This window comes from Myxocyprinus asiaticus, chromosome 8 (assembly GCF_019703515.2).
Source record: "Myxocyprinus asiaticus isolate MX2 ecotype Aquarium Trade chromosome 8, UBuf_Myxa_2, whole genome shotgun sequence".
Lineage (NCBI taxonomy): Eukaryota > Metazoa > Chordata > Actinopteri > Cypriniformes > Catostomidae > Myxocyprinus > Myxocyprinus asiaticus.
In genome coordinates, this window is record NC_059351.1 from 52,168,728 (window position 1) to 52,270,899 (window position 102,172).

At 40.2% G+C, this 102,172-nt stretch overlaps 1 protein-coding gene and 1 pseudogene across 1 annotated transcript; both read right to left on the minus strand.

The window, feature by feature from the left end:
- Positions 1-14,242: 14,242 nt before the first annotated feature.
- On the minus strand, positions 14,243-35,077 carry LOC127444708 (complement C3-like). Its single transcript, XM_051704255.1, has 41 exons — positions 34,912-35,077; positions 34,600-34,795; positions 34,238-34,406; positions 33,513-33,586; positions 33,305-33,393; positions 33,032-33,114; positions 32,855-32,942; positions 32,636-32,738; positions 30,304-30,424; positions 29,809-29,924; positions 29,581-29,727; positions 29,298-29,501; positions 29,022-29,213; positions 28,743-28,895; positions 28,499-28,628; positions 28,130-28,201; positions 27,804-27,998; positions 27,132-27,246; positions 26,862-26,953; positions 26,631-26,770; positions 26,332-26,538; positions 25,477-25,540; positions 25,297-25,383; positions 24,931-25,134; positions 24,717-24,792; positions 24,464-24,623; positions 23,722-23,817; positions 23,475-23,631; positions 22,799-22,962; positions 22,539-22,694; positions 22,350-22,409; positions 22,184-22,274; positions 20,657-20,705; positions 20,467-20,557; positions 20,142-20,231; positions 19,858-19,963; positions 15,529-15,615; positions 15,355-15,435; positions 15,145-15,228; positions 14,888-15,023; positions 14,243-14,756 (listed from the first exon to the last, which is right to left on the minus strand). The coding sequence occupies exons 1-41, from the start codon at positions 34,980-34,982 to the stop codon at positions 14,615-14,617; spliced, it is 4,938 nt and encodes a 1,645-aa protein (XP_051560215.1). The 5' UTR covers positions 34,983-35,077; the 3' UTR covers positions 14,243-14,614.
- A 1,305-nt stretch (positions 35,078-36,382) lies between these two features.
- LOC127444735 (complement C3-like) lies at positions 36,383-95,318 on the minus strand (annotated as a pseudogene).
- Between the last annotated feature and the right edge of the window lie 6,854 nt (positions 95,319-102,172).

A 102,172-nucleotide genomic window follows, 5' to 3' on the forward strand; every position in this document is an offset into this window, starting at 1 on the left:
AAAGGTCCTGGTTACTTTTGTAACCTCTGTTCCCTGATGGAGGGAACAAGATGTTGTGTCAATGTAGTGACACTAGGGGTCGCCCTTGGGAGCCCCAAACACCTCTGATCTTTGAGAAAAGGCCAATGTGAATTGGCGAGTGGAATTTGCATGCCACTCCCCCGGACATACAGGTATAAAAGGAGCTGGTTCGCAAACACTCATTCAGGTTTTGTGCTGAGGAGCCGAGACAGGGTCCCGGCCATTTCAGCGGGAAGTTCAGTGTTGTGGCAGGAGGGACACAATGTCTTTCAAGGTTACGAAAGTAACCAGTACGTTCCCTATCTGTCACTCACTCGACATTTTGTCGATTTAGTGACACTAGGGATCCCTATACAAAATGGCACAACTTGCTGAACTTTGTTACTTGGACTGGCAGTGCGAGACGGGCAAACTACTGCGTGCCTCATAGCCAGCGCACCTGGCCGACACAAAACATCCCCCAACGGCTCTACGAGCGTCGTACGGGGACAGGTCGACCGCCCAAAATGGGGACAGGCCGCCCCAGCTGTGGCCTCTTCTTTCCTTTTTTCTCCCAAAAAAAAGAGTGGAAATCGTTCAGCTGGGGGGCATAAGCATCCATGTTGGGGGTGTCCTTTCCCAAGGGGATGACACCACAGAGATCACATCCTGCCAGAAGGGGAAGTAATTGTGTGGAAATAAGTCAAATGGTCTTACCGAGTCTTGTCAGCAGTGTCGCATGTGGAGAAGTCCCCGTGGTAGGTCCTACCCAGAGGGGATGGAGCTTTACAAACATGGCGACCAGTGGCAGAGGGGACTCTGCCCAAAGAAGACACGGGTTTACCAATGGGGAAACCGTCTCGTGGAAGATGCATCACACGGGGTTACATACAGGCAACCAGCGCGTGTGGAGCACCTATCCCATTACAGGGCCTATTAGCACACATACTGGGCCGGCATCGAATTTCTCTGTGAACTCACCTGCCACAGGGCTAAGGAGGAATGGCATCCAGGTTCCACGACCTTGTGAACATGGCTGGGGGGTAAAAAGCACACGTCTCCCCCTCTAGTAGTGGAAAGCCCACTGCTCAACAGATGTCTGCTAAAGAGGCGCAATTGGTCAGGGCCCAGGAGGCCACCACACTCCTGGTAGAGTGTGCTCATAGCCCCAAGGGGGGCAGCACACCCTGGGCATGATATGCCAAAGCGATGGCGTCAATGACCCAGTGGGCGATCCTCTGTTTGGAGACAGCGCTCCCTTTCCGCTGTCCTCCAAAGCAGACAAAGAGCTGCTCAGAGTGTCTAAAGCTCTGCGTGTGATCCAAATAGATGCGCAAAGCACGCACCGGACACAGCAACGACAAGGCTGGGTCTGCCTCCTCCTGGGGCAGTGCTTGCAGGTTCACCACCTGATCCCAAAACGGGGTCGTGGGAACCTTGGGCACATAGCTCGGTTGGGGTCTCAGGACCACGTGAGAGTATTCCGGACCAAACTCCAGGCACGTGTCGCTGACAGAGAACGCCTGCAGGTCCCCTACCCTTGTGAACATTTGTGAACATTTCGAATTTTATGACAGTTGAAGTTTGAATTCACAAACATTCCGTCAATGTAAGTATGGGATTTTTATTTATTTATTTATTTTATTTCCCACTGTTTGAAAAACATATTCTTATCAGTTAAGATCAGAAAAGATGTAGCATAAAACATCAAAACAATCTGAAGGTCTGTGCCAAATGGTGGATGTACAGTGCATCCGGAAAGTATTCACAGCGCTTCACTTTTTCCACATGTTATGTTACAGCCTTATTCCAAAATGGATTAAATTCATTATTTTCCTGAAAATTCTACAAACAATACCCCATAATGTCAATGTGAAAGAAGTTTGTTTGAAATCTTTGCAAATTTATTAAAAATACAAAACAAAAAAAAATCACATGTACATAAGTATTCACAGCCTTTGCCATGACACACAAAATTGAGCTCAGGTGCATCCTGTTTCCACTGATCATCCTTGAGATGTTTCTACAACTTGATTGGAGTCCACCTGTGATAAATTCAGTTGATTGGACATGATTTTGAAAGGCACACACCTGTCTATATAAGGTCCCACAGTTAACAGTGCATGTCAGAGCACAAACCAAGCCATGAAGTCCAAGGAATTGTCTGTAGACCTCCGAGACAGGACTGTATCGAGGCACAGATCTGGGGAAGGGTACAGAAAAATTTCTGCAGCATTGAAGGTCCCAATGAGCACAGTGGCCTCCATCATCCGTAAAAGTTTGGAACCACCAGGACTCTTCCTAGAGCTGGCCGCCAGGCCAAACTGAGCGATCGGGGGAGAAGGGCCTTAGTCAGGGAGGTGACCAAGAACCCGATGGTCACTCTGACAGCGCTCCAGCATTTCTCTGTGGAGAGAGGAGAACCTTCCAGAAGAACAACCATCTCTGCAGCACTCCACCAATCAGGCCTGTATGGTAGAGTGGCCAGACGGAAGCCACTCTTCAGTAAAAGGCACATGACAGCCCGCCTGGAAGACTCTCAGACCATGAGAAACAAAATTCTCTGGTCTGATGAAATAAAGATTGAACTCTTTGGCCTGAATGGCAAGCATCATGTCTGGAGGAAACCAGGCACCGCTCATCACCTGGCCAATGCCATCCCTACAGTGAAGCATGGTGGTGGCAGCATCATGCTGTGGGGATGTTTTTCAGTGGCAGGAACTGGGAGACTGGGATCGAGGGAAAGATGAATGCAGCAATGTACAGAGACATCCTTGATGAAAACCTGCTCCAGAGCACTCTGGACCTCAGACTGGGGTGAAGGTTCATCTTCCAACAGGACAACGACCCTAAGCACACAGCCAAGATAACAAAGGAGTGGCTCCGGGACAACTCTGTAAATGTCCTTGAGTGGCCCAGCCAGAGCCCAGACTTGAACCCGATTGAACATCTCTGGAGAGATCTGAAAATGGCTGTGAACCGATGCTCCCCATCCAACCTGATGGAGCTTGAGAGGTCCTGCAAAGAAGAATGGGAGAAATTGCCCAAAAATAGGTGTGCCAAGCTTGTAGCATCATACTCAAAAAGACTTGAGGCTGTAATTGGTGCCAAAGGTGCTTCAACAAAGTATTGAGCAAAGGCTGTGAATACTTATGTACATGTGATTTTTTCCTGATTTTTATTTTTAATAAATTTGCAAAGATTTCAAACAAACTTCTTTCACGTTGTCATTATGGGGTATTGTTTGTAGAATTTTGAGGAAAATAATGAATTTAATCCATTTTGGAATAAGGCTGTAACATAACAAAATGTGGAAAAAGTGAAGCGCTGTGAATACTTTCCAGATGAACTGTAGCGTAACAAAAACTCTAGGAGTTACTTTTGATAAATTTTGGTCTCAGAAGAGAGAGAAGTATAATAATCTTAAATAGTTCATCAGTATGTTAGCTTGATTAATCAGAGTCACAGTCTGCACATTTGACTGCACCTGAACAATATGTTCTGCAAATGTACAACTACCCATGCAGAAGTGCCTTTTTACCTCTCTGGTCACTGCTATAATCCACTAAATGGCATAATATAACCATAGATTTTTATGAGTGCATACTGGTGTAGAGATCCACACCTCTATCACTTTTGCAGCTTGAATGAAATCACAAAATATCAAATGTGCCCTTTTTCTGACATACAATGGCAATGTACAATTTATGACCCATAACTATAATGCCATGGTTTTCTAAATCAAAATCTCCAAACATTTAACACTTCATTGCAACAGTACAGACCATTCTGTCAATTACCTGCAGTATAATGCAACTAGACTATTATTAGTTTAACATATCTATCTATGAAACCTTAGAATTTATAGATTTGTCTTGATATTACAGAAAATAATAAAAATCCATACATTTTAGAAAGCACAGATGGACAAGATGACCGTGACCAGAGACTAAAAAAGGCAGAAACAAATGAAGAAAGCAAGTTAATCGAAAATATTTTGTATTCGGATTTGACGTGCCAGGCAGAAAATGAGGAGGATGATTTCACTTCAGTGCACATTCATGATAATAGAGAAGACATGACTATAGCTGAAGAAGATGATTTTAGAAGTGTGATTGCAGAAACAGCAAATGAAAATCATCAGAAAGAAAGGATGAAAAACAGAACAGAGGAAGAAAGCTGTGAAGGTGAAAATGACTGGAGGGAGATTTCACCAGGTCCAACAAAACTCAAACTATCAATTAAGTTGGAGAACTGGGGGGAAAAAAATCAAGCCATTGGCAGCTGCAAAACAGTTCAGAAAACCATGGACAGATGTAATATATCATCAGTTTACAAAGATCAGTCCTTGCTGTGTGTTGTCCTTTAAATAGCAGCAAATAAAAGCAAAACATTGCCGGAAACGATTTCTTCCTTATTTTACAGCACGCGCCATCTGCAACTTTAAAGGTTGTGAAGCAAAATACAAATTCACAATTCCAAAAAAAAAAACAACCAAATTACAAAGAAAGTTACATTCTTTGTTGTGAGAAATGGTCGGGTAACCCACAAAAAAAGGATACAAAATTCAGGCAAGCAAAGTATCCACGAAGGGGTAAAATTGCAAAGGCGATCACAAAAGGGGTGAGTAATTACTATTATGACACCTTAAGAACAGCACCCACTAAAGAGATTCTGGCTGGTAACATCTCACGATGCTTGACCAAAGATGTCCTGAGGGTTATGTCAACTGAAATGCCAAAAAGCACCAGGCTACATGATGACATCATTATGGAGCTGATGCTTGCACAAAAGATATTTAAAGAATGCACTGCTTCTCTTTCTCCTGAGATTGCTGGCTACCTGCAACACCTACAGGTGGACCCATTTGCTGTCCACTTGTATACGCAATGTGGTTTACACATATTGGCCAGCACCTTCAAACAAATCCTACAGTAACCCTTCACATGGACGCAACTGGTAGTGTCATTTCACGCATTCCCAGTCAGCCCAAGATTATGCTGTTTTATGCTCTTGTACTGCCGGGAATGGGAAAGAACAAGCCACCACTTCCTGTGACCGAGCTAATCACAAATCAGCATTCTGTTCCAACACTGACATTTTGGGTGATGGAAAGTCTCAGGAAACTTGCCAGGTACACCAGGTGGAGACTGACTATAGCTGGGCACTAATTGGAAGTGTGCTTCTTGCTTTTAACAAAGAGCACATTTCATCATATCTGGAAAGAGCCCACCACATCATTTCCAACAATCTGCACCAATCTGGAAGAAGCAACAGCTGTGTTTGAAGACATGTCTGTGTTGTTTACATCAGATGAGGAGACTGATGTTGTGAGTGCTGCCAAAGCATCCCTAGATATGAAAATCATGCAGAAAAAAACAACATCAGTGAGGATGAGGATGAAACCATGCCAGAAGAAATTGAAATAACTGAAAGTGGAAGAACAATATGTGGCAGATCACCATTCACTTACAATTTTAGGGCCTTTCTGGATAAAGCTGGCAGTCTCTACACTGAGGGTAAGACAGAAAAAAAAACAAAACACATTTTTCTGTCCCCAGCTCATTGATGTACTTATGGACTCATACATGGCAATATTTCGGCCTCTGGAGTGGAGTGCTGCATGGGGATCTGAGCAGGTATTCTGAGGACATCACAGCCAATGGCCAGTCCAAAACCAGGGAAACCAACTGTCATGTTGAACAGTGGTTTTGGATAGTCAAATGGAGCATCCTTCAAAACAAGAAGTTCCTGCGTCCTGCTGACTTCATTCACAAAATGTACGGTTATCTTCAAGGCAGGTACAAAGAACACATGATGGCCCATAGTCTTTCAATGGCTCACTATGATCCATGCCCTAAACCAAACTTTTTGGACTCACAAGAACAATGGGCCAAAAATACATCTACAAAACAAACACAAAACAAAATATTTTGACCCACCACATACACTACCACATACATCCAGTCCAGAAAGTAAAGAAGACACCCAAATCCTTCCCAATGTCATCCAAAAGGATAACACCGAAGTGACTGTAGAGACACCAGTGGAACTATCAACACATAAACAAAAACAGAGGGATAATACTAAAGTGCATGGAAAGAAAAAAAAAGAGCACCCAATATCTACAACCTCTCAGGACACAGCAGATCAGGTATTACTTAATAAAATCTTATTGTGTAAACTAATTTTCCCAGCATTTTCCATCTAACTAACCATGAAAATATTATTGGCAGGTCCAAAACCTTTAGTCAAAAAGGGCATGTGAAGTGGTAGTTGCTGTTGTGCAGTCAACAGACAAAAATACCTCTTGCACTCTCCATCACTCAGAGTTCAATTCTCTGGAACCTCACAAATGGCTCATGGGAGAGGCAAGAATAATCATGAGAGATTTAAAAGGGTTTCAATTGCCCAATGTGCACTGTCAAAATTTTACACATCTGAAAAGCTATCAGTTACTATTCTGTAACCTCTAATATGCATTTTACATGTAATATTTCATATTATACTGTATATAATTTTATCTTTTACTCAGACAATTGAATGCTACTTCCAAATAATATTAAACCAAATGGTACAAAACACCATTTATCTCCTGAATCACTTCTCGGCTGGTGTCATCAATGGAGACCGAGATGCTGTATGCAGACAGAGCCTACAGAAGGTACGATTTTATTGTTATACATTGAAGACATGAAAGCACACCTTTAACAGCCTTTACTAATGTGACTATCAAACATTTATTTCAGGTGGACTTCGGAAACTATAAGGCCATTATAAGTTTTCTGAATGTCAGTAGTAACCACCGAAGTTTTGGTGAAAGCTTTCAAAATACCAATAAGTCTGACCCCTTTCTTCTTGGATCTGTAGTCAAAACTCAACTCTGATTTCAAATATTTCCTTTCTTTTACCAGTATCTGCGTGCATCCTCACAGTCCAGTTGAAGAAACTGCGGTAAAGTTAGTTTCACATTTGACATTCGTTGGATATTCGGGTTCATACCCATAAACTCCAAGACCGTTTGCCATAAAGGTGTCAAATCAACTGCAAATTACTCAGAATATCATTCCCTCTATTGCACAAGGCTTATTTTTGGGCATTTTTCCTTTGGTAGTTTTTATATAGAATCTTATTAGTCTTTTAATCTCCATGGCCAAAACACTTCTCCTTGTACAGCACTATCCTTTTTTTAGTTGTATTTTGGTTTGCTTTTATATATGTCAGCAACATTGGTAACAGAGTCACCAGATTCCCTCACTGTAGGGGTCGAGCATGTACCATTCTATTGGTGTATGCCATGCATGCACTCGCCCACTTTCATTAGTATGGTGACGGATGACTCATCTGGCCATATCCATGCCCCAACAATGAACCCTTTTGAAAGGGAATAACTGCAAAACTGCTGCTCACTGGATGATTTTTTTGTTTTTGTTTTGTTTTTAGGCACCATTCTAGAGTAAATTCAAGAGACTGTTGTGTGTGAAAATCTCAGGAGATCAGCAGTTACAGAAATACTCAAACCAGCCCGTCTGGCACCAACAATCATCCATTTGATTATCTAAACAGCCAATCGTGTGGTAGCAGTGCAATGCATAAAATCATGCAGATACGGGTCAGGAGCTTCAGTTAATGTTCACATCAACCATCAGAATGGGGCAAAAATTTGATCTCAGTGATTTCCACTGTGACCATGTGTGTTGGTGTATATTCAGTGAGGGGACCTGGTGTTTCTGTTATGTTCTGGGGGCCATTTGGCTGGCTTATATAAAAGCAAACCAAAAAAATACTACTCCAAAAAAAAAAAAAAAAAAGTAGTGTTTTGGCCATAGATTTTAAAAGATTATGAAGATTCTACATACAAAAACAAAACAAAAAAATAAATAAAAAATAATAAGCCTTGTGCAAAAATAAGTCTTACCGCAGTACTGAAGAAGCGAGCCCGGTTCCAGATGAAAAATCGCTGAAAGTGCTTCTGAAAAAACAAGGGGTGCTCTGTCTAAAGTAGAGACATAATGTCATTATGTTTAATGAGGTAATGTTAATGCTACCAAAACAACTTAATATTTAATCCAGAAATTGCATTGCCTTTATTTATTTTTTTTAATGTGCAATGATTCATAGCAAGCGATATGGGAATATGTTTTCCGCAGTGTTCCGTATGTTTTTCGCATTTCATTAATATTTAAGGTTTGGATTGGAATTGGATTTTAGGAAACTCATCCTAGACCAGATGTGTGCTCCGATTTGTCCCAGAGAAGAAACTGGAAAGCAACAGGCCAGGCGATGGATTGAGAGACCATTCCAATTCTCTATATGCAAGTGGAGCTAATTAAGAATCAAATGCACATGTAGAATGCTGCACTGCAAATTTAGACACGAGTTGCAAGATCATGGTAGTTTTTATACATGGATTCTGAATGTATGTTTGCCGTGATTCAAGCAAATCTGCTTTGGCAATATATAGTAGGCTATTATTGGGGTCACACATATTACATTGAGATTGCCGAAACGTTAGTTTGTGGACTCCCGAAGGACCAGGCCTTAATTCACTACATTAACACTCCCCAAACGCGGGAGAACACAATCACTCAATTAACCCACCAGCAAATAACAAACATACACATCACATATAAATGATTTAAACAGTCATCCCTGTGGTAACCTGCGGTTTCTCATTGATCACTAAACTTGCACATCCAGAGCAGTTCATCAATAAACAGGTGGGGTTAATACAGGTGAGACGGTATGCCACACATTCTGAATATTCAAAGTCACTTATCTTGCAAATCCTGAACAGGTCGTTGATAAACAGGTTGGTGATACACAGAGAAGCACTTTGCCACTGTGTCAGAGCGAAAGGTGAGTCCAAGGTACCTACAAAAAGGGTAGACGACGACTTCAGGTTTTATGGCGGGTTGCGAACCAACTTAATAGGTGCATACCACCACCTTCTGTTGATGGAGTGTGAAGGTAATGAAATCTATATTTCTCCCTATTCCCTATATCCTGTATTTTAATCCACTGCTCCTAATAAATCTCATTATTGCATACATTTGTTTCCCCGCATTTGGACCATCATTTAAGATATTGCTTATTATGAATTCTTGACTTCCTAAGGTTTGTAATTCTTCCTTAAGACTCCTCCTTTCTCTTTCATATGCAGGACATACCATCAACACATGCTCTACTGTCTCCTCTATTGCACAAACCTCACATAAACCTGTATTATGTTTCCCTATGATGTGTAATGTATAGTTAAGATTTGAATGTCCTGTTCTTGTATGTGTGAATATATCTTGTTCCAATCTTCTTATGTTATGAATGATTTTACTTATTTTAATGCTCCTTTGTACCTTATGAAATTGTCTTCCTGTCTGACATGAATCCCAATAAGTCTGCCATTTCATATTTCATGCTTCCAATACCAAATGTTTCCCTTCTGATATGCTAAGTGAAATATTTATTCTTGGTTCATCGATCCTTAATGATTCTTCATTGCCTTTAATTCCCACATGTGCTGGTACCCACATGAAATGAATTATTCCTATCTGTTTTAGACTGTATTATGTAATCATGATTTCTATTAAAATGTCACTTCTATTTGTTTGATTTGATCGTAAACTCATAAGAACCGCCATTGAGTCAGAACATATTATTACTTTATCTGCTCTTACTTCATAAATCCAGCCTAGTGCCATTAAGATTGCTAACGTCTCTGCAGTGTATACAGATGTACCATCTGTTATTCTTCCAAACTTCCTGACGTCAAACTCTGGAACATAAAAAGCTGCCCCTGTCCTTCCGGTTTCTTGGTTCTTTGAGCCATCTGTGTATACTTGAAGAAATGAATAATGCATACTTTTTATATGTTCTTTTACATATGTTTTTGTATTAACTCCATCCCTTTTTTCCTTAATTCTTTCACGTAGCTTAAAATCAATTTCAGGTTGTGTGAATAACCAAGATGGTATTGGAGGTATTGCAACTATTGGTGCAAATGACTTTGTATCTAGACCATTTTCATTAGCCCATTTCTTTATTTTCCATGCAAAGACTTTACCTGGTGTATTTATTGTTTCCCAACTTTCAGCAAGTACTCCCCTTACTGGATGACAATTGTTTTGTCCCTGAAGATTAATCCAGTATGCCATAGCTAGTTTCTCTCTTCTTATGTACAGTGGCATTTCTGATGTTTCCACCTGTAATGCTGCAATTTGTGTAGTTTTAACTGCTCCTAAAATGAGTCTTAATGCTTTAGCTTGCATGATATCTAGTTTCTTTAGCATAGTTGCAGATGCAGATTCATATACAATACAACCAGTCTAGTACTGATTGCACAAGTCCAACATATATACCCTTTAATGATTGTTTGTCCACACCTCAGTCTTGTCCTGCAACCCCTCTCATTAAGTTTAATACTTTACTACATTTCTTTATAATATAATCTATATGATCTTTCCAAGTTAACTTTTCACCAAACCACATTCCCAGATATTTAAACTTAGATACTTTTTTATAACAATGTCCCATATAATTTAAGTTGTTTATTCTCTTTAATTTTCTTCTTTGTAAATATCTGATAACGTTTTGGATATTGAAAATGTGAACCCCCATTCTAGAGACAATTTTTCAACTATCCCTAATGCTTTTTGAATTCTCTCCATATTAAAGGATATATTCCTCCCCCTTTTCCACATTATTCCATTATCCGCATATAAAGCCGTGTTAATTCCTGAGGACACTCCTTCAAATATGTCATTAATCCTAATATTAAACAATATAGGGCTTATCGCATTTCTGTTCTCCACTCTTACAGTTTGAGACGATTCATTACCTACTCGAACTTGGATTGTTCTTTCAAATAAAAAAACAAACAAACGTAAAACCCAATTATAGATTCTTCCCTCTATTCCAATTTTCTTCAATTTAAATAATAAACCTTCTTTCCACATCATGACGTATGCCTTCTCAATATCAAAATAAACTGCCACTAACCCCTCTTTCATTGCTATTGCTTTCTTAACATCTGTCTCCAATTTTATTAGATCATCCAATGTTGAGCTACCTTTTCTAAAACCATTTTGATAAGGCGCTGACAATCCCTTACTCTCCAACACATAATACAGCCTATTTACATAGGTTAGATGTAAGTGCTATTGGTCTATAATTCCTCTAGATGCCGAGTGAGAGTGAGGTTTAAGTGTATGTCCAAACCAGGTGATGATGAGCTGCAGGTGTGCATGATTAAAACTCAGGCAAGTGAGAGCTGACGGACGGTGAGAGAGAGGGAGTCCAGTGGATACGTGACAATAAGGATGTCATCATGTAGCCTGGTACTTTTATTCATTTCATTCGAAATCACCCTCAAAAAATCCTTGGTATAGTACTCACCCTCTTGCAATTGCCTTTGCAAGAGGGTGAGTATGAATTACCTCTGAAATCCATGAATTACCTCTGTAACTTTTCTTATCCCATGTAAAATGAATGCCTTTATAACAGAATCCATCCCAACAGCTGATAATATGTTTTTGGATGTTTGTCTTTTTATTATTTCTTTATATATATATATATATATATATATGTGTGTGTGTGTACGTCATTAAAGTTATGTTGACTGTTCAGCCGGTTCCCGCCTCCTCCTTGGCCTCTTGAACTTGTTACAAATACACTGCCTCATTATGAGTGTAAATTGTACCTGAAGTGTTGGTAGTAGTAATAATGCACACATTTTGATATGGAATGTTATGTAATTTCTCACTGTTTAATATAATGTGTGTGTGTATACATTGTGATTGTATTCTGCTCCATTTTTATATGCTTTAATAAACAATGTATATTCAGTATAAAAAACGTTTGTATAATTATGATTAATAATAGCATTTCATCTGCATGTATGACAGTAAAACCAACTGCAAACAGTAAGACATCCTTTGGATTTGCAGTGTAAAGCTATTTTATTTTAAATGAATTTGTTAATAGGTTTGAATTTCAGTAGCATATCTTCTGCCATAATTCTGTGACCAAATATATATATATATATATATATATTTGCAGCACAAGCTTGCCCAGAGTTTTCCTAAGCTGTTTGGAGTGTGATGCAGCACATGTTTCCTTGGCAATGAAGTGGAGCCTGATGTTAGTGCAGCTTTCTGCAATGCACTTTATGAGTATGAATATGTGATTGTTGTATGGTTCTTGGTTGAACATGTGTGCCTCAAGTTCCTTGAATGCAGAACCACCATGGAGTTACAGAACCTTTGTGGAGACCCTGGATTTAAATTTGGTGTCAAATTCAGAGATGGGTCTTGTGAGTGTGTGCTGTTGAATAAATCTCTCAGCTGTCTTGCAGACTTTCAGGATGCTGTCTGACGGTCTGATAAGTCCACCTCAGGACTTCATGTCGATCTGTGTGTTCATCTTGGGAAGAACTCTCGACACTGAGTGCTGATAAACAGGTAGTGCGCTGAACCTTCTTCATAGTTGTTTTAACTACAAAGCCTGCTATATACCCCACCACAGCCTCTTTGAACATGGACAAGCTGGGAAGACTTACAGTGATGTTTTTCACTGTGTCTTCTGTTTCAGGCTGAACGTCACTTTGCCCGAAATGCCAGCATATCAGAAGGTGTCACCTCCAATACCACTGTGCTATCCAGTGGAGAACAGTTGCCACTAGCTCTGATGGCATGTCTTGCTACCATTCTTTTGAAAGCTGACTTAAATTGCCCTGCTCTGGGACTGTTAAATCCATTAGCAGATTTGTCCACACATATCTTCGAATTTTTATTGTATTCAGTTTAATAGTCCATTTTTGTGTGTACTTGAAAGCTTCTGCTATTGAATAAATATATACATGTATATACATGTATTTCCTTGAGTGTGCATATGTCAACGAACCTCTTTCTGATTATGATGCAATAGATCAGGGGATTGTTGAAATATTTATTGGCCAATGATTAAATGCTCACTAGCTGGTAAGTATATATTCCAGAAATATTTAAATGAATGCAAATGCATGGGATAATTCCATTAAGTAAAGGTACATTCATGTATATGCAATTTACTTGAAGTGAAAAACAGAAAAATCAGTCCACTTTCCTGTTTAATAAATTGAGCAAATCACACAGTCATGCAGAACATCATGTTTTTAAATCCATAAGGATCTCTTTCTCAATGGTAAGAGCAGCAATGATCTCGCGCTTTTCACTTAAAGTGTGATTGCGTCACTCAAGGCCAGCTAGAAGGCCTCGTCCGGGACATATCCTAAAGATCACACCTACCAAGAACAAATAAACCAATCTGATTGGCTGATGAATCTGACTTTAGTTGCCCATTCAGTTGCACTGTTGAGGGATTCTGAAGAAATTCTGAAGGCTTGATGGGGTGGAGCACAAACTCATGCGCTGCTTCGGGCATGCGATTTGTGAAACAGTTGTCACACTTTGCTTGTAAGCATCAAGAAATAAATTCTGACTGGATAAACTTTTAGTTTATCTGTTTATTTGTATATTAAGAGTGGAAAGCGATTAAAAATACATAGGCAAAAAGGTGACTGAGAATGAAAGGATGAAAAATGACTATCATGTCATTTTGCATACCCACATCATCACCTCACGTACCTCCAGGAGTATGCATACCCCAGTATGGGAAACACTTTCCTTTCTATATACACAGGCCTGATTGTATATTTTTCCCCATTCTGTAGCTACTTAAAAATAAAGCATAGTAAATGTAAGTTTCATGGACCTAATTAAGTGGGAGTTAAAACTGCTACAAAAATTTGACCAAATACAACTAAATTATGTTGGCTTAATGAAACCAGAGACTATTTAGCAGAGATGGGCCACTCCCATTAAAATTAATGGGAGAAATTGGAATGCCCAACCAAGAAGCTCTAGCACCCAATGGTCAACTGATGTAGAAAGGAAGTTCGCCAAACAGGCGAAATAGAGCCAATCACCTTTTAGATACAGACATTGAGATGATTGACAGGCAATGCACATTAGCTATACAAGCTGAGAAAAAAAAAAAGTAATCTGGAGGTAAGGAAGCACAATTTATGATACCAGCGTTGTCAGATTTTACTGCGGATTTGAAATATGTTCTTTGATCATAATCTTGACCAACCGTTTGAGATTTCAGTCTTTCCCCATTCAAGTAGACATGACCTGCACTGGCATGACTGGAAATAACCTCCTGGGAGTGTTCCAAACATGGCCAACAGTGGACTGACTTGCTAGAGACTTTGATGAAATTGACTTGTTCTAAATGAAAAAAAAAAAAAAAAACATTCCATTGTGTAAAAATTCTCAAGAATTCAATTTAATCAGGGTAATTAATTTTTTTTTTAGCGCAGCCATGTGCATGTCAACTAATTAATATTTATGTCTTGTGAAGAATAAAGGACAGATTTATGTTTGCAAATTTTATTTGACAAATGAATGATTATATTTTAAGCAGTCGGATTAAACATTGCACGAAGCTTAAAAACAACCATCTGTAAATGCTTCTAAAGCTTTAAAACTGCAAAATGCATTAGAATTAAATCAAAGTTGTGGCTTTAAGGCAGTTAAGGCCATTTATTATTATTATTAATTTCAGATCTTGAAAAATTTTAGGTGGAGCATCCAAATGTGGAGAGTTTGTTGGCGAGAGTGGTAATGCCGATAAACGTCTTTCTGTACTGTGCCATCTGGCCCTCCTTTTGTGTTGGCCAGTATTCAATCCAGGTTTCCTCACCAAAGTTATACCTTAATCTGAGAACACCACACAGAAAATTGTGAATATTCGTTCATAGTGTCCACACAACATAAACAGTAACAATTATAAAGCATGTTTCATTGAATACGATACATCTAAATCTCGAGTTTGTTCATAGAGCTTATACCTTCCTCCAATCCTTGGAAGTGTTTTGGTCTGGCCCATGATCAGATAGGACTTGCCTTTAACAAATTTCAGATATTCCCGGCAATTAGGATGTGCCAAGAAAGACCTAATTTTACCTTCCACAGCTGGATCAGAACCTAGAACGTATGCACGCACGCGTGTGAGGACAAAGCCATTCCAATGGAGCACTTTCAAGTTTCAATGTGTGAAAGTGTAAAAGGGCGTTGAAATTCTGCACACGAAAATGCAAAGTCATACCTTCCTTCAGTACTTGTTCAATCGACATGTTATAGATGTCTGCGTGTAGTGAAAGTTCCATATCCATCACCATGGCTTTATAAACTATAAAAACAATTGTTATATCATCATCATCATCATCTACAAAACAGCTCTGAACATTTACTACATTGGCTGATTAACTCAACTGACTGATTTTTTTTTGTTATCGAGATAAGACTTGAGGTTTACCGTATTCCACTTCGTGTGAACAGGCCTTATCGTCACGTTTTTGCTCATCAATTTCTGTATTATTTTGCATACTGCAGAGCTCTGTCAGAAATTTTTTACATTATATAACAAAAACGTACAGCATTTTGAAAGAATGAGTTGTATGTTAATTTCCAATTTAATAAGTGAAAGTACCTTCTGCACACTGGCACACCTCGTCACTGCAGAGTCTACTCAGCGCTCCATTCTTGTTAGGATGGTAGAATTTCACACAACGCTTATCTGTCAAAATATGTGTTAAATAAAGCTAAAACATTTTACATATGTAATGTGTTTCAGTGTTAGTGTGAGCAGATTACTGTATGTCCTACATGGAGTTAAAAGAAAAGTCAAAATTATATGGATTTATGACCACTTCCTGATTTAATGGGAAACTGATGTTTTTAGGTAATTGTTTACTGCGTAATGCAAAAAAAAAAAAAAAAAAAATTACATTACATTGTTAATTTGCACTAAATTTTAATGTTCAATATATTTCAGTGATTACAACTCTAAAAGGTTCAGCATGTTGATGTGCATATGACATTTTGATAGCAGATCTAGTTCATCAAGACCAATATCCTATGCTGCTGCAGAGCAAGTACAAAGACTTGCTACTGCTAGAAAATACACAGACATACTGAGTAAGTATGTGGACAAGCTGCTGCTGCAAAATTAGACAAAACGCAAGACATGCCGCATCGAGCATGTACTGTATAAACATGCTGCTGCACAAACACACATTACAAACAATCCCCATTAAGCAGATATAGTTCATGATATGCATGGCTGAACCTTTTTTGCTTTTGTATAAATATTGTATTAAATGACTAATTCAATGAAATACACATATGCCAGTTAATATTATGTACAGGTGAAATCGTGTTAATTAGGAATCAAAAGGAGTTTATTAAATCTTAATGTTAAATTTAACAATATTAATTATTGTGAGCGTACAATTTAAGGGTGCAGGACAAATGGCATGAGCCCACGTGAGTGAGAAGCACCAGAGGCTTGGAGAGCGATTCAATTTTGTATTATTATTTAGATGACTTGGAGATCTCTAGGTGTAGTATAGTGTGTGTTTTATTGCCAACTCGGGTTGTTTTCAGGGAGTTTGCATAAGGGATGATACTTTTCTGAACTGGAAGGTAATCTTTAGGCGGAGGCTGCTGAATGGAAACCCAAAGATGTCACTGGATTACTCACTTGGGTGACTGTGTCGACAGAATTATGCAAGTGGTCTTTTTTTTTTTTGTCGATGTAGTGACACTAGGGGTCCCTATACGAAATGTCACAACTAGCTAAACGGTGTTATGTGGACTGGCGGTGTGAGATGCGCAGACCATTGCGTGCCTCGTGCCATCGCGTAACCTCCCCCAATGCTCCTACGAGCATCGTACTGTACCCTGCACCTCGGGGACAAGTCAACTGCCCAAAAAAAAGGGGACAGCCGTGGCCTCTTTCTTCCCCCCCCCCAAAAAAGTGGAAATCAATAATAAGTGTCGGTGGGGGGGTGGTCACTCCCAAGAGGAAGACACCGGAGGCCACACCCTGCCCAAAAGGTGATGTAATGTGTGGAAATATGTCACATGGTCTACCGAGTTTTGTCCGCAGTGTCACCATGGGGACGACTTCTCCACATGTAGGTCCTACCCAGAGGGGACGGAGCTCTACAAACACGGCAACCAGTGGCAGAGGGGACTCTGCCCAAGGAAGATGCGGGTTTATCAATGGGGAAACAGTCTCGCGGAAGATACATCACACAGGGTTACAGACAGGCAACCAGCGCATGTGAAGCACCTACCCCAGTACAGGGCCTACTAGCACACGTACTGGGCCGGCATAGAGTTACTCCGCAAACTTGCCTGCCACAGGGCTGAGGAGGAAGGACATCCAGGGTCTCGTGAACACGCTGCGGGATAAAAGGCGCACGTCTCCCCCCCCTCCAGGAGGGGAAAGGCACTGTATGCAAGCGGAACACCCGGCCAGTTGTCCTGCACACTTACCTGTTCGTACCGGACAATACACGGGACGAAACCGGCTCAATCCGGAGATTGTAGAACGGGGTGCGGGATCTTGATCCGCGCCGGGGCAGGAAGTGCTGAATAGCCTCCGTTTGCTTAACCGGCGAGAATTGCTGAGCAAAGTCCTCGACGGTGTTGCCGAATAGGCCAACCTGGGAGATGGGGGCATCAAGGAACAGTGCCTTGTCAGCCTTCATCTCGACCAGGTTGAGCCAAAAGGTGGTGTTCCTGGACCACGAGGGTGGACGTCGCCCGCCCGAAAGTCCGTGCCGTGACCTTAGTAACCCAGAGAGCAAGTTCGGTCGCCGAACGCAGCTCCTGCATCAATCCTGGGTCAGAACTACCCTTGTGCAGTTCTTTTAGCGCCTTGGCTTGGTGCACTTGTAGGAGAGCGATGGTGTGCAGGGCGGAGGCTGCCTGTCCAGTGGCACCGTAGGCCTTAGCTGCCAGAAGAGATGTAAACCTACAGGCCCTGGACGGGTGTCTCGGTCAGTTCCGTCATGTGGCGGCGTTCTGCGGGCACACCGCAACCGCCTTATCCACCTGGGGACAGTCACAGAGTACCCCCTGGCAGCCCCACCAGCGTGGGTAGTGAGAGTGGAGGAGCTGAGAGAGTCCAGGCAGCAAGAGGTGCCCGCCGCAACCTCGTAAGCTCCTCATGCATCTCCAGGAAGAAAGGGACCGGGGCAAGGCATGGCCGTGAGCAGCGCTCTGAGCCCAGGAACCAATCGTCAAGCCACGAGGGTTGGGGGGGAGTGGAGGGTTCCACTCCAGCCTGACACTCGCAGCCGCCCAGGCAAGCATGGCCGCCAGCTCTGCGTTGGCCTGCGACTGGGTGACGCCGGCGGCCTCATCCCAGAACTCGACTGGGGCGAACGAGCGTGCTGGGGATATGGGAGGTCTGTGGGGGGGGGTTACCCGTCAGAGCAGCTCCCATTTGGGTCCCCAAATCACCCCCAGTGCTCAAACTTGTAGGTAGAAGGGCCATGGCGGGGAGCCGCTGGGGTGGATTTCCCTCCGAGGAAGGAAAGCCGCGACCGCAATATTGCCATGTTCTCACAGTGAGGAGTGCCCAAACACGAGACCGATCATCATAAGTGGAGAGATAATGACCGCAACCAGGAATTAAACACAAATGGAAAGGCATCTTTAAAAAGACGCTATCCGTAAGTACCACTCTTCTAGAAGGAAAATGTACGCCTCTTGGCACTTCAGCAGCCTAAAAGAGTTCTCTGCACTCCACCGGTGCACGAGGGGGAAAAACCACTGCAATGCGCCATAAATCCAACAGTTTTCAAGGTGAATGGATCGGCAGAGTAATTCAGCTCACTGAACACAACCGCTCGGCTCCGAAGAGAAAATCTGAATGAGTGGTTGCGAGCCAGCTCCCTTTATACCTGTATGTCCGGGGGAGTGGCATGCAAATTCCACTCTCCAATTCCCACTGGCTTTAAACTGAAACTGTAATTTTCCTAGTTGTGTAGATCATTTTTGTGTGTGTGTGTGTGTGTGTGTGTGTGGTGCAACTGAACTTATTTGAGTGGAATTCAAGTTCAGTGTTGGCCCATAAATTTCAACAGAGCACAACAGCGATGAACAGGGAGTAAAAATCCTATTCATTTTCTCCTGAGGGTAATTTTTTTTTACAATTGCTTATACATTTTTAAAGACAGACTTACTGCGAGCTCCAAGGTTGTTAACTGATTGTATATTATGCCTCCATTGAAGCCATCAGTCTGCGTTATTTCTATTTTTTTTTTTTTTATAAACGTTTAACAGGAGAATTCCTGATGAACACCTACACTACCCATGATCCTGATGGATTTTCTCACTCAATCAGACGAATGCATTAAAGATGTTAAGTACAGAGTCTTGTACCCTTGTCATTTGGTCCAGTTTTTAAATAATTTGTGGCTTCAAATCAAAGTTTGTAATGTTGTGATTCTCCTCAGAGCTGTTGGTTAAGTTTATGGCTTTGAACTATTTCACAAAAGGATTATGAAACCATTATAAAAATAAATGAGTGGGGAAAAACACTTACAGAACCAAGGCGGTTGAAAAAGTGGACAAGCAATGTTTTGTGCTCATTTCTTTTTACTCATTTAATTTTTCCTTTTTTTTTTGGGTGATAGCACTGAAAGGATAGCCAGTGTTAAGTTGAATGAATCATGTGCAAGGACTGAAATGTGAACACTTACATTTATACAAATTTATTGCTAAACTAGATCACTGAATCTGTGTAGTGTAATATTGCTAAATAAATATTTAGGTTTGCAACCACCGAGTTTTTTTCTTTTGTAAGCCTCTAGATAATACATTTTAAGTCTATTAATGGGTGCACTTTGTATGACTATCTATAATGTCCATCTTACATAGATATAGACTACTATGTAATATACTACCATATATTACTCTCTACTGTATGTAATATACACTAGAACCTGTAACAGCTGCCTACCTGGAGCATTGTACTCGTACACAGTGACTGCACCTGGCTGAAGCATGCCCACTTTATTTATCTCATGTATTCTGAAGACAATTCTGTCCTTCTCTGTATGAGATACCTAATGAGAAATGAAACATAACTAATTACCTGATTTTTCCCAACATTGGCACAGTCACATTGTATTGTCCAGAAATTAGCTGACGGCCAAGGAGACAAAACATTTCCAATGCATCGCCACAAAAAGGGAATGCAGAAAGAGAAATAAAAAACAAAGAATGTGAATTGATGCAGCAGACCTTATCTACATAGATGATCAGAGATCCTCGTTCTGAAAGCTCCTTGTCCAGCTCAAAGCTTTGAATGTACTTATCTTTTCCAGTAGATAACTGATGGAAACAATTAAAAGGCAAGCATGATTTCACAGTTGAAAGAAAAAATAATGTCAATTACATGAACTGTAAACACATTTATTAAAAAAAATAACTATGATATTATCTGTTAAAATATAAAATGCTTTTCTAGAAATATCCTCTCTATACACAAATGTTTTGAGAAGGCAATTGAATATACTGACCCCTGAGTTATCAGAATACAGTTTTACCAACTCCCCCCCACCCTTACCTTTAAAAGATCTCGTTCGTCCACCTTAAACCCTGTCAGCAGGCCAACATCCAAAATCGACATGGTAGAACTTCTTGTTGGACTCTTGAAACTGCAAACATATTAAAATGAAACATGATCCAGATTTCAGCAAGAATCACCTAACAGATTGATAACACTGAAACTAATCAGAAGCTTGTTGTATACTCACATATATTCAATGGTGAGCTGGTAACTTGCAGTGGCTCCATCATAAGAAACTACATAGAATTATAATTCAATCACTTATTTTAAAACACAGCCATTAAATCAAAGACATTAATAAGCCGTGAGGTAACTACAGTCAACAACATTAACTGCATCAAGCATTTGCCTGAGTGGAGTTTCAGTTCTATAACAGCTCATGTAGCGCCTGATAGAGGCATCGTCATACGGCGAAGTGCTTCTTCGTTCTTCGCTCAGAGCAAAAAAGAAGTTCGGGATCAGTAAAAAAAAAAAAAAAAAAAAAAAAAAAAGCTGTTTTAACCATTCGATGAAGATGATTTAAAGCAAAATATCTGCCGTAGATAATGTGTAAATTGTCATGTTTACATTCTGCATTGATGGCGCTAACGCGCTATATGCGGCGATTAAATTCTGTTATTGTAATTTATGATAACACTGATACAACTGCAAAGATTGGTTTATAAAAGAGTGTTAATGGGTAGAATTCAGACAAAAGAATGATAGGCATATCTTTGGGTAGATGTGTGAATGGTTTTCACTGCATATCAAAAAGGTGGACTACAAGTGTTCTGTAAGGTAGGGCTGGGCCATATGCAAAAATTATGTTCACAATATTTTTATTAAAAATATTGTGATATCAGATTATCAACCCACCTGCCGAGGGTGTAAGTAATATTTTTGCTTTATTGGTTTTGCTTTCAAGATTAAATTGATTGAAAATACGAAAAACCTAATCCATGGATATTTCTACACTTAAATTGCACTTCAAACGAAAAAAAAAAAAAAAAAAATTTAAATAACATAATCCCCTTTTTCTCCCCAATTTGGAATGCCCAATTCCCAATGTGCTCCAAGTCCTCATGGTGGCGTAGAACTCTTTAAACATTATGTTTAACAGCATTTCTAGTCGTGCGTTACTCCAAGACATTTTGCAGGTCGCCCACCAGTGGCAGATAGAGGAGCAAAATTACCTGCCACTGTGCATGAAATGCGGGTTGTCTATTTTGGCGGGTCACGGCTCGCAAGTGCTCATTTTAAACCCTGGGCTATTATTTAATATTTTTGCCGAATTCTCAGCTCCACGCTTTATCACTTCCTGATATTGTAGAACATCATCCGTCTATGAGCATCAATATCGGCATTGGGATGCCCTATCGCCCAGCCCTAGTGTAATTTGTGCGCTAAAGTGGCACAACTCAGCGAATTCAATGATAATACTGATTACAAAATCATGTTTAAAACTTGTTTGAAACTGTCATTATGTTGGCTTGACAAAGTTTCTGTAGAATACTATTATTCTATGGACTTGGTTTAGTGTTTTTGCAAAAGCACTAAACAATGCCAAAATAAATAAACAATTGTAACTCTTAGAGAGTTTCAAACTACTATCCATCCTATATGCAATTCTGTTTTGTGCTGCTAGCCGGGCAGAAATAATGTCTTTGATATTAAGTAACAAGATTTTTCCCTCTCAATTTTTGAGTGATAATGGACATGCTCATTTGAATCTTACCTGCACGCTGTTTTTCCATCTGCACACTGAGATCAAACATATTACATACATTGTCTTTCTCATCAGGCAGAGCATAATACAGAGAAAATACCTGTGAGAGGAGAATGACACTGTTGAAACTAACTCTTTAATATGCTGTTGAAGGCTTGTGATCATGAAGACTCACTGAGAGAGTGGCCACCCCAGTCCCTTGAGCAGTGATGTTGAAGCTCTTAGTTATGTCAAACTGTCCATGTTGACATCAAATGGCCATGTAGATGATGAAGAGCAAAAGAAGAAACAGAGAAAACACACCTTTAAGTGGATCAGACCTTCAGGAAATGTACTGTTTAGGGCAGAAAACATATTCCCTCACCTTGTCTGTACGTGAAATATGACTGTTGGAATTTGTGATGGTCCATTTGGTTCTACCTGTTCTCTCCTGCACTGAGAGATCCAGGTTCAAATTAATGTCTGCCTTCTTCACCTGAATGTGGTATTCAGCCACAGCCTGGAATACCATGACTGTTGCCTAAAAAGCAAATAGACATGAAAAAGAGTAATAAGTTGAGACAAAGGAAATTAAATATAATATTTTCAGCATTTTTGTATGTTTTGTTAGATTTTTCTCTATACCTGTGTGGTACCATAACCTCCATAGCGAGTTTGTTGTTTTCCCAGCCAGCGCACTGCCAGCCCTGCACTCTCGAAATCTTTTGCCTTCACCAGGGCCAGCAATGCATAGCTTGTGGCCTCAAGAGAGTGGTGGCGCTGTCCAGGAACTTGCCAAAGCAATCCATCTAAACGTGGGCAATATTAGCTAAATTTCATATCAAAAATATTCATTTTTGGTTGATAACAATTGTGACGAGGAATGAGGACCTAAATGCGGCTTTAATGAAAAACAAAAGGTGAACAAAGTAACTCAGAATTAAACGAAACAAAACCATGGGAAACCAGGCACAGAACATGAAAACACATGTAAAGACTGACAAACTAAACAGGGGAAACAAGGGCTTAAATACACAAGGGAAGACGAGGAACACATGGGGAAACAGAGAGAACCTATCATGGAAAAAACTACAAAAGGACTACAAAACCACAGGAAACAGGAACTAAACAAGAATTTCAACATAAAAGTCTAAGCAAAAAACACAGGAAATACGTGACAACAATGACAAATTAGAAAGCTTTGGCCATGGGAAATGGGAGTTGACCTTAATTTATACAACTGTATATCATTATGTTATACTATTAAATGGAAAACACAGTCGCTATAGTTGTGTGTTGAATTGATTGTAAGGTTACTGACCTTTACTTTGGGTGGAATGACTCATCAAGATGACTTTATCGAGTTTGCCAACATTGGCCAAAGCGTAAGAAGTCATAGCAACAGCATAAGGATTGGTCAGACTGTGAACTCTGAGCATCAGGTAACTAACAGCTTTGTCTATACTGCTCTGCAAATTCTAATATTGAGAGAAACCGAGAGTGAGAGATGCTCTGGTGCAGAAACATTTGCAAGATATTGTAGTGCTGTTTCCAGGGGTCTGACTTACACTGACAGATCGGGCACAAATCATACTCCCCTCTTGCAAGGCAATCAGGATAAATGCAGTCAGAGAGGCATCTGCATCTTTGCCCCGAACGTCACCCTTGAATCAACGCATACAAATAAATAAGATCTACTGAAACTGAAATCATGAAAAGAGTTGTAGGACTTTGTTTTCCCAAAAAAGTATTTATTAAACCCTGAAATGTTCATTAGATATTGTTCGACATTAGATGTTGTCAACTGGATTTGTTTCTCTGTTGTTTAAGAACGTTGCTCAGGCCCCAGTGTCCTCAAAGTTATAAACGGAGTCATTTCTGTCTTACAGAAGAAAAACCTAAACCCAGTTGACTAAAATAAATTCAATAATAATAATAATAATAAACAGTATGAATGCAAACTGGACTGAGACCCATTAACAGGTATTCTATGGTGGAGGGGGCATTTACGAGGATGTTGAAGAGCCATGATTTATCTTGTTCTGAATATTTATAGTAATAAATATATTACTATATCAAATAAGAACTTAATACTAAAAATATCATTTTTATCAAACCTGTTGTAGAATAAATAATAATGATAATAATAATGATAATAATAATAAAAATAATAATATGCCATTAGTGCTAATGAATTTTTTAGTTCACTAGCACCAGTGCTAACACCTACAAAAGAAAGTGTACAGCCCTGTCTTTGTGGTAACTGATTTTTCAAGGGGTCAAAAAAATTAAGTAACAAATTTAACTTACCACCATCTCGCTGTGATACACAGGGGCATCTTCCTTAAAGGTGCCATCCGCCTGCTGTTTGTTTTTTACTATCCAACTGAGGGCGCTGCAGATCACATTTTCCTCTATGACAACGAGATCACTGGCCATCGTAAAGACTTTAGCCACATACGCAGTGAGCCTTAAATAGACACAATGTTTGAAGACAAAGTATTTTAAGTATATACCTAATAAAAAATAAAAATACAAAATCCCTAAATAATTTGTATTTCACCATGTGCTGCTGGGTGTGTGCACCCAGACACTGTAGGACCCATCAGATTTACGGTAGGTCAGCTCAAGCTTATAACCTTTACAGGAACAAAAAACAAAACAAACATGAACAACATGCACAACAATAATTGGGGTTGCATCCAATCGGTCTATATCTAAGAATCTTATACTGGTACAGGTTTATGTGTTCATATTTTTGATAGCGGTGTGCTGACCAGTGTTGATATGTTTAATGGCTTCATCACGGCGGTTCATGCCAACAGCGTCCCACTGATTTGTGCTGTCCAGGTAATGAGTGGCAATGAGAGGTAGTGTCATATAGATCATAGTCTGCTCTCCACAGCCGCTGGGCTGGACGATAAGCTCACCCATGAAATCTCCTTTGATGGCCTGCTCAACAGTGCGAGTTATCTCCTCACCTGCAAGCATGGAAGGAGTAATGGATTAACAAGTAAGACACTGTGATTGGGTTAAAGTGCATGTGATGCACACTCCTTTTTGGAATTAACTACCATTCTAACTCTACTCTGTCTTACGATCCATCCAAAGATGGGTTTCCTGAAATTAGAATTTTATCTTACCTCTCACAGAGATGTATGTGGAAGCAGGTGTGTTTGGAACCTTTCGAGCTGGGATGTCACTTCTCATAGATACCCTCTGCAAGCCATCTGTTCGAACAAGAGGGGGCAGTGTTTGAAAAATTCAACGGTCATTTGCAATTTTCTAATTTTATATTCAGCACGTTTCTAAAGAACCTGCACCTGGGTGCTCGGAGGGGTTAATTGCCACAACTGCCTGCTCAACTTCAGTAAGCACACCTTCGGACTGAAAGAGTGAAAGAAGAAAAGAGGCAGATGCAGTTTGGTGGATTCAGCACCTAGATGTGATCAACTCAAAATCTTGAAAATAAAACAGTTCAGGATTACTAGTACTAATTGAAATTTAATGTCAAATTCCCAAATACTCTGTTTTTGCTTTAAGGCCCAAATTGTACATTGGTTATCACATGACGACCCAGCACAGTACCAAAATTGCATATCGTGCAAGAAAACAAAAATAGAAGAATTGATTAATACTAAGGTTTTAGAGCACAAGGGCAGGCCATGTGACCTGTCCATGTTGGCATCTGCCTAATCTGGCTTGTTTTTACCAGGTGACAAGACTCCAAAATACTGTAGTTTAACTGAATGCACAGTCTTTGAGGTCAAATGATATGGAAGTTTCTAAAGGTAAAACACACACACACATACACACACACCCACAACATGGCTTAGGACTTACCATATAAACCAAATACAACAAACAATGAAATGCAAAAACAGAGAACACAAGGGCTATATTATCAAAGAACTACTGAACAAACTAGAAACACCTGGAAACATTCAGGAAGGGAGACTAAGACAAGACAAGAACAGAGAAACCAAATTTCATTATAAATGACCCACAAGACTAGTGGCCGCTAGGAGATAGTCCCATACATAACGTTTTCATTTTGTATAGTTTTTACCCTACTGTCCATGACCCATTTATGTGTTGTGATCCACCAGTTAATAATCACTAATCTAAATGAGTTATAATAAACTTTTGAAATGAAAATAAATTAGAGGCAGACTTACCACCACCTTCAGATTCTTTCTTATCATGTCATTGCGATTAGAGCTAAATGCAAAACCTTCAATCCATTGCTCTTTCAGCTCCATGGGTATGATTACAAGTGGGACAGTTGTGGACGACATGGCGCCAACATTAACAGTTTTCTTGTCTTTGTTGTTTTTGACGGCACTGCTGCAAATACCCTCTGACGTCTTGAATTGTACGCGCACCTGGTGGTATCAAATGAAAATGAAGCCAAACAGCACCACCACTGTACAGTGTCACTTAATACATGTCAGAACCTGCAAAGACTGCCCAGTACCTTTAGGTTTTGGTTACTGTAATTGTGAAGAATAGCTTTTATTTCCAGTTGTTCATTCCGCACAGCTGAATAAGGCATCCTTAGATCAATAAAAAAATCCTTCTTTACAGTGATCTCATAAGGATTTGCCACACATATTCCTACAGAGAAAAGAGAAAATGGCAAAAAGGCAAAATAATGACAAAGATCAACCAAATAATAATGAAAAAGCTGTGGAGTTGGGCTTGTTACCAAGAGTCTTAGACAAGCCGATGGCTGTGATCTCCCAGGTGGTGATGGAGTGTTTCAGGTAGAGTCCTTCTCTCAAGAAAGAGGTTTCATCACTACGCATAAATGACAAAACTTTGTCAAAGTCCAACCTTTTCAATGTCTCCACAATCGGAATGGGACCAAATGTGAGCATTAAGTTGTTATAAGACAAGAGAAAAACAGCTGTTGAATGGTGAGCGATGGGATAGCTCTCTACAAGTAAAATACACCTACTCTTAATCTCTCACTCACCACAACTGGTTTGCAGGACAGGCGGGCAGTTTGATCTCCTCCCAAAGCCAGCTTTCAGGGAACTGTGTACGAATCAAGACGTCTTCTGCGTTTTCATCAAAATCATCTTCCTCACCTGAACAAAAAAAACTAGTTATCTACTTGTAAGTACTTCAAGATTGTTCCACAATAAAGAATTAGAGATGCAAATTTAGCATACAAGTAAACTGTAAGTAGTTACAGCAATTAATATGGTTATTCAGTTTTAATTAATTTAATTACAATTAAACAAAGTAATTATCTGGTGGAATGATAAAATGATAATTTGTTAATTGTGATCATATTACTGTCATTCTGTAGATGATAAACAAGTGTTGTGTATCAAACATATACAATTATTTCAGATAAAACAAATATAATTAACCCCAATCATTGATTTTGCCAAGTAGGACATTTTCCTAACCCTAAAATTAATCCTAAACCTAACTCTAAAATATGATTTTTTTTAATAGAAATATTGTTCTAAGACCAACAAGAATGATAATCCAGGAATTATAATAATGCCAATATGCAATGGAGGGGAAAATCAACTCAGCTTGTAAACTGAGCTATAAAGATAAGATTTAGACATCTGCAATAAGCATTGAACTTCATAAGCACTGTATTTGAAAATGAGGCTAATGACGTTCTTACTGCGTGCAAGGATGAGTTCTTCCTCTGCTGAGAATGTCTTGTGTTTTGATATCTCCTTGCAGCAGTACAGGAAGGCCTGGACACATTCATCTACGTCTACGATGTACGTGGCTCGTCGTTCACAATTGTAGCCGAGTTCATTGTCCTGCATTCCATCCACACAACACTTCTTCAGCTCACCAGAGTATTTACCAGCTGAGAAGACAATGTTAGTGTAGAAAAATAAGGACAAAAGAACTGCAGTGACATAGACAATATAAAAAGTCTAACTTTTCTGTTTAGCTGTATCTTGCATAAAATCTTCTTAAATAAAGCAGCTTCTTTACCCAGAGTAGTAGTGACCTGTAGAAGGCTCTCAGCTCTCCGTTTTCTCTTAGATGGTGCAGCGCACTCATGTACTATAAGAACATCAAAAATAAGAGTGGGAAAATGTACAGTACAAAGTTCCAACACAAAAACTTTTGAGGAACCTTTCACACATAAATTGTACACCTGACTGAAGCCAGTTTGTAAAACAGGCATCATTAACTTTCTGAAATTCTGTCCTCTTTAAGAATTTCTGTAGTTGTCAAAAGAGTTTTTTTTTTCCTCCATTTTTTTTAAAGGAATGTTTTTTTCCCCTTGACATCGTAGAGAGGTATTTAAAAATCGGAGCAGTTACATTTAAATTCACACTAAAGAAACCATTCAAAAACCTGTTCTGGTGTTGGTGCCTCCTGCACTGTTGGACTCAAACATCAGACCTGCGTCATAGAAAACCCCCATACTGTCCTTTCCACTACCTGCTGTACAGCCAGTGTCATGTTTCTCTATGACGTCCCAGATCTAGAAGTGACATCAGACAGAGACAAATCAACAAAGAGACCATTTAGGTATTAAGGTATTTTTAATTGTTGAACACACAGTATTGTACATTGCAACAGTTAAGAAATTAATTACCTTTGTCTGAGTGAGTCTGTTCTTGTCATTAAGGACATACACACCCTTATCTACAGCCACCAGCCCAACTTTAGCCTCCGGGTCTCCAGTTATTTTCAAGCTGAACTCTTCTCCTGGGCCATATTGTGTTGGGTCCTTCACCTCTACTTTGAGCTGGGATTAAAAATGGCAAATAAATACTCAGGAATGTATGCATGAAAAACATAATAAACATATTACTTAATAATACATAAAACATTCATGAATTGAGTTTGTTGTGTTTTCTGATGGTTGACTAACCTTTCCCATGCATGTGTCCTTCACATCAACCCAGACTGAGTCGGACACCATCTCAGACGAGCCGACATGGTAAAAAGCCACAAAGCGGAAGGAAGGCACCATGTCTTTGGTTACAGGTAGTGACAGAGTCACTAAAGCCTGTCCTTCCCTTTTAAACCTGTCTGCTTTCACAATCCGCCCTTTACTTAAGATCTTGTGAAACGAAACAAGAGAGGCATGTGAAGTGTATAAATAAATATGTACAGTATGAACAACAATGTATCGTGTGCTACTCACCATGTAGGTGAAATCCTGGTTTTGGACTCCAGGGCTTCTTCCAAGGTTCAGGTTGACTTTCATTTGATCACCAATCTCAAGCTCTGCAGCATCAATGCCAATGTGAAGGTAGTTGTTGGAGCCGCCATTGGGCTTGTAAGCTTGAGCTGTCATCTTCTTCACCGCCTGCTGTTCATCCTTTAATTGAGGATCCTTAGTCTTTACCTGAAAATATGTATATTGGTTCACCAATTCACCCGTGAAACTTACTGAACATCAGTGCAGTTGAGATGCCACATCTTACAGTGATCTCCAGTGTAGCAGTTCCTCCCTGAGAATTGATGGTAACCTTCGCAATGCCATTGGCTTTGGTTCGACCTCTGACCGCTCCAGGGTTAACCTCCACTTCCACATTTTTAGCAGGTGTCTGGTCAGGATTTGTCACATAAACCTTTTGATAAGAAAACAATAAGAAAACATAAACAACAGTTTCATGTAAACTGGCTCAATGGATTCAGTCTATGTTTTATACCGAGACGTCAAAGGACATTCCAGGTTTGAAGTATCGTGGCGTTCTTTTGAAGAATATGGTGTATGGTGATGTCACAATCTGAATACCTCTCATGTGAGCTTCTACCATTTCACTGCCTGAAAACACACAAACAAACATTTTCTTATTCAAAGCAACTTAGTGTATTCAAGCTATACATTTTAAGAATACGTGGTCACTGGGAATCTAACTTATTACTTTGGCACGCTTGTACCTTGCTCCAAGTTGAGCTATAGGAACTTGTCTTATTTTAATTTATATTTAAACAACTTTTATCTCATACTGTATGTAAAACTCACCTTTGCACTGCTAGAATATTTCAACTTTCAAAAATCTCCCGATAAAATTGCGGTTCCAAATTTGAGAAGAGTAGGAACATTAATATGTTTTTAATAGCTTTCAAATATTTGTTTTTTGAAAGCTATTGAATGCTATTTTTTGAAAGCTGTTATGCACAAATATCTATTTGGCTCTCACCAGTTTCTGTTAAAACACTGGCTGTAATGTAAATAGATTTCCCGACCAGCTGGTTGATGTCTGGGAAGGTTCCTTTGATCATTTGGCTTGTCAGCTCTGCCTTTCCTTCTCCATTAAATATCTACAGAGACAAAAAGCTGCATCAGATCTTAATCCATGCACTTAAAAACCTGGTGCAATTGTTTTTTTTTTGTTTTTTTTTGTTTTTTTCAATATATACTGTACAATAGGAGCCCAGTGAGATCTTCCTTAAAAACCCTGACATCAACTGTCTTTTATGTCATGTAACCTACAAGACATGGTTAGTGTTGGTTCTTTGGGTAAGGGTTGGGGTAGGGTTAGCTGGGTTAGGGTTAGTTTATGGTGGGATTAGGGCTAAGATTAACAATGTAACTACAGATGTAACTTAATGCAGATCCTTTAAATGTAAGTACAATGCAACAACACATACAGTATGTTCATTGTACCAAATGATTAAAGATATAATTCACCCAAAATTGATAATTCCCTCTTCATTTACTCACCCTCATGCCATCACAGATGTGTATGACTTTCTTTATTCTGCAGAACATAAATTAAGATTTTTAGAACAATATTTTAGCTCTGTAGGTCCTCATAATGAAAGTAAATGGGTGCCAAAATGTTGACACTCCAAAAATCACAAAGGCAGCATAAAAGTAGTCCATTTGACTCCAGTTGTTAAATCCATATCTTTTGAAGTGATTTTATAGATGTGAGTGAGAAACAGATCAGTATTTATTCAATTTTTGCTTGAAATTCTTCTCCCTGCCCAGTAGGGGGTGATATGCATAAAGAATGGAGTGATGGTGGCGTAGTGGGCTAAAGCACATAACTGGTAAGCAGAAGGTTGCCGGTTGCCGGTTCGATCCGCACAGCCACCACCATTGTGTTCTTGAGCAAGGCACTTAACTCCAGGTTGCTCTGGTGGGGAATGTCCCTGTAATAAGTGCACTGTAAGTTGCTTTGGATAAAAGCGTCTGCCGAATGCATAAATGAAATGGAAATGGAAGAATATGAATCACCAAAAACACAAGAAGAATGTGAAAGTTAAAGTTCAGTCTGACTGAGCAGGGAGGGGAATTTATAATAAAAATGGACTTATATATTGTAATATTAATATTACTGTTTCTCACCCACACCTATCATATCACTTCTGGAGGCATTGATTTAACTACTGGAGTCTTATGAATTAATGTTATGCTGACTTGTATGATATTTGGTGCTTCAAAATGTTGGCACCCATTCACTTGCACTGTCTGGACCAAAAGAGCTGAGACATTCTTCTAAAAATCTTAATTTGTGTTCTGCAGAAGAAAGAAAGTCACACACATCTGGAATGGCATGAGGGTGAGTAAATGATGAGAGAATTTTTATTTTTGGGTGAACTATTCCTTTAAGTATATAGTAGTTAAAGACACCTAATATAAATTGGATACTTTTTACTTAACGTCTCTTCACACACGTCACCAACTGCCGTGCTCCTATAGGTCCTTCATTAGATGGCTGTCATAGGGGCAGTCACACTGTAGGATCAGACTGATCTCACTGTAATTTTGGTGACAGTAGGTCAAAAGTTCATCAGCTGAAATCGGTCTGAAATTCGAAATCAGTGCCCCCATGCATATTTTATTAACCATATTCCTTAACACAAACCCCAATTTTAAACCTAATCGTTAGTAGAATAATGTTGTAATCTTAGAGGGAAAATGTAACCTCAGAATGGCACTCATCGATTACGTGAATGCGATTACTTCCTGGTTTCCATAAGACCAGAACCCATATTTTTGAGGCTTCTTGCACAAGATAAAAACTAGGCAGAATGGAGTCGACATCAGGGAACTGGAACATTCAATAGTGACACGTCGAGTTCCCGTGTAATCATGTTGGCAGGATGCAGAATGTCAGAGGTTAAGATTCATTGCAAAGAAAATTATGAGCATTCAATTTTGCCCAGAACTCACAAACGTTGTCTCAGGTGGCAAAAACATGGCAGAAATCCTTAATTTTAATATTTTCCATGGTAAAACACTGCCAGCATTAGTGCAAATGCTTGCGTGGGTTTGTGCGGTATTATTTCAATGTACCGATGAGGATGTCAGAACAGAAGCAGACTGGTGATGCATAGGTAACACTTTCAATCATGACCGAGGTCTTAGCTACAATGTACTATAGACATAAACAATAGCTGATCTATCACAGTCTGTCTTTATGCATTATCTCACTGGGCTCATATCAAACAATCTAACAAGCAACAATTGTAAAGGACAGGGGGAAAAATGCACAACTCTTTTTAACTTTACTTAATGCTCACCTTAACCCTTTGCAGAGAGGCAGCAATGCTTATTTTTCTCTCATTGTCTATCACACCAAACACCACAAACGCAGCTCCTTTCACCTTATTACCAAACAAGTACCTACACAATTATAATGTCAAAGATTTAAGAATTATTTTTCTTTAAAAAGTATGGGGAAAAAAGGATAATGTATACAATAAAATGGTAACAAATTCACATCATTCAGTTTGTCGTACTTAGCACTTATATCAACTTTCAGAGAGTCCTCATTCACATAGAAGAATGGTTTGTTTAGATCTAATTTCACTTCAAAGCTCGGCAGCACTGCAAAATAAATTAGAAGTTCCTGTTCTTTAATTTCATACAGTATTAGCAATATAATAATTGTTCTCAAGAGGAGACTAGATCCTTACCATATTCCATGATTTCAAATTCAGTAGTGAAGTTCTTTTGCGGGGTGTTTGTGTACCTCGCAATCAACTTCCAAACCCCAGAGCTTCAAAAATACCAGCACATTTTAAGCCATATTGAAATAAAAAACCGCATACAGGTAAGGATATTTAGATCCATTAAACTGAGATTACACAAGTTCTGAATTAACCAAAAATGCCAGGATTATGATAATTGATAATTCACGAATAAAACTTTGTTACAGTGCCAAGTGCACTTTTTAATAATGAACATACCTGGCAATTTCAGGTATAGCAAATGTTCCAGTCCTGATCCCTCCAATAGGTAAGGATGTATCTCTCTGGAGTGTGATGCCCTGAGGATTCTTTTGAAACAGCAACAAATGCAATTGGAATCTAGTTCCTAATAAACTTGAGTGCTTGTTACTACACAAAAGGGGGTACAATGCTTTGAAACGTAATGTTAAAGTCTGTTTTTGAGTACCGTAATATCAATTGAGATGGCACTTCCCTCGAGTGGATGTTGATCAGGAGTTAAGGAGAAGATCCTGTAATTAACTGGAAAATAAAGATTCATTATACAGCTTTATTACTTTCAAATCATATGGACAAGCAAACATATAAATATAATGCAAAAAAGACTTCATATGTTATGATAAAATGTATGCATATCTGGGCAGGCTGCTTTTTACCAGTGTTTCATCCAGTGTTAACGTAGAACAACCATTTACAGCCTTTTCCAAAGCCCTGTTCTTCGTGCATCACTTTATTTGTGCAGCAAATTATTACATATGCCAGATATGTTTAGCTAGTCACTCTTTTTTGAATGCATTTATGCATATGAGTAGAATAACTGGACTCTTTTGTCTGAGATAATCAACACTCAGTAAATAGCTTAACAAAGGGTCAATTCTACCGGTGATGCAGTTGAGGCCAATGCAGACGTTTGCATTGTTGTTAATGTACTGTTCTGACAAAAGATAGTTCTCTAAAAATAATATGTCAGAGTGTGCAAAAAGTTATTGTTGATCTTGCAATGTGTAAAGATTCTAGTTTTCACGTTATAGTTTTTATTTTTGTATTTCTTTATTATTATTATTATTATAATAAAATTATTGCCCCTGGTTCAATAGGGTGTTCTTATAAGAATATAGCAATGAGAGATGCAGTATCATCTTTGCCTATAAAGCTTTAAGTGTATCTTATTACCTGTGCTAGCAGGTGTGTAGAGGGGCTTGTCTGTTTGTAAGAATATATATCCAGACTGGAAAGAGACTATGACCACTTTCTCCAGAACGTTGGATGGAAAGTGAGCCTGTAGATACACATACTGCTTCTGCAGAGGATCATCACTGAAGAAGTTTTTATCACCAGGAATCTGCAGAATAGACAAATGTAACATTGTAGTTCCAATAGAACAAATTAAACCCAACTTGGTCGAAATGAATGTGCTTATCGTTCATTGAATTATCCATTTATGGGTTTGGGATGTTATGAAGGTCATACATGTAACATATATTTATAGTATGGGTAACCAGTGCATTGGCGTTATGAAGACAAGCACCTCTCACCTTTATATCTGTAAGGATCTGGAAATTGTTGTTCTTTGCCAGTATTACTGATTTGGACACTAGCTCTAAGTTTTTGCGTGGGTGGTTCTTTACTGAGATCCTCACGTTCAGGTCTCCTCCAGAGTAGTCCTGAGCCTCAACAAACACATTCTCTGGGGAACCCACCCTCAGCAAATTAGGGGCTGACAGAATGTATCTGAGAAAGGAATTTTAGAGTCATCTATCTCAAGATAAAGCAGGAGTATTTAAATTTTCATGAATTTCAGGTACATACGAGAAACATTTGGAGGTTTTGGAAGTTTAAGTACTTACAGTGGGTCACATAATGTGAGTAAAGGAAAGGAGAGAATAGCAACAGTCAGCGTCACTCGGTCCACAAGCATTGTGTCCACCAGCTCCTTTCTCTGCCTGTGTTAGTGACTAAAAGATGAGAATCAGTTAGGCTTTTATCATTCATTTGCGTCCCACCTAATTTCAAGATGTTATCATTCCCCTTAGAACTTATTATTGAGTAACTGAAGTATGATCAAGCAAAAGAGCTGCTCTTAGTTTGTATTAGTGTTGTGCAACAACTGTCAACAGTTCAATGGAAACTTACACTTAGTTGCCTAAAATGTTCTTCTGTTCTCCACCCAGTTTCACAACATTGTTCATTTCTGTCTCGTCTGCAAACTAATGGTGATATGGCGAACCACAGGGAAATTGTCAAAATGGTCTTCAATGATCTTTTGCTAGTTACAAACCATACTTTGAAAAGACCAGCACGACTTCTCAGGCTGGTTTACGCTAATAAGTGCTGATTTGATGCTGGTCTAGTTGGTGGAACACCATAGCCAATCTGTTAAACACCAAAGCTAGCTGACAAAGCTAGTCAAACATGAGCATGGTTTAGTGAAGCTAGGTGACCAGGGAGGTTTTGCTGGTTCAGCTAGTCAAGAAATCTGGTGATGATACCAGCATCCCATATCGAAAACTCAATACCAATTAGCTTCATCCCCCCCCCCCCCACAACAATGGGGGAAAAATAAAGAACATGTTTATTCATTGTTTTTAATGTACATTTTTCCCATCTTGCAGTAAGTTGTATTTTGCTAGTCTTCCTTCTGGTCTGTTCACATTCATGTGCAAATTTGAATTTGCAGACTTCTTGCTTTCTCCACCCAAAAGATGTTTCACAAAAATTGGTCAGTTTGCTTTCACGTGCAAACTCATTGTAAACCTGAAATCATTGACCGCAATTGCTCAATTGATAAATGGCTAGTTAAACTTTGCTCTGAAATGGAAAGATATAAGTTACAGCACTAACTGTCTTTATGACATACTAAAATGGCATAATAATAATTGCAAAATGGAGTGGTAATTTCCAATTAGTCTATTATATGTCAGTCACATTTTTATTGAAGGTCAGGTTTCATGATTAGGCTTTTTATTAACTTTCTTTGTGTATCAGTGGTGATATTACAGACTGCCACAGCAGCAAGGAATAAGCAATGTTGTTCTTGAAGTTTGTTTCCATTCAAAATCTTCTGCTGTTAGTGCACACCCAAATTAAAACAATGACCTGGCACAATGCACTCTGCGATGTCCACCATCAATAGACACAGTATATAAAGGTCCCTATATATTTTTGTGTATAAAGACCAGAGAAAAATTACGATTTTGTTAAAAAAATTTTAATGGTGACATTACAAAGACAATTTAAATAATTAGCTTTTATATTGTTATTGTACTAAAGCCAAAATAAAATATCTGTAGAGATGCACAGACATATCCGCCACCGTATTTATTATATTAAGGGATGCACCATATTTATTGGCCAATTATTGACCAAGTTAAGACCATCATCTATTACCATCAATGTGAACCACTAGTATAAACCATTGGTTTGTCATGTATGATTTGAAAAATCAATGGTTAATTTGTAATAAATTAAGTTTATTGCATTGTGTCAAGTTTGATATATTTTTTCGATGTGTAATGAAATCCAAAAAAAGCAAAGCATGTCAAATATAATAATTCATAATTTGAATTTGTAATTGTTTTTCATAATATGTCAAATGAGTTCTATTTTTAGAACTGCAAAAACAGAAGTGTAAAAATGTTTTAGAAGTGCAAAATTACCCTTTTGCCATGACATAAATCATCAAGTTTAATCTTTATTTTATATTTTATCTCATATTTATCTTTCATTGTAGCTCTTAAAATTTGGACCCGTCATGTGTTTAACAAATTCAATCCGTGTTCAGTGGAAATTGATTGTATTTTCTAACCCCTTTGTACTTTTTTTAAAGCATAATTCCAAAGCAAAATATAAAGTGTAAGTGGAGAAATATTGGTAGGGCCATACTTTTTGCTTAAATTGATATTGTATCGACCACAAAATGTTCATATTGGTGCATGCCTAATCTGAGCAATATTTAGTCTAATTCAGTTGACTGTATATCTTTAAACTGAAATGGCAATAATGGCAAATTGTATAAATAATTATTTATTACATTTATGAACACTTATTTATTTCTCTGAAATTTTCCACAGACACTCTAGCAGTTCCTTGCGGCCCTCGGACCCCAGTTTAAAACCTCTGGTTGTCATTTAATCTCATGTGAAAGAAGCTAAACTATGTTTATTTGGTCAAGATTTGAAAGTCTTGCTGTTAACATTGAATTATGCAAGTTTTCCTTTCACAAAAAACAAACAAAAAACAGCTGACCAACTTTTGTTGCATGATTAAAGGCATCTTGCAAAGTCTAGGCTTGTATAGAGTTAAGAAAACAGAGGGAGTACACATTTCATTAAATGCATAAAGTCCGATAGGTTTAATATCAGCCAACATTAAAATATACTAAATATTTTTACTACCAAATAAATAACTATTCATGAACCAAGCCTGCACTATAGTTACAAAATTGTAATGTCAACAATTTAACATCTAATTGTAATTAGAAATACAATGTGGGGAGCCTGGCTAGCTCAGCGAGTAAAGACGCTGACTATCACCCCTGGAGTTGCGAGTTCAAATCCAGCATGTGCTGAGTGACTTCAGCCAGGTCTCCTAAGCAACCAAATTGGCCCAGTTGCTAGGGTGGGTAGAGTCACATGGGGTAACCTCCTCGTGGTCGCTATAATGTGGTTCTCGCTCTCAGTGGGGCGCGTGGTGAGTTGTGTGTGGATGCCGCAGAGAATAGCGTGAAGCCTCCACACGCACTATGTCTCTGTGGTAACACGCTCAACAAGCCACGTGATAAGATGTGCAGATTGATGGTCTCAGATGTGGAGGCAACTCTGCCATTTTTTTTTTTTACATAAATACAAGTTTATTATTGTACTACACAGTTATTATACATAATTAATGTACCATGCCATTATATTATTATAGTCTTTACCAGAAATGTGTTTATGATCAAGCCAACAGAAAAGTTAACTAATATAGTTGTTTTTTAATTTCATATTTTAGTAAAAACATATTTGGTTTAAGATCAAGTAGCCTCCACATTGAAAGATTTTGATCAGCAATGCACTTTTAAGACATTTATGATGTTACAGCATAATTTTCTGTAAAGCTTCTTTGAAACAATGAATGAAACATGAATTGTGAAAAGCGCTACACAGATAAAAGTGACTTGACGGTCTCAGACAGTTATGTTTGCACAATTTATTGGATTAATTTCTTTAAATGATTATATACTAAAATTATTAATGCAAATATTTAAGCGGCCTTGGATTTAGCATATTGCATAAAGCATATATCTTGAAATGGGTAGCTGACATGAAATACTTTAGGAAGATGACATGTGTTGTGGTGTGACATACTATACACCACCTAAAACTGTTAAAACAGCATTTTGCTCATTATTTTATGGGTATAATGCATGCAGTTTTTATAACACCATTGACTGAGAGACTAAATTAATTATTTTTATTACAATTTAAAATGAATTAGTAATTGCAAAAAGGTGATAAAAGAATTTAAAAGAAACAGTGACCAGTCACAGCACATAAAACATACACTGTTCCTTATACATTCACCTCAATTTTAACCTAAAATCTTGATATTGAATGAAAAAAACTAAACTCATGGGCATGTTATGCATCAGCCACCCAAATGCTTATTTTGCTGTAAATCAGGAAATACATTACAATGAAATAAGCAAAGTTGTGACCTAATAGCATTCAAAGCCTTTTTGGTATATTCAAAATGTTTATGTGGAGCATCCAAATGTGGTGAGTTTGTTGGCGAGAGAGGTAATGCCGATAAACGTCTTTCTGTACTGTGCCATCTGGCCCTCCTCTTGTATTGGCCAGTATTCAATCCAGGTGTCCTCACCAAAGTGATACCTCAATCTGAGAACACCACACAACATTTTTTGAACATTATTCATTCATAGTGTCCACACAACATAGACAAACAATAATAGTTTAAAGCACTTTTCATTGCACAGTGCTGATATGTATACAACACAAACATATAGACAATCACATCTAAATCATCCTGAGTAGATTCATAAAAGTCATACCTTCCTCCAGTCCTTGGAAGTGTTTTGGTCTGGCCCATGATCAGGTAGGTTTTGCCTTTTACAATATTCAGATACTTTCTACAGTTTGGAGTAGCCAAGAAAGACCTCATTTTACCTTTAACAGCTGGATCAGAGCCTGGAAAACACACACATACATGCATGAACACCTGTGAGGACAAGCCAGTCCAAGCACTAAAACAAATTGGCTTTTAAAATTACAAAGACAGCTGCAACACTTTCTTAGCCAATGCACAAGAAAATTGCAAGTCATACCTTGCTTCATTACTTGTTCAATCATCATGTTGTAGATGTCTGCGTGAGGTGAATCATCTATAGCCACAACCCGGGCTTTATAAACTATAAAAACAAATGCTGCATCATCATCCACGAACAACATTAAATATATTAACTTGTTAGCTATGGAAGCCCTGGTGATTTTTATTTTTATTTGTATTTATTTTTTAAGATGTGTGTGTGCCTTCCTGAGACTATATAAAAAAATAAATAAAAAAAATAACCTTTTTTTTTTTTTAGAAACTGGTAAGCTGTCACCTTGTAAGAATAATATTTCAAGTAGGGCTGCAACAACTAATCAATAAAATTGATAATTTGCGATAATGAAAATCATCAACAACAAATTTCATTATCTATTAGTTGGATATATTATATTAGATTAGATTAGATTCAACTTTATTGTTATTGTGCAGGGTACAGGTACAGAGCCAACGAAATGCAGTTAGCATCTAACCAGAAGTGCAAATAGCAATATGTATATAAAAAAAATATATATACATAAATATGAGTATATACAACAAAGATTTTTATGGAGTGCAAAGTTATGAGGTAGAGAAGCAGAGACCAGCTCAATGCAAATGTCTATGAATACAGTACAAGGTGCAAATGAAAAAGTATAAACACTGAAGGTGCATTGTACAGAATGAGGTATAATATATGTAAATATATATATATATATATATATGGCCAGTGACCATAACAGTGCAAGCGGCACCAAGAGGTAGAAATTATGTGCAAAGAAATAAAATAAATATGTAGTCCGAGTGGGATGTAGTGTTCAGCGCCTTTGTTTAGAGTTCAGTAGGCTGACAGCTGAGGGAAAGACTCTGTTCCTGAGTCTGCTGGTGCGACAGCGAAGACTCCTATAGCGTCTCCCAGATGGGAGAGGAGTAAACAGACCATGGTTGGGGTGAGAGGTGTCTTTGATAATGCTTCTCACACTCCTTAGGCAGCGTTTGTGGTGAATGTCTTTGATGGAGGGCAGCTGAACACCAGTGATGTATTGGGCAGTTTTCACCACCCGCTGGAGGGTCTTCTGGTCTGAGACAGTGCAGTTGCCATACCACACTGTGATGCAGTTTGTTAGGATACTTTCAATAGTGCAACAGTAAAAGTTCAGCAGGATGTGGGGGGACAGGTGAGCATTCCTTAGCTTGCTAAGGAAGTAAAGGCACTGTTGAGCCTTTTTGATCAGAATGGAGGTGTTGTAGGTCCAGGAAAGATCCTCAGAGATATGGACACCCTGGAACTTGAAGCTAATCACACACTCCACTTCGTCCCCATCAATGTTGACGGGAGTGTATGTGTGGCCCTTCCTAGTCCGCCGGTGGTCCACAATCCTTGGTCCTCTGGGTGTTGTGTGTGAGTTTGTTGTTGGCACACCACACTGCCAGGTGCTGTATCTCTTCCCTGTAAGCCGTCTCATCATCGCTGTTGATCAGGCCTAACACCGTGGTGTCATCTGCAAACTTGATTATGGAGTTGGATCCATGCTCAGGTATGCAGTCGTGGGTGAAGAAGGAGTAGAGGATTGGACTCAGCACACAGCCCTGTGGTGCACCAGTGTTCAAAGTGAGGGTGGAGGAATTGTGGTTGCTGATCCTAACAGACTGTGGTCTGTTAGTGAGAAAGTCCAAGGTACAGTTGCAGAGGGAGGGGCATATGCCAAGATCAGTGAGCTTGGAGACCAGCTTGGATGGGATCACAGAATTGAAGGCAGAACTGAAATCAATGAATAGCATCCTGACATATGTGTTGTTTTTTTCCAAGTGAGTCAGGGCGGAGTGAAGAGCTGAGGTGATAGCATCCTCAGTTGACCTGTTTGTAGGCGAACTGATATGTGTCCAGTGCTAGGGCCAGGCATGTTTTCAGGTGGGAGAGGACCAGCCTCTCAAAACACTTAGCAATGATGGGAGTAAGAGCAACAGGGCGGAGGTCGTTGAGGGCCACTGCAGCAGCATTATGTGCATTAACTCCACTCAGGGTGGAGCACACGTCACTAGTGGAAAATGTGAGCGGCAGATCATCAGGTGGGAGCTCAGCTTTTATGGGTGGTTCTGTGTTTCCACGATCAAAGCGAGCATAAAAGGTGTTCAGCAGAGGTGGGTAGAGTAGTCAAAAATTGTACTCAAGTACAATTACTTTAAAAAAATAATTACTCAAGTAGAAGTAAAAGTACTAACATAAATAATAACTTGAGTAAAGTAAGAAAGTATCCAATTAAAAGATTACTCAAGTAGTGAGTAACTCGTTACTTTCACAAATGACATAATAGATGATAACTCCCCTATATTCCATTACATAATACACATTTAACATGTATTACAGAATTATTATTAATGGAAATTCTGTCATCATTCACCATCATGTTGTTCCAAACCCGTATGACTTTCTTTCTTCCATGCAACACAATAATGAGATATTAGATGTGTTTTTTTCTCCATATTTTGAAAGTGAATGGTGACAGAGACTGTCAGTCCCTAACATTCTGTCTAACATATTTTGTGTTCCACATAATGCAAAGTGTCACACTGGTTTGGAACAACATGAGGGTAGGGAAATGATGACAGAATATTAAATTATGGCTGAGCTATCACTTTAAAGGGGTAGTTTACCAAAAAATGAAAATTTGCTCATCATTAACTCACCCTCATGCCATCCCTGATGTTCCTTTCTTCTGCAGAACACAAATTAAGATTTTTAGAAGAATATTTTAGCTCTGTAGGCCAAAATGTTGATGCTCCTAAAAGCACATAAAGGCAGCAAAAAGTAATCCATAAGACTCCAGTGGTTTAATCCATATCTTCTGAAGTGATATGATAGGTGGGGGGTGAGAAACAGATCAATATTTGTCCTTTTTTGCTAGACAGCAGGGGCGATATGCAGAGAATGTGAATCACCAAAAACACAAGAAGAAGAATGTGAAGGTGATCTGTATCTCTGTTTCTCATCCACACCTATCACATCGCTTCTGAAGATACTGATTTAACCACTGTAGTCTTATGGATTACTTTTATGCTGACTTATGTGATTTTGTTTAGCTTTAAAATGTTGCCACCCATTCACTTGCATTGAATGGACCAAAAGAGCTGAGAAATTCTTCTAAAAATCTTCATTTGAGTTCAGCACATGAAAGTCATTCACATCTGGGGTGACATGAGGGTGAGTAAATAATGAGAATTTTAATTTTTGGGTGAACTATCCCTTTAAGGGCTCTTGTCAGATCTGGATGAATTTGTCAATAAGCGAGGTTTCGAAACATTTCTATTAATTATTATGGTGAAAATGTGAAAATGTCCCACAAGGACATTATATATAATGCTGAAATATAAACCAAAGCAAGATCATGCTTTATTAATGCCTTCTTTTTAATGCTCTCTAAACGCAGAGTACACAGCCTAGTGTGTAGGGCACCAACCCTGGTCGTGGAACACTCGCAGTGTCTGAAACCGCCCCTAACCACTATATAGTGCATTATTTCGAGTGTCTGCCATTTTGTAGGATTGTCTGAATTCTGAGTGAGCCACTCGTTCCTTACTTTTGTTCACTCATTATTACCCAGAATGCACACTAATTTCGAGTGTACAATTGATATACACTCAGCGACAGTTAATTGCCCATAATCCTTCACGGGGAAGACGTACGAGTTGGGAGTTTACTGCTTCGTTCACTCCTGCAATGTTTTCTTTCATGCTGAATGTATTAAATTACTTTTTGACAAATCATTACTTGATTAAAATAACGTAATAACATATAGAGAGGCAAAACATACAGATACATTTTAAAATGTACTCTTTATTTGATCAAATGTGCTTACTCTTTATATTATACACACAGCATATATTAAAAATGACAAACAGAATGAAGATTTATGGTATTAATATATTATTTAATAAGAATAACAAGTAAGACCCAAGTATTTTAAAAGTTCATGTGTGACGTTGTTTCTGCGACAGCCCCAGAGATCCGACGCTTTGTGTATACGTCAGCGTCCGAAATCACTCACTCATTTCGTTCACTCACTGCTGAAATATAGTGCACTAACTGCCATACACTATATAGGAAATAGTGACTGAGTGAACGATTTCGGACACAGCCACTCTCTTCGTCATATTATCGCCTCGCGCCCACACATCTCACGCGCCCGTGCCCAGTGTTGCCAAATTAGCGAATTTGTCACTAGATTTAGTGACTTTTCAGACCCCTTTAGCGCCTTTTTTTCTAAAAAGCACCTAGCGACAAATCTAGCGACTTTTTGGACAAACCTTAGCTACTTTCCGTAGAAGAGTCACCAGTACTGCCGCACGAGCATGAGGTCTTGCTTTCCCGCCGCAGGCACACCTCTCTCTGCATCTACTCTATTCAGTAAGTGGCAGACAGAGGAGCAGCACATTCAGTTGAACTCACGGCAGCTGACACAGACGTGAATGAGCTGTGCATGTGCAAACAGAGTTGCCAAGGACCAATCACTAACTTGTATTGTTGGCTCCTCATTTGTTTTAATTTAAACAATTTAATTTAACTATTATTTTTCTTGCTTATCACTCACTGTTATCCAGATGGAGGATGTGTGCTGTGCGAGAGAAAAAAATAAGACATTCTGTCGCTTCTAACTTTCTCTCTGAGTGATCATTTTACATGTAAATATAGCCGAAATCACTGCACAGCCATTGTCTTTAACTTATGTTATAAAATCAAAATTTAAACAGTGCAGAGCAGCAGCTTGGAAATTGCTTGGAAGTGACTACTGGTTAACATGTAGTTTTGATGGGTAGCATTTCAGTGACTATTTCATACTTGTTCCGTAGTCTCACAACAGAAACAGAACAAATATGTACATGAGAACAGCTTTATTGGGAATTCGGCTGCATTAAAATACAGTATGTGAGCACAGAGAGTAGGAGAGAAGCAAACAGATGTAAAGGGCTGACAAGGCAGAATGCAAATACGACGTGATGACGTCATGAATATGCTAATTAACGCATGGCGTCATCTAGCGACATTTAGCGACTTTTTGAGCAGGCTTTAGCTACTTTTCATTGAAAGTAGTTGGCAACACTGTGCGCGCCCACGCACCTCGCTGTGCACATGCAGAAATGCTGTCTGTTCGCGCTCCAGTTGTCAATCACGCGAACAGCAGAGCCAAGGCATTTATTTTCACTTGATTTGGATGTTTACATTGATTTATAGTTAATCCGCCTGAAGTAGCTGCGATAGTTTCCAGTACTCCCGCGAGGGCGCAGGGTAAATGCGTAAATACTGCTCATATCATGCGGGACGCGGGACAAAGCGCACTGATATATTGCTGCACTGATTTAAAAATGTACACTTAATAACTGATGTCATATGAGCCCATATTTACAGAAGCCTCAACCAGCTCCACAGAGTTTTCGGCATTGTGACTGCCCAGGAAGCCCCGAACCACTGCGACAAAGCTGTTCCAAGCTGCTTTCTCCTTACTAGTGAGCTTCTTAGGGAATTAATTGCACTCCACGATCTTCTTTATCTGTGGTCCGACGATGACACCGGCTTTGACCTTTGCCTCAGACAGCTTAGGGAAGAAGTCTTGAAGGTACTTGAAGGCTGCTGACTCCTTATCTAGAGCTCTGACAAACTGTATCATAAGGCCCAATTTGATGTGCAGTGGTGGCATCAGCACCTTCCGGGGGTCCACCCATGGCTCTCACTTGACATTGTTCATCCCCACAGAGAACTCGGTCCGCTGTGGCCAGTCCCGCCTGTGGTAGTGCGCCTTGGTGTCCCTGCTGTCCCAAAGGCAAAGTTAGCAGCGAAACTTGGTAAAACCGCCTTGGAGACCCATCAGGAAGGCCACCATTTTGAAGTCTCCTATGACCTCCCAGCCATACTCCTCATAATTCAAGGCATCCAGCAAGGTCTTGATGCTGTTGTAATCCTCTTTGAGGTGCACTGAGTGAGCCAGGGGAAGAGACAGGTACTTGTTACCATTATGAAGCAGCACGGCTTTGAGGCTCCTGGATGAGCTGTCAATGAAGAGGCGCCACTCATTCTGGTTACAGGCGATTCTAATTGCCTTGAACAGACTGGTCACATTGTGACAGAAGCAGAGCCAATCTTGACAGGTGAAGAAGCTGGAAAAAGTTTGGTGACGCTTCCTCTGATCTACGACTTGCACACTTTCATCCAACAAGTTCCACTGCTTGAGCCTATATGTCAAAAGCTCAGCATTGGACTTGGTGAGACCAAGATCTCTAATCAAGTCATTGAGGTCTTTTTGGTTTGGGTAGTATGGGTTTCTCTCCTCAGCTCCACCTCTGAAATCCCTCAAAGTCCATATGCTTGATGCTTATCTTGATAAATTCAAGGAGAACTTGGGAGCGTACTCGGAGGAGAAAGGTGAGTGCTTCCATCAGGATATACTGGACTTTGAATGCCGCTACCAAGGACAGTATAACGAGAACATCTATTTATATTTATCCAACATATCCTACCTCTTCTGCCATCACATTCCCTTGCACTATCTGTATATAACAGATTTGTATATGTACAAACGTATATATATATATATATATATTGTCTTATTGTGTATTTCTATATATACTTATTTAATTTTTTATTAATAACAATAATTAAAAAGGTGGATATTATTATTATTATTATTATTATTATTATTACTATTATTACTATTATTTTGTAGGACATAGGCTCAGGAAGGCACTAACACACCTAACACAAAAATATTTGTTATTTAATGATTATTTAAATATTTTTTTCACCTTGCGATTAAGGGCTTCTGTATGTTAGCACATTGCACTGTATTAGGTTATTAGAGGTTGTGCAACAAAGTAATCTTTATCTGTCACTTGATGGACTGGGTTTTACATGCTCTACTTTTTCTGTCAGTAAAATATTGTAACATTTGGAATTTTTAAATGTGACATTGAATTCTCTAATACGTCTGTGGCAAGAAAATATTTTTTCATCTTTTTATTCTGTTGTCAAATTGTAAAGGACAACAGACATGCAGTCTTGCAATCTGGTCACTCAATTTAATGAACAATATCCCATGGAACACTGTACATAGCACCACACACACACACACACACACACACAAAAGCATTCTGTGTTTACCGTATTCCACTTGATGCGCACAGGCCTTATCTTCACGTTTGACCTCATCAATGTGTTCATTATTTTGCATACTGCAGTGCTCTGTCAGAAAATCGTATGTGTTGACCACAAGAATAAGAAAAAAAAATGGTATTTTGCAAGGATGTGTTCTATCTCTAATTTAATAAATAAAAGTCAAAGTACCTTCTGCACACTGGCACAGATCCTCACTGCAGAGTCTATTCAGTGCGCCATCTTTCTTGTGAGGATGGTAGAACTTCACACAACGATTATCTGTCAAAATATATGTGCAGTGTCTTTAAGTATTTTATAGCACTACATCTCCGACACCGTCAAAATGGTCAATAGAAAGTATTTATGACCAATATAAAAGGATTCATGGCGTTTCGGTTGGGCACTCATTCACTTCCATGCATTAAAGGTCTCTCCTTTGTGAACAGCATATATTCTTCGGTTGCTTTATATAGACTTTAAAGATGGATTGTGGCATTATAATTATAATGCTATTTGTTTCAAGCATCAGTCAGTCTTTGAAGTAATTGAAGGACTGTAAAGAAGCACATTATTAGTTGGACCTACTGAATAAATCAATACTTCGAACTCAAATTAGACACATTCAGCATTCGTGAATAAACGGACAGAGGTATCTCGTTTGTGAAAGAAGATCTGCTGACCGACAGTGACTAAGTGAAAGGGGGCATGTTGTTCATTCTATCACTCTTGATTCAACAAGGAGAGAAAGGGACTACAAGAATTATCCCAATTTATGATTGCCTAAAAATGACATTCACAATTAGCATTTATTTATGCTTTTGTTGATATACTGTAAGAAAAAAGCCAAGACCAGAAGTTGACAAAATGAAGAAAAACAAAAATCAACAACTAATAGATATGCCTTTCTATCCTTGAGATTGAACAGTTACTGTTACTTTCCCAGCTGGGTAGATTGTAGCGTACCTGGAGCATAGTACTCGTACACAGTGACTGCAGCTGGCTGAAGCATGCCCACTTCATTCATCTTCTCTAATTTGAAGACAACTCTCTCCTTCACTTTATGAGATACCTAACAAGAAATAAAAATGAAGAATTAACATTGTAATGGACAGTAATCATTTTTACACAGTCTTTAACAGAGCAAACAAATCTGGTACAGAATTATATAAATGCTAACAGCAAAGGAGAAAGAGATCAGTTTTCCATGCATGTCCACCAAATACAGGAAATAAAGAAATAGACAAACAAAATACAACGTAAGTGAATTGTTGCAGCATACCTTATCCAAATAGATGATCAGAGATCCTCGCTCTGAAAGCTCCTTGTCCAGCTCAAAATTCTGAATGTACTTATCTTTTCCAGTAGATAACTGATGGTAAAAGAAGATAGAAAGCCAAATACTGTATGATATTAGATAAGTTCATATAATATCCATAATATAAATTGTATAGCTTTCAAAAGATATAACCATGATACAATTAATGAGAATAATATACAAGCATCAAGCGCCCCCTATTGTTTGTTAATGACCGATACGATACTGATTTTAGTTGTTGTTGCTGAAATGTCTGATAACCGATAAACACTTTTTAATTCTTATTTTATTTCTGCTTTTAGTCTCATTGACAACTTGAAGGGATAGTTCACCCAAAACTGGAAACTGGATTCTCTCACCATTTACTCACAATCATGCCATCCCAGATGTGTATGACTTTCTTTCTTCTGCAGAACACAAATGAAGATTTTTAGAAGAATATTTCAGCTCTGTAGGTCCATAAAATGCAAGTGAATGAGTGCCACATTTTTGAACCTCCAAAAAGCACATAGAACCATCATAAAAATAATCCATACGACTCCAGTGGGTTAAATGTCTTCTGTACCGAAACGCTAGGTGTGTGTAAGAAATACATCAATATTCAAAACTTTTTTTTTTTACTAAAAAGGTTCGCTTCCGGCCAGCTCGTTGACGAAGGTGGAGTTCAGACCACCTCTCGCATAACGTAAGCACGTAAGCCTCCTCAGCATAAAGATCCATACATAGATCCCTTATTAGCAGCTGTTTCTATGGACCACTGTACTTTTTTTGACACAAAAGGAGTTTATGCAGCAGTCTGAGTAAGGAGCTCAGTCTGAGGCATCTCCTCCACTCACTCACTTGCATTCAAACCGATTCAAACAGCTCTCCTTGTTCACCGTTCCAAGATGGCGCCGCAGTTCACGTATCCAAACCAGCCAAATGAGGCATCTATGTATGAATATCTATGGTCCTCTGTTGTAAACAACACTTGCGAGGCAGTTTGAACTCGAATATTTTTTAGTAAACAAATACAAATTGTTCTCTTACACCTAGTGCTTCGCTCCACTGGTGTCTTATGGATTACTTTTATGATGGCTATATGTGCTTTTTGGCACCTATTCACTTGCATTTTATGGACCTTCAGAGCTGAGATATTCTTCTAAAAATCATAATTTGGGTTCTGCGGAAAAAGGAAGTCACACATCTAGGATGGCATGAGGGTGAGTAAATGATAAGAATATTTTCAGTTTTGAGCGAACTATACCTTTAATCATTTATCACTAACTTTGGGTGAACTATTTTACAAAACTAATATTGCATAATCTACATAGAATTAATATGACTAGTTTTAGTTGCAATATACACTTGTTCAAAGCCCCTCATTTAATTAATATTTGAAATGTAAAGTCTTTTGTGTACAATACACATACACGATATTAAGAACCGATAACCGATTAAGTGGAAAAGTGTAAATATCGTAGGGCTGGGCGATATGCCCAAAAATATTATCACTATATATTGTATATTTTTTTTTTCATATTGTTCGATATCAGTATTTATCACGATATACATTTCATATCCATTAATGGGGTAGGATATGCATTCCACGTTTGTTAGTTCTCAAGAATGCATGCAAACATAACTTGTTTCTTTTCAAGTAAACCCCAGTGGGTAAGGTACCTTTAAAAGTGTACTATGTTTAAGATTTTATCCTACATAAGGTGTGAGTGACCTATTTAAGATTTAATTTAACCAATTTCATCATCTTCAGTGAATGTTTGACTCCACAAAAAGACTTTTTTGTTGTGACGCTCCACACTCCTGATCAGTAGGTGGCAGTAATGCACCATAAGCTGGATTGCCAAACGGCCATAAACATCACAAGGAGGAATACTTTCTTGCCTGTGACAGCACCAGTGTTGGGTGTAATGCATTACTTAGTGATTAAATAAATTTTTCATTGAAAAAAAGTAAAAGGGATTACTCTTAATTTTTCAGTAATTTAATTACAGTTACTTCTGATGTAATTGTGGTAAATACTGTATAAACTATAGAACAATTCTATATAAAACAAATCGAAATTTAACATCTAACGTTAAAATGTATGTTTTCTGATTTAACGCTGCCCCCTTAAATTCTTTTGCGGCCAGATCATGAATAATTTATCTGATTTTACATGATTTATTTGAAAGAACTAAAAGAACAATTTCATGTCTATCCTTGTATTTTTCATCTGGTCGAGGTTGATAAGGTTTTTAGAAAGTAATTAGTAAATTAGTAGTAATTAGTAAAAGTAATGCAATTACTTTTTATACAGAGTAATTAGTACAGTAATCTAAATACACTGTAGAATATGTAATTAATAGTTAATAACTACTGGATAGCACTATCATAAAAAATGTTTTTTTTTAAATAATAATAAAAAATTAACTAAACGGTTCGTATAGCTTTTTAAGAGAGAGAATTTCACGCACTTTAAGCATTTTCAAGGTACCTTAATAATCTAGTTCAAGCGCCTTGAAGCTTTTAGTATTATCCGATTCTAAATGTTACTTGACAAAAATGCAATGATAAAAAAAGCATCCTCTGTGATTTCAAACACTGCCCAATCTATAAAAATGTAAGTTTCATGAATTCCTTTAAACCCACAGTCAGCTAAGACTGGAATCCTTAACATGATTGCAATTAAAGTCTTGCATTAACACATAGAAACAGTCGGCAACACAGGTTATCTATAGGGCATGAATTATCATGGGGGAAAACAAATCGTGGTTACTGTAGCTACTTATTCATTTCCATATGGAAAATGAAAATAATAATAATACTAATAATAATAATAATAAATCAATGATATGAACATTTGTTGGGGGCATGGAAGGATTCAGAAGAAAAAAAAAGTCTAGAGTCTAGCCCATTTGTTGCCGTTATTAGAGTTAATAATAAAAACATGAATTAGCTTATTATAGCACCATCTAGAGACATGAAGCGGCTGTCTGTGCACACGTTTGTGTTGTGAAATGACCTTTAATTTACCCTACCGCTCACACTTTATCATAGTTGTTTTGAGAAATATGTCTGAAGAGACCAAGACTATTGTGCAACGAGCAGCCCTATTTATATCTGAAAAAATGCTGATATATATATATATATATATATATATATATATATATATATATATCAATAACCATCTGGAAAATTGTCTGATTATCAATGCATAAAAAGGCATCAATCCCAAGCCTAGTTGACACCTACTTGTTTTACATTTTAATATATATATATATATATATATATATATATATATATATATATATATATATATATATATATATATATATATATATAACAAATAATTACAATAAATTTGCACAATCATGGACAATTTATTTGTTTATTTTGTTACCTTTGAAAGATCCTGTTCATCCACCTTAAACCCTGTCAGTAGTCCAATATCCAAAATAGACATGGTAGCATCTCTCGATGCACTTTTGAAACTGCGAATGAGCATTAATACGACATATGTTTTGCAGATTCCAGTGAGAATTATCCAACATATTGATGGGTTCTGCAGATGGCATCAGGTTACGCTTTCGTTTAGTTGTATACTCACAAGTATTCAATGGTGAGCTCGTAAATTTCAGCGTCTCCGTCTAAAGATGCAAAATATAGACAGATAACATTGTGTTCTTATTTTACATTTATAATTTTAAAATGTATTCAGCTTTTTACATTCTTTGTTTTTAACTACTAAAATGTTTAGGCAGTGGATTCAAATCAAATTTCCATACTATTTTGGTTCTCCCAAGGGGTTTGGCTGGTTAGCCAGGGCCAGTTGACAGGTTGTAATGTAGAAAAACTGTTCAGCCGAAAAAGATTAAAAAGTGCTCAGAAACCCTACCTGCACGCTGTTTTTCCATCTGCACACTGAGATCAAACATATTACATTCACTGTCTTTCTCATCAGGCAGAGCATAATACAGAGAAAATACCTGTGAGAGGAGAATGACACTGTTGAAACTAACTCTTTAATATGCTGTTGAAGACTTGTGATCATGAAGACTCACTGAGAGAGTGGCCACCCCAGTCCCTTGAGCAGTGATGTTGAAGCTCTTAGTTATGTCAAACTGTCCATGTTGACATCAAATGGCCATTTAGATGATGAAGAGCAAAAGAAGAAACAGAGAAAACACACCTTTAAGTGGATCAGACCTTCAGGAAATGTACTGTTTAGGGCAGAAAACATATTCCCTCACCTTGTCTGTACGTGAAATATGACTGTTGGAATTTGTGATGGTCCATTTGGTTCTACCTGCTCTCTCCTGCACTGAGAGATCCAGGTTCAAATTAATGTCTGCCTTCTTCACCTGAATGAAGTATTCAGCCAAAGACTGGAATGCCATGATTACCGCCTGAAAGAGTGATTGAAAAAGGAAATAATGATTTAGGGTAATACACACATTCTGGTCTATCTTGACATAATAGCAACATGCAGATGCTGCTGACTTTTTAAAATGTGCAGTTACACAACATTCCAAAAGGTGCTATTCTGCTACAAAATGACTGCTCACTCTTTCAGCAACCTTGGTAACGAAACGGTTTTACCCCTTCATTGTTGTTATAAAACTCTTTTGAAGATTTTTTAGTGCCTGAAAACTAAACTAACCGGCTCTACACCACAAAATTCACGAGATGCCTCCGAGATGTCTGTTTTAGATCTTTTCATCAGGAAAGCATCACGTTTTAATTAACATCTGCTTAACGTCTTAAAAAGATCAGATTTACAAACGTTCTAAATTTAAACATCTCAAAGACATCTGCTGAATGTCTTATTGACATGCGAGAGGAAACGTCTCTAAGGTGTAGGCCCGTCGTGATTATTAAATAATCGTCTGGATATCTGAGGTAACCGCGATTATTGTGTTCTTCAAATTCCAATTACATTTTAATGCCCAAAGAAGGGAATTTTAAGCTAATATATAACAGCATGTTTGTTTGTTATTCAGTTGAACTCTCCAAGCATCACAGAGCCACACCGCTACCAGAGCAGCTCCTGTCCAGAAGACGGTCTGATGCACTTCTTTGATAGTGAACACCAAGCGCACCGACTTCACTTTAACGATCGTGTAATGGCAAATGTATCTGCTCATAGCGGGTTCATACACGCAGTGTTAATGACATGCAGTGACACAGAGGAGGAGACGCACGATTCATCCATTTCTGTGGAGTGATTTAATGAAATTAAATCTCAAAAGTTTCGCTTTATGAGAAGTAACTGCTCCTGGGTTTAATCAAAGAGCATTAAAATAACGTGAAGAAATTAGGACAGAAATATTTTACTATTGCATAATATAATCAAATACAATATAATATAAATACAAATATACTGTGTATAATTATATATATACTGTATATAATTATATGTATATTTCTTAAATATATAATATAATATAGTAATAACACCGTAAATGTAAAACTGACCAAAACTAAAGTTGACCAAAAAGAGACATATTTTCAGTATTTAGTAATATTTTGATATGTAAAACATTATTTTTCATGTCATTCATATGTTTTTACAGATAGTAAAGTTAGTAAAAATAATAATGACGAGTAAAAATGTAAATGCCCCTACGTCACAAAACTGCTAAGCATGCCTCCCACCAGCCAACGCTAAACGCACCAACTACATCCAGCATCACGTATGGGATACAATGGACACACAGCCACAGTAACTGCCCATTTTGTAACAAACAGTATAAGTATATTACATGATATTGACTTTTTTTTTTACTTGTAACTGTTGTTTACAAGCATTATTACACAGCATAGCTGTGATTAGCTACAGAACCATCCTGATATTCAGTAAAACTGCACTTTTCCTGATGTGAAACTGCTTAAATTATACCTGTGTGGTTCCATAACCACCATAGCGAGTTTGCTGTTTTCCCAGCCAGCGCATTGCCAGCGCAGCTCTCTCGAAATCCTTTGTCTTCACCAGGGCCAGCAATGCATAGCTTGTGGCCTCTATAGAGTGGTAGCGCTGTCCAGCAACTTGCCAAAATATTTCATCTATTAATAGACCAGATAGAAAGCCATGGAGAAGTCAGGGGTGTCCTCAGTTTCAATTGTATTCCATGTCACATTGCGTTTCCATATTGAATGCTAAACACAGCTGCTGTAGTTGAAAGATCATAAGGTTACTGACCTTTGCTTTGGGTGGAATGTCTCATCAAGATGTCTTTATCGTGTTTGCCAGCATTGGCCAAAGCGTAAGAGGTCATAGCAACAGCATAAGGATTGGTCAGACTGTGAACTTTCTGTACCAGGTAATTAATGGCTTTGTCCATACTGCCCTGAAGATTCTAATTTTGTGGGAAAATAAATGAGCCAAAAATCAGACAGTTTCATCTTGCTGCGGAGTGTGTGATGTGACACAAATCAAAGGTCATAAGATGGGTCTGACTCACATTGACAGATTGGGCACAAATCTTGCTCCCCTCTTGCATGGCAATCAGGACAAATGCAGTAAGAGAGGCATCGGCATTTTTGCCCTGCACATCACCCTGGAAGAAGAAAACCCATCATAAATACAGTAATTGAGCTCTGACTCGTATAATTACATCATTAATACTACTGGCTTCCTCAAATATACCCTGCTGAAAACACCAGCTTAGTCTAGCATGAATGTACATGCTGGTCTAGCTGGTGAACCAACAAAGCCATGCAGTTCATTAGCAAAATAAATAAATAAATATTTACAATTATTCTAGTATCATACACAGGTGTATCCTCTTTAAATGTGCCATCTGGCAGCTGTTTGTTCACTGCTATCCAATGGAGGGCGCTACAGAGCACATTCTCCTCGATGACAATCATATCACTGGCCATTGCAAAGACTTTAGCCACATATGCAGTAAGCCTTTAACACAATAGAGGAAAACAGTCTAAGTATAATTTTTTTTAAAAATGCAAGAGAAGAAATATATTTTTAATTATTGCACCATGTGCTGCTTGGTCTGCTTGCACTGGCAGCGTAGGACCCATCCGATTTACGGAAGTACAGTTCCGTCTGATAACCTTCACAAGAATAAGAAAATAAAGAACATACAATTACAAGGTTGTGTGTGCTTAATTATTTAACTCAGGGGGGTTGGGGTTGCTTTCAATCTGTAATTTTACTAGAATCTTCAATTAGAGGACATTAAAGGGGTAGTATACATTTTCCCCCCAATGTACACTTACTGTATATATGCCCCAAAAAACATTTTCATGACCATTTTTTAATTAGTTCTTCTGACATTTTGGAATAAAAGTACTGTATCTATCCAAATTCCATATTACCTCATGGTGAGTGGGCGGCTGACGTTTCCGAACAACTAATGAGCCTTTTTGTTGTGTAAATTTATTCATCTGTGTGATGTCAGAAAGGTGTGGAAGTTTGGAACCAGTCATATTTGCAGCTTAGTTTCAACTAGATAGGTAAAGTTTATCAAGACAAACTTTGATGTTGGCTTGACAAAGCACTGTTTAAAATAGATTTAAAAGTTATACAGGCCTTAACGCCAGACAGCATTTCTGGCTGGTTGCTAGGCATTGCTATGGTGTTCTTGCTGATTGCTAGGGTAGTTTGGTTGGTTGCAATGCATTGCTAGGCTGATCTAGCTGGTTGCAAGAGCCTTTTTGTTGGTTGCTAAGCATTGCTAGGGTGTTCTGGTTGGTTGCTAAGCATTGCCAGGCTGTTTTAGCTGGTTATGAGGGTCTTTTGGTTGGTTGCTAAGCATTGCTAGGGTGTTCATGGTGGTTGCTAGGCATTGCTAGGGTGTTGTGACTGATTGCTAGGCATTGCCAGGCTATTCTAACTGCTTGAATGGTTGTTGTGGCTGGTTGCTAGGCATTGCCAGGCTGTTCTAGCTGGTTGTGAGGTTCTCTTGGTTGGTTGCTAAGCGCTGCTAAGATGTTCTGGCTGGTTGCAAGAGTGTTGATAGATACATGAGTGTAACTCTATGGGATTTTTGAGATTTTCAATTGTCCGTCACTTTAAAACTGTAAGTCTGATAAGTAAGAAAAAGACATAGCAACCTGAGACAAAAAAGTCTGAAGGTATGTGCCAAGTTTGGTGGATGTAGCTTGAAAGCTGCAGGAGGAGCTATCAATTTCAATTGATAATTTTGGTCTTGGTTTTGGGATTTTGGAAAAACCCTTAACCAAGTCTGTAGGATAACAGTGTCAAGCCAACATACTAATTGGTCTTTTAGGACTGGGTAGTTTTATAGTACAATGAACACTTATGTCAAAAGATCAAGATTTCTCATCAAATGACCCCTTTAAAGGTGATGTTTTGATATTGTTGATAGTGGTGTGCCGACCTGTGTAGATATGCTTAATTGCTTCATTACGTCGGTGCATGCCAACAGTGTCCCACTGATTTGTGCTGTCCAGGTAATGAGTTGCAATGAGAGGTAGTGTCATCAAGACCATGTTCTGCTCTCCACATCCATGAGGCTGGATGATAAGCTCACCCATGAAATCTCCTTTGATGGCCTGCTCAACTGTCTGACTAATCTCCTCACCTGAAAGCATGGACAGGTAAAAGACTGTGATGTAAATTTCTTTTATAAATTAAACTACCATTCTGACACTATTCTGTTGCAAGATCCACCCAAATGTTTTACCTTACCTCTCACTGAGATGTATGTGAAAGCAGGTGTGTTTGGAACCTTTCGTGCTGGGATGTCACTTCTCATAGACACCTTCTGCAAGCCATCTGTTCAATTAAGTAAATGCAGAGTGTTTGTAAAATAATTCAGCCATATTTTGCAAAATTCTGATATTCCGTTCAACACATGTTTTTAAAGTATCCCCACCAGAGTGCTCAGAAGGGTTTAGTGTGACAACGCTCTGCTTAACTTCAGTGAGCACACCTTCAGGCTGAAAGAAAGATCGACAAAGACAAAGAGAGACAGATTCCAAAGTGGAATGTATTTGACCAAACTGAAAGCTTGAAATAATATTGTTAAACTCTCAGTCTAAGATAGGTGTGCAGATCAAAAGGTTCATTTGAAATTCCCAAAACGTACCAACATTTCTTCGGAAATAACCAGAACCCTTTATGTTAGTCATCATAAAATGATGACATTGGAATCATTTGAAGGCAGACTTACCACCACCTTCAGATTCTTTCTTATCGCGTCATTGTGATTAGAGCTAAATGCAACAGCTTCAATCCATTGCTCTTTCAGCTCCATAGGGATGATCACAAATGGGACAGCTGTGGACGACATGGAGTCAACAAGAAATGCTTTCTTGTCTTTCTTTTTTTTATTGGCACTGCTGCAAATACCCTCTGATGTCTTGAATTTTAATGCGCACCTGGTTGTGTAAAATGAAGCCAAACTTCAGCACCACCACTGTGCAGTGTCACTTAATATGTCAGTAGCCTGCAAAGACTGCCCAGTACCTTTAGGTTTTGGTTACTGTAATTGTGAAGAATAGCTTTAATTTCCAGTTGTTCATTCCGCACAGCTGAATAAGGCATCCTCAGATCAATGAAAAATTTCTTTGTAACGGTGATCTCATGGGGATTTGCCACACATATTCCTAGAGAGAAAGAAAGCTAGTAGGGCTGTGCCAATACAATCATATACTGATCCATTGCAATACTACATCTCACAATATTGTATTGAATCTTTAGGTCCCCATTTAGTTATTTTTATTAATCTGTTTGTGCATTCACATTATGCCCAACAGTTCAACGATGAAGTAGCAGGTCGTCTAAATAAATAAAAATTCTGAGTGCGCCGTTTCACAGAATTGCTTCTATTAGTTGCATGAACGCTTGAAACTGATCATTTACTCTTTCCCTTAAGGACATGCTGCCTATCTGTCATGCAATTGGCTGTGTTTTTTCATTGATATTCAATTATGAAATTATTATGTATTAGAGGTAGACAGATACCTCGAAGACATAACAGATATATTGTTATGTATTAGATCGATATCCAGTTATGAATTGTTACATATTAGAGGTAGACCGATATACCGGTTTTACTGATTTATCGGTGCAGATTGCTTTTTGGAACTGGACTGGCCCATCAATTTATACTGTACTTTGTGTTATACTGTACTTGTAATAATAAACCTCATTCCTCATTGAACCTCATCTGGTGAAATGTATATATATACAAAACCCTTCATCTGGTGAATATATAGGCTACAAAAAGCTTAAGTTTGTTAAATACTTAAAAATGAAGTAAGAGTCAAACCTCCGTCATTTCAAAATAAGAGTACTTGGTGTGTTTCTGGCTTTATAGTTAAATAATAGTTACATAGTTCATTTTGTTCTGGTTATAATTGGGATTTTTGGTTAAAAAAAAATAAAATAAAAAAATTCTGCATTTGGGATTTTATTCATTTTGGACTGTTGGGACTCTAGTGCCTGGAAAGACAAAGAATTTTCTTTTTACATTCTATAATTTGATTTTAAATTGATTTTAAAAACTACCAGTTAATTATCTATTATGTTTTGTGATATACTGAATCATCTCATATGTGTCGTGATAAGTATTGTGAGGTGGTTGGCGATACTAAGAGAGCATGCCAAAAAGGAAAAGGAATGACACCAAAAACAAAAGGAAATAACAATAAGTAACAATTACAAAAACAAAAGTGGAGTGGGTTTTTTACCATTAGTCTTGGACAAGCTGATGGCTATGATCTCCCAGGTGGTAATGGAGTCTTTCAGGTAGAGTCCATTTCTCAAGAAAGTAATTTCATCACTAGGCACACAAAACATTTATTCAAGGTAAAAAAAGTTAACTAAAAGTGACCAGTTTCCACAACTGTAATTTTTTTTTTTTAAAAAAACACCTACTCCCTAGCAGTATAGGACCTGGCCAATACAATATAGAGATCCAAAAATGTGTTTACCATGCAAAAAGGTATAGAGCCCAAAATTCTAAATATTACACAATATCTGTGTGTTTGTGTGTGTGTATTCCCAAGTTTTGCAATGAGGTTGAGGTTGTGGGTCAAGTACACAAGAGGGGTTGTTCTGACATGCTGTTTGCAGCCTACAGCATCATTCTCTAGTTGTAACAGTAACTTCATTTTGACGATGTTTAAGCATTGCGTTACTGTTGTTTCCTTTTTCATCTGGATGCTGGTCTTCTGTTCTGCATAGGCCTGAATCCCCTCAGCCAGAACAACACACAGAGTGGATATGGGTACATATTAAGAATTGGAGATACCATCTGCCACTCCTCTACATGGATGACATCAATCTGTACAAATAGCTTTAACAATTGTTCCACAGTCAATCACTTTGAAGACAACTTTTCCCCATTCTGATGTCTGGTTTAAACACTAACTGATAAAATAAAGTGTACTTAATAATTGGGTAATAAACTTTTCTCATTTACCACAACTGGTTTGCAGGACAAGAGGGTAGATTGATTTCCTCCCAAAGCCAGCTTTCAGGGAACTGTGTACGTATATCGATATCCTCTGCAATCTCATCAAAGTCATCTTCCTCACCTGAACATGAAAACAAAATGAACAAGTTATCTATTTAAATAAATACCTTAAATTTAAGCAAGAAAAAGTGTTACGACCCCTTTTGAGCAGTATTGTTTTTTCTTCTGTGCTTGCACTCTGTTTTGCAGATTGGCAGAGAATGGAGTAATTTGGCTTGTTAACACTGATAGGACACACCCGTGCGTGTGATTGGTGCATGGCAGTTAAGCAGCGCTCTTCCAGACTTCACTCTCTTCTCTCCCCCATTCAGAATTATAATTAATTTAAATGTAATAATTTTCCTTCAATAAATATTTTTTATAAGCATTTAACCAATGTGTTGTCCCCCTCCTTGTCACGGCTTTCGAGCCAGTCTTGACAAATGGGGACTCGTCCGGGATTTTATGATCCCTTTGTTTTTGGTGTGGTTTGTAATTGACCCGTTATAGGATAATGGGGTGGGGGGTGGGGAGGGGGGGGAGGGGGGGCGCTTTGTCAGTCTTCATTCATTGTCTGTTTGGTGGGTGTTGGTTGCTCACGTGGATTCTACAGCCAATCGAATGCAAACCTGTTTGTTGTAGTGCTATTGTTTGACACACCAGTTTTTGTGGGGGAAACACGTTGGATTTGTTTGCTCAAGTCAATTTTGGCTCATTTGTTTGCTGTTCCAATTTGAAATTTTGTGGGGGAGATTGTTTGGGAATTTTTATTTCCTGTTTGTTCTGTTTTGGGTAGAGGATTGCAGTGGTTCTTACTTCAGCTTTAGCCTAGGCTCTAGGGATGTACCCGAAGCCAAATACCTTATTCGGAAAGGCATGAATAATGACTTCAAAATGAATAACGGATTCATCCAAATGTAACGAGTCAGGAGAGGTAAGGTAAACATAAAGGTTTACATGCTACATAGAGTATACATCTATTAGGAATATTCCTCCTTATGTAAAACGAAGAAACTGAAACTCCATCTTTTTTTCTTCTTCTTTAAACTGTGCTAAATTTGAGAATATTAAGTGTTCTTGAACTCTGGTAAGATGCTATATAAATGTAACATTATTATTATTATTATTATTTAACTAAATAATGGGGTCCTATCGTAAAAATTCCTGATAGACTTACGGGACTTTCACATGTTAGTAGGCTATACTGATTTTATTTTAATGTTTGAATTTGTATTTATTACTCACTGCAAAATGTGTGCTTGACATTTCACATTTTGTTTAACACCTCTTGCCTCCAGAATAATGTTGTTCCCTATCTGTCACTCACTCCACGTTGGTGTCGATGTAGTGACACTAGGGGTCACTCTTGGGAGCCCGAGACACCTCTGGTCTTTGATAAAAGGCCAATGAAAATTGGCGAGTGGTATTTGCATGCCACTCCCCCGAACATACGGGTATAAAAGGAGCTGGTATGCAACCACTCATTCCGATTTTCTCTTCGGAGCCGAACGGTCATGCTCATTGAGCTGAATACTACTGTTCATTCACCTCTGCTGGATCTGATGGCGCATTTCAGTGGCTTCTCCCCCCTCTGCACTGGTGCACTGCAGAGAATGCCCCTGGGCGCTTCGGCAGAAAAACTAGAGAGTATATTTTCTGAAAGAGCATTTTTCCCCTCTAAAAGAGTATATATTTCTCTAAAAGAGCGCACACACGTAACGTCTTTTTAAAGACGCGTCTTTTTAAAGATGCTTTTCCGATTGTGTGTTATTCCTGGTTGTGCTTGTTATCTCTCGCCTTCTAATGGTCACGATCACTGTCTTTCGTGTCTGGAAACTGCTCACGCGGAGACAGCATTCGTGGATGGTCATGTTCTCATTGCGAGAATATGTCCATGGCAACGTTGCGGTCGTGGCTCGCCTTCGTAAGAAAGTGAGCCATCCCAGAGGCTCCCGCCTCGGTCCTTTTACCCACGGGTATGAGGCCAGCGCGGCTAGCACTGGGGGTGATTTGGGGACCACAATGGGACCACCTCCGCCAGGTATCCCCCCGCGGACCTCCCATTCCCCAGCACGCTTGTCTGCCCCGATCGGGCTCCCGGGTGAGTCCGCCGGCTCGTCTCACGGCGAGTTCGACCTCTTATTCGGAGCCCGCGAAAGTGATGAGCTCTCGAGTGCAGCATCGGAGAGCGGGCTCGTCCAGTTGGAAGCCTCAGCTGGGCTCTTCCCTTCGGGGTCGATTGCCCAGTCACAGGCTGACGCGGAGATGAAGACATGCTTTCCCGGGCAGCCACGAGCGTCGGTTAGAGTGGATTTCACTGCTCTTCCCTGAACCCTCACGGCTCAGAGATTGGTTCCTGGGCTCGTGGCATCGCTCAAAGCCACGCCCCACCCCCATTCCTTTCTTCCCAGAAGTGCATGAAGAGCTGACAAGGTCGTGGGAGGCACTTTTTACTGCCCGGTCCCGATCTTTTCAGCTTCCCCGCCCTCACTACCCTCAATGGTGGGGCGGCCAAGGGCTATTCGGCAATCCCCCGGTGGATAAAGGCGCTCGCGGTGCTAAAAAGGGCCCAAAGCCCCCGTCCAAGGCCTGTAGGTTTACGTCGTCTCTGACGGCCAAGGCCTACGGTGCCGCTGGACAAGCCGCCTCCACCCTGCATGCCATGGCTCTCCTGCAAGTCCGCCAAGGCGCTAAAGGAACTGCACGAGGGTAGTTCCGCACCAGGATTGATGCAGGAACTGTGCTCGGCGACCGACCTCGCTCTCCGAGCGACGGAGGTCACGGCGCGGTCTCTTGGGCGGACGATGGCCACACTAGTGGTCCAGAAGCACCACCTTTGGCTCAACCTGGTTGAGATGGGTGAGGCCGACAAGACACGATTCCTTGCTGACCCATTTCCCAGGCGGGCCTATTCGGCAACACCGTCAAGGACTTTGCCCAGCAGTATTCGATGGTAGAGCAGTAGATGGATGCTAGCTGGCATATCCTGCCCCGGCACGGCTCAAGATCCCGCACCCCGTCTACTCATCGCCAAGGGTGTCCCCCTGCGGTTGAGACAGGCAACCCAGGGACAACGAAACTCGCTGCTCTGGAGCTGGTAAGCAGATCTCCATCTTTTTGTTACCTTTTGCATTTAATTGCACTGCATGCCCAAGTGGCTGCAGTACTCAAGAGCTCAGCAAGAGCGGTTTCCTTGTTTCCTGGGTCACATATCCGGTGTGTACGGCCGTCATCACGACCACCGTCCACCACTCTATTTGGCAGGTTTGTCGCTCCAGCGGTGGTTACCCGCCCCTGAGGGCCCAGCTGTGGCACAAGTCCGCCCCCGATGTGACAGTCTTCACGGGTCACGAGGACAGGCCTCTTCCTCCCCCGTCCCAGGCTGTTCCGGGGGTGGTCACAAGGAGCCAGGTAAGTGCTTCAATGTCCTTAGACTCAGCACGGCCACGTCGTGGTGTGGCACCTCGAACTCCGCCCCGCCGCACGGCCCCACCTGCTGGTGCATCCGATGACGTTGTCCCTTTGGTCACCCTTGCGCGGAACTTGGACGCATGGCTTGTGCTTTCCAATCCGTTACGAGGGCTGGTCCGGACTGTCCGACTCGGCTGTGTGATTCACTTCGCCGGGCATCCGCCCAGGTTCAGCGGTGTCCACTTCACCTTGGTGAAAGATGAAAACGCTGCTACCTTGTGCAGAGATCGCTACCCTCCTACGGAAGGGCGTGATAGAACCTGTCCCTCCAGCCGAGATGAAGAAGGGGTTTTTCAGCCCCTACTTCATCGTACCAAAAAAAGGCGGTGGGTTGAGGCCAAACTTGGACCTGTGAGGCTTTACATAGACTCCCGTTCAAGATGCTGACGCAAAAACGCATTCTGGCGAGCGTCCGGCATCAAGATTGGTTCGCGGCGGTAGACCTGAAGGATGGGTACTTCCACGCCTCGATCCTTCCTCGACACAGACCCTTCCTGCCGTTCACGTTCAAGGGGCAGGCGTATCAGTACAAAGTCCTCCCTTTCGGCCTGTCCCTGTCTCCTCGTGTCTTTACAAAGGTCGCAGAGGCTGCCCTTGCCCCATTAAGGGAGGTGGGCATTCGCATTCTCAACTATCTCGACGACTGGCTAGTCCTAGCTCACTCTCGAGACGTGTTGTGCGCACACAGGGACCTGGTGCTCTCACACCTCAGCCGACTAGGGCTTCGGGTCAATTGGGAAAAGAGCAAGCTCCTCCCAGTTCAGAGCATCTCTTTTCTCAGTTTGGAGTTGGACTCAGTCTCCTTGACGGCGCGCCTTACGAACGAGCGCGCCCAGTCGGTGCTGGCCTGTTTGAAGGCGTTCAAACAGGGAACAGCGGTTCCACTGAAACTTTTTCAGAGGCTCCTGGGGCATATGGTATCCTCGGCGGTGGCCACCCCGCTCGGGTTAATGCATTTGAGGCCGCTTCAGCACTGGCTTCAGACTCGAGTCCCGAGATGGCCATGGCGCCACGGGACACACTGCGTGGCCATTACGTTGGTCTGTCACTATCTTTTCAGCTCTTGGACCGACCTCTCATTCCTATGGGCAGGTGTTCCTCTAGAACTGGTCCCCAGGCACGTCGTGGTCACGACAGACGCCTCCAAAATGGGCTGGGGCGCTGTTTGCAATGGGCACGCAGATGCCGGCCTCTGGATGGGTCCGCGACTGCATTGGCACGTCAACTGCCTCGAGTTGTTGGCAATTCTGCTCGCCCTGTGGCAGTTTCGGCCGTTGATCCAGGGCAAGCACGTGTTAGTTCAGAAAGACAACACGACAACGGTAGCATATGTCAACCGCCAAGGTGGTTTGCGCTCTCGTTGTATGTCACAACTCGCCCGCCGTCTCCTCCTCTGGAGTCAGCAGCACTTCAAGTTGCTGCAAGCCACTTACATCCTGGGCAACCTCAACACTACAGCGGACGCGCTGTCACAACAGGTTACCCTCAGGGGAGAGTGGAGACTCCACCTTCAGGTGGTCCAGCTGATTTGGAGTCGATTCGACAGGCACAGGTGCACTTGTTCGCCTCCCAAGAATCCTCCCCACTGCCTGCTCTGGTACGTCCTGACCGAGGCCCCCCTCGGTATAGATGCGCTGGCACACAGCTGACCCCCTGGCATTCGCAAATATGCGTTTCCCCCAGTGAGCCTGCCTGCACAGACCCTGTGCAAGATCAGGGAGGACAAGGAGCAGGTCATCCTGGTAGCACCCTACTGGCCCGCCCAGACGTGGTGCTCGGACCTCACACTCCTTGCGACAGCTCCCCCCTGGCAAATTCCTCTGAGGTAGGACCTTCTTTCTCAGGGAAGGGGCACCATCTGGCACCCATGCCCAGACCTCTGGAATCTCCATGTCTGGCCCCTGGACGGGACACGGAAGACCTAAGCTGTCTCCCACCTGCAGTGGTAGACACGATTACTCAGGCTAGGGCTCCCTCTACGAGGCGCCTGTATGCCTTTAAGTGGCGTCTGTTCACTAAGTGGTGTTCTTCCCGTCGGGAAGACCCCCAGAGATGCTCAGTCAGATCAGTGCTTTCCTTCCTGCAAGAGAGGTTGGAAGGGAGGCTATCCCCTTCCAACTTGAAGGTGTATGTTGCTGCCATAGCAGCACACCACGATGCAGTCTATGGTAAGTCCTTAGGGAAGCACGACCTGATCATCAGGTTCCTAAGAGGCGCCAGGAGGCTGAATCCCTCCAGGCCACGCCTCGTTCCCTCATCGGACCTCTGTAGTTCTTCAGGGTCTACAGAGAGCCCCCTTTGAACCTTTGCAGTCAGCCGAGCTTAAGGCACTCTCCTTGAAGACTGCCCTCCTGACTGCGCTCACTTCCATCAAGAGGGTAGGTGACCTGCAAGCGTTCTCTGTCAGTGAAACGTGCCTGGAGTTCGGTCCAAGTTACTCTCACATGATCCTGAGACCCTGACCGGGCTATGTGCCCAAGGTTCCCACCACCCCTTTAGGGACTAGGTGGTGAACCTGCAAGCGCTGCCCCAGGAGGAGGCAGACCCAGCCCTGTCATCGCTGTGTCCAGTGCGTGCTTTACATATCTATTTGGATCGCACGCAGGGCTCTGAGCAGCTCTTTGTCTGCATTTGGTGCACAGCGGAAAGGAAGCGCTGTCTCCAAGCAGAGGATCGCCCACTGGCATATGTCGCCTAGGGCATGCCGTCCCCGGTAGGGCTACCAGCCCATTCTACCAGGGGTGTAACAGCTCCATGGGCCCTGGCCAGGGGTGCCTCTCTAATAGACATTTGCAGAGCAGCGGGCTGGGCAACACCCAACACCTGTGCAAGATTGTACAACCTCCGGGTGGAACCGGTTTCATCCCAGGTAGTGGCACGCAACACAAGTGGATAAGCCCGGGATAGCTGGCCAGGTGTATCACTTGCACATAGCGCCTTCCACCTCCCTTGGAGCTGAAGACATGCGCCATTAATTCCCAGTAGTGTTCACAGACTTTGTTCCCTGGTTGACTTCCTCCGAGCCCTGTGGCAGTCGAGTTTTCGGAGATACTCGTTGCCGGCCCAGTACATGCGCTAACTAAGAGCCCTGTTCTGGGGTAGGTGCTCCGCATGTGGCGGTTGCCTGTAAGGCTAACCCCATGTGATCTATATCTTACGCTAGTTCGTTTCCCTGCTGGCAAACTGCGTCTTCCTTGGGCAGAGCCCCTCTGCCCCAGTCTCCATGTTTGTAGTAACTCCTCCCTCATTGGGCAGGATCTACCTTGAAGGCTCTCCATATGGTTGGAAAGACCATGTGATGTATTCTTCCACTTAAATATCCCCCCCTTTCTTGGGGCGAGGTGTGGTCTCCGCGGTATCTTCCCCTTGGGAGGGACACCCCCTGACTAGACCTGGCGGCCCAGTCAGATAATCCCCCTTCTTTTTTAGGGAGTGGAAAAAGAGAAGGGGAAAAGAGGCCACAACTGGGTTAAGCCTGTCTCTATCTTTGGGTAGTCGACTTGTCCCCAAAAAGGGCCGTTCGACACTCATAACTGTGTTGGGGGAGGTTACGTGTCGACCTGGTGTGCTGGCTATGAGGCACACAGCAAGTCTGCCCACCACACACCGCCAGTTCACGTAACACAGTTCAGCCTTGTGGCATTTTGTATAGGGACCCCTAGTGTCACTACATCGACACCAGCGTCGAGTGAGTGACAGATAGGGAACGTCATGCTTACTGGTGTAACCTCCATTCCCTGATGGAGGGAATTTTATACCCATATGTCCGGGGGAGTGGCATGCAAATACCACTCGCCAATTTTCATTGGCCTTTTATCAAAGACCAGAGGTGTCTCGGGCTCCCAAGAATGACCCCTAGTGTCACTACATCGACACCAACGTCTCGTTCCCTCCATCAGGGAACGGAGGTTACACCAGTAACCATGACGTTATACATGAACAGACAAACAGAAATTCTGTTTCATGCAGATATTAATATCTGAAATACCAGAAGAAACCAAAGTTAATAACATATTCCACAGTTAATGTAGCCTACAAATTCAGCTTTATCTGGTAAGAGAAAAAAATTATAATAAAATAATATATTTTTAAATAATAATTGTATAATAATATTAATTATTATTATTATTATTATTATTAGGCTATTATTATAAAAAGGCATATACAAGGCATATTTTATATATAGAAGCTATAAATGTAAAAGTAACACTTAAAAATGGGTGTTTCATTTAGTTTTGATGCACTTCCGGTTTAAGCCTACACCTGGTTCTATCTGAATACAGAGACAGATACAGATAATTTTGTCATATGAACAGATACAGACACAAATACAGATAATGGCTTCACTGCACACCCTTTCTGGGCTCAAGTAATTTTTTCTGCACTGTTTAAAAAAATGCAAATGATCTTTTGATTCGAACAGTGTGGGATTTTGTTAAGTAGCAGTAGCTGTCTTAGTTACCGTTTGTGTCCCTGTTTGTCTGCAGCAACTTATTCCCCTTTTGGGACAAGTTGAGCTCAATTGTATTTTTAATTTTTTTGTGTGTGTGGTGAATGTGGGTGGAGCAGCAGTCTCGAGAGCATGTACTGTATGTGGTACGGTAGAGTTGCCAGCTTGCTGGTTTCTTTTGTTGTGTCAGCGGGATTTAGTGCATAAATACCCATCACAAGTCACTGCATGAAGACTAGGGTTGAGGTAGTTAGTGTCTTGTGTTTTGATAGGATTGTATGAGGTTAGAACATGAACGTGAAAAACGTAAAACTGAGTGAATGAACCTCGATCTCCAGAGATATCGCCTAGATGAGTTTAGAGAGGGTACATTTTTAATGAGTTCTGCTGATTTTTCCCAGCATGATCCTTCATTCCACGCTGTCAGAAATGTTATATTGTTACCCAAATTTTATGAGAAAGAACTTACATTCTTTACTCTGTTTAAGCGGGTAGCTGATGCTAAAGTTTGCCCGATAAAGTGCAAACTTTACTTATACAATGTGTTTTCACTGGGAGAGCTCAACAGGCTTACTCAGCACTGTCAGTGGTACGAGTTGGTTCCAAAGGTGTATTGCCAAAAGTTTAGGACTCTGACTAAGGGGGTTAAAGGAGCTCACTGTGAGTTTGTCCGTGAACTTATGTCCCTTTTCGGTTGATGGCAGACACATTAAAAGATATTTGCAACTAAATAGTGCTTGAGCAGTTAAAAAATCATGTGCTTCCCCGAGCTGCCACATGTATAAATGAACAGAAAGACAACACGGCCGCTGAAGTTGATGTGCTGGCTAATGAGTAAGTTTTAACTCATAAGATCAGTTTAGGGGAGTCTAGTAAAACTAAATAATCATTAGATTTTAAAAAGAAGATGAAAGGTTCGAATCCAGGGCATGCTGAGTGACTCCAGTCAGGCTTCCTAAGCAACCAATTGGCCCGGTTACTAAGGTGGGTAGAGTCACGTTGGGTTAACCTCCTCGTGGTCGCTATAATGTGGTTCCCGCTCTCGGTGGGGTGCGTGGTGTGTTGTGCGTGGATGCCGTGGAGAATAGCGTGAAGCCTCCACATGCGCTAGGTCTCCGCGATAACGCACTCAACAAGCCACGTGATAAGATGTGTGGATTGATGGTCTCAGACGCGGAGGCAACTGAGATTCGTCCTCTGCCACCCGGATTGAGGCGAATCACTACGCCACCACGAGGACTTAGAGCGCATTGGGAATTGGGCATTCCAACTTGGGGAGAAAAAAAAAAGAAGAAAAACAAGAAGATGAAAGGCAGATTTTTTTGCTTAGAATAGAGATCATGATTCTTTTACAATTTTGAAGAAAACAATTTTAATTTCAGTGATTTACAAAACCTGAGCATTAGGTGTGGTGTTGCACTGGTAAATAAATAAGCAACTATGCTTTAAAAAAACACTCATTAAATTAAAACAATGGAGCCTTCAGTGTTTCTTTTGTAAACCTTTCAAGTAATTATTCAAGACCCAGTAATTAAATAGAGAACAGAGTAAACAGTGCTTTAAGTTTTCAATAACAGTAGCAATTAAACATTTAAAAAAATCATATATTTATATAAAATCATTAAAAAAAACATTAAAAAAGTAAGTAATCTAATGCAAAATAAAATGTGTGATTAATGTGTGATTAGATATACATTAATACTACTTTGATGAAGTCAGAATGTCTGAATGCCTATAACACTGAGCAGCAGATATATTAGGCTGCATTTATACATCGCACAGATCTAATATTTTGATATATGATTTTTGTCCCATCTGCTTATATATTAAAGGAATAGTTCACCCAAAAATGTTAATTCTCTCATCATTTACTCACCATTATGCCATCCCAGATGTGTGTGGCTTTCTTCAGCAGAACACAATTGTAGATTTTTAGAAGAATTTCTCAGCTCTTTTGGTTCATACAATACAAGTGAATGGGTGCCAAAATTTTGATGCCATGTAGAGTCCCAGGAAACTCGGGACCCGAAGTCCCGAGGAAGCCTCTCACTCTCTGCTCTATGGTTCACACACCCAACGGGAGCCATGAGTCTTCCTTTCTTCAAAGCCCACTTCATCATCCATCGAGACAATAACTATCAGCGATCATAACAGAGTCCAAGACATCGACGGAACGAACTTTCTTAAAACCCCAAAGAACCAAGCAACACAAGGAAATGCAATGCAAGGAAATGCAACGACACGCAAGTACATCTCCAGACTTTTGCTCAAAGTGCTGGTGTATTAGTTAAATACTTTGGGTAATCTGATTGCAAATCGATTTAGACTCAAAGAAGGATAAATGGTTCTTCAGGCATTGTCAACATTTTCTCTGTATTGATCATTTATTTCACATTCTGTCACTATTCACCAACCTGTTTCATTTTATATGTGTTAGATTAGTTTTATGTTTAGAATAGCAATAAAGTTTGTCTGTATTCAAAGATAACTTGACTGTGGTATATTTTGATAAATAATCTCATCCCTGTTTTTAAAAGATTTCACTTCAAAGCTATACCTAAAATATGTGTGATATTATTTTCAATAAGCCATGAGAATAATATTACTCCAATAAGTGAATTAATCATAATTTCCTTGTTAAAGCTAATTCCTTACAATAGAAATTGTGAGCGGATATAATGAGACGTTGTATTACGATTTTAATGGTGGAGAATTTTATTCAGACAAATAATCTAATTATTTGTCATTTATTTTTCTTATAATGGTTGTCGAACGTGACTAATTCCATTATAAATTTCCTTACATAATAATGATGTAGAATAAGGACAGTTTAAATTAATTCCTAGCTCACATACTGTTCCTACATATCTACCTTGTTTATTTTTTAAATGATTAGATTCTGTTATTTTGCCCTTTATCTGGGGTCACAAAGCTCATAGAATCTCCAAGGTCCACCTACAGAAGCCCAGTGAGCTTGGTGGTTTAGGGCTACCTGTTTTTTAGCAGTATTATTTGGCCGCCAATGCTAGGGCTATGGTGTACTGGCAGAGCCGTGATCCATGTACAGACGACCCAGCTGATGAGTCTCCCAAATTGTTGCATATGGAAGCTCAGTCCGTTGCCGGTCTCTTGCAGCAATTCTTCTTTCTAGTGCTGACTCCTCTAAATAGTTTCATTGTAAAAACATTGTTCTTAATTCTCTTAACATTTTGAACCAAATGAAGAATGCACTGAACATCACACATCCTTCAGTATTCCTGCCCATCTGCAAAACTAATAATGTTTTGCCTGGCCAATCTGATACAATATTTTTTTTTTTTTATTTGGAAAAGCAAGGGTCTAGCCATTATGAAGGATTTTTATTTAAATGATACATTTGCTGCTTTCGACCACCTTTGCAAGACTTTTGACCTTTCCCATTCCCACTTCTTTCGTTATTTGCAGGTGCGTCACTATATGAAACACACTTTCTCTGATTTTCAGAATCTGCCACAAGATAAATGTATGTATACTCTCCTGGGTCAGCCCCCTGATTCTAGGCATCTGGTGTCATGGTATTGCTTTGTATTGCGAGTATTGTTTTGCTGTGAGTTTGTATATAATTTGTGTGTCTTTGTATTACTGTATAAAAAAGCTTTGATAAATAAAATATTAAAAAATAAAAAAAAACTTTCATATTCTTCATGCATGAAGTGAAATGGAGGAAGAAGAATTTCTAGCAAAAATGGACTTAAATATTGATCTGTTTCTCACCCATATCTATCATTTCACTTCTTAAGACATGGATTAAAACACTGGAGTCGTATGAATTACTTTTCTGCTGCTTTTGTGATTTTTGGAGCTTCAAAGTTTTGGTCACCATTCACTTACATTGTATGGACCTACAGAGCTGAAATATTCTTCTAAAAATCTTAATTTGTGCTCTGCAGAAGAAAGTCATACACATATGGGATGGCATGAGGGGGAGTAAATGATGAGAGAATTTTCTTTTTTGGGTGAATGATTCCTTTAATAGCGGTGTTTACATTAATATCGCATCAAGCATTTTGACTTAAAAAAGAGCATTTGGTTGTTCACACACGCAGCTGCATTCATCACAGGACACGAGCGCATGGGCAGACATATGCATGTGAGTGTTTGAAAGCAGCCAGCTGAAATCAAACAGCGCGTGGCTATCGAATTTAGTCAGAGCTTGATATTGAGTGGTGCTGACGTAGTGGGCTAAAGCACAAAACTGGTAATCAGGTTGCTGGTTTGATCCCCACAGCCACCACCATTGTGTCCTTGAGCAAGGCACTTAACTCCAGGTTGCTCCAGAGGTAATGTCCCTGTAATAAGTACACTTTAAGTCGCTTTGGATTAAAGTGTCTGCCAAATGCGTAAATGTATACTGATGGTATTTTTTTAGCATCGGTAGCTATTAAATTTAATATTGAACTGAGCAGAGATTTGACAGAATTTTGCTCGGGAATTTTTAATTTCATACAGATTTAAGTTTAATATTGGAGAAAAAGTTGTATCAATTAGAGCAATGTTCTGCCATGACACAAAATATAATATTATATTGGCATGAGAATTATCTACTGAATGTAGTAGATAACAGATAGCAGGGCACTCATTCACTTTGAAGCACACAGCTCACATAGACTACATATATATTTAATTAAATCTCAGCCTTCTGTGGTTTAATAACCTCAATGTGTCACGTAGTGACCTGCAAAAGAGACTTCTCAAAAAGAGGTGAGAAGCTACTGTCAAAAATACACAGAAACCGAAAGGGTTTCCACCAAAATAGAAGCTCAATTTAAATGGAAAAAAATAAATAAAAAAGAATTAAATCACTACTGTATGTAATATCCACTGTAATATTAATACTACTACCAATAATAATTAATTAACTGTATTACATGTAAGCAATTTATCATGTCTGTGATGCTTTGTTGTGCAGCATTTGACAAAAAATAACTCAATGCTGTGTTGTGGATTGTGCTGTGACGATCTCTATAAAAGCACTTCATCTGATTAAATAATGCAATTTTATGTTGAAAATTAATTGTATTAGTTTAATTTATTAAAGTTTGAATGAATTAATGTTTAGACAGATCAAATTTAATTGAACTGTCAAATACGGAATCAAGAGCAAAATAAATGCATAGATCCCGACATATTAACATGCAGGCATACTTCTGTTCATGAAAAAGAACCTGCCCCTTAGACTTGCAAAAGAATACATTTTGAGAGACATCCTTTAAATATTGGTGATTATCTTTTATTTTATTATTTTAAATAGTGGATTTTTGAGTATTTCTCAAAATGTAAGAGCTAAAAATGACAATTTTTTTTCTTGATAATGTCTCTTGATTTACAGTTGCTGAAACCAATAAAGTCAGTAGGTAAGCTCTCTTGGATTTGTTTATTTAGTGATTATTAAAAAAAAAAATACTGTAAAATTTGTGACTGCTAAATATGACTTTTTTGATTATGTCTGTTGAGTAAAAGTTGCTGGAAAATAATAATAATGCTGTCTCACAGTATTGAATTTAAAACTGTAAACAATACAAAAACCCTGCAAAAATAAACAGGTATCAGTATCTGTGAGTACCAAAAATGAAGGATCGTTACTTGTACTTGGTCTCCAAAAAATTGTATTGGGACATCCCAGCTGAAAATGCATGACAATTTGTTCACTAATATGAGCAATTTAAGGGGGAAAAAAGGCAAGAAAGACTTGCCTTTGAGTCTTGCATAGGTGGACAATGCTTTTGAAATGTACGTTTTAAAGGACTGAGCTTTAGGCAGCTCCGAAACATTTATTCAAATCATTTTATAAACAAATGAGGGAAAAAATTAAAAGATGGAACAATTGCATGTTCTCACTGCGTGCAAGGATGAGTTATTCCTCTGCTGAGAATGTCTTGTGCTTTGATATCTCCTTGCAGCAGTACAGGAAGGCCTGGACACATTCATCTACGTCTACGATGTACGTGGCTCGTCGTTCACAATTGTAGCCGAGTTCATTGTCCTGCATTCCATCCACACAACACTTCTTCAGCTCACCAGAGTATTTACCAGCTGAGAAGATATTAGTGTGCAACAATAAGTATGGACAGGAAATAAGAACTGTAGGGGTAAAATATAATAAAAGCTGGAATCTGCAAGTTAGGAACATGTAAGGTTCCTTAAGATTTGTATTTTGCGTGATATTGCAACAGCTTAAATAGAACTGCATCTTTACCAAGTGTAGTGGTGACCTGCAGAAGACTCACGGCTCTCAGTCTTCTCTTAGATGGAGCAGTGCACTCATGTACTACAAAAACATTAAACAATTTCCAGACTTCACCTCTAGGCCTTATTGAAATCTGCTTGGAAACTAGCATCACCAATCTTTAATTAATTCATGTTTAAGAGATTCTGAAGTGCATTCCACAAAGATTTAATATTTGTTTCTTGAAATATGTTTTTTTTTTTTCCTTGATATGTTGTACAGATCAAGGATTACTGTACATTTAAATTCACACTAAAGAAACCATTCAAAAACCTGTTCTGGTGTTGGTGCCTCCTGCACTGTTGGACTCAAACATCAGACCTGCGTCATAGAAAACCCCCATACTGTCCTTTCCACTACCTGCTGTACAGCCAGTGTCATGTTTCTCTATGACGTCCCAGATCTAGAAGTGACATCAGACAGAGACAAATCAACAAAGAGACCATTTAGGTATTAAGGTATTTTTAATTGTTGAACACACAGTATTGTACATTGCAACAGTTAAGAAATTAATTACCTTTGTCTGAGTGAGTCTGTTCTTGTCATTAAGGACATACACACCCTTATCTACAGCCACCAGCCCAACTTTAGCCTCCGGGTCTCCAGTTATTTTCAAGCTGAACTTTTCTCCTGGGCGGTATTGTGTTGGGTCCTTCACCTCTACTTTGAGCTGGGATAAAAAAAATAAAAAAAAGACATTATTTTTGTTCCGTTCAGTAACATTTGTTAGGGGCATGGAAAAGTACTCTAATATTTGCTTATATGATTTATTATGTACTAACATTTAATATATTTTTTTTTAAAATATTTAATATGGAGCCAAGTCCCATGCTTGAGCCCCTCCATTATGGATAGCACACCAAATCTGCACACCTTAACGTGCTCCAAGTCTATCCACAATATTCTCAGCGAGTCTACTGTATTTCGCAAGATGAGCAGAATTTCCGGTTGGCTAGCGGAAGTGCGACTGGTTGGCGTTTTGTGTGTAGCCGGTCTCTGCTTGCTTGCATGTCAAGCGGTTAGATTCTTGCTTTTTAAATATTGTAAGATGTCTTTAAAATTCCCCAGACAATGTGTGCAGTTAATGGTTATCCTAATAATTAAGCAAAACTAAAGTTTTATCTAAAACAGCAATGTTATGATCAGAAACCACTCGCAAAGCGCTCCAGTTCCAGATACTGCTTCTTTCATCGGCTCCCTACAGAAGGACTGACTTCGGAACATCTGTTTGAAAAAGTTTGGAATAATTTGTTTGTGTGCTGTTTGCACTTTATTGGCAAGAAGTCAACAGCGGGGATTACTTATATTATCCACCGTTACAGTCCGGCTACGATAGACGTCCAGAAACTAAGTGCAATGATTTACATAAACGATTGCATTTTTGTGCTTCTGGTGTGTGTACATGTGCTGAAAGTTCATTAGACATTTTGAGAGTTTGTTCATTTCTATTCAGCATTGGCCTTTTTATTGGCATTATTACTGAATATAAAAAGGAACTGTGTTTTATCTGAACTGTCTGTGAGCAGAGATGATGTTTTCAACTGTTTTCATGCTGTGATGCTAAATGGATAAATTCTACAATGCAAGACCATAATTATTAGATGAGACATGTACAGTAGTGAGATGTTTTATTACATTTAAAATTAATTGTATTATGATTTTCCTCTTTTCTGCATTTGTCCTGCCTGCAATTCACTTTCTTTTGAGTGTCTTTGCAGAATGTGCATATCTTCGCTTAAGGGGCAAAGGTGATTTGAAAAACAGTGTGGACATTAGGTAGCCTACCAATTAATTTTTTTTGTACAGTGCTTTTATTAATACATACTGTTTTATAGTTGCTTTACAAAGAACATTGAACTATTGTGCGCAATTCAATCAACACTGAAACATTTGATGTATGTTATAGCATTTAGATATGGAGATTAAGTATGTAAACTGACCATTATAAAGCTAGATTGAGCATACTACACAGTCATCTCCCACAAAATAATTATATTTTATCTGAAAAACGGTCCTGTAATACACGAGCATCCTGCTGTCTGGACCTCCCCTGTTTCTGATGTAAGTACATAATCTCAGTACAACAAGCTTTTCAGATTCTGACGACTCAATATATGCTTTAAAATAATCATAATTATCTACAGTTCTCAAAATATATCCAGCTTTACAGCTGTGAAGGCGCTAATAAGCTACATATCTTTTCAGGTTAATCTGCTCAGGTACTTCCATCGATGGATAAAGACTCGACAAAATAACTAAAATGCTTCTATATTTGCAATATTTGGCCTTCATCCTGAAACCCATAATCATTATCAGATGGGTGAGGAAGAACAATATCACCTCGCTATAATTCTGTGATCATTTGTTCTCAAGTTTCTGTAATTTTTAATGCTGCGTTAGTACATAATAGCGATTGTTTATGCTTAACAGGAAGTTCCGCCCACATTGAGCCCGCAAAGAGTCATGGGACTCTGGAATTTGGTGGATATGAACCAGCGAACTGTAAGTAAGCCATTCATAGGATAATTGTCTTGAAAACAGTAAACACTATGTCTTTGTGGCATTATAAATTATGACGCAACGTATCAAACCCGACACAACAATATCGACCAGTGCTGTGAGTTTGGGGCGGGACTACATGTTTGTTTGTTTAACAGCAGACAAGGGGCATATTCAAAAGGCTGTCTGAAAACAATATTTACTTTTTCCAATTCCGTTCCATGGCGATAGTGGCACAGACAAAAAAAAAAAAACACTTCAGCTTTAATAAAATATAGGAAATGCATGTTACTGATATTTTTATTTCAAAGTACATGTACCATTCATTAAACAGTGTATTACTTACCAGTAGCCATAAACAACTGCAGATAAATTATGTGTGCTACTTTCATTACATTAAGAATTTTATCGGATTCATGCATATACACGCACAATGAGGAATTCCTTGTGTATTTTGAACATGTTGAATAAACCTTATGCCTCCTAATGGTTGACCAACCTTTCCCATGCACGTATCCTTCACATCAACCCAGACTGAGTCAGACACCACCTCAGAGCCCACATGGTAATAAGCCACAAAGCGGAAGGAGGGCAGCATGTCTTTGGTTACAAGTTGAGACAGAGATACTAGTACTTGTCCTGTCTTTTGAAACCTGTGTGCTTGCACAATCTGCCCTTTACTTAAGATCTGGGAAAAAAACAAAAAAAAAAAACAGGAGGGGCGAAGTGCATATAAACAGCCAACGTACATTCATTTACAATAAAAACACTTTTAATGAACACTACTCTACAACTACTTTGAGAAGCTTGCAGCTTGACAAGCTAGTGTCAATTTAAAGCAGTTAATTTAGTCAAGCTGTAATTTTGAAATAGTTAGTTACACTATAAGAACAAAACGTAAACTACATTGAAATTATTTAAAGTGTGCTCCTCACCAAATAGGTCAAATCCTGCTTAAATACTCGCGGTCTTCTTCCCAGGCTCAGCATGACTTTCATTTGATCACCAATCTGAAGCTCTTCAGCATTAATGCCAATGTGAAGGTAGTTGTTGGAGCCACCTTTGGACTTGTAGGCTTGAGCTGTCATCTTCTTCACTGCCTGCTGCTCATCTTTTAATTGAGGATCCTTAGTCTTTACCTGAAAATAATAATAATAATAATAGTAGTAATAATAATAATAATAATTATATATATATATATGTTTGGTATACATTTACACTTGGTTTGTCAAATGATTAAAGTATTTAATTTAAATAATTACATGATAATTCCATTAATTATTCAAATACAATAGTTTAATATATAATGATTATATAATTATAAATATAATTTTGTGGCAGACGAGTAAATCATTGATAAAACAATACAAAAAGTGGCTTTAAAATCAAATCAAAATCAAATCACTTTCATTGTCACACAACCATATACACAAGTGCAATAGTGTGTGAAATTCTTGGGTGCAGTTCCGAGCAACATAGCAGTCGTGACAGTGATGAGACATATACCAATTTACAATAAACATCAAATTTACACAACACAATTTAAAGTCTAATATAACATACACTGTACAGTATACAATACACACAATATAGATACACAATATTCAATAAAAAAGTAAGTATAGTATATATAGAATGTACAGTATTGTACTGTATTGACATTCAGGCTGTCGGTTGATAGTCAGTTGTACTTATAATAATATAATTTATGACAGGCCGGTGTGAGATATAAGAGTAATAAGAGTAATAAAGTGCAGTGCTGATGTATTTTGATCGTGGGAGATCAAGAGTTCAGAAGTCTGATTGCTTGGGGGAAGAAGCTATCATGGAGTCGGCTGGTGCGGGTCCTGATGCTGCGATACCACCTGCCTGATGGTAGCAGTGAGAACAGCCCATGGCCCAGGTGGCTGGAGTCTCTGATGATCCTCCGAGCTTTTTTCACACACCGCCTGATATATATGTCCTGGAGGGAGGGAAGCTCACCTCTGATGATGTGTCTGGCAGTTCGCACCACCCTTTGCAGTGCTTTGCGGTTGTGGGCTGTGCTATTGCCGTACCAGGCGGAGATGCAGCCAGTCAGGATGCTCTCTACAGTGCAGGTGTATAACCGTGTGAGGATGTGGCGGTTCATTCCAAAGTTCCTCAGCCGTCTCAGGAAGAAGAGGCGCTGATGAGCCTTCTTCACAACGACTTCAGTGTGGATGGACCATGTGAGTTCCTCAGTGATGTGGACACTTTAAAAAGCAATATATAGTTTATTTCCATAATATTGAAAATAACCCTATCATTTGACTACAGTCCACAATAATCCAGTTTGCAGTTGAATTATTATTATTATAAGGGTTTTTCTTAGGACACGTCAATATACACATGCGTCAGACGGACGCTTTTGGAGCATCTCACTTTGGTTGCATTATGTCACACAGTGCTTTTAGGTCGCTGCGTCAAGTTAAATGTAGTTTGAAACTTAGAAAAACATACCTTGAGAGCTCTGCATTCAGAATTGCGCCAGCTGTGTTTGAAGAAATCCTGAGTGCGGTTTGTTCTCTGTATAGGCTGCGCGTTGCCTATATAGCTGGAGTTCCCTATCTGTCACTCACTCGACGTTGGTGTCGATGTAGTGACACTAGGGGTCACTCTTGGGAGCCCGAGACACCTCTGGTCTTTGATAAAAGGCCAATGAAAATTGGCGAGTGGTATTTGCATGCCACTCCCCCAAACATACGGGTATAAAAGGAGCTGGTATGCAACCACTCATTCAGATTTTCTCTTCGGAGCCGAACGGTCATGCTCATCGAGCTGAATAGCACTGTTCATTCACCTCTGCTGGATCTGACGGCGCATTTCAGCGGCTTCTCCCTCCTCTGCACTGGTGCACTGCAGAGAACGCCCCTGGGCGCTTCGGCAGAAAAACTAGAGAGTATATTTTCTGAAAGAGCATTTTTCCCCTCTAAAAGAGTATATATTTCTCTAAAAGAGCGCACACACGGAACGTCTTTTTAAAGACGCGTCTTTTTAAAGATGCCTTTCCGTTCGTGTGTTATTCCTGGTTGCGGTCGATTTCTCTCAACTTCGGATGGTCATGATCGCTGTCTTTCGTGTCTGGGCGCGACCCACACGGAGGCAGCGTTTATGAATGGCTCATGTTCTCACTGCAAGAACATGACCATGGCAACGTTGCGGTCGCGGCTTGCTTTTGTAAGAAAGCAAGCCACCCCAGCGGCTCCCCGCCTTGGTCCTCCTACCTACGGGTTTGAGGTCAGCGCGGCTGGCGCTGGGGGCTATTTGGGGACCTCAATGGGATCGCCTCCGCCGGGTTCCCCCCCGCGGACCTCCCATTCCCCAGCACGCTCGTCTGCCCCAATCGGGCTTCCGGATGAGTTCGCCGGCTCGTCGCACGGCGAGTCTGGCTTCTCGTTCGAGGCCCGCGAAGATGATGAGCTTTCGAGCGCAGCGTCGGAGAGCGGGCTTGTCCAGTCGGACGCAGAAGCCTCAGCTGGGCTTCCCCTTCGGGGACGGTCGCCCAGTTACAGGCCGACGCCGAAATGACGGACATGCTTTCCCGGGCGGCCGCGAGCGTCGGGCTAGAGTGGAACCCTCCGCTCTCCCCTGAACCCTCGCGGCTTGATGATTGGTTTCTGGGCTCGCGGCGCCGCTCAGACCGGCCGCGCCCCGCTCCAGTGCCATTCTTCCCGGAGGTGCATGAGGAGCTGACGAAGTCGTGGGAGGCACCTTTTACTGCCCGAACCCGGCTCCACAGTTCCCCCGCTCTCACTACCCTCGATGGCGGGGCGGCCAGGGGCTATACGGCGATTCCCCCGGTGGATAAGGCGCTCGCAGTGCACTTATGCCCGCAGAGCGCCGCCACCTGGCGTGGACGCCCTAAGCTCCCCTCCAAGCCCTGTAGGCTCACGTCGTCCCTGACGGCCAAGGCCTACAGCGCTGCTGGACAAGCTGCCTCTGCCCTGCACGCCATGGCTCTCCTGCAGGTCCACCAAGCCAAGGCACTGAAAGAACTGCATGAGGGTAGTTCCGCCCCAGATTTGATGCAGGAACTGCGCTCGGCGACCGACCTCGCCCTCCGGGCGACGAAGGTCACAGCGCGGTCTCTTGGGCGGACGATGGCCACACTAGTGGTCCAGGAGCGCCACCTGTGGCTCAACCTGGTCGAGATGGGCGAGGCCGACAAGACACGGTTCATTGCTGCCCCCATTTCCCAGGCGGGCCTATTTGGCGACATCGTTGAGGACTTTGCCCAGCAGTTCTCGACGGTAAAGCAGCAGACGGAGGCAATCCAGCACATCCTGCCCCGGCGCGGCTCAAGACCCCGCACCCCGTCTGCTCGTCGCCAAGGGCGTCCCCCTGCGGTGACTGCACCGGCTCCGCCGCAGCCCGCCCCTCCGGCCCGGCCCCGGCGTGGAGCCCACCGCAGGAAGCCGACGCCACCCGTCTCTCAGCCGGCACCGAAGAACCCACGGAGGTCTTCGAGGCGCCCCTGAGACGGACAACCCAGGGACGAGGGAACCCACTCACCTGGAGCTGGTAGAAAGACCACTCCATCCCCCGGTGGAGGGCCGGGTGGAAAATCTTTTGTTGCCTTTTCGTTTGATTTCGCCGTACGCCCAAGTGGCTGCGGTACCCAACAGTTCAACAAAAGAGCGGCTTCCTTCCTCCCTGGGTCACATACCCGCTGTGTACGGTCGTCACCACGACTACCGTCCACGGGCTTTATCTTGCAGGATTGGCGCTCCAGCGGTGCCCTTTTCGCCCCTGAGCGCCCAGCTGTGGCACAAATCCACCCCCGATGTGACAGCCTCCACGGGTCGCGAGGACAGGCCTCTTCCTCCCCCGTCCCAGGCTGTTCCGGGGGTGGTCACAAGGAGCCAGGTAAGTGCTTTGATGTCCCTAGACTCAGCACGGCCACGACGTGCTGTGGCACCTCGCGCTCCACCCCGCCGCGAGGCCCCACCTGCCGGTACGTCCGACGATGTTGTCCCCTTGGTTCCCCTCGCACAGAATTTGGACGCATGGCTTGCACTTCCCAATCCGTCGCGGTGGTTGATCCGGACCGTCCGACTCGGCTACGTGATTCAGTTCGCCAGGCGCCCGCCCAGGTTCAGCGGTACTCACTTCACCTTCGTCAAGGGCGAAAACGCTGTTACTCTGCGCGCGGAAATCGCTACCCTCCTACGAAAGGGCGCGATAGAACCTGTCCCTCCAGCTGAGGTGAAGAAAGGGTTTTACAGCCCCTACTTCATCGTACCGAAGAAAGGCGGTGGGTTGCGGCCAATCTTGGACCTGCGAGTACTGAACCGGGCTTTACACAGACTCCCGTTCAAGATGCTGACGCAAAGACGCATTTTAGCGAGCGTCCGGCATCAGGATTGGTTCGCGGCGGTAGACCTGAAGGACGCGTACTTTCACATCTCGATCCTTCCTCGACACAGACCCTTCCTGCGGTTCGCGTTCGAGGGTCGGGCGTATCAGTACAAAGTCCTCCCTTTCGGCCTGTCCCTGTCTCCTCGCGTCTTTACGAAGATCGCAGAGGCTGCCCTTGCCCCGTTAAGGGAGGTAGGCATTCGCATTCTCAATTATCTCGACGACTGGCTAATCTTAGCTCACTCTCGAGACGTGTTATGCGCACACAGGGACCTGGTGCTCTCGCACCTCAGCCGACTAGGGCTTCGGGTCAACTGGGAAAAGAGCAAGCTCCTCCCGGTTCAGAGCATCTCTTTTCTCGGTTTGGAGTTGGACTCAGTCTCTCTGACGGCGCGCCTTACGAACGAGCGCGCCCAGTCGGTGCTGGCCTGTTTGAAGGCGTTCAAACAGAAAACAGCGGTTCCACTGAAACTTTTTCAGAGGCTCCTGGGGCATATGGCATCCTCGGCGGTGGCCACCCCGCTCGGGTTGATGCATATGAGGCCGCTTCAGCACTGGCTCCAGACTCGAGTCCCGAGACGGGCATGGCACCACGGGACACACCGCGTGGCCATTACACCGGTCTGTCACCGTCTTTTCAGCCCTTGGACCGACCTCTCGTTTCTACGAGCAGGTGTTCCTCTAGAACTGGTCTCCAGGCGCATCGTGGTCACGACAGACGCCTCCAAGACGGGCTGGGGCGCTGTTTGCAACGGGCACGCAGCCACCGGCCTCTGGACGGGTCCGCGGCTGCGTTGGCACATCAACTGCCTCGAGTTACTGGCAATTCTGCTCGCCCTGCGGAGGTTCCGGCCGTTGATCCAGGGCAAGCACGTGCTAGTTCGGACAGACAGCACGGCAGCGGTAGCATATGTCAACCGCCAAGGCGGTCTGCGCTCCCGCTGTATGTCACAACTCGCCCGCCGTCTCCTCCTCCGGAGTCAGCAGCACCTCAAGTCGCTGCGAGCCACTCATATCCCGGGCAACCTCAACGTTACAGCGGACGCGCTGTCACGGCAGGTTCCCCGCAGGGGAGAGTGGAGACTCCACCCCCAGGTGGTCCAGCTGATTTGGAGTCGATTCGGTCGGGCTCAGGTGGACCTGTTCGCCTCCCAAGAATCCTCCCACTGCCCGCTCTGGTACGCCCTCACCAAGGCTCCTCTCGGCATAGACGCATTGGCACACAGCTGGCCCCCTGGCATTCGCAAATACGCATTTCCCCCAGTGAGCCTACTTGCACAGACACTGTGCAAGGTCAGGGAGGACGAAGAGCAGGTCATCCTGGTAGCGCCCTACTGGCCCACCCAGACATGGTTCTCGGACCTCACGCTCCTCGCGACAGCTCCCCCTGGCAAATTCCCCTGAGGAAGGACCTTCTTTTTCAGGGACGGGGCACCCTCTGGCACCCGCGCCCAGACCTCTGGAATCTCCATGTCTGGCCCCTGGACGGGACGCGGAAGACCTAGGTGGCCTACCACCCGCGGTGGTAGACACGATCACTCAGGCTAGGGCCCCCTCTACGAGGCGCCTGTATGCCTTGAAGTGGTCTCTGTTCGCTAAGTGGTGTTCTTCTCGACACGAAGACCCCCAGAGATGCGCAGTCGGATCAGTGCTTTCCTTCCTGCAGGAGAGGTTGGAAGGGAGGCTGTCCCCTTCCACCTTGAAGGTGTACGTTGCTGCCATAGCAGCACACCACGACGCAGTTGAGGGTAAGTCCTTAGGGAAGCACGATCTGATCATCAGGTTCCTAAGAGGCGCTAGGAGGCTGAATCCCTCCAGACCGCTCTTCGTTCCCTCATGGGACCTCTCCGTAGTTCTTCAGGGCCTACAGAGAGCCCCCTTTGAGCCTTTGCAGTCAGTCGAGCTGAAGGCACTCTCCCTGAAGACTGCCCTCCTGACTGCGCTCACTTCCATCAGGAGGGTAGGTGACCTGCAAGCGTTCTCTATCAGCGAAACGTGCCTAGAGTTCGGTCTGGGTTATTCTCACGTGATCCTGAGACCCCGACCGGGCTATGTGCCCAAGGTTCCCACCACTCCTTTTAGGGACCAGGTGGTGAACCTGCAAGCGCTGCCCCAGGAGGAGGCAGACCCAGCCCTGGCGTTGCTGTGTCCGGTGCGTGCTTTGCGCATCTATTTGGATCGCACGCAGAGCTTTAGACTCTCTGAGCAGCTCTTTGTCTGCTTCGGTGCACAGCGGAAAGGAAGCGCTGTCTCCAAGCAGAGGATCGCCCACTGGCTTGTTGATGCCATATCTATGGCATATCTCGCCCAAGACATGCCGCCCCCGGTAGGGCTACGGGCCCATTCTACCAGGGGTGTAGCGGCTTCTTGGGCTCTGGCCAGAGGTGCCTCTCTAACAGACATTTGTAGAGCAGCGGGCTGGGCAACACCCAACACCTTTGCAAGGTTCTACAACCTCCGGGTGGAACCGGTTTCGTCCCAGGTAGTGGCACGCAACACAAGTGGATAAGCCCGGGATAGCTGGCCGGGTGTATCACTTGCACATAGCGCCTCCCACCTCCTTTTGAGCTGAAGACGTGCGCTGTTAATTCCCAGTAGTGTTCACAAAAGTTGTTTCCTGGTTGATTTCCTCCGAGCCCTGTGCTGGGGTAGGTGCTCCGCATGTGGCGGTTCCCTGTAAGGCTAACCCCATGCGATCTATATCTTCCGCTAGCTCGTTTCCCTGCTGGCAAACGGCGTCTTCCTTGGGCAGAGTCCCTCTGCCCCAGTCTCCATGTTGTAGTACCTCCTCCCCCATTGGGCAGGATCTACCTTGAAGGCTCTCCACATGGTTGGAAAGACCATGTGATGTATTCTTCCACTTAAATATCCCCCCCTCTTGGGGCGAGGTGTGGTCTCCGCAGTGTCCTCCCCTTGGGAGGGACACCCCCCGACTAGACCTGGCGGCCCAGTCGGATAATCCCCCTTCTTTTTTAGGGAGTGGAAAAAGAGAAGGGGAAAAGAGGCCACGACTGGGTTAAGCCCGTCTCTATCTTTGGGTAGTCGACTTGTCCCCAAGTAGGGCCGTTCGACACTCATAACTGTGTTGGGGGAGGTTACGTGTCGACCTGGTGCGCTGGCTATGAGGCACACAGCAAGTCTGCCCACCACACACCGCCAGTTCACGTAACACAGTTCAGCCTTGTGGCGTTTTGTATAGGGACCCCTAGTGTCACTACATCGACACCAACGTCGAGTGAGTGACAGATAGGGAACGTCATGGTTACTGGTGTAACCTCCGTTCCCTGATGGAGGGAACGAGACGTTGGTCCCTCCTGCCACAACGCTGAACTACCCGCTGAAATGGCCGGACCTTATATCGGCTCCTCAGCGTAAAACCTGAATGAGTGGTTGCATACCAGCTCCTTTTATACCCGTATGTTCGGGGGAGTGGCATGCAAATACCACTCGCCAATTTTCATTGGCCTTTTTTCAAAGACCAGAGGTGTCTCGGGCTCCCAAGAGTGACCCCTAGTGTCACTACATCGACACCAACGTCTCGTTCCCTCCATCAGGGAACGGAGGTTACACCAGTAACCATGACGTTTCGCTTACTGCCCCCAGCTGAAAACAGGTGGTTCTTCAAGGTTGAATTGCTCCGCTGTTAGGTATAGACCATATTACGTATGGTCCGGCGACATGGTTAACTGTGTTCATTTTACTACAATTAATTTTTTTAAATAATCATTCGCACTGAATTATCGTGTTAAATCGACAGCCCTAATTTAGACACATGCTACACTGTCAGGGTTGAGAGGGTTACTTTTCAAATGTAATCCGTTACAAATACATATTACTTAGTAAAAAATGTATTCAGTAACTTAATCCAGTTACCACAATAGGAAAGTAATGTAATCAGATTACTTTTTGTTACTTTTTGATTACCTCAAGATGGCATATGTGAATAAAGTCAAGAGAAAAGCAATATTTTCTCCAAGACTATTAATTATGCCTTCTGAATGCAAACAAACCATATTTGAATAATGTTATGAGTGATGTAGCTATTATTATGTACAGTATAAGAAAAAAAAAAAAAAAAAACATGAAAAACAGGCACACTGCCTCCTTAATAGGAAAACAGAATGTGTTCAAATATAGAACAACTCCGCATTTTTAACCAAATCAGGTGATCTGTTACAGAAAATAGTTTATTTTCTCATCAAGCAAATACAGTTAGAACAGATGCACTGAATTATGTCTTGTAAAACACTACAAAGCTGAATTTTGTCATGTATTGCAGTTAGCATGTAGACTAATTGACACTGACCATTCATGAACCTCCGACTGCAATAGGTAGATCTTCTTTATCACCATCATCATCATTATTATTATTATTAATGCAGTGCCTCCAGTGTCTGTCCTCTGCTTGCTCATGATCCACAGTCAAACATCATCAGCTAACATTTATGGGTGATTCTGTTTATGTTTAAAGAGGATTTGAATGAAGAAAAAATAAAATAAAAAATCTTGTTTTAAAGAATAGATAAAAATAAATCTAAACCTTTTTAGTGTCTTGATTTATTTAATCCTAATTTCTATGAGTTTTCAACTTTTGAACTTCTTAATGATACATTTATAATAAGAATCAACATCAGATAAATTATACATTGCACTTTTCCCCTAAGAACTTAATTACATTTTCAATTCATTTGGTATTCATGTGTACAATTTGGATTTTTTTCAACAAAGAAAAAAAAGAAATGCTGTCCCAATTACAGTTGTCACTGCAGCATGGACTCATTTCAGAGAACAATTTTAGAGTTTCAACTGAAGTTAGAATGGAAATGAGAAGTCACACTAAAGTTTTGACACACTAAAGTTTTGGTGTCCGGTGTAGCGGAATACTGGCTGTTCGCCAGGGGGAGTGGTCATTTCTCTGCTTCTATTCCTGTTCCAGCGAAAACAATCAAAAGGTGGTCTGATGGCGAAATTAGGGAACACTTATGATTATTTTTAGCTATCCTAGCTAACATGATTTACGCATGGGTCTTGCCTTCAAATGCTTCTGTAAATTATGTATCGGATCCTTGGAAAAACACTGCATCTTCACAGCTGGAAGGTATAAATTGCACTGAACTGTAATATTGTTTCCCTTTTCTTCATTGAAGTAACAAGAATGTTGGAAGTTCCACAAAAATTATAATATTTCTCCAGTGGCCATTGCGATGAAACAGCTCTTTTAATGGTTTGACGTGTTTTGTTTATTTTTTATATATATTGCAAATTTTAATCCTGCTAGTAATTCCAATTTTTACCAAATGCAACTGTAATCTGAATACGTTGAGTTTTTATGTAACTGTAATGGATTACAGTTACACGTTTTTTGTGTCCTGATTAAAAGTATTCCGTTACTCCCCAAGCCTGTACACTGTACACAAACAACCCTAAACGAATAGTTCAGTATTTGAATCCTCTCCCACTATTCCACAATGAAGCTGACTGAACATCAGTGCAGTTGAGATGCCAGGTCTTACAGTGATCTCCAGTGTCGAAGATCCTTCCTGAGAATTGATGGTAGCCTTCGCAATGCCATTGGCTTTGGTTAGACCACTGACCGCTCCAAAGTTGACCTCCACTTTCACATTTTCAGCAGGTGTCTGGTCAGGATTTGTAACATAGACCTTTTGGAAAAACCCAGACCACAAGAACAAAAAAAACAAAACAAGAAACATTAAAACAACAGCATAATGTAATTTAGCTCACTGGATTCAACGAATTAATAATCCACAATTTTATTATCCACGTTAAACTGGTTACCATTATAGCATTCAGGATTTTTTTACTTATAGTCTATGTTTCATACCGAGATATCAAAGGGCATGCCAGGTTTGAAGTATTGTGGCGTTCTTTTGAAGTGGATGGTGTACGGTGATGTCACAATCTGAATACCTCTCCTGTGAGCTTCTACCATTTCACTGCCTGAAAACACAAGCATCAATCAATTCCTGAGACTTGAAGGAGTGCTCCCAAGTGAACAACTTCCAATTTTTCATCCCTAGGATTATTCTAGATTACTATTAGTAGTATTATACTCTTCAATCTTTCAGTCTTCAGGTAAAAATGGGATTTATGTGAGTGTAGTGTTACTGTGTATCAATGACTTGTATGTTGTTTTGTTTATTTCCAATAAATCATGGAGCAATATGCATTGCATCTTTAAGAATAGCTCAATGCAGAGCAGTAAGCAAATAGTTTTGTGAATAGAGGTAGCACAAAGGAATTTTATATTCATTTAACATGCACAGACAGCGAGCTTGCTAGTGTCCACCTTATGATGAGCAATCTTTAAATGTGTCAGTATCACCTACATATCTATGAGTTTTCTAATAGGAAGTGACCAGACATATAGACTCAGTTCTGTTTGGCTCTCACCAGTTTCTGTTAAAACACTGACTGAAATGTAAATAGATTTCCCGACAAGCTGGTTGATGTCTGGGAAGGTTCCTTTGATCATTTGGCTTGTCAGTTCCGCTTTTCCTTCTCCACCATAAATCTACAGACAGACAAAAAGTCACATCAGATCTCAATCCATGTAGTTTAGCTTTGAAATACCTAAGCTGGTAATGCTAGAGAGCTAATATCAGTGATTTAAAGCAGTTGCATGTATATCTGACGTACGTGGGAGAGATGGAACTGACTGTGAGTTATTGAGAGATGGCTGTTGTGTAAAAAAAATGAACATTTCGCCGGAAAAGGGCATAAAGGATTAGTTCACCCAAAACTGAAAATTCTCTCATCATTTACTCACCCTCATGCTATCCCAGATGTGCATGACTTTCTTCTGCAGAACACAATCAAAGATTTTTCGAAGAATATTTCAGCTCTGTAGCTCCATAAAATGCAAGTGAATGGGCGCCAAAATTCTGAAGCTCTAAAAAGCAGTTATAGCCACCATAAACGTAATCCATATGACTCCAGTGTATTAATGAATGTCTTCTGAAGCGAAGCTCTAGGTGTGTTTAAGAAATCGATCAATATTTAAAACATTTTTTACAAAAAATTCACATGGGTCGAGGTCTCAAGCACGTTGGCAAGTTCATGAAATAACTGATGCGTGAAATCCGAAAAAAACAAAAAACCGGAAGTGCAGTGTTGTTTACAACACAGGAGCATAGAGAATCATATGTCAACTGCGGCGCCATTTTGGAATGGTGAACAAGGAGAGCTGTTTGAATCGGTTTGAATGCAAGTGAGTGAGTGGACAAGATGCCTCAGACCGAGTTACCACTGCATAAACTCCTTTTGTGTGGTAACAGTATTGCAGCCCATAGAAAAAGCTGCTAATAAGGGATCTACATATGAATCTCTATGCAGAGGTATCTTTTGCGAGAGGCAGCTTGAACTTCACCCTTGTCAACATACAAACCTCAAGCTGTCCGGAAGTGAACATTTTTAGTAAAAAATAATAAAAAATACTGATCTATTTCTTACACCTTCTGCTTTGCTTCAGAAGACATTAATTAATCCACTGGAATCGCATGGATTATTTTTATGATGGCTATATGTGCCTTTTGGAGCTTCAGAAAGTTGGTACCCATTCACTTGCATTGTATGGACCTACAGAGCTGAGATATTCTTCTAAAAATCTTCATTTGTGTTCTGCAGAAGAAAGAAAGTCATACACATCTGGGATGGCATGAGGGTGAGTAAATGATGAGAGAATGTACAGTTTTGGGTGAATTATCCCTTTAAATTGTTTTCTTTTTGTCTCCAGGAGGGGACTCAGAAGTGTCAGATGTAAATATTTGTGATGGACATGTAGAGTAATTTTGTAGTAGAGTAATCTAACACATAAAAAACAAATATTCCTTTAACAATGTCATGTATCCACAGCACCAATCTAAATTTTTTAGTAGTAACAGCAAGATTAAGGTGAGAGAATCAGTTTCTTTGTTGCCTATGGCAGGCAAAAGCACAAAGTTAAGCCGAATGCAGTATTCGAGCAGTGTTTTTACTAGTCAAATATTTAAAGGTGAATGAGTACTCGATTATTCGATTACTCATGCACATTCCTAGTAGAAATAGGCACTTCTTGTCTTGGCATATATAAGATAAAGATTTTGTAGACAAACTCTGTTCGGGAAGTGCTTTATATTAGTATCTATGTACAGTAAAATGTGACTTTTGTAAAGTGTATTTTCTCATGCACCATTACACTAAACTCTCAAAAGTCCTGCGCTCAAGTAAGTGCACAGTGAAGGTGTTTTCAGTCTGGTACTTTACATGAGCATAACTCAACTTTTAAAACACAGATCTGTCAAAACTCTGTGATACTCACCTGAACCCTTCGCAGAGAGCCAGCAATGCTTATTTTTCTCTCGTTGTCTATCACACCAAACACCACAAATGCACCTCCATTCACATTTTTACCAAACAAGTACCTAATAAAAAAAAAACAATTATCATGTATAATGTCAAACATTTACGAATACTCTTGTGATAATCAAATCACTATACAATGTTGTGGATACTTTACACCATTAAAATATATCTAATATATTGTATACCAGAAAAAACATACTAGGAAAAAAACAAAAAACAAAATCAGACAGCATTCAGTTTGTCATACTTAGCAGTTATGTCTACTTTTAGAGAGTCCTCATTGACATAGAAGAATGGTTTGCTTGGATTTAAGGTAACTTTAAAGCTGGGCAGTGCTGCAAAAAAAACAATAAATAAATAAATAAATAAATAAAAACAGTTCAGCAATTCCTGTTCTTTAATTTTCACACAATGTTACCAATATAATCATTTGTTTTCAAGAGGAGGGAAGAACATTACCATAATCCTTGACTTCAAATTCAGCAGTGAAGTTCTTTTGGGCAGTATTTGTGTACATTGCTGTCAACTTCCAAATCCCAGAGCTTCAAAAGATGACCAGTAAATTGTAAGCCATATTAAATGAACAACCAAATACAGTAAAAGTAGATTTAGATTTAGTAAACAGTAGGGGTGTGCAGCAAAGCTATTATCTATATTTGTATCTGTATCTGTTCATACGACAACATTATCTGTATCTGTCTCTGTATTTGGATAGTACCGCGTGTAGGCAGGGCTTAAACCGTAAGTGTGCCAAAACTAAATGAAACTCCCATTTTTAAGCATTAATCTTACATTTATAGTTTCTAATAATAAAATATGCCTTTTCATAATAATAGCCTAATAATAATAATAATAATAATAATAATAATAATTATTATTATTATTATTTTTTTTTTAAATATTATTTTACTCTTTTTATTTTTATTTTTTTTGTCTTACCAGATGAAGCTGAATATGTAGGCTACATTAACGGCTACATTAACTGTGGAATATGTTGTTAACTTTGGTTTCTCCTAGTATTTCAGATATTAATATCTGCATGAAATTTCTGTTTGTCTGTTCATGTATAACAATTGTTTATGGTGGCAAGGGGTGGCAAGCAAAATGTGAAATGTCAAGCATTGAATAATAAATACAAATTGCAACATTAAAAGAAATGAAAATAAAATCAATATAGCCTACAAACATGTCCCGTAAGTCTATCAGGAATTTCTATGATATGACACCAATATTTAGAGCATTTTAACGGATTTTAAGACGGATAGACGAGCTCCAACATGAAATCATCGCTTCAGGTCAGGTTTAGGCTGTAAATAAGTACATGGGAATCACAGGTGAATCATGTGATACATTAACATAGAGAAGCTTCAAGAAGTGGAAAGTGTACATGATGTCGTATCTTAATGTTACACTTGATAAGTTTAAAGAAAATTAAAGAAAAAAGCCCTGCACCATGGTACAATGATCACACTCATGCTCTCAAGAGAGCAGCTCGGAAAATGGAGCGCAAGTGGAAGAATACAAAATTAGAGGTATTTCGCAGTTCATGGAAGGATAGTGTCTGTAGCTACAGACAGGCACTAAAAGCTGCCAGGTCAGCATATTTTAGCAAACTCATAGAAAATAACCACAACAATCCTAGGTGTTTATTCAGTACTGTGGCTAAATTGGTTAGGAATAAAACCTCAACAGAACCAGATATTCCGTCGCAGCACAATAGTAATAACTTCATGAATTTCTTTACTGATAAAATTGAAATAATCAGAAATAAAATTGGAATTATGCAATCATCTGTCACAGTACCTCAGAAAACAGTGTCTCATAATTTTCCTCACACGCACCTTCAATCCTTTGCTGTCATAGGTCATGAAGAGCTAACAAAATTTATCAAAACATCAAAAGCCACAACATGGATGTTAGATCCAATACCATCCCTGTAATCTCAGAACCTCTTCTTAATATTAATAACTCCTCACTATCCTTAGGACATGTCCCAAGAAACTTTAAAATGACAGTTATCAAACCGCTTATTAAGAAGCCACAACTTGATCCTGGTGAACTGGCTAATTATAGACTGATTTCAAATCTCCCGTTTATGTCGAAAATACTAGAAAAGGTAGTATCCTCCCAAATATGTTCATTTCTACAGAGAAATAGTATATATGAACAATTTCAGTCAGGATTTAGGCCCCATCATAATACAGAGACTGCACTTATCAGAGTTACAACTTACTTGCTCTTATCATCTGATCGCGGCTGCATTTCACTTCTAGTGCTTTTAGATCTTAGTGCTGCATTCGACATGATAGATCAAGACATTCTCTTGAATAGGCTAGAGAATTATGTTGGCATTTGTAGAGTTGCATTAGCATGGTTTAGGTGCTATTTAGCAGACCGCTACCACTTTGTCTGTGTAAATGAGGAATTGTCAAACCAAACAAAAGTAAAGTATGGAGTGCCACAAGGATCAGTTTTAGGGCCTCTGCTTTTCTCCCTGTATATGCTTCCCCTGGGAGATATTATCAGGAATCGTGGAATAAGTTTCCACTGTTATGCCGACGATACCCAACTTTATAATTCTTCAAAACCTGATGAGATTTCACAATTCTCCAAATTAGCAGAGTGTATCAATGAAATAAAAGATTGGATGGTCAGAAATTTCCTTCTACTCAATTCCGACAAAACATAGGTACTAATTATTGGACCAAAAACCTCTAAAAATAAGCCGCTAAAATATCATTTGACTCTCGATAAATATACTGTTACATCGTCTTCAACAGCGAAGAACTTAGGTGTTATATTTGAAACCAATCTGTCCTTTAAAAATCTAATTACCAATGTTTGTAGAACAGCATTCTTCCACCTAAGAAATATTGCTAAATTACGACACATGCTTTCTGTTGCTGATACCGAAAAAACTAATTCATGCGTTCATGACCTCAAGACTAGATTATTGTAATGCATTACTGGGAGGATGTCCAGCAAGATCAATAAATAAACTTCAATTGGTTCAAAATGCAGCAGCCAGAGTGCTGACTAGAACCAAGAAATATGATCATATTAGCCCCATTTTATCATCGTTACATTGGCTACCTTTTAAATGTAGTATAAATTTTACAATTCCGTTAACTACGTACAAAGCTTTGAATGGTCTAGCTCCGCAGTACTTAAGTGACCTTCTACCATGCTATATTCCATCATGTTCATTATGATCGCAAAATTCTGGCCTGTTAATAGTTCCTAGAATATCAAAATCCACAAAAGGAGGCAGATCCTTTTCATATTTGGCTCCTAAACTATGGAATAGTCTCCCTAACACTGTTCGAGATGCAGACACACTCACTCAGTTTAAGTCTAGACTAAAGACTCATCTATTTAACCAGGTATACACCTCATTTATTCTTCAACTCACAATTAGGCTGCTTTAGTTAGGTCAGCCGGAACCAGAAACCAGATACATTGATCGTGATCTATAACTCTGCAATAAATTGAATGGCATCTATGTTAATATTATTCTATTTGTTTCCCTGTCTTAACCTCGGGACTCCTATCCTGAGGTCACCAGAACCGGCTGGATCCAGCTCCATTCCTGCTTCATGTTGGACTCCACTGCTATGTGTCACTGAGTGATGATGACTAATAGCAGCCGGTGCCAGCTAAACATCACTTCAGTCTATTACGATGGACTTCATAGGATGAACGGATGCCAACTCCAACCATAAGACATGGAATACTTCATATGCCAGTGCCTAAACCTAGACCTCACCAAAATTACCGGCCAGGTTGAACTGCGATGCACCTAACTGATCTCTGCCTGCATCACCTCGGTCTAATGATGGTCTACACTCTTATAATGGAATACACAGACTCTCAATTAATTGCCAACAAATGCCTTCATCAGTCAACTAACAAAGGACAATGCATCTATGTGAACTTCTGCAGTAAATCCAGGATTGACTACAAAGACATTAGTCATTAATCTTACAGTTCATACAAAATCTTTGTTTAAACACTGACCCTTAACACTTACTTAGTTTAATAATTTTAAAACATGACTTGCACTATATATAAGTAATATTGGCATTATATTCATGTTGTTTAGCCAGAGGGGAACTGGCCCCCACAGTGAGCCTGTTGAATTATCAAATGTTGCACTTGACACAATGAACAAACCTGGCTAGTTCAGGTAAAGGAAATGTGTCAGTCTTGATCCCTCCAATAGGTACGAATGTATCTCTCTTGAGTGTGATGCCCTGTGGATTCTTGTGAAACAGTCAAAATGCAAATGGAAGTTAGTTGGGAAGACCATACCGAAGCAGTTTGTTACTGCACAAAAGGGGTGCAATGATTTAATGTATGGCAGAAAGAATATTTGGTTTTCACTACCATGATTTCAACTGAGATTGAACTTCCATCACATGAATGTTGATCAGGAGTTAATGAGAAGATCCTGTAATTAACTGGAGAATAAACAATTGTGTTAATTTCTAGAAGTTACACTACAGCTGTACTGTAAAAGCAAATGCATACACACAAATATGCCTAAGCCATGTATGCAAAAAGAACTTCAGCAATATGTGATGATAAAATGAACATACTGTATATTAGGAAAGCAAGTTTGGCATGGTGTTCTCTACCAGCCATTACTGGCAATCACAGCATTCTAGCACAGTTTACACCAGCCTTCTTCAAATATGATAATAATACAGTTTTCTTTCGGTTGTTACAATTCACAGGGTGTGATGCACAATCTTACCTTTGCTAGCAGGTGTGTAGAGGGGCTTGTCTGTTTGTAAGAATATATATCCAGACTGGAAAGAGACCATGACCACTTTCTCCAGAATGTTGGATGGAAAGTGAGCCTGTAGATACACATACTGCTTCTGCAGAGGATCATCAGTGAAGAAGTTTTTATCACCAGGAATCTGCAAAAAATACAACAGACTGTCTGAATTATTTTGTAAGTGCTTATACCTCTTGTTGACCACATCAATAATTGTAGGGACAATCCCTCTGGAATAACCTGGGGTAAGTAAAGGGCCAGTGTCCCGTTGCAACAAACTCCCTAATTTATGAAAACAATCAAGTTATGAAGACAAGTACGTCTCACCTTTATATCTGTAAGGATCTGGAAATGGTTGTTGTGCGTCAATTTCACCGATTTGGACACTATATCTATGTTTTTGCGTGGGAAGTTTTTCACAGAAATCTTCACATCCAGGTCTTTTCCTGAGTAGTCCTGAGCCTCCACAAACACATTATCTGAGGAACCCACCCTCAGCAAATTAGGAGCTGACAGAACATACCTTTGAAGGTGAATGTAAATTTGGATATTTATATTTTTCTAACGTGACACATTAGGTATTTTTCATGAATTTCAGGTACATACAACTACCTTTTGGAGGTTTTCAAAAAGTTTAAGTACTTACAGTGGGTCACATAACGTGAGTAAAGGAAAGGAGAGAATAGCAACAGTCAGCGTCACTCGGTCCACAAGCATTGTGTCCACCAGCTCCTTTCTCTGCCTGTGTTAGTGACTAAAAGATGAGAATCGGTTAGGCTTTTATCATTCACTTGAATCCCTTTTAATTTCAAGACCATATCATTGCCCTTAGAACTTATTATTGAGTAATTAAAGTATGATCGAGCAATAAGAACGGCTACTGATGTATGTTAGTGTTGTGCAACAACTGTCAACAGTTCAATGGAAAGTGTTGCCTAAAATGTTCTCCACCCAGTTTCACCATATTGTTAAATCCTGTCTAATTTGTAAACTAATGGTGAAATGGCAAACCATGATCCACCGATGCAAGACAATGAAAATTATCAAAATGTTGTCTTCGTCTAATGACCACTACCAGTTAGAAAATTTGATTTTTTTCCCAATATCGATAACTTAGGTGGTGGAAAAGGCTGTAAAAGGCTCTAAATGACATTCATTGAATTAAAAGAAAACAAAATCATCAAGTTTAATTCATAAAAGAATTCATTGCAAAAAATCCTATTGTTATCAAATGTTTTTGTCTTGTTTTCCATTTAAAATGATCTAAAAATCCTTAAAATAAGATACATTTACTTGAAAAGAAACATATAAGATATTTAGACTTGCTTTCAGAGTATGAATTTTGTATATAAGTGTATTTTTTCACTTGTTCATACCTCTGCCAGTGCAGTAAAGACATTCAAGATACATTCTCTGGAAACAAGTCAAAATATCTTATATGTTGTTTCTCAAATAAATGTATCTTATTTTTAAAATATAAAAATATTAAATATTATATTCAACATTCTCCAATAACAAATGTTTCTTCTGCAGTATAACTCCTAACGTAAATGTACGTAAGGACATGGGTGTAGAATACACGGGGATATGGGGGACATATTTCCCTCACTTTCAATAAAACCAAAGTTCGTCCCCCGCACTTTTTCACAGGGCAAATGTGTTTATGCTGTGTCTTTCATACAGCAAGTGTCTAAATGTGTAAATGCAAAAGTTAAAATTCACTAGTCAATCATGTAATTAATTCAATAAAAATGTATAATCGATTGAGAGCCTTAAAAATATATCTTACATATTTATGTTTGTCTTGCACTAATCGTTCTGTCCCCCTCACTTTTGAAATGATTGCTACAGCCCTGTGTAAGGAGTTTTAGATATTTATATTGGAAAACAAACCAAAAAAGCCAAATCAAAAAACAACTTTTCTGCATTGTATAATGGGCTAACACTACAGTCTCTCACACTTTTATTCACTTGATTTTGATCCATCTTTAACTTACAAAAAACAAAGTCTCTCTTCTTAATAGATCTATGTATCGGCAATTTTCTTCATGATAAGATACACACCGTGACACATGTTATGATTCACTACGTCACGAGCCATCATGTTATAATCTAGCTGCAGCAAGTGCATACAAGTGATGAGCATCTCTGCGCGAGACAGTGTATCAGCCGGGAGAAGTTTGAAACTCTCTCTTCCTGTTTTTCATGTGACTTATTTCTCATTGTTTTTCTCTGACCGCACAGAGAAATGCCAGTTTCGGAGTTTGTGCTTATTTATACAACCTGCTTCCTTATTATTTGAACTTTAATAAAGGATGTGTTAAATACAGTATATAACACTAGGGTGTTTCCTTTTTAGACTCTCTGACAGGCAAGTTTTGCTGAAGCTGAATGCCAGGTACGGCTCCGCTTTATTTTTACATCACAACGGCATTGCTTCTGTATTTACTTATTTTAATTTTTGTATTATAATTCCCTCATACTTTGTGATCTACATCACCTTAATCTGTTTAGAGTGCATCTGGACTGTGAACTGTTCTTTCTTCCTCTCCTTAACAAATGGGCGTGGCTGGGGAGCTCTGTAGTGCCACCTTTTGACAAAAGTGGTGAGGTCAGTTTCTTCTACAATCACCAAACTTGCTACATATATTGTTCTCATCAAGCCGGACAACTTTCAAAATTACAGTCATTAGCTCCACCCAACAGGAAGTCAGCCTTTTTGGATTGAATGTGCATTTTTGAAAATTGCAGGCCCTGAACTTAAGAATACTCCTCCTAGGGGATTCATGTGACTGGCATCAAACTTAGGCAATATTATGCCAAGACATTGAAGATACTAAATTGCGAACAGACTTTTGAATGGTGTTGCAATGGCGAGGCAATAAATTAAGGGAAAAAATGTGAAACAGGAAGTTTCTTATAACTTCTGTGTGCATTGTATGATTTTGATGAAAATTTAGCTGTACATTTTGTAATGGAGGCTGATCACATTTATGTGGCTATTGTGGGTCACGGTCATAGCGCCACCAACTGGCAGTAGGAAGTAAGGCAGTTTTAACAGACATTGAAATAACCCTTCTGTGTTTATGTGAATTGCTTCAAATTTCTTTAGAATAATGTCACTGCTGATGAAAAATTGTAAAGGGATATTTGATATCTTAAATATTGTTGCCATGGGAGTTCATTGTGTAAGGGAAAGCAGTTTTTAAAGTGAAATAAAAAAAGCTATAGAAGTTTAAGTTTATTTTAATGAAAATGTACAGCACAAATTTGTATTTTTTATATAAATAAAAACTAATGAAATATCAACTGAAATGTAAAAATACTAGAAAATAAAAGCCATAAGTTTAACGCAGTTCTGAGTGGCAATTAACTTGTTCAGATGCAGTACCAGAAATGTCAAATAGAGTGCAGCCAAGCGCCATTGTTGAATGATTCCCAAAATACCACTTCTCAGTCCCTCCACGATTTTGCTGGTCATGTCTAGAAGTGATCCCTCTTTCGTACGTTATGTATAGTCTAAGCCTGTGTAACTACATTCATCAGTTAACTATGTTTATCAAAAGTTAAAGATCCGTTTAAGATGGCTAGCAAAATAACAAGGGCATGCTCATGAACTGCTTTTAATTTTAAACAACATAAGTGTTAATTATACAGTATAAAGAAGATAGCAACATATATGCAACAGTGATGTACTTGGTGAATTGAGAATGGGCAACGAGTGCTCCTCGTTGCTGCGATTTCTGCAGTTTGAGCACTTTTCCAGTCGAATCCCATAGAAAAATGCAAACAAATGTGTCCCCACTCAAGATATACAACCCCTGAGGTGCGGATGAAATCTTTGTTAATTAAAATATAAAGTTTCATATGGGCAGATTAGAACCCTTCAAATTATTTACCATTAGACCACCCAGTCAATCTCCTTTTACCAGCACTGATTGCTGTACTTCTCCACTGACTTACAATATCTCATGACCAACAATACCACACATAGAGATGAAGCTATAAAATTTATTATGTTAAATATTTATTTTAGAACTTGAATTGATCAAGTATGACTTTTTATCAATGCAGACCATTTAAAATAATAATTTACTAGCGCTCATCTTTGCTGTGCGACTTCAAACGCCATGTATCATGAGAATGATGTTGCTATTTTGCCAGCCATCTTAAAATGATTTAAATGTCATTCTTTTGATAAACACAGTTAACTGATGAATGCAGTTACACATACTTAGACTATACATAACAGTCTGTGCATGTGCGAGAAGTTGGCGAAAGAGGGATCCCTTCTAGACACGACCGATTTTGCGATCTTGCAGTTTCAACAAATGTCCACATTATTTGCAGTAGCTTGCCATTTTTTATAATTCCCACAAATTTTCAGAAAAAAACAAAAAAATAAAAAACAAAAAACAAATGGAAATCAGAGGGAATCTCATCACTTCCCTTCATGTTTGACAGTGGCAAAACAAATGCTTGAAGGGATATGTGATATCTTAAATAGTGTTGCCATGGCAACACATTCATTGTTATTATTGTTAAATTTGCAGTTTCTGAACTTTTAAATATTCCTCCTAGGGGATTCATGGGACTGTTACCACATTTAGACAACAGTATGTCAAGACATTGAAGATGCAAAATTGTGAACAGATTTTTGATATTTTGAATGGTGCTGCCATGGCAAGGCATTAAAATAATGGTGAAAAATAGGAAACAGGAAGTGTTTCATATCTTCTGTGTGCAGTGTGTGATTTAGATAAAAATTAACAAGTATGTTTAGTTTTGGGGGCTAATCACATGGATGTGACTATTTTGGGTCAAGGTCATAGCGCCACCAACTGGCAGCAGGAAGTATGGCACTTTTATCAGACTTTGAAATAGCCCTCTTATGTTTCATGAATTGCTTCAAAATTATTTAGAATAATGTCAAGACACTGCTGATATTACATTGTCAAGGGATATTTGATATCTTAAATAGTGTCACCATGGCAACACATTAATTGTGCTTATTCCTTTCTTCCTATATTTGGGTGTTTTTGAGGCACTTGACATGCTTAATATTTCATGAAACTTTGCACACACATCAGAGTCGTCGGCCATTATGACTGGGCAAAAGTTCACACATGGGTGTGTAGGGGGGTTCTAGTACCCCCTTTAAAATGGGCATGTAACAAGGTCTCTGTTTCAGCCCCATTTTCACCTAGAGTCTTCAACTTGGTAAATATATTGTTCTCATCAAGCCAAACAATTTTCATACTTACAGTCATTAGCTTGTCCAACAGGAAGTTGGCCATTTTGGATTTTCTGAAAATCGCAGGCTCTAAACTTTTAAATATATCTTCCTAGTGCCCCTTTTAAAATGGGCATGTAAGACGGCCTCTGTGTTAACCACCTTTTCACCTACAGTCACCAAAATTGGTACATATATAGTTCTCATCAAGCCAGAAAACTTTCAAAAATGTAAGTGCAGCGTAGTTTTAGCAGGATGACTCACAGCTGTACATCTTCACACCATTAGCTAGGTTACTCCTAGCCAATCATATGTCAGCCATCGCTTTATAAGCCTGCTCACAATCTATCACATTGCTGTTTCAGTGTGCCAACACAGCAACCTCCACCACCCCACCACCACCAGTTGAGTCCCATCCTGCACAGGGGTAGGCTCCTTGCCCCCTGCCTCCTATCTCTGGCAGAATATGATGGTTCCGAGTACAACTTCTTCAGACCGCCAGACGGGGCTTACGCCAAAAAGAGATATTACATTTCTGTTTTTTATATTCATCAAATAAATGTCATCTTAAAATTTTACTCAAGTCTGCGAGTCTTCCTGATAGAATTATAGTTATTATCTCTGCCCAACAGGAAGTCGGACATTTTGGATATTTTGAATATTGCAGTCTCTGAACTTTTAAATACTCCTCCTAGGGGATTCATGAAACTGTCACCACATTTAGACAACATTATGCCAAGACATTGAAGATGCTAAATTGTGAACAGATTTTTGATATATCGAACAGTGTTGCCATGTCAAGGCATTAAATTAATGGCTAGAAATGGGAAACAGGAAGTGTTTTATATCTTCTGTTTGCAATGTGTGATTTAGATAAAAATTGAGATGTATGTTTAGTCTTGGGGCTAATCACATGGATGTGACTATTTTGGGTCACGGTCATAGCGCCACCATCTGGCAGCAGGGAATGTAGCCCATAAAACAGGCTTTAAAATAGTCCTCTCATATTTACCCAAATTGCTTCAAAATTGTTTAGAATAATGTCAAATGCCAAATGCATGTGTCCACCTTCCATTGTTTTCCGAAAGCCACCAGGTGGAAATGGACCAATTGTGCTTGTGCCCATCATTGCTGCTTGCAGCTATATTAAACATTATTTTCACTATTATTTCTGTTGTTTGTTCTCTGGGCTTACAGATTAATAGATTGAAAACCTGGGGCTCATATTTTATTTATTTATTTATATACAGTTGATGTCAGAACATTACATATACTTTAGCCAAATACATTTAAACTCAATTCCTGACATTTAATCATAGAAAACATTTCTTAGGTCAGTTAGGATCACTACTTTATTTTAAGTATGTGAAATGTCAGAATAATAGTAGAGAGAATGATTTATTTCAGCTTTTTTTTCTTTCATCACATTCCCAGTGGATCAGAAGTTTACATACACTTTGTTAGTATTTGGTAGCACTGCCTTTAAATTGTTTAACTTGGGTCAAACGTGTTGGGTAGCCTTCCACAAGCTTCTCACAATAAGTTGCTGGAATTTTTGCCCATTCCTCCAGACAGAACTGGTGTAACCGAGTCAGGTTTGTAGGCCTCTTTGCTCGCACACACTTTTTCAGTTCTGCCCACAAATTTTCCATTGGATTGAGGTCAAGGCTTTGTGATGGCCACTCCAATACCTTGATTTTGTTGTCCTTAAGCCATTTTGCCACAACATTGGAGGTATATTTGGGGTCATTGTTCATTTGAAGACCCATTTGCAACCAAGCTTTAACTTCCTGGCTGATGTCTTGAGATGTTGCTTCAATATATCCACATAATTGTCCTTCCTCATGATGTCATCTATTTTGCAAAGTCCACCAGTCCCTCCTGCAGCAAATCACCCCCACAACATGATGCTGCCACCCCCATGCTTCACGGTTGGGATGGTGTTATTCGGCTTGCAAGCCTCACCCTTTTTTCTCCAAACATAACAATGGTCATTATGGCCAAACAGTTCAATTTTTGTTTCATCAGACCAGAAGACATTTCTCCAAAAAGTAAGATCACATGTGCACTTGCAAACTGTAGTCTGGCTTTTTTATGGTGGTTTTGGAGCAGTGGCTTCTTCTTTGCTGAGCAGCCTTTCAGATTATGTCGATATAGGACTCGTTTTACTGTGGATATAGATACTTGTCTACCTGTTACCTCCAGCATCTTCACAAGGTCCTTTGCAGTTGTTCTGGGATTGATTTGCACTTTTCTCACCAAACTACGTTCATCTCTAGGAGACTGAATGCATCTCCTTCATGAGTGGTATGATGACTGCATGGTCCTATGGTGTTTATACTTGTATACCTAAACGACTTGCCAAAACTATGGTTTGCTTATATTAAATCTGTGGAGTGGTTAAAACATTTGTTTTAATGACTTCAACCTAAGTACACTGTATGTAAACTTCTGATTTCAACTGTATTTATTTATTTAT

What these genes read in the sequence shown, in the direction of transcription:
- LOC127444708 (XM_051704255.1), bottom strand. Translation starts at nt 34,982, where the DNA reads ATGCTTGTGGACCGAGTGACGCTGACTGTTGCTATTCTCTCCTTTCCT. An exon ending in CATTAAACATATCAACACTG is followed by an intron (nt 24,793 to 24,930) that starts GTCAGCACACCG and finishes GTTCCTGTAAAG; the next exon opens with GTTATAAGCTTGAGCTGACC. An exon ending in TCATTCCACCCAAAGTAAAG is followed by an intron (nt 22,963 to 23,474) that starts GTCAGTAACCTT and finishes GCCCACGTTTAG; the next exon opens with ATGGATTGCTTTGGCAAGTT.